Below are 144,179 nucleotides of genomic sequence, written 5' to 3' on the forward strand. Positions count from 1 at the left end.
TGACTTAAAAATCTGCCATCGATCTTAATTTCACGTTGTTAAGTTAAATTGGAAACAACGTGGAATTACCTCTACTTACATTATTCGAAATAAAATAATTTGAAAGAAACCGAAAAATGCAGTGAAATGTTATATGAACACCTTGGCTTTCTGGCTAATTGGTCTTTACCAAAGTCATTAAATTAAATAAAAAAACACCTTGGTTTTTTAAGGGATGTGGCCCTGAACGTCTGTTTTTTCAAGCTCTAATGACATATCAACTCCGCCTGTGGTGACAAATGGGTGAATTGAGTAGCTCAGGAGTCACCACTGCCGGTCCTAAGCCCGGGTAAAGGAGGAAGGTTGACAACCCACTCCCGGAAAAAACACACTGTTACGAAACCTGAACAGTTGCCTCGGAATACAGGACAGAACTTTCGGAAACGACTCAAGCTACGAAACATGGACTATACATTTGGAAACTGGAATGTGAGGACGCTAAATAAACCAGGAGCTCAAACCGCACTTCTGCAAGAACTAAAAAGATATAAGCTCATGATTACTGCTCTTCAGGAGACAAAATGACTGGGGAAAGGTGTCAGGGACACTAAAATGCACACAATTCTGTATAGTGGGAAGGAACAAGGAAGCAAAGAATGTGGAGTTGCATTTGTGGTGGATAATGATTTTAAGTTAAAAATCATAGACTTCCAGGCAGTCAGTGAAAGGATATGCAAGTTAAAAATTTGCACCCACTTCTTCAACCTAACAATGATAAACATTCACTGCCTAACAGAAGAACAAGAACAACATACAAAGGAAAGCTTCTACCAACAGCTGGAGATAGTATATGACAATGCGCCCAATGTTATATGAACACCTTGGCTTTCTGGCTAATTGGTCTTTACCAAAGTCATTAAATTAAATAAAAAAACACCTTGGTTTTTTAAGGGATGTGGCCCTGAACGTCTGTTTTTTCAAGCTCTAATGACATATCAACTCCGCCTGTGGTGACAAATGGGTGAATTGAGTAGCTCAGGAGTCACCACTGCCGGTCCTAAGCCCGGGTAAAGGAGGAAGGTTGACAACCCACTCCCGGAAAAAACACACTGTTACGAAACCTGAACATTTGCCTCGGAATACAGGACAGAACTTTCGGAAACGACTCAAGCTACGAAACATGGACTATACATTTGGAAACTGGAATGTGAGGACGCTAAATAAACCAGGAGCTCAAACCTCACTTCTGCAAGAACTAAAAAGATATAAGCTCATGATTACTGCTCTTCAGGAGACAAAATGACTGGGGAAAGGTGTCAGGGACACTAAAATGCACACAATTCTGTATAGTGGGAAGAAACAAGGAAGCAAAGAATGTGGAGTTGCATTTGTGGTGGATAATGATTTTAAGTCAAAAATCATAGACTTCCAGGCAGTCAGTGAAAGGATATGCAAGTTAAAAATTTGCACCCACTTCTTCAACCTAACAATGATAAACATTCACTGCCCAACAGAAGAACAAGAACAACATACAAAGGAAAGCTTCTACCAACAGCTGGAGATAGTATATGACAATGCGCCCAAAAATGACATCAAGATTATAATGGGTGATATGAATGCTAAAATAGGCAAGGAATGAACACAGTTAAGGGAGGCTTAGGTACATACGACGATGGATGGAATAGCTTTTGATGATGATGATGATGATGATTCAACATCTAGATAAACCAAGAAGTTAAATTATCAATTAAATTAGATATATTATGACAAAAATATAGTTTTTGGCGATACGCAATAGTTAGCATTATTATCCTAATTTATTGACTTTATGCAGTTTAACTTTGTCTAACCTTCAGTAATAAGATATATCTTGAAAATAAACATATATTACAATAAACAAATGAAATATTCATACATAAGGGCTGTGTATAAATATATAAGCCGAAAATGATTATTAGTTTGTGGTGTGCAGGTAAAATATGGTCTCAATGCTCACAACTTGTCTAGTCTTAGGACTTGCTAGTCCGGGACTATGTGGTATTTTTGATTATCCATCGCAGTGGTCACCGGATGAAGTTCTTAACGATATTACGAACGCTACCGCAATAATTTTGCAGCCCAATCCAATTTTTAACGTCATTATACCACAACTTAGCGCACTTTTTAATTTATCAACAGAAAACTTAGGTAAGTTTATTTTTATTTTTATTTTAGTCCATTCACTCACGGTAAATATTGCAAAACCTCAAAAGTTTAAACAACTGCTTAGATTGACATGAAATTTGTCATACACATAGGGGTGAGTTCATCCCTTCTCGAGAGTGAAAAAATATGTTCAAAATAAGTCCGGAATTGGATAAACTGACTAATTCGAAGTAACTTTTTTTTTAAGTCAATAGTTTTCGAGTTATTTACGAGTGAATATATATGTACATTTTTCACCAAAAACGTTTTTAAACGATTTTTCGCAATTAATTCAAAAATTAAATATTTTATCGCAAAAAATATTCTTAGCAAAGATATAGCTTATAAAAAAGTGAAAAACGGTGTATGTATGAAGTCTGTAGATCCAGTAGAAGCAGAGTTGTAGCTAATGAAAAGTAGGTTCTTATTCGCCAAATTCCATATCGAATATTTAAACGTGAAATAACCAAAAAATAAAGTACTTTTCCGGGAAAACTCATTACAACTTTTTAAAATTTTTTAAAACAAGCTTTATTTTTCGACACAAATTTTTTTAAAAACATCAAAAGTAAGTAAGTTCTGCTCAAAATAATGTTGGTACCTTTTATTTCTCGGTAAAAAAATCGTGAAAATTATCCCCTAATTAGCATCCCAAAGTCCCAAACGCAATTAATCGTAACCGCTTCACAAGTTACTTTACTAATACATTGTTTTCATGATTTGTAAGTTTCATCGATTGTCACTAGGGCTTGAGTGAGTCACTAATCACCAATTTACAAGCAAAACCTACATGTTTTTACTGTTTGAGATTTTTGGTATCACTAATAATTTTTATAACTAAAGTAACTTGTGAAGCGGTAATGATTAAAATCATTTGGAATACTAATGAGGGGGTGATTTTTACGATTTTTTTACTTTAATAAAAAGGAACCAACTTTATTTTCAACGTAACTTACTTACATTTACAAAAATACTTACAACTTTACAAAAATAAAACACTTTAAAAACGTTTTGATTAGTTTTCCCCAAAAAAAGTTTCATTTTTTGGTTATTTCACGTTGAAATATTCGATTTGAAACTTGACAAATAAGAAACTACTTTTCATTAGCTACAACTACTCTGCTTCTACTCGGTCTAGAGACTTTATACATGCACCATTTTTTTCACTTTTTAAGGTTTACTTTTGCTAAAAACATTTTTTTTTTCGATAAAATACTTACTTTTTGAGTTACTTGCGAAAAACCGTCTGAAAACGTGTATTTTTTTTGGAAAAATGAACATATTCAGTCGCAAATATCTCGAAAGGTATTGACTTAAAAAACTCTAATAAAGTGTCGCTGACTAATAAAATGTCGCTTGACTAATAAAATGTCGCTTGGAATTAGTAAGTTTATCCAATTCCGGACTTATTTTGAACGTATGTTTTTTCACCCCCGAGAAGGGGTGAAACTCACCCCCAGGGCAAAAGCACACATCAACACAATACCACTTTTTTCCTTGACATGTTAGAGACTTGCTCTTTAAATTGAGACTTTCTAAATTAAAAAATGCTTTTAAACAAAAAAGTTATTGCATTGAAAGAAAGCATGTTTTTAAATTGTTTATAATTATTAAAATAAAGAATAAAAATATTTAAAGCATATTTCATAATGTGAGTTTATATGTACAGTGCGCTGGAATAAGTGTTACTCCCCTTAATAGAGAGATTTTAGACCCTCTACTTTTTGACGTACGTTAAACGTAAAACGTTATACTTGTCATGCGCAATGAGTGATAAATAAGGGATAAAGTATTTGCTTAAAATAGATTTTGAAACCCTTCAGAAAATACACACACAGATTAATGATAATTGACATTTGGCAAATGTAACCTATAAAACGGCAGTTGTGTGCTATAACTTATTTTATTGAATTATTTGCCATAATGGAAGAAAATGTATTAAGACGTTCACCAAAGACAATTTACTACTTTAGGAACACAAAACATCCATCCTAAGTTTAACAACACAATTCAAACAAGTGTCAGATTTCTCAAGAAATGGTGTAATTTAGAATTATTCTACCAGGGTTGCCAAGCAGATTATATTCAATTATATTATAATATGTTTATTACCTGATAGTTTTTTTTTAAAACAAATTTTGATTACAATTTTATACATCGTTACTATATTTTTTATTCTAGTTGTCTCTGGTTCAGCTCATATGACTTTTTTTTCGTTTTTTATGATTTAGATATATGACAATTGGCAATCTTACAAATACGTAATCCCTTAATAACGTGAACCTTATTTCTACCTAAATAAGGGGACACCTTATCCGCTAATAAGGTAATACGTTATTTTTCAGTTAATGCGCATGAGCAGAATAGCGTATAACTTTTAACGTTGCTGAAATAAGGGGCTTCTTAAAAACTCTCTATTAACTTATGTATTTATTTTTAGCACATAAGCAAAACGCTCGGACATGTCGATTTTTAAAATAATCATAGTACAGTGGAACCTCGATAACTCGGATTAATCGGGACTGCGGCCGATCCGGGTTATCGAAAATCCGGGTTAGCCGGAGAGCATGGTAAAAATTAATAAAATACGGTATACTTATAAAGTCCGTTATAATTGAAATATATATGCACAGTCCACATCTAACTTACCTATAGTTGTATAGAGCAGCGGTTCTCAATCTGTGGTACATGTACCACTGGTGGTACATTCCATTATTTGAGGTGGTACACAAAACTCAAAAGAGCCAAAATATCAGCACCACTATTGGCACAATTATAGTTAATTAGATCACCTAGTTAGATAGGTATTTTAGTTAGGTGGTACCAAAAATAATAAAAAGTATTTGGTGGTACCTGACTCAAAAAGATTGAGAACCGCTGGTATAGAGTATAGTATAGACAGTATAGATAGAGTATTGTTCATTTCTAGGTAAAACAACTCAGTCAGTTTCGGTTGTGTCAATTTCGTCTGCCATCGGATCGATGTTATGTTATTTAAGAACCGTGGCTCTTTCATTGTTTAAAAGACCATTGTTTAAAAAACAATTTTTTTAAATAGTATTTTAGTCTTTTTTTAAGCAATGCTAAGACAGTTGGAAATAAATAAAGGAATAACAGGCGTCTGTTGTTTCGGATAGCCCGATATAATGAGCGTCGCTCTGCCGCCGCCGTGTGTCATGAGTCATTTTTACTATCGTATATTTCAAATTACACAAATACCCATTATCTCTCAAATATTATATTATGGTCGAAGCGAAGATTGGTGGGATATGCGCATTTTATCAATGAAATTCGGTATTTTTAAGACATTCAAGAAGCGGCTACAGATAAAATGTTTTAACATAATACATACATTTTTATTGTTGAAATGTTTGTCTGATGAAAATCGGTCCGGGTTAGCCGGACTTCCGGGTTATCGGGGGCCGACTTATCGGGGTTCCACTGTATTATAGCATCAATGTTTCGAACTTTACGCGATTCCTATTCAGATGACAGGCATAACTTTGATTTTTTTAAATGGGAAAGTACATCATGTGACACCTCATTTAGAAGCTTTTGATATACTGATTACAAAAATGTATAATACTTTAATCCTATTTGAGAGCGTCGGCGCAAAATTTCGGTCGAATTATTTTTAAATGCATTCACTTATTTGGAATCCTGAGAAAACTAATAAGTATTTTTGAAAAATTTAAACGCAGAATGAAATACTACCGTATTACCGAGGGTAGAGTCCCTAAGAACTTTTATAATGCTTTATAAGTCACAAGGATGAAAAAAAAGAGAAAATTTAGTCTGATTTTTAATTTCAAATATATCATTCAAAGGAAACTTTTTGTTTAGTCTAAGGGACTTTTAGCCCTCCGTGATAATGCAATATTTCATTCTGCGTTTAAATTTTTCAAAAATACTTATTAGTTTTTTCAGAATTCGAAAAAAATTAATGCGTTTAAAAATAATTCCTCCAAAATTTTGCGACTACGCTCTCAAATAGGAGTAAAGTATTATACATTTTTGTAATCAGCATTTTAAAGGCTTTTAAATGAGGTATCACATGATGTACTTTCCCATTTAAAAAAGTCAAAGTTATGCCTGTCACCTGAAGAGTGATCGCGTAAAGATCGAAACATTGATGCTATAATATACTATGATTATTTTAAAAATCGACCTGTCCGAGCGTTTTGCTTATGTGCTAAAAACAAATAAGTTAATAAGGTGGTGGGGTAACACTTATTCCAGCGCACTGTATGTAGCTACTACATGCGCAAAAGATGGGCCCGATCGGTCTAGTAGTTTTTAAACATTCTATTTGTTTGTCCCATTTGAGAGAAAAAATATCATATTCAAATGATTGCGTAGGTACTTGGTCAATATTTAGAAGAGTATTTTGGTCTGTCTCTTTGTAAGATCTCCAATTTTCACGTTTTTAAAAAAGTTTACTAATTTTTAATTGTTTGTTTAAAAATAATTGATGCAGAACGAAGTACCACTTTTCGCCTTATAAACAATTAAATCAATTGATCATCAGTAGGTATTTAACAAGTAATGGAAATAAAATATCTTGGAATTACATTGTTAATACATTTGCAAAAAGCAAATAGACTGACAGGATGTCTTAATAACACTATATGAAGAAACCGGCATATTAACACTGAGATGAAGGATGAAGTCAAGAATTTATAAAGCCAGTGTAAGACCAATAATGACATATGCATCAGAAATAATACCCGATACAGCCAGAACACAAAGACTACTGGAAACGGCAGAGATAAGAGTACCTAGAAGAATTACAGGAAATATGCTGAGAGATCGAAAGAGAAGTGAAGACATTAGAGGACAATGTAATGTACATTGTATCAACGAATGGACACTAATCGAAAAAAAAAAAAGAATGTGTGTGTACTTTGTACGCACGTAAGAAGTTATACTTCTATTATATAATTTCAAAGAAATAAATTAATTTAAAAAAAAAAAAAAGAATATGAATCGTCCGGGATTTGAACCCGGCACCTCTCGATCTCGGGTCACACGCTCTACCACAGCCATATTCCTTTTGCTTTGACAGGTTACAAGATTTCTCATACATACTGACAAATTTAATAGACCAAGTGAAGTATATAAAAATACTTTAAATATACTTACTATTATTATAAAATATTTTATTCCCGAGGAAGACAAATCCAAAGACACAAAAATTATAATAAATAATACATTTACTAAAAACACTAATATATCCTTTTAATGACTTATATGCGCTGACAGCGCTGATACATACATATCTTGAAAGATTAGCAACGAACTACATACTGTCTGTGTGCGCATGCGCCCGACATTATAAAATTTCACTCTCGATCGTAAAGAAGTATAACTTCAAAAATGGAATAACCATGTAAGCAGAATGGGGGAGATACCTGCGTGTGGTCAAAAGTCAAAATAGTAAGAAATAAATCACCAAACGGTAGAAGTATCGGCCGACCGCGCAAAAGATGAAGTGACAAGCTTTCATAAGACAGTTTTACATTATGCTATTTTCATGCTAGGCAAGAGCCATGCAAGACAGATCACGCTACTGCGCATGCCCACGTGCTATTTCCATGCAATTCCTGTGCTAGACGAAAAATTAAAACATGTTCTATTTTTCATGCTATTTTGATGCAAGTCCTGTCAAAATTCATGTTGCCAATATGACAAAATTTATAGTTTAGAAAAAAACTTAACCTTATTGTGTAGTTTAAATGGTATTTATTGGATGTAATAATTTGTGGTTTATATTTGAATATATTTAATTATGTACTGAAGTTTTTAAGTGAAATATCTAAAGTTAATACATTTGATATATTTCTTCTATTGGCAACAATGAAAGTGGTATATAAAATTGCACAGAAATAGCTCCGATGTAAAAAGGTCAGGGTAGGCAAGAGATATGCCATGCAAGACGGACTTGCATAGCATGAGACTTGCATAGCCTTGATGTAAAGCTGCTTTTAGAGGTATCAATCCGCCAGAAGCAGGAACAAGCAAAATTGCTTATAAAGAGAAAGAAGAAGAAGAACTAGACTTTTGTTTTAGTCGAGAGATTATGATTCCAATATGCTATATTGAAAAGTTTTTCGAAAATTTTCCATGGCAATCTGTTTATTCATAATCGTTTTTAAATAAATTATAAAAAAATGCTTTTCTCGCTTTAAAATCATTTTTGTGATAATTTTGGTTATTTTGAGAAGTTATTTTTGTAATTTTTTCGTAAAATGCTTACTTTAAGCGTAAAAGGTAAATAAATAATTAAAAATGTCCAGAAAACACCAATTTTGCGTTTTTGCAGACTATTTTTCAGCAGGTTGGAAATAGAATTATTAGTGCAGGAACCGAAGCTTTTCACCTAGCAATTTTTACAGAATGGATCGATTTGCTTGAAAATTTTAGAATAAAAATTCTGCATGGTCTAAAACGTAAGATGCAATCATCAGATGATATCAAATTTTATCAATAGTAAACGAGGGATGGCAAAATATATGATTTTCTCTCAAGAGTGAATTACCTTTATATTTCACAATATTGAAAATTGTTATTATGAAAAGTTGTTTGGAATTAAAAAGTATGTTCTAATATGCAATAACATCCTTCTAATTGAAAAAAAAAATGGAAATTTTACCCAAATTACGGATATAGGTACTCATATTTTATGATAACTGAGATATTATTAATTTTACGAAAAAAAGTTATTTATAAAAGTTTTGCATGGTCTAGAAACTACAATGCAACCCTAAATTATCAAATTTGATCGATTTTATATGAGGTTTGTCAAAAAATATGAATTTCGCTTTATAGCGTAATGTTAAAGGGTAACGTACATACATACCTTTATAGTTCACAATATTTCAATTAGAAGGATGTAAACTGCATATTCATACATATTGTTTAATTCCGAACTACTTTTTATAATAACAATTTTCAATATTGTGAAAAATAAAGGTACTTTACTCTTGAGCAAAATTCATTTTATCAAAAAAGTTTTATTACATAGCTAACAGCTTCCCCTTCAGCAGCTCTGCAGAAATGTAAACGCCTTCTTGAGTTGCCTGATTTATCTTAGAACCTAGCATACATAAGCTTTCTTTAATGAAATGAAACTAATCGAATGAACTATCTTTCAATAAAGTCGTCCCAGGAACGCAACTCATAAATATTGACAATATCATTTTAAAGTACTTTAAAAGAAATATTACTTTAAAATGTATAATATTATAATATGTCTGAATCGCCGATATGAATGAGTCAGATTAAATAAATTATTAGAAAAATTTTTTACTAAGCAACAACATTTTTGTTTAATTTATTAATTTTGTATTTTAACAACGACATCCGATTTGGAAGTCGAAACGTTAATAAAATCATTTTTTTAGTTAAATTTTGGCTTAGGTAATTCCCATTTAGAATAGTTGATTACAAAAAATGCCACAAGGAAATAGCTTCAAAACAACAATATGTAAGCTTTCTTGTTGAGGACATAAAAACCTGAATAAGAAAGTTTGACTCTTTGTGAATCTGTAAATTGGATTAATCATGTTAAGGAATCCTTTCGTATGCTGATGGAATCAGACTCTGATTCCTTCCAATGAACCTCAATATAAACAAGCTTAAAAATGCACCAATAACTTCTGTTGATAGAAAGCATAATATTTTAATTGCAAATTTTAAAAAACAAATTATTGTCAATTGTTTTGATAACAATAACACTAACTTGTGAACTTGTCTATCTACTATAAGTATGTATGGTTACTGTATTTCTTAAAATACTGTTATTTTGTAATACTAAAATAAATAAACGTCAAAATTTTATTTCAGTGTTACTGCAGTTTTAATCTATATAAAAAAATACGACTTTTAAATACTAGCAGAAAAGCATTTTAGATTATTATTATTATACAGGGTGTTTCATTGGAAAACGGAAGTACTTGAATGGTGAATAGAGGTCACTGAGGCGGTTCTACATATACTACATTTATTGCCTCGCCTATTTTATAGCCGAGTTACAGGGTGTTTTATCCATTTTGCCCATTTCTTTCTGGAACCATAACATTACAACCACCTTGTATATTTTTTTGATAATTGGTACACATATGTCTCATTTAGAACCGAAACCACCCAACTACTAATCACAAGAAAAATCCAAGTCAGGATTTAAAAAAAATTACAAATTCATTGTGACCTTGAAACAGCACCCTGTATATTTAAATTTTCAAAATCCGTTTACATATTTGAAAAGAGAACAAAAACTACGTTTAACGGTTCTCTTCTATATCTCTGTCCATCTAATATACATAACCAACATTTTATTACTAGGTATATCATACATGCTGTCATAGACAACTTTATGTTTCCAAACTTTATGGACGCACTGTATATACACATATAATAGCTCTGATTTCTGTTGCATATTTCCGGTCTCTACTTACTACTACAGTCGAACCCGCTTATTGGAATAGCCGTCGTGCCAAGAAAAAGTATTCCTATAACAGGGATATTCTAATAACCGATCATGTAAGCCTAGAAAAAACGTTTTGGGACCTCAAATTTCTATTCCTTAAACCAAGATATTCCTTTAACCCAGCGTTTTCCAAATAGTGGGTCGCGACCCGGTACCGGGCCACGAAAGCAAAATGCCGGGTCGCCTCGCCGTTTCACATCTTGCTGTAAGGCCGCGCTCTGACTGACGCCAGGCTTTTCCGAGGATCAAAGCCGTAGCACCAGAATGTGTTTGGGTTCAATGTGTATCCCAGAGAGGAATTAGCTGTCAAAAAAATGCCACTGTTTTTAACCTAATCTATGCAAGAGTGTAAAATTTATAAACTTCATAAAATCTCGCCCACTGAACTCAAGATTATTCTCTGCTTTGGCTATCAAAAGGGAATGTTTTAAAAATACTTATTCAATTGAAAGAACAAATTTCAATATTCTTAGAACATCAGCCACCAACGGCTAGGGATGCAATATTTCAATTTAAATACAGTTTTCATGATCTCAATTGGGTAATCAAGGTAGCCTATCTTTGTCATATTCTTGACTTCTTGAACAATTTAAATATGACATTACAAGGTAGCAATGTGACTGTATTTAAAGGACAAGAAAAGGTGGAAGCTGCAACAAAAAAACTTAATTTGTGAACACGCCGTGCGGAAGCATGGAATTACAAAGCTAAGAGAACCACAAAAAGAGTAAAACGTGAATTCATTGCCGGATGAGATTCCAGCGACTTTCAAGGAACACCTGCTTGGACTGGAGGCAAATCTGAAGAAAAATTCCCCCCTCCCCCATCCTCAGCAACAAAGCATGGATAAAGGAATCCATTTACAATGGACGTAGAATCCGAGACTTCCGGATTTAGATATTGACTGATTTTTGGCTTTGTTTATAAAATATATATTTTTAAAACCGATAAACTTTCTAATTCCTTTTGTTACGATCTATTAGTGTGAGGTGTGAGTCAGGGTTTTCAACACTGGTTTTCCTCAAAAATAAATATAGGAACCGTTTGGAGGTTGAACCGGACCTGAGGATAAAATTAACATCTTTTCCTCCAAACTCGAAGGTCTTATTTAACTAGAAACAACTGCATACTTCTCATTAATAAAGGATTTGAGTTTTATTTTGTTTTATTACATTTTTTTGAGCTAATGATTATTTATTAAAATATAATAGAAAACTATAATAAATGTTTAAATATGTTTTCTTGTACACACACACCAGGGTACGCAAAACAATTAGTGGGTCACGAAGGATAAGAACAAAAATAACCGGGCCACGGAAAAATAAGTTTGGGAAACGCTGCTTTAACCGGTATTCTAATAAGCGGGTTTGGGACCTCAAATTTCTATTCCTTAAACCAAGATATTCCTTTAACCGGTATTCTAATAAGCGGGTTTGACTGTATTCGCAAAATTAAATTCCGACAGAGGGCGCTCAAAATCTCAAAGATGGACGATAACTGAAGGAAAACGATCAATTTGTCATTTGATTTCGAAGTCGTTAAACGTTGAATATAAATCATTTACCTACACGGTTTTTTTGCCAAAGTAACCACTAAGTTTTACCTGCACTAAGACATCTTATGGGTTAAAGAAGACTCAAATTATGTTTCATCTGTATGCATTCATTAAAATTTTATGCTAACGACTAATTTGTTTTTACCTTTTTTCCATTAACTAGAATTTATCAATAATTCTATTATTGTATCTGCTATAATCATAATTTAATGTAAGGAACTCTTATAATGCTTTCTTATTAAGCTATCGATATATTTGTTCAATGTCTTTATAAAGAACAATTTTATTAAATTAAAGTAGCCATTACTTTTTATCCTGCTCGATTTACACAGTCCAGCAAAAAAATATGGTCCCCGATAATTAAACAGCGTTTTAAAAATTATTAACATATTATCTTACAATTTCTAATTTTGTTTTTAATTTAGTTAATGGGTACACTACAATTTATTTTACACTAACAGATAACAATTTTTAATTAAATAAAAAGTGCAAACTAAGTAGGTGAATTTATTTTATAATAATTGTGTTTTGGAAATTATGAGGTGCTTGGAATATTTTTTATAACAACGTAGGTACATGCTGTGCACAGAATATAATATATGTGTTTAGGCAATACGTAAAGTATCCTTAACAATAGTAACCTATACTTATTGTACGGTTATAGAGTATATTCCCATAGGTAAGCTGGTTAAGAGTAGATAACGATTTTTCATATGTAATTTAAAGTATTATCTGCATAAATGGCACAAAGAATATTTGCTACGAGAGGTATATGGTTCAAAATGCATACAGTATCACGACTAATAAGTTATGTTCACATACATGTAGAGTACTTACAGTTTTATTCCTTGATGACGTGTCACATCAGAGCTCTGATTGAATTCCATAATCCATTTGGTTCATTTGTAAGGCACTCACTAATACGCTAAATAAATCATCGTCGATAATACTGAGCAGATTGAATTATCTGAGCGGTATAAAACGATAGCAAAAAAAGCCGGTAAAACGCGGCCTTTTTACGAATAGCGGGAGCGTCGATAGATTAGAGATGATTCTCGTTAGGAAGCTTTTGACGATCTGCCCCGGCGAGGGGTTCAAATGCGAGTCTCAACAATAACCTGGAGTTTCCAGAAAGGTTACATAAATACTACTTGAATTTTAAGTAATCAGTAGTACAGGGGCGTAACTAATTATTTTAGTGAGCCGTGTATAATATATTTATTGTACATATTGCCGGGGGCGACAGGCGAGAGAGATGGCCTATATCACCTCGAAGAGAGGGGATTGGCAAAGATGTGCACAACGATAAGAAATGTTTGAAGAAATTAGAGTTTATATACACAAGGGGTAACAACGATAAAATGGAGGAAAACGATAAGTTTTCCCCCTAGGGATAGATTTTAATCTTCCAGGGGAATCACAGCGATTTTCGTAATACCACGAAGAAAATCACCGTGAGTAGTGTGAATCTTGACAGTACGAACTAGACCATCCTTACCAGGCAATACATCTATTACCCTGGCAGTTGGCCATAAGAGTGGAGGAGTACCATCCTCCTTCAACAGAACCAAATCCCCGATCTTGACAGGGTCAGTAGGGTCGGTCCATTTATTTCTTTGCTGCAGGAGGCAAAGATAGTCTTTTTTCCACAATTTCCAAAATTGCTGTTGAATTTTACTAATACGCTGAAAAAGATTCAACCTATTTTCAGGTATCTCTGAAACACTTGGTTCAGGGGGCGCGGTTAAACTTCTTTGAACTAAGAAGTGAGCTGGAGATAGGAAAGCGAAGTCATTGGCGTCAGACGACATCCTAGTGATGGGTCTCGAATTTAGAATAGCCTCGATTTGGCATAATACTGTGTTAAACACTTCAAAGGTGAAGTGGGAATTTCCTATAATTCGATAGAGGTGATACTTCACACTCTTTATTCCTACCTCATGGAGGCCGAATTGATGGGGGTTGCGGGGAACACCCATCTTGAAAGTTATGGAGTTTTGAGTACAGAATTCCTTAATCTGTTCCGAATTATTTTGATTTAAGAAAAAATCATAGAATTCGCGCATTTCATTTTTTGCCCCATGGAAATTTGTGGCATTGTCGCTCCAAATAATACTGGGCGTGGATCTTCTGGCAATAAACCTTTTCAGAGTAAGAATATAGGCTTCTGCGCTTAATCCTGTGACGAGTTCGATATGAACACATTTAGTGCTCATGCAAATGAAATAGGCTACGTATGCTTTGTAAAGCGGTGCCTTCCTCAAATGTGAGGACTTAATTAAGAAGAACCCCCCATAGTCCACTGAGACGACTTGGAAGGGTCTAGTGGGGAGTACACGATCGGGATGCATATCTGCCATCTGTTGAACAGAATTGGGTGTCATGAATCGGAAACAGTTTACACACTTACGAATTAAGCGTTTAATCTGTCTTAATCCGTCAATTGGCCAGTACTTCATTTTGACATACGAAAGTACTGTTTGCGCGCCTGAATGTAATAACTTATGATGAGCTTGAGTCAAGATTAGTTCTACAACTCGACATTTAGAAGGAAGTAGAATGGGGTGTTTTTGATTATACGATATGGGGGCGTGTCGGAGACGTCCTCCCACACGAATCAGCCCATCATTATGTTGTAGGAAGGGGTTGAGTTTACGAATGGCTTTATTGGTCACGAGTTTAGCATTTTTCAATTCAAGAATCTCTTTTTTAAAGTAGATACTTTGGATATACCTGATGATCGCGTGATCAGCGATCTCCATTTCGGGTGGCGTCAATATATCCGTATCTCGTGGAGAGTTATTTATTTTCTTTTTAATATTACTGATGAATCTAAAAAGATAAGCGACAATTCTTTGAATTTTACGAAAAGAAGAAGATTTAGCGAATAGATTTTCAAAGGTGTCGTTGAGTTCGTGATTTGTTGCTATGTTTGAGACAACTAACTTCCTTAATTCAGGAAGATCATCCTGAAAATGAGGAATTTGATGAAGAGAAAAATCGATGGGATTGTCTCTAATAAAGCTAGGTCCGCATAACCAGTCTTCGGTGGTCTGGGGATTATCAAAGACATTTATCCCTCTGGAAGCGGGGTCAGCGATGTTTTCGTGACTTCTGACGAAATGGAAATCACAAGGAAAAGTTTCCAACAAGGAATTGACCTTTTGAATTCTGTTTTGTACAAAAATGTTCCAAATGTGTTTTTTAGAAAGTATCCAAGACAAGGCAATTGTAGAGTCAGCAAAGAGATGAGATGAAGATATACTCAAATTTTTCTTGAAGATGTGAAAAAGTCTATGAGCCAGAGTGACTCCCAACACTATTCCACAAAGTTCCAATTTGGGGATGGTGAGTTTATTTTTTAGCGGAGAAATTTTGTTTTTAGAAGCGATAAGCCGCGACGATACAGAAAAGTCTGAGTATGTCGCTTTGAGATACACACAAGTGCTGTATATTTTTTCCGATGCGTCGGTGAAAATAATTAATTGAACATCAACAACTTTCTTTTGTAAAAGTAAGCATCGAGGTACCTTGACCTCTTCTATAGTTTTGAATGTCGATAAGAGGTTTTGCCAATTTTTCATAATGATGGGTGAGTCAATGGGTTGATCCCAGTCCAATTTCTGGGACCATATTTCCTGTATCAAGAGCTTAGCGTTCACAAGGACAGGGGATAACCATCCTAGCGGGTCATACAAAGTAGCAATGTAGGAGAGAATAGTACGTTTAGTAACAACATTAGCCAATTTGAAGATAGGAGTTTTAAACGAAAAGTGGTCGCGTTCTGAATCCCAGAATATGCCTAAGACTTTATCAGATCCCGTGAAGTTAAGACTGACTTCAGAGACGGGATTTAAATTGTGTTGAGACAGAAATTCTGAAGAACTGCAGTTCCACTTGTGGAGGAGGAAACCATGGGTTTCTAGCAAAGAAGTTAATTGTTCGAAAAGACAACTTAATTCATGAAGACTGTCAGCACCGCTGATCAGGTCATCCATATAGATAGATTCTTGCAGAACACTAGTAGCAAGTTCGTGGGTATGTTTGTTGTTGTCAGCGATGTGCTTGATAACTCTTTGAGCGATAAATGGGCTACTTGGGAGCCCGAAGGGTAATCTTTGAAATTGATAGCACCGTAAAGGCTGCTGAATATTGTCCCTAAAGAGAAAATTTAACAGAAATGTTTCAGTGGGACAAATGGCGATTTGTAGGAACATAGCCTTGATGTCGCCTACTAGTGCGAATTTAAACTGACGAAACTTAGCGAGAATGTCAAAAAGTTCATGTTGGACGACATAACCTTTGTCTATGACGTCACTGAGGGAGATTCCCGTAGACGATTTATTGTTTGGATCGAAAACTATACGAGTGGAAGTAGTAGAGTTGGATTTGAAAACGGGAAAGTGAGGGAGAAAGTAATTAGGTTTACCTGAGTCATTTAGCATTTTTAACGGCACTTGAATTATTTGTCCGTTATTGAGATATTCCGATATAATGTCCTGATATTTTTCCAATAAATCAGGGTTGAGTTGAAAACGTTTCTCGAGACTGAGAAAACGTCTTTTTGCCGAGAGAAACGAATTTCCCATGTCTATATCTTCGATAGGGAGTTTGAGATTGAGTGTGGACTCATATCGTCCATTGGGGAGAACATTAACATGTTTTACAAAATTAATTTCAGCGGGGTGATCATTAATGAGATCGGTGTTCTGAGGAGCGGCTTCTTCCAGCTCCCAGAATTTTTGTAAATGATCGGATAGTTCCTCGTTGGACACTACCGGCTCATTTACGGCGGAAGGAGTGTTATGAGAACAACAAGTAACGAGAGAGTTTGAATAAAATTCCAAAGCCTTTTTAGTATTTTTCGACTTAAGAGCAAAGTCTGGAACTGACCCTGATATCGTGTACCCGAGTAGAGTGCGTTGAAGAACGGGAAGACCTTTTCCCAAACGAATTATTTCAGGTTGAATGATATCGTTATACAGGTCTGCACCGAGCAGGATACCAATTGGGGATGTTACATGGAACATCGGATCACCTAATGGTATCTCTGAGGGTATGTTTAGTTTGCTCGCCGAAATAGAAATTTGAGGAAGCGGATTTGTTATCTTTGGGAGTACAGAGCACGAGATGTCAAAAGGAACGTCGTTAGCGACAGCGAAAATTGTTGTATCTACAATAGATTGAGACGAGGATGAGGTGGAGTTAATTCCATTGATCCGTAATTTTCCATCTCTAGTGGTGAGTGACAGTTCCTTTACGAGGTCAGCACTAATAAATGAAACCTGTGAGGCCGAGTCTAAAAGTGCCTTTGCGAAGACCCTCTTGCCGCTAGGAGCGACAAGATAGACCTGGAGTGTGCTTAATAACACCAAATGATTATCAAGCGAGGCTGCAGATAGAGCCATTGAATGTGGAGTCGAATTTTGAAGATTAACTTCCGTTTCAGGAGCTCTAACATGTGAGGGCCCCTGTTGTGAATTACCCTGTGTATGGGAGTTATTTGAGATAGCGGTTTTATTATGATTATTTGAGTTGTGTTGGCCAACAGCCGCGGAAGGGTTACTATGACCCGTTTTGTCGAAATGGAGCAACGTGTGATGACGAGATTTACAAACTATGCAAGAGAATTTGGATTTACACTGATCGAGCATGTGAGACCCAAGACAATTAATACAAAATTTATTTTGTTTGACAAAACTAAAACGTTCTTTAGAATTCAACTGCTTGAACTGAGGACAAGAGTAGATCGAGTGAGAGTCGTTGCAATAGGAACATTTCTTAGGACCTAAGCGAGGCGAAAGGTTACTGGTAGAAGTGTCTGAGGCTAGGTGTAAAGAGTGTCTGGAAGTAGTAGTCGATTTTGGTTTTGATTGAGATTGAATATTCTCAAGATGAACAACGCGTGTCTCGATTTCCCCTAGAAAATGGACAAAATCAGGGGTAGCTTGGCTACCACCGGATTGGAACTCAAGAGCCCTAATGGTAGGTGCGTCGAGTTTCTGAGTAGCGATATGTATGAGAAGTAAATGCAAGAGATCTGAAGGGGGCCTATTCAAGTTCAATAGGGCCTTGAAATTATTTGACATGACCGTATGAAAATTTCTTAATTGTGAGTGATTTGCGTTTCCAGAAATAGGAGGCGCATCAAGAATTTGAGAGATGAGAGTTTTGATAAGCGATTTAGAGTTGGCGTACCTTTGTGTCAGGTTATCCCGGGCTATTTTGTAATTGTCACCTGTGAGTGGGATATGCTCGAGAAGCGTCAAAGGCTCGGAAGTTAGAAAACTTTTGAGGTAAATGAGTTTTTCCAGATCACTTAATGTAGTATCAGATCCTATTATTGTATCAAAGGTCTCAATGAATGAATTGTATTCAGTAACTAAGCCACTAAATGGTTTTAACTGAATACGAGGGAGGTTTACTGTTCGTTGCCTAGCCATAGACTGTGAGGTTAGAGAAGAATTAGGGTCAAATTGGAGGGAGGGGGTAGCAGTCACATTAGAACTTTCAATGACCTCTAACCTTTCTTCCAATAGAGAAATTGTATCCAAATATTTATCAAAAACCACAGAGGAATCAGTAGAGGGGGTAGGTTCCTCGGGGATCGTCTCCAGCACATTTTGAGCATCGCGGAAAAGTCCGTAAGAATGTTTGAGTTGTGAAATTATTTCACGAATTTTATATTTGTTTAGAGAATTAAGAGTTGTGGGAACCGAATCAGCCAACTTGGTTATATCAAGTTTTGCGGTGAGCCTCTGTCGGTTATATTTTGATCGGTCAGCCATGTTGCGAGAATGTGAGATTAGATAGATTATTTGCAAATGTCTAAACCTATAAATCGATGCGAAAATGAGAGAATATGTACAATATATTATATATTACACGTTTAATAGTGTGAGATTGGCTTAATAGTATCACCCTGTATGAGCGCAGATTAGTATATGAAATGCAAAACTATAAAATTTCAAAATATATGCAATTTTCCAAAATGGGTATTTTTCAGCAAGTGTGAGACACCCTTAACAAGTATTTAAATTAATTAAATTGAAGGAAAAAACAATTATTTATTTTCTATAGTTTTCTAGAAGTGTAAAATGAGCTTAAGCGAAGCTAAATGTAGCAAAAACTTACAATTTATGCAAGAAAACAAAATTATTTTTAATAATTTTTGTAACCTGTGAACCAGGCTTAATCGGATTCAAAATTATAAATTTAATTTAAATCAAAAGGTTGAACAAACAATGTTAAAATTATAACACCCGTACTATCAGCCAAGAAATGAGTACACTTTTTGTATACTATAAACAGAAAAATATATTTACGAAAATAAAATAATGTAATATATGCAAATATTTTTTCATACAAACAAAACGACTCCTTTATTTGAACAAAGCAAGTAGTTTCTGAAATTGCACGTGTAGACCGGGCTTAACAACCTACCAGCTATTGTAGAGACGTGCTGGGTTAAATACTGAGAATTTGAGTGCAGAAAGAGAGGAATATTTTATTTTTGTGCCGGGGCGGCGTGGCTTGGAAATTTCCAAATGCAACAGAAAGACACTATAAATGAAAAACCGTTATTCTCAGAATAGAGATTATCAAAATATGCAAATACGAAGGACCTTGAGGATTTAATTAATAAATAATTAATATGATACGGCTCGATGGAACAGAAATGTTTAGGCAATACGTAAAGTATCCTTAACAATAGTAACCTATACTTATTGTACGGTTATAGAGTATATTCCCATAGGTAAGCTGGTTAAGAGTAGATAACGATTTTTCATATGTAATTTAAAGTATTATCTGCATAAATGGCACAAAGAATATTTGCTACGAGAGGTATATGGTTCAAAATGCATACAGTATCACGACTAATAAGTTATGTTCACATACATGTAGAGTACTTACAGTTTTATTCCTTGATGACGTGTCACATCAGAGCTCTGATTGAATTCCATAATCCATTTGGTTCATTTGTAAGGCACTCACTAATACGCTAAATAAATCATCGTCGATAATACTGAGCAGATTGAATTATCTGAGCGGTATAAAACGATAGCAAAAAAAGCCGGTAAAACGCGGCCTTTTTACGAATAGCGGGAGCGTCGATAGATTAGAGATGATTCTCGTTAGGAAGCTTTTGACGATCTGCCCCGGCGAGGGGTTCAAATGCGAGTCTCAACAATAACCTGGAGTTTCCAGAAAGGTTACATAAATACTACTTGAATTTTAAGTAATCAGTAGTACAGGGGCGTAACTAATTATTTTAGTGAGCCGTGTATAATATATTTATTGTACAATATGTACTACATTTTATTTATTTATTTAATTTTACAGTCGTTTAAACATTGAAAAATACTACGTTGAATACAAACGTTAAATTAACAAAATGTGTAATTTGGCATTGGTTAGTTTACTTCACTACGTATAGTATAATAGGAATGAATACTGAGGAACACATCAATAGTTTTTTAAAGTCGAAATCATTGTTAATGTTATGTACACAAATTAATGACAAAGTCAATGTTTTCCTCGAGTTGATGCTTTTGAAATTCGCCACCAGGCGTCGCCCACTTTGCGGTTCCTCGCCAATAATACTAATAGTTTGTTATAAATAACCAACATTAACGAAATATTTTCCTCCAGCTGATTGGACTGAGATCCTCGCCAATAGATTTGGAATACATGCTGGATATACACCACTAGACCAATCGCTGATAACTACCGTTCTAAATAACATCCTATCCACACCAACGACACAGCCACCTTCAGCAGAAGATCTGAACAACTTCTTCCAGAAAGCATCAACAGTATTGAAAGATTCATCGATCTGCGGTGCATGCCAATTTCTAGAACTTATTTTTCAACTTCATCAAGACTTCGTGATTCCGGTTCTAATAGGCATCTGTGACCTTTATATGGGACTATCTACCTACACTGTGAGCACCTTTTGCCCGCAGATAGTAGATCTCAATTTAGTAAGTATTTTGATATAATCTACACGGTTTCTTTTTTATTATTATACCAACAAGCTGAGGATACTTTTAAGATTAAGAAGATGAGCCTTCTCTCTAGGTATATCTGTGTTATCTTTGTGTTATCTTCTTGACTTGTTTATGTCTTCTGGCATATTTGGCAATTACTTTGTATTAATGTGTCCATATATGCTCTCCGAGCATATAACAAACAACGAAGTCTTGAGAAGAGTCAACAAAAGACTGGAAATATTGGAAACCATCAAGACACGAAAGCTGCAATACCTGGGGCATGTTATGTGTAATGAGAGATACAACATACTTCAATTGATTATACAGGGGAAAATCCAGGGCAAGAAAAGTGTAGGAAGGAGAGGAATCTCATGGTTGCGTAACTTGAGGGAATGGTACGGATGCACATCAGCCGAACTATTTAGAGCAGCAGCATCTAAGATTAGAATAGCCATGATGATTGCCAACCTCCGTCGCGGAGATGGCACCTGAAGAAGAAGAATGTCTCCATCTTCAGATCTCGGTAAATTCAGCTGTTTTTTACGAACCATGAAGCATCAACACTACTCCTTAGTACACTATTCTGAAACTTCTGTATTATTTCACTGTTATTATTGCTGGCTCATCTCCATAGCTGTGCGTTGTATGACCATGCTGGTCTTAGTATTTGTTTGTAAATCAGTATAATTTGGCAGAGTCTGTAATAGGGACCTAAATGGTATCTATTATAGTAGGCTAATATTGCTCTTTCTACGAAGAAATCAATCAAGTATTAAAATGACGAAACCACGAGACATCACCGTAATTCTAGGTGATTTTAACTCAAAAATTGGTAAAGGAAAAAGTGGCAAACATGTAGGAGAATACGGACTCGGTAAAAGAAATGAACGAGGTGACAGAGTGCTTCAATTCTGTCAGGAGAATAACATGATTGTATCTAATACATTCTTCAACTTACCAAAGAGAAGACTTTATACGTGGAAATCACCCCAGGACAATGGCCAAAGAATAATTCGAAACCAGATTGATTTTTTACTGATAAACGAACGATACAGAAACTCCTTAAAATCTGTAAAGGCTTACCCAGACGCAGATGTCTATTCAGACCATAACCCTCTAATAACGCAAATGAGTATTAAACTAAAAAGATTGGAGCAGAGAAGAAGAGCAAACCAGATAGACGTCAGTCATTTATGTAACCTGGAGGTAAAGGAGAAACTGCAAAGATGTATTAATAATAATTTGAAAATACTTCATGAAAAAGAAACATCTCAGCCAACGAACAACATAGATAAAAAATGGCAAAACGGAAAAATGGCGATAACAAGTCCTGCGAAGAAAATTCTGACTTAAGAAAAACCAAAAATAAAGCAAAGATGGATGACTGATAAAATCCTTCTTCTCATGGACAATCGGAGAATAATGAAAGGAAAAAACGAACAAAGGTATAAACAAATACAGAAAGAAATCAAAAAAGAAATCAGAATAGCAAAGGAAGATTTTTATAAAAGAAAATGTGAAGAAATAGAGCAATTGCAGGCAAAACATGATATTTTTAATGTACATAAAAAAGTGAAAGAACTTGCAGGTACACTAAAACGTAAGCAGCCAAATATCCTGTATAATGTCAACGGAAACATAATAACAGAACTAGAAGAACAGTTGAAGACATGGAAAAACTATGTTGAAGAACTCCTTGCAGATGATAGACAAGAATCTGAACTAAGTAACATACAAGGAGACGAAGGTCCAGAAATAACGGAAGAGGAAGTAATGTACGCACTAAAAAGAATGAAAAACGGTAAAGCCCCAGGTCCAGATGAAATACCAACGGAAATCCTTAAACTGATAGAAGAAGACTTGATCAACATTTTAGTTGAACTTTTCAATAGCATTTATACATCAGGAAAAATACCACAAGAATGGCTTTTATCCACCTTTGTTATTATACCAAAAAAGATGAATGCCAAACAATGTAGTGATTACCGTACAATCAGTTTGATGAGCCTTGTACTGAAAATATTCCTGAAAATTATATATAAAATACACACTAGAGTACACAGAAAACTGGAAACGGACATCAATGATACCCAGTTTGGATTCCGAAATGAACTCGGAACAAGAGAGGCGTTGTTTGCACTGAACGTTATGTCTCAAAGATATCTTGGCATAAATCAAGATGTATTCATGTGTTTCATAGATTATAACAAGGCCTTTGATAAAGTGAGGCATGATCATCTAATCAGACTTCTGGCAGAAAAGAATTTAGATAAACGAGACATCCGACTAATAGGAAATATGTACTACAATCAGAAAGCAGTAGTGAGAGTAGAGAATAATACCACTGAAGAAATTGAAATAAAGCGAGGTGTGAGACAAGGGTGTATACTGTCACCAACCCTGTTTAATCTCTATTCCGAAGACGTAATGAATAGAACACTCTCTGAGCAATCCATAGGTATTAAAATAAATGGTGTTAGATTAAACAATCTGAGATTTGCCGACGACACCGTTCTGATCGCAGAAACACTTGAAGAGCTACAGACATTGGTGAATAAGATAGCAGACTGCAGTGAAGAATATGGACTATCTTTGAACATAAAGAAAACTAAATTTATGGTAATATCGAAATCAACACGAAATGTCCAAAATTTATATTTACACAATGAAATTATCGATCGAGTTAGCAAATACAAATATTTAGGCACTTTTATGAATGAAGACAACGATAGCTCAGCAGAAATCAAAATAAGAATAGAAAAAGCCAGATCCATATTCACTAAAATGAAGAGAGTGTTCTGTGGAAGAGATTTGAGCCTTGAAATGAAACAGCCTGATGAGATGTTACGTAGGTACTTTCTGTGCTGTTCTACGGAATGGAGTCATGGACGCTGAAAAAGATTGATACCAAAAAATTAGAGGCATTTGAACTGTGGATGTATCGCAGAATCTTGAGAATATCATGGGCGGAGAGAGTCACAAACGTCGAGGTCTTGAGAAGAATGAATAAAGAAAAGGAAGTCATATTTACGATCATAAAACGAAAACTGCAATACTTGGGACACATTACAAGAGGCGAAAGATATGAACTGCTTCGAATAATTATGCAGGGGAAGATAGCAGGAAAAGGTCCATAGGAAGAAGACGAAACTCCTGGCTAAATAATCTACGGGAATGGTATAGCTGTAGCAATAACGAATTGTTTCGGTCAGCAGTTTCGAAAATACGTATAGCCCTGATGATCGCCAACCTTCGGAACGAAATTTGCACTTGAAGAAGAAGAATATTGCTCTCTTCTATAGGTGAAATTGACATACACTCATTTTGTACCATTAATTTTAATTCTCCATTTTTTTTGCCAATGACCTTTTGCAGATTCTTCATGGTTTTCTCCCTCCAACTGATAGGATAGCTTGATCGTCAGCGCAAGTACCTTCATAATATCTTCTTCCAGGTCTGGAATATCATTCGTGTATAGTAAGTAGAATAGCGGTCCCAGTATACTACCTTGCGGTAGCCCCGCTTTGGTTTCTTTTCTATTCTTCTGGACCAGAATAGCCCTGCTTCACCCTAAAAAATCTGATTAAAATGATTCCAATAATTGGGAGTATTGTTTTGGTAGTACTCTTTTTAGTTTGTGAATGCGGCCCTTATACCACACTCTATTGAAGCTTGAGCAGCATTTAGAAATAAGGCTAAACAAACTTGCTTTCCTTGCAGTGTTCTTTCTATTAAATTAGTTGTTATTCTATGTGCTTTATCCAAGACCGAATGGCTTTCTCTGAAACCAAACTGATGAGGTGGAATGACCTTCCTTTGTTATTGGTTTTAATATTTTTAGTAATAGTTTTTCAAACAGTCTTGATAGTTAAGGCAAGAGATATAAGTATGATGAAATTGTATTTAGCGGTTTACTAGGCTTTACTACCATTATGACTTCCGCAAGTTTCCAATAATTCTATACATGCTTATGCTTAAGTCTGAATGTGCATTTATTAAGTGAGTAATTTCCACTATAGTTTTTTGAGCTATTTTAACATTTCTCCTGTTGTCATATCGATTCCAGGCGCTTTTCTAGTACCTACTCCACACAATTTAAGAAATTTTTTATTTTTTCTTATTGGTCTTACATGCGTTTTGAGAAGGCTCCATATTTGCTCAATAATAGGATTAAGGTCTGGATTTTGAGCAGGCCACTCCACATTTGGAATATCAACATCTTCAAGATACTGTGTTACAATTCTTGCCATGTGTGATCTCGCATTATCTTGCATTACCGCTTAAATTCAAATTTTTATTATTTATGATACATCCTTTAGAGTTTAGAGTATAGGTTGCCTGGAAGACTTGTTAAACAGAGAAAATTGGCCTTCGGAATCAAAAGGAAATATTTTGACACCCAAAATTGTCTTTTTTAGCCTAGCTTAACATATATCAGAGCAAACAGTAAAATAATGGATAACCAACTGGTATGTTCCGTACTTCTCCAGACCAAGGAATGCTATTTTCCGATACCGCCTCTCACGTGGGTTGGATCAGTCAATTCTGGCCCAAAAATATATCCCCAGGTAAGAACCATAAATATATTTTTTCTACTCTCATATCTTAATGTATCAATTACAAGTTCAATTCTTATAATCATTCTGGGCTTCATTATAGTTATATAACGTATCCAGAGGGAGATCGCCTGCGCATTAGGTTTTCGGGGGAAATATTCGACCTTATTGAACGTCCAATTTTGTAATGCGCAGGCGTTCTCCCTCTGGGTACGTTCGGGGTATACATCGCGAATAGGCCTTACAAATTTTCATTATGATACAGTTTTTGAGATGACGTTCGGTATCGAAGGTGGCACATGCGCAATGACCGATGTCAAGTCAAATGCATACACTTTGACAGTTCATAGTATTTAAACAAGCAAACTGTAAAAATTAAATATGTTTAAGAAAATGTCTGAGGACGATAAATAGTCCTCATAAACATAATAAGAATAGACTAGGTAAGGTATGGGCCGCTCTATGAATAAAGGTGTAACGCCAATATCAAGCACGTCATTGGCCAATATTCACGTTGAGTGGTCTAGCCATCTTTGTCTGTCACATGCGCGAGATCGTTTTATAAAAAGAGATAAATAAACCATCGATCGGCTACCCGCGCGTTACACTATTTTGCTTAGTTTGCCTTGTCTATTCTTATCAAGTCTATGAAGATCATACTGCAAAGTCATTACGTTCATCAGTTAATAAAATTACATTTTTATATGAATTTAAGAATAGGAAAATATATTGATAACAGGTTGCTAGCCAAAAAGTGGCCGCAAATAGTTTTTAATAAATTAATAATTAATTATTGTAATTCATTTTTGAAAAAAGATTTCGTTCACAACGTATATGCATGTTTTTTGCATTAAATTAAAGCTAATGTTTTTTCTAATACAATGATAATATCATATAAGATTGCATGCGAAAAAATGTCCGCTCTTTTAAAAATTAGGGTTGTCAGCTGTTAAAAACGCCAGGTATCAGAGATCAAGTGAAAGACAGCTAGCGCGCAACGTCAGTAGTTTGACAAGGTTGACAATATTTGATGGCGAACGCCAGTTGTTAAAGCAGTCATCTTTTTGAAGGATTTTCGATCGAATTAACAGTAATAATAAAATCACTATTAAGGAACATTTTGAGCATGGAAAAATGATCGTAGGTTTATTTTTGGCCAAGATATCGATATTTTAATAGCGATCTCTGAGGCGCAAGATCTGCTAGTAGCGAAAAGGTATTCAAGGTCAGAAACCTAATAACTTCTCGTTGCTTATGAACGCCATGATGCCCTCACACGAATTGCCATGATGGCATAGGCAAAATGTTTGCTGCTACGTTGTTACGACGTTTCGTACCTTTTCATTTGAACAACCCAATAGATAAAGTATATAGTAGGGATGGCCAACTTAATCGGACTCGAGATCTACTGTCTGCCTTTCTAATTCTTTGCAATCTACCGACTAGGAATTTTTTAACTATTCTGGCGAGCAATAAAACTTTTAATCCAGAATTTCAACGTTAAAAGTGAGGTGAATATCTCAGAGTCGCTCACTATATCTGAGTAAAACCGATTCTGAAATATTCTATTCGGCTTTGAACGCTAAAATTCTGGATGGATTAGTTTTATTGCTCGCCAGTGTGTATTAGTAATATGGTAATACTTAAATAAAACAAAAGTAGTATCTCTTATTTATTTATTTTTACAACTATGTACATATATTAAATTAGAAAAAAAATTAATGGAGATTTCCGTTTGAACAGTTTTTGCTAGGTTCATATAAGTCTGGCCTGTAGTTGGAAATTGTCAACCTTAAAGAATCCAACGTATGAGCATCAGTCAAACTGGAACGCTGTTTACTCTTCGTTTGTTTTTTAAATATGAAAACGCTGATTCACATACTAAAATAGGTTGAACCAAAACATGAATACAGTTGTTCAACTCATTTTTTAAATTTGAATATTTGTCATTGGGCACCAATGGCCAGAAATCTAGATGTGAACCTGACCTCGATTTCAAAAATACATCACAGCGCATAGCAATTATTTCATTTTCAAGAAAAAGTTAGTCTATTTGGAATATCTCTGCGAATTGTTTGGATGTTTCAAAGGTGTCATGAATAGTATCATTGAATATGAATAATTGATAAATTCGACCGACTTTTTAATTTTATTGAAATCTCTAAAACGGATTTCAAAGTCTGATACCATTGACTGAATTCTTGCTTCTGTGGCTGAAAAACATACACAGGGTGTTTTTCCATGCCATCTTTAATGTTGGTAAATCTTAGAAACCTTTTCTTTTCAATATCAACTATAAAAGATACTGCTTGAATTTTGAATGATGTAGTAGAAAACTCATCATTTCTGATAATGTTTTGTTCTTGCCTTGCAGTTCCAGATTCAATGTACTTAGTTTACCAGTGAAATCTGCTATAAATGCCAAATCACATTGCCAGTCTAATTCACGTAGGTAATTGCTGATGATCATCACCCTTTTCTTCAAGAAACTTAATAATGTCATTTACCAAATCTCTAAAGCTTCGCAAAAACTTGCTGTGACGAAAAGGAAAATAAACCGCCTCAAAAATCTTTGAGCTTTGTAGGTATCCTTATCCTTTGTGATTCAATTCAAAAATAGCAGAATGGAAAGAGAAAGAAAGCGGCTAACTAGCGCGAGCTACTCATACAGAGTGGACACTTCATGAGTCGCTCGCGATGATCGATGGAAGATTGCTAGTACTCCAATAATTTTCGTAATATTTAGGACGGGAATAGGTAGATACCGATAATTTTTTCCTTGCACGCGATCGACTTACCTAAGAGCCGCGATCGACGGGTTGGCCTCCCCTGACCTATAGGAATGCAAGCATAAAAATTATAATACACATTTCTTTCAGCCAGTAAGCTCCAACCAACAACCAATATATATCATACATTTATCGGACGTTCACGTATCATTAAATTATGAGACTGGTGGAGTCAGTGATTGCGGATATCCAGTATGTTGCCTTGAGGGATTGGGCAACAGTCAGCTGAAGTCTGGAAAAGCGGGACAGTGGGGCGACTACAACTGTGACTCCGCTCCGAACGTATTAGATAGTGCCTTGGATTTCATTAAAACGATATATGTAAGTATTTCAATGTTAATTTACATTATTTATATTATGCATTTTTAAGACTTTTAAACACTTTATTTTAAATAAAAACACTTAAAGGACTCCGCAACACTCCTTATGCAAAAGTGGCCACGGTCAAATTTAACGACAGTTCGGCCAATGATAGTTCTCAGTGCGTAGATTAAAGAAGTCCATGGGACCTAGGTCTGAAAAATTATTATTCTGAAATTACAGCCTTTGAAGTTATTTGATTCAGGTGCTCGGTTTACGTTAAGTGCACTAATTCACGGTCAAGTAAACGAAAATATTTATTATTGAAACAAGAGAGATTCATTTTCTTCATGCACATTTGAGTGTTGCATATGAATTCGTAATAAAAAATAAATTCATCGTATATTAGTCTTCAGAAAACCTCCGAAAAGTCCTCTGAAACTGAACAAGTGCGATAGAAAATGTGCTGCTAGAGCGAAATAAGAATAATCATGTTTTCATGAATGCTTCACACTTTACAATACAAGCGTAGCTGCAGTTCCGCCTTATCTTTAGAAAACTACGGAACAGTGGCGGATCTATGGGAGGATAGGGGAATTCCCCCCTTAACACACTCCAGAATTAAAGAAAAATTATTTGATGCGAAATAAGTGAAAAAATTCTTTGGCGTTATTAAAAAATAGATTTTAAGTTTTTTTAAAGGAAAGAAAAAATGTTGGTTAGATAATATTGTAATGATTTACAATTTACAATACAAATAAATTATACATACCGACAAATAACCTCAAATCTCTTTTAAAACAGTGTATTAAAACCTCTTTTATCACTAATATTTAAAATAAATATACATATTTAGATATCTACTAATAAATTATCAGTAAATATCTATCACCGTCATATACAATATACAGAGTGAGTTTTATGTATGGAAACCCTGAATTATCTCGGAAATGGCTTGCACGATTTTTATAGATTTTGGTGTGTAAGGGTTTTCTAATACGGCCGATATTATAATGGTAATTGCATTGTTGTCAGGTCTTCCGTTTTTCTGCAAATCTAATGAACTTTCTTATTTCAAATAGAACACCCTGTATATTTTTTGCGTTTTGAAGTTCTTAAGAAATACTGATTTTTCGTGTTATATTTCCTATACCTAAATGCCATAATTACGGAGTTATTGTAACATTTATTTAAAAAGAAATTTTTAAACAAATTATAAAAATCAATTTTCTCTTTCAGTGTAAACATTATTTTAGGTTCTTTGGATCATTGGGAACAAAAAAGTTCGTAATTTTTCTCTAAAGTTAATCGTTTTCGAGTTATAAACGGAAAAAAACGAAAAATGCCGATTTTCAAGGTTCAAAAACACAAATAAAAATATTATTTTTGAAACTAAGAAGTGCCTAAATTCAAGTTCAAACTTTATTTTATTAGCTACTTATAAGTAATTTGGGCTTGTTTCATTTTAAAACATTGTTTTTTAGATGCTAATGCCCCGATCGTCCGTCCTCTCATATGCGCTTCATTGACAATAATAATTAAAAGACAATGATTTAGAATAAAACTTGCCAATAATTCTTGTTGGGAGCTGATAGAATAACGTTTGGACTTGAATTTCGGTACTTGTTTAATTGTGTTATATATAACTGTGTTATAATTTCCAAAATTCTATTTTTTACTTGTGTTTTTGAACCTAGAAAATCGTCATATTTCATTTTTTTTTTCAGTATTAAATTGTTTATAACTTTAAGAGGATCGGTACGTATTTTCGGCTGCAATGCTATTCAAATGGGCATTTATTTTTTTCGAATCCTGAGAAAACTAATAAGTATTTTTGAAAAATTTAAACGCAGAATGAAAGATTACGTTATTAGCGAGGGCCGAAAGTCTCTGAGAACTTCTATTGTCCTTTTCATGAGCATTTTTCAGTGCGTAACAAATGATAGGAAAAAGGGTAAGTCCGTGATAATACACATTTATGACATTTATTCTAACATGACATTTTAGTTAAATCTGACAGTTGTCACATTTTATTGTCAATTTGGAATAAAAACAAATCAAATGTGTTTCTTGCATTTATAAAATGGTATTTTCTTTGATTTGTATAGTCTTATAAATTATACAGATTATATTTGTAATATTATTATCTAATTAAATTTTTTTTATTATGGCGCCATCTATCGACAACTAGAATAACTAGAATAAATGTTGTAAATGTCTGTAATCACGGACGTGCCTTTTTTTCTGTCACATACAATTTAATGCGTTAGAAAGAAATCGAAAAACTGTGACGCACTGAAAGATGATCATGAGAAAAAGAATATAATGTTTATTTTAATAAGTTACAGGGGTGAAAAACTAAGAGAAAATTTAGTGTGATTTTTAATTTCAAATATATCATTCAAAATAAACTTTTTATTTATTCTAAGGGACTTTCGGCCCTCGGTAATAATTTAGTCTTTCATTCTGCGTTTAAATTTTTCAAAAATATGTATTGGTTTTTTCAGGATTCGAAAAAAATGAACACAATGCCGTGGTAATATTTTCCAAATCTATCTTTGTCAGTCATATATTGTCAGCATATTTTCAGCATATATTGTCAGTCAGCACCAGTCAGATACTGACAATCAGTGACAATTTTTAATATTTGACATTGCATCGGGAATATGTTGAGTTATTGATTAAATATTATTGATATATAGTGTATTTGATAAATAATTGATTTAAGACGTGAACTTAATAAAAAGTTATTTATTGTGTATTATTTGTGGAAGATCCAAGCCAAGCAGAGAATACATCAGGATAATGTATTCTGTGATCCAAGTATTTTGTTGTTAAAGATGTTCAAAATTGTAAGCGTTCCATAACAATATATTATTAAAAAATCACATTAACACTTTTCCTCTTTTCTCGATTGATTATTAGTCTTTGTTGTACAAATAAATTATTACAATCACTGAATACATAGTTAGTGAAAAAATTATCACATTTATTAACTGAATTAATAATTTGCAATTATAAAAATAACAGTTATCCAAGAACATTCAAAACCCATCTCTTTAAATTAATGATGACATTTTCAAGCAGAATGACATTCTAGTAATGTTTACATATCCATACCAGTGTGAATTTTACTACACGTAATTTGCCGTGTAAAGACAGAAAAAGTAGGGATACACGTAAAATATTTGCGAATTATGTACCCATAGCCTTAAAAAGATTAACAGAAAAATTACAGACATTTTATGTTCCCAATGATCCAAAGAACATAAAATAGATTCTTCCCGGGACGAAAAAATTGATTTTTATAATTTGTTTAAATTTTTTTTAAATAACTGTTGCAATAACTCCGAAATTATGGCATTTGGGTATAGTGAATATAACATGAAAAATAAGCAGTATTTCTTAAAGACTTCAAAACGCAAAAGAAATGTAGGGTGATCTATTTGAAATAAGAAAGTTCATTAGATTTCCAGAAAAACCGAAGATCTGACAGCAATGTAATTACCACTATAATAATATCGGCCACATTAGAAAATCCTTATTCAGCAAAATATATAAAAACCGTGCAAGCCGTTTCCGGATACTGGAGGGTTTTCATACATAAAACTGTATAATTAAATCAACAAAACCACCCATACAAATATACATTTTTATGGTAGGGGAGCCCAAGCGGGGATTTTTGCATTAACTCGAGCGCGTCAGATTATCATATGGCGAGAAACCTGGTACCCTGTAGATGTACCTCTACCATATATTGGCTCTAAACACAGGGGCGTTCGTTAAGGGGGGGGGGGCGAAAAAAAAATCAATCCTTAGAAAAACTCGAAATCGTCAAATTAAGATAAGGTAAGTTAAGTAAATGCAAAACAGTGTATATTTCAAAAATCTGACGATTTGGGCGGGGCGTAAGAAAATGGGCGAGTCACAAAGTTTCACAAAAAAACGAATATTTCGCGAAATGAACGATAGATCTAAAAACTAAAAAATACGTGCTCAATATTTGTCAAAAATCTATCGAATGATAACAAAGACGACTCCCCACGGACAGGGGTGGGGGTAAATTTAAAATTTTAAATACAAATCCCGCAATATTTGGCGAAATGAACATCAGATCGAATAAAAAAATATGAAAAAATATTTTTAAGAAACGCTTTTCTTTAGTTACGAGTGACTAAACTTAAACATATTTTAAAAAATCAACTAAAAGCAAAAAATAAAAAAAATTGAAAAAATCTAACACATTCGTCAAAGAAAAGCGTGGCGCGTCTTCATAAAAAATAAACGGTTTTCGCACCACGCTTTTCTTTAACGAATGTGTTGATTTTTTCATTTTTTTTATTTTTTGCTTTTTAGTTGATTTTTTTAAAATCTGTTTAATTTTAGTCACTCGTAACTAAAGAAAAGCGAATCTTAAAAATATTTTCTTTTATATTTTTTTATTTTTTACTTTTTAGTTTTACACTTTTCAAACATTAAAATAATATATATCGTCATGTTTACTAAAATATGTATAAAACATATGATGTACAAACATGAATAGTAGTCGGAATCGGCAAAAAATTGAAACTTTATCGTTTATTTATGAAGCATAACGTAAACAATTAACGTAAAAAGTGAAATTATGTATAGTTCGTATAATTAGCTACAATCTGTAAAAGTTTCAAGTTTCTTCATTATAAAAAACAAGAGAATTTAAGCATTTTCCGTTAAAATCGTTTTTTTATTTAAACAATTAATAAACAAAAAAATTTTATTGACTATTCGTGTATTGTTCCCGCGAATGCATATGTCTGCAAATTTTTAGTCATTTGCATTGAAGAAAAGGCAGTCAAATTAACGTCCAAAGATTTGACCCAAACGATTGAACTAAAGAAAAGCGTTTAATTAATTAATACGACAAAACGAATTCTAATGTTAATTGTAGCACAAAACGTCTTTACCGGTGGTTTTTCTAAGACTACGATAAAAACATGAATTTTTTTAATTCGAATTTTGGTTGAAGATTTGTTTCGTATCGTATTGAAATATGACACGAATAAACGCCGATTTATATATAAACAAATATATGAGCGTTCAAAATTTAAAACTTTATTGTTTATTTATGAAGCATAACGTAAACAATTAACGTAAAAAGTGAAATTATGTATAGTTCATATCATTAGCTACAATCCGTAAAAGTTTCAAGTTTCTACATTGTAAAAAACAAGAGAATTTAAGCATTTTCCATTAAAATCGTTTTTTTTTATTTAAAGAATTAATAACCATAAAATTTTTTTATTGACTATTCGTGTATTGTTCCCGCGAATGCATATGTCTGCAAATTTTTAGTCATTTACGTTGAAGAAAAGGCAGTCAAATTAACGTCCAAAGATTTGACCCAAACGATTGAACTAAAGAAAAGCGTTTAATTAATTAATACGACAAAACGAATTCTAATGTTAATTGTAGCACAAAACGTCTTTACCGGTGGTTTTTCTAAGACTACGATAAAAACATGAATTTTTTTAATTCGAATTTTGGTTGAAGATTTGTTTCGTATCGTATTGAAATATGACACGAATAAACGCCGATTTATATATAAACAAATATATGAGCGTTCAAAATTTAAAACTTTATTGTTAATTTATGAAGCATAACGTAAACAATTAACGTAAAAAGTGAAATTATGTATAGTTCATATCATTAGCTACAATCCGTAAAAGTTTCAAGTTTCTACATTGTAAAAAACAAGAGAATTTAAGCATTTTCCATTAAAATCGTTTTTTTTTATTTAAAGAATTAATAAACATAAAAATTTTTTATTGACTATTCGTGTATTGTTCCCGCGAATTCACTGTCTGCAAATTTTCATTCATTTGCATTGAATAAAAGTCAGTCAAATTAACGTCTAAAGATTTGATGCAAACTATTAAAGTAAAGAAAAGCGTTTAAAAACTGAAAAATACACTTATTCAATATATTTAAAAAATCTATCGAATGGCACCTAACACGACCCCTCACGGAGGTGAAGTGGGATTACTTTAACATTTTAAATAGGAGCCCCCATTTTTTATTGCAGATTCGGATTCCTTACGTAAAAATAAGTAACTTTTATTTGAAACATTTTTTCGAATTATGGATAAATGGTGCTATAATCGGAAAAAAACGATTGTTGGAAATGGAAAATTAAATTAAAAATGGAAAGTCCCCACTAAAATGGAAAACTTTACTTAACTTTTTTTGGTTTTAGAACCTACTCTTCACAACCCAATAGGTCCCCAAAGCGCTCGAGTGACTGCACATTTAGCATACTTGCCTCCCCTACTATTATTTATTCCCACTGTTTATTTGCACTGAAAATTTTTTGCTCAATTAGAAATCCAATGAAATCAATTAATTTGTGGTCATCTGATTGAATACAACCAATAAAACCAACATTATACTGAAAACAGATCCCATGGGCTGTTTTCACTCAATCATGTAGCTATGGATACCTACATTTCGATTTTGACATTTCAAATATTCAATATTTCAAAATGTCACGATTTGGTTGTAATACTGATGAGAATATTAATGAAATTATCGAATCAAATATACCAAAGAATACTGTTTACAGTAAAAAATTTGTATGGAAAGCATGTCTGGATCTTCATTAAATTTTTCTAATTGTTCCTTTGTTAATTGCACATTTAAATAAATTGCTTCTGCTCTGTATTTTTTTCATAACCAGCAAAAAATTCTCTATCCGAATAACCCTCGAACATTGATAAATGCTCAAAAAATGTTTAACAACTTTCTCAAGCTTGTTGCTTACAGGCAACAGACCTCCGCCTACGGCGTCGGTCTGTTTCTAAGCAACAAGCTTTCGAAATCCCTTATAAATTTTTTTCGAACAATTATCAATGTCCTTGGGTTATTACTACTGAAAAGTAACTTATAGTCTTAGAGCTAGTGAACCCTCCGACTAACGGTCGTCCTGTAAGGCTAGAAATTTTTCTAGTGATAATTCATAGCACACCAAGGCTAAAAACCATGACCTAGCAGGCCTCAGTGGTGCACGTGTATCTACCAGGTGAATCGAAAAGTGCAAATTTAGGGGGTAAAATAAACTTTCTCCTGTAAGGTTTAAATTTAAGTATGTGTTTGAGTAAGTCATTCAGAAGAAATGTGTACAATGACAGGCGATTCTGAAGAGCATAAGACCTTGCCAGGCGAGGGGAAAGATTAGGGGTTTTTCCTAACATTATTCTTTTTGCATCGAACAAATTTTTTTACGTTTTTTTGAATCATTCCAAACAGAAAACGTCTTTAGTGATTTTTCTCTAAAGTTCATAGTTTTTGTTATATAAGCGATTGAAAATTTTGAAAATTGCGAAATCGGTCATTTTTAACACTAAATCGGACATTTATCTAAAAATTTCAATGTTGCCAAGATACGTAGATATTCTTTAAACATTGATTGATGAAATCCCGAAGAGTTTTTTGCAATAAAATATCGAAACCCCCTTTGTTTTTTTAATTGCTAATCAAGCAGGTGTGACACTGTAGTATAAGTGAGGACGTTTGAGTTTGCTTAAATTCATTATCTCGAGAATGGGCAAATTTCAAGAGAAATCCTCAGACAGGTCGATTTTCATTTTTAAATTAGGACTTTTTGGCATATATATAATATTAGTGACGTCATCCATCTGAGCGTGATGACGTAATCGATGATTTTTTTAAATAAGAGTGGGGGTTGTGTGATAGCTCATTTGAAAGGTTATTGAATTTTCTATTCACTAATATAAACATTAACATAATTATTTATACAGGGTGTACAAAAATTTTTTTTTATTAAATTAACTTTGATTAAATTTGACAAATAGAAGAAAAATTTTTTTTGTACACCCTGTATAAATAATTATGTTAATGTTTATATTACTGAATAGAGAATTAAATAACCTTTCAAATGAGCTATCACACAACCCCTACTCTTATTTAAAAAAATCATCGATTACGTCATCACGCCCAGATGGATGACGTCACTAGTATTATATATATGCCAAAAAGTCCTAATTCAAAAATAAAAATCGACCTGTCTGAAGATTTCTCTTGAAATTTGCCCATTCTCGAGATAATGAATTTATGTAAACTCAAACGTCCTCACTTATACTACAGTGTCGCACACCCTTGATAAGCAATTAAAAAAACAAAGAGGTTTTCGATATTTTATTGCAAAAAACTCTTCGGGATTTCATCAATCAATGTTTAAAGAATATCTACGTACCTTGGCAACATTGAAATTTTTAGATAAATGTCCGATTTAGGGTTAAAAATGGCCGATTTCTCAATTTTCAAAATTTTCAATCGCTCATATAACAAAAACTATTAACTTAAGAGAAAAATCACAAAAGACGTTTTCTGTTTGAAATTATTCAAAAAAACCTAAAAAAAATTTGTTCGATGCAAAAAGAATAATTTTAGGAAAAACCCATAATCTTTCCCCTCGCCCGGCAAGGTCTTATGCTCTTCAGAATCGCCTGTCATTGTACACATTTCTTCTGAATGACTTACTCAAACACATACTTAAATTTAAATCTTACAGGAGAAAGTTTATTTTACCCCCTAAATTTGCACTTTTCGATTCACCTGGTAGATACACGTGCACCGCTGAGGCCTGCCAGGTCATGGTTTTTAGCCTTGGTGTGCTATGAATTATCACTAGAACAATTTTTAGCCTTACAGGACGACCGTTAGTCGGAGGGTTCACTAGCTCTTAGACTATTATGAGAGATTTAGCAACTAACTTTAGACTGTTGCTTTTTTGTCGGTGTGCGCGCGTATCGTAAAAATTCACTCTCAACATTTTTCCCAATCGTGCCTAAAGAAGCATAGCTTCAAAAAATGCATAACAGTAGGTAAACATTTCTAAATCAATTCATGATATACCTATTTAATGAGCTATAAAATTATTATTTATACTTATTTTTAGCCGTCTATCGATGCTCTCTATTATACAGGAGATGTGGTCGACCATGCTATATGGAATACAACTGTAGAACAAAACATAAACTCCTTGGATTTCGTATTCGGTAAAGTTAAAGCAGCATTTCCAGGTATAGTCGCTTTACCATCGTTGGGAAACCACGAAGCACAGCCTATGAATGTGTAAGTAACCTTACAATTCAGTATGATGCGAAAGTATGAAATAAATTCATTATTTCAGAAACAGACGACTTAAAAAATATTTTATCTACTCTATGTCATATTATGTAGGTATAAGTTTTTAGTTTGTGAAAACTGTCATTATAGATAGCAGTGCGTGAAGGGTTTAAAGTGTGCGTGAAGTAACAATGTATTTTAAATGGGATTTACTTTTTCGCACACTTTCAATGGGTTTTTTGGCACACTTTCATATAATCAAATATCCTTAACTTTCGCGTTGTCATGGTGATGACAATATGAGCAATGACTTACAACAAAATTTTTGACAGTTTTGTGGTTTGAAAGTAGTTAGGATTTTTAAATGTCAAAGTTCTAAAAATTGTAGAATAGAAATGAATTCCAGTGACGAAGAGTTATACCCTATTCCACGAACATACGCCTGTCTTGGATTATCGCCCCAACGAATATTTTACTGTGCAAATTATGAAGAACGAAAGTAAATTGCAAAATACATTGTTGCTTATTGGAACAATTATTAGAGCCATTTATTTTCGCACTTCTTATGTTGCACACTAAAATATTCGTTGTCGCGATAATCCAAGACAGGCGTATATTCGTGGAATAGCCCATACAGTTTTTTTATTTGTTTATCGTAGAGTAGATAAAATATTGTATGAAACTGTGCGTGAAGTACTTTTTGCGAACTTACGCGATGTATAGCACTCTCTCCGTTGTCGCTCGTGCTCTAAAAATCGCGTGCGTTCGCAAAAATCATACTTCACGAACTGTTTCATAAATAACTATTAAAACACGTGAATTTTAATGTCTGAATTGCCATCAATTATTGCTATAAGTATATTTTTTCGACAGTTCTTCATCAATGTTGGCATAATGATGGAATCGATGATCCATAAGTTTTAGTTTTAATGGAACACCCTATATATTATTATATCTTTAAAAGCTGCTTAATAACCTGATTTAACGAACTATATCATGTAGCGTATATTATGAAAATACAGGGTGAAATTTTGAAATTATAAAGTATGGAAACCAGTTATTATTATTATTATCCCGATTATTTATAGCGTTCTTCGCCTTCCGGTTCCCAGTTTCCAGCTGGGCAATACTGGAAACCAGTTAAAGAATAAAATTTTGTTTATGGCCTTGTTTTAGAAAATTATAAAAAATACTGGGACACGTCAACTTTTAAATTCAAATGGGCTCTTTACAAACATACATTTAAATATTAAGGGTGATTCACGTAAGTACAGCATAGTCCATTATCTCTATTTTTAATGGATCACGCTCTATATTTTTATGTTCATAGAAGCTATTTTACAACATCATCTCAAAAAAGTGTATAATGTATGGTTCATTATGAATAATACAAGGTGAAATTGTTAAATTATTTATAAATTTCGTCAAGACAATAAATACAAAACCCAATAGATTTATACTTGGCTTAGAAAACGTACTTATGTCTTTATTGAGCTAATTTAAAAATAATACCATTATTAATTTAAAGTATGATAAATTATTCATTTCAAAATTTTATTTAGGTATTTAATATCTTGACGAAAATTATACATAATTTTAAAATTTCACCTTGTATTATTCGTAATAGGCCCTACATAATACACTTTTTTGATGTGAGATTGTTTGGCAGATTCTAAAAACATAAAAATATACAGGGTGTTTCATTAAAAAAAAGATCATGGGCTATGCTAGACTTGTGTGAATCACTTAAACAGCGCATATTTGAATTTAAAAGTTGACATATCCTAGCGTTTTTTATAATTTTCTAAAATAAGGATACAAACAATTTTATTCCATATAATAAGTTGTTTCCACACACTAAAATTTCAAAATTTCATCTTCTATTATTCATAATATGATATGGTTCGTTGAAATCAGGTTGTTAAGCAGCTTTTAAAAAATAAAAAAAAAATAGGGCGTTCCATTAAAAATAAAGCTTATTGCCTAGCCTTGCCTGAATAGTCCTGTACATTTAAATTTAGATTTAAGAAGCGTATATTTATATTTAAAAATGGTCGGGTCTTAGGTTTTTTTTACTTTTTAAAACAAGGACAGATATAATTTTATTCCATAAATGCCTTCCACCCTATATACTTATTCGCTTCCTGGAAAAGGCCAAAACGATCACAGGGCTTTACTATGCCGTATTATTTGCCCGTTTCGACGCCGAATTTCAGAAAAAACAGCACCGATGGGGGAAGAAAAATCCACCATGACAACGGTCAGACTAACACCTTCGCCATGGACAAATTGGTCAAATTGGACTACAAACTGATGTTTCTTACAACGAATTCTCCAGATTTGGGCCTGTACGACTTCTTTTTGTTTCCAATCATTTTATGTTTTTTTGCGTTATTTTGCCGGTTTTTAGCACCCTCATCACTGTATCGTTTCTTCCAATTATCTGATCTAGGCTGACTCTCTACTCTCTACATTACAGTTACAACAAAAATATTCTTAATAATCACGTTGTTTCAGATTCCCACCTAGAGAGACAGCTATAGCAAACGCCGGACTTGACCAACAGTGGCTTTACAACCATGTTGCATACTTGTGGGGTTCATGGGTCGATGCACCTGCTGTAGATATGATCAAGCAACATGGATATTATTCATACGAGCTCTATCCCAAGCTCAAAGTTATTGTGCTCAACAACAATTTCTGTTACTCCTACAACTGGTGAGTCATAAGCGTTTTTAATGATTAATGTTTGTCTCTTAAATATCAAAATTAGGAGAAATGTAAGAACATTGTAGTTCGGCATTCTTCTTCTTCCTTTTTATAAGCAATATTTCTTATTCATGGGCATATTGTGGCCATATAGTATGGTATAGTTAGACCCAAACCCAGACATCCAAAGTGAAAGTTATCCTCCAACACCAAATTGTTCTATATGGTCCACATAATGTTCAGAAAAAAGTCACACCGTTTTGAGCGTCGGGTTTTGGGGGGAGAGGGGGGAGAAATCTGTAATTTCGTAGTTTTTTAAGTTTGTCGTCAATATTTCTAAAACTATGCGGTTTAGCATGAACAGCCCTCTATACAAAATTATTCTACATTAAATTTGAAATAAAAAAGGCCCTATGCATAACCCTTCTAAAATGAACGGTTCCAAAGTTACGGAGGTAATATAGTATAATTGGTCCAAAAAAGGCCTAACCCAGACATCCAAAGTAAAAGTTTTCCTTCAACACCAAATTGTTCTATATGGTCCACATATTATTCAGTAAAAAGTTACACCATTTTGAGCGTCCGGTTTGGGGGGAATATGGGGGAGAATTCGGTAAATTAGTAGTTTTTTTGAGTTTTTCGTCAATATTTCTAAAACTATGCTTTAGCGTAAAGAATGTTCTATAGAAAAATGTTCTACATAAAATTTAAAACAAAAAAGGTTTCATACATAATTGTCATAAAATCAACGGTTCCAGAGTTACGGAGGGTGAAAAGTGGAGGTTTTCGATACTTTTTATATATACCGATTTCTCCCCCCTCTCCCCCCCCCCCAAACCCGACGCTCAAAATGGTGACTTTTTCTGAACATTATGGAGACCATATAGAACAAGTTGGTGTTGGAGGATAACTTTCACTTTGGATGTCTGGGTTTTTGGTATAGTTATACCATACATTGCCCAAAAAATATAAAAAGTATCAAAAACCTCGAATTTTCACCCTCCGTAACTCTGGAACCATTGATTTTATAACAATTATGTATAGAACATTTTTTGTTTTAAATTTCATGTAGAACATTTTTGTACATAACATTGTTTACGCTAAAGCATAGTTTTAGAAATATTGACGAAAAACGTAAAAAAACTACTAATTTACCGAATTCTCCCCCGTCTCCCCTCCAAACCGGACGCTCAAAATGGTGTAACTTTTTACTGAACAATATGTGGACCATACAGAACAATTTGGTGTTGGAGGAAAACTTTTACTTTGGATGTTTGGGTTAGGCCTTTTTTTGGACCAGTTATAATATACTACCTCCGTAACTTTGGAACCATTCATTTTAAAAAGATTATGAATAGGACCTTTTTTATTTCAAATTTAATGTAGAACAATTTTGTATAGAGGGTTGTTCATGCTAAACCGCATAGTGTTAGAAATATTGACGAAAAACGTAAGAAACTACGAATTTACCAACTTCTCCCCCTCTCCCCCCAAACCCGACGCTCAAAATGGTGTGACTTTTTTCTGGACATTGTGTGGACTATATAGAACAATTTGGTGTTGAAGGATAACTTTCATTTTGGATGTCTGGGTTATGCCATCTTTTGGATCAACTATACTATACTAATAAAGCATCTTGCTAATCTAGTTGCTCTTTGTACTTGATCTTTTACTTCTCTGTCAACATCTCCATAGCTGGTTAGTGTAATCCCTAAGTAGGTACTTTTTATTTATATCTTATCGGTTCTTTACTGATTACTATTGTTCTATACTAAAATCACAATAAAGATGCACTAGAAATAAACAAACTTAGACACGTTGAATTGTTACGAGGAGCACTCCCGAATCATGATTTACAATGTATCATCATCATCCTCTTTGCCTTATCCCTATGCGGGATCGGCTTCCCTAATTGCATTTCTCCACACAATTCTATCTTGCGTCATATCAATATTAATCCCCTTTACCAACATGTCCTGCCTAATCGTCTCCCCCACGTCTTCTTTGGTCTTCCTCTCCTACTCCTTCCAGGGATCTGCACTTCAGCTATTCTTCGTATTGGGTGACTAACGTCTCGGCGTTGAACATGACCAAACCATCTTAACCTATGCTCTCTCATTTTGGCATCAATTGGTGCCACACCTAGACTTCCCCTAATATACTCATTTCTAATTTTATCCTTCTTTGTCACTCCACTCATCAATCTAAGCATTCTCATTTCCGCCACATGCATTCGTTGTTCCTCTTTCTTTTTCACTGTCCAACATTCAGTTCCGTACATCATAGCCGGTCTTATGGCTGTTTTATAGAATTTTTCCTTTAGCTTTATTGGAATTTTTCTGTCACACAACACACCACTCGCTTCTTTCCACTTCATCCATCCAGCCCTAATTCTACTGCATGCATCTCCATCTATTTCTCCATTACTTATCCTGATCTTTGCCTGATTTGTTGGTTTGTTATGTGGTCTCAAAGGCGTTCAGAATTGCACGTTCCATGACTCGTTGTGTAACTCTGAGTTTATTTGCGGTTTTTTGCGTCAGTGTTAAAGTCTGCTCCAGTATGATTAAGAAATATAGGAATTAGTAAATCCCTCTGTCTTATTACATTGCATGTATCTATAGGTTCAGTAAGTTGTCCATTTATTCTGACTTCCATCGTATTGTTTTGATAGACATTTTCAATTGTTTTGATAATATCCAGCTGTATCTCCTTATTATACAAGCCATTTAGGTGTTACATCTTTGAGTCTTACCTTGTCAAATGCTTTTTTCAATATCAAATATACGACTGGAAATCAATTGTATTCTAATGCTTTCTCGGTAATCTATTTATTATTTATGACGAATATTACATATTTACACGACTTTCCCGTGCGGAAACACTTGTTGAGTTTATGCTGATTTATTCGTTCTTGCAAAATTTTAGTTGTAAGTTCCATGGTAGTATATTTAGCAGGTTATTTCTTATCGCAATTTTTTGCTCGCTTTTAGGATTAGCTTGCTTTTGCTCCATTCTTCTGGTATTTTATTGTGTCTTACAACGTCATTAATGCTGTTAGTTGATCCGTCATTGTTGTCACTCCACCTTATTTCAACCATTTGGTATCCCATCTTTACCTGCAACTTTTCTGTTCTTTACTTATTCAAATATTTTTTGTACCTCATGCTTGCTTATGTGAACTTTTTCGTTTATGGATATTTCTAGTGTTTGTTGTTCCAACGTCATTTGTTGTTCGTAGCGTGCTTATACGGTTAAAATATTACTCTCGGTTTGTGTATACGAATATATTTTATACTAGTTACAGATCGAATTTATATTATACACTAACTCAGCGTTGCCAGGCCCAAATAATTTATTTCCCCATATTGTGTTTTAAAAGTTGCCAGATTTTCAACAGAATTCCCCAGACTTATAAGGTTTGTTCAAATTCGATACAAAACCGCTCTTGAATCGTTACGCGCATGCGCAATAACGAAAATTTATGCGCAGTTACACATTTCTCGTTACTGCGCATACTCGTCACCGTTCAAGAACGGTTTTATTTAGGGAACCCCAGGGAATATCATTGTTCGCGGTAGTCACAATTCACCAAACTGTATTGAGTCTGGCCTATATGTGGAATCAGTCACCACGATCTTGTCGTTGTAAAACATTTAATATTGACATAATTAGGAATGGACTTTCTAAAATAACTATTTTTTACTAAATTTAATAACATATTTTAGCCAGTTTGATTTCCCCAGATATTAGTCATTTTAAAAAAGTTTTTCCCCAGTCCCCAAAGTTTATCAATTTTCCCCAGTTATGGGGAAAATTCCCCAGACCTGGCATCCCTGCACTAACTAACTCGTAACATCGTTTTCCGGTTTTATAAGAAGTAACTGATTCTCGAAAAATCCAAACTCGCCATCTCTCGTTTTCGCTTGATCTTCCACGTACCGCTCGTCCCCCTCCCTCCACTTTCAGTACAACATGTCGCGCTGACTCTCGAACATTCCAACATTACTCTGGGCTAATTAGCAAAATACAAGGAGAAGATATTTACCAGCAACTTTATTGCTGGAATCGAATCTTATGATTGTATATATTAATAATATAGGTATGCAAACTCCGCAGATAGTGTGCTACTTTTTTTATAAACAAAATGGCGCCGGAAAATCGTGTTTTTTTCAATTTTTACTCTATAACTCCAAAAATTTTAACTCTACACCAAAAATACTTCAATAAAAATTCACTGTAATTAAATTCTGCATACAGACGTGTTTTCCCGATTTACTTCGATGAAAATTTTCCCCGGAAAATGAGGGGTTTTCCAACAAAATCTTTAATTTTCAACTAAAACTTTAGATAAGTAGTTGTTTATCAATAATTAAATAACTTGGTAATATAAAAGCTATTTTCTTATAGATTATAATTCCAGAAGCCGATGGAAATTGAATGAACAGTTTAGCCACAATTGAATTGTTAATTAAAAAATTACGGTCGCTACATAAGAAATAACGGCCCACAATAATTATTGTACATAAGAATAACTATGTTTTTTGTATAAAAAGATACTCTACCTATGCAATGTATTTTACAGAATTGAAATTGGACTATTTAAGCGGCCTCAGGAATATTTTAAAATTATAAACAATTTTTTGGCTTATAAACAAATAGAATATCTCGGGAAATATTAAATTAAATTAAATCATGAAAACGGTTTTGCAAAACAAGTATTAGGACACTTCTTTTAAAAGAAAAAACGTCTAATTGTTATGAGTGGTTCCTGAGATACAATTGGTCAAAGTTGACCGACATTTACGGTAAAGATATAAACAATAAAATCATAATTTTCAAACCACCACCTTTTTATTTTTGTCCTCTTTCTCCACACCGATTTTCATATCTTTAAAATACTTATAACATATATTATTCTAATAAAAACTATCGATATTATTCTATGGAGTAAACCATAAAAATCCTGATTCAGTTCTTTTGAGAAGTGTTCCCAGTGCCCGTTTTTAATTATTCCTATGAGTGCATATGTTTATTTTCTTATTCTCTTGCAATCTTCGTACGCTTGTTGCGTCATGTTTGACATGTACTTCAGGCTTCAGGTATATAAGGTTTTTCCTTTTCTTTGCGTTTTTCCTTCACTTCTGTTCAGAATCATGGAGTTTTTTCCATTTGAAGAGACTTGCTTTTACTTATCTTTCTAAAAAGATCATACTTATAGACGGAGAGGTAGCGCCGAAAAATCTCTCTGAATTCACTAAAGCTAGTTTTTTCACAGTTGATTACCGTAATTGTGTAGAGAAAAATACTGCGGTCGGTCAAGCAAAACGTAGAACAGATGGTACTGTTGCTTGTCAAAGTTGCTTACCTGCGGAGGTAATTAAATCCATTTACCAAGGCTGAAAATCAGTACACACATTCTAAATTGAATATAAATAAAAGTTATTATAGTCGGTCAACTGTATGACGGGACAGAGCCGGTCGATCGGCCCCAATGAATGTACAGGGTTATTCACTATATTTTGACCCCCTTGTAAACTGCTTTATTTACAGAATAAGAAAAAAATGTAAAAAAAAAGTTATTCGATTCGTTAATTACGATTTTTTGACATATATCGTACTAGTGACGTCATCCATCTGGGCGTGATGACGTAATCGACTATTTTTTAAATGAGAATAGGGGTCGTATGCTAGCTCATTTGCAAGGTTATTCAATTCTCTATGCAGTAGTATAAACATTAAGATCATTATTTATACAGGGTGTCCAAAATTTTTTTTGAATTATTAATTAAACAACTAATTTAACTAAAAAAAAATCTTGGACACCCTGTATAAACAATCATGTTAATGTTTATATTACTGAATAGAGAATTGAATACCCTTTCAAATGAGCTAGCACACGACTCCTATTCTCATTTAAAAATAAATAGTCGATTACGTCATCACGCCCAGATGGATGACGTCACTAGTACGATATATATGTCAAAAAATCATAATTAAAAAATCGAATAACTTTTGTATTTCACATTTTTTTCTAATTCTGTAAATAAAGCAGTTCACAAGGGGGTCAAAATATAGTGAATAACCCTGTACATTCATTGGGGCCGACCGACCGGCTCTGTCCCGTCATACAGCTGACCGACTATAATAACTTTTATTTATATTCTATTTAGAATGTGTGCACTGATTTTCAGCATTAGGAAATGGATTTAATTACCTCCGCAGGTAAGCAACTTTGACAAGCTGTCAGTACCACCTGTTCTACGTTTCGCTTGACCGACCGCAGTATGTTTCTCTACACAATCACAGTAATCAACTGTGAAATAACTAGCTTTAGTAAATTCAGAGAAATTTTTCAGCTCTGCCTCTTGGACTATTATACACATTCAAAAATTACTCTGTTTTAGGTGGTTATTCTACAATACTACGTATATGCAAACCGAATTGAATTGGCTGCAGACCGAACTATTGGCCTCAGAAGCAAAAGGCCAATACGTCCATATCGTCGGCCACAACACTTTGGGAAACTATGAATGCATTTCCCCGTGGGAAGATACTTATCTTAAGATTGTACGAAGGTAGGTAATATATTTACTGCTTTCTAACTATATCTTTTAGGGTAGCATGGACTATTTCACGTCTGTTCTGAATATTCAGAGGTCTCTGGAAGACTTTATTACCTTCTAACGATTTACGTACTTACTTAACGAATTACCTTCTAACTTTACGTAAAAGCTCTTGATAATGTATACAAATTTCGGTTAGTAGGATAAAAGTATGAGACAATTAAAACATCTAAAGGTCTAAGACAGGGATGTTGCCTATCTCCTACGCTGTTCAAAATTTACATCCAAAAAGCGGTACAACTTTACTATGGATGAAAAAATGCTCAAGAATGGGAATAGAAATTGGAGAAGACTGCCTGAATCATTGCTATTTGCAGATGACCAAGTACTAGTGGCAAATGATGCAGAAGACATAACATTCATAACTAGAAAGCTAATCGAAGAAGACACACTAAGTGAGGATTAAAAATAAACATAAATAAAACGAAACATCTTGTAGTTGGTGGAAAACCAGAAAATATTTCAGCTGAAGACGGTATTATAAACAGCTGTAAAGAATATAAATATTTAGGAACAGTTATTGCCGAAGATGGTAACACAAAAAAGAATATCCATAAAGGAATAATTCAAGGACGAACAGCTATCCAAAAATTAAATTCTATATTATGGTCAAAAAACATCAGGATGGCAACAAAAATAAACCTCTATCATAGTATAAATAGTAGAACCCCTCTATATTTATCAATCAACGGTAGAACAAATTACAACATACAGTGTGTCAATTTTAAAATTTACAATGGGTTATATCTCTGGAACAAATGCTGATATAGAAAAATGCTTAAAACCATTTCTAGTATAGTAAGGGGGAACTAAAATGACATGAAAGAGAACTCACCCCCATCAACCCCCTAGGCACCACCCACGACAACCAAAAAAGTTTAAATTGCAAACCCCTACTTGTGATACATCATTGAAAAGGCTATAAAAAATGCTATCCAATGGTATAAATAATAATTATACAGGGTGTTAACATCAGCCGGCTTACTATGACTTTTGTATTATTGTAATGCTATCTCCCGGACTATTATTTTGAATGATAAGTGTACGTCGGTACTTTTTTCTCTTAAATAAAAACTTAAGTTGAAAACATCTTTTTTTTGGGTTCTGTTAGATTCAATAATTTTTGGTTTATTTGAGACTTTTAAATTAATGTCATTAGTTTTCACCATTTGTACGATCGGTACTGTCATTCAGCTGTAGTTGTTGTCACGATGGTTTACAGTATACCTGAAAGCGTGGAAATCATTTTCATATTTGCCTCCCAGAATTAGTGTTATTTACGAGCAGCTCAAATATTTAATGAAAGGCATTTACGACCAAGGCAACCTAGCTCTAGACGAAGATTTGCTGCACTTCCAACAAGATGGAGCACCTCGCTTTGCAGCTCCAGTTAAGCACTGGTTAGATACTAATTATCTGAACAAATGGATTGGAAGGACAGGTCCTATTGAGTGGCCACCGAGGTCACCAGACTTACCGCCACCTGACTTTTTTCTGTGGCATTAAGTCAGTTGTTTATAAAACTCAACCTGCGTCACTTGGGGAATTACGAGAAAGAATTACTCAAGCATGTCGCGCTATTACTAGAACAATATTTGACAAAGTTCGTGCAGAATTTGAAAATTTTCACTAGTAATACCACTAGAGGTCAAATTATTTCCGGAAATTTTTTTGAGATCATGAATATTTTGAAAATTTCCCGAGTCGCAGACGAGGGAAATTTTCTAAAAATATTCATGATCAAAAAAAAATTTCCGGATATTAATTTGACTTCGCGTGGTATTCGGTAAGAAAATTCCACACCAAATTTGCATTTGAAAATCCAAAGCTGCATGAACAGATTAATAGCGCGCCATAGCTTTGTCAGCAATTATTTAGGCTTTCAAATTCGTAATTTCTACTCATTGTAGTTGCATGGGAATACCATTTCAAGATAGAAAATAGTATATTCTTCAATTTTACATAAGTTTTGAGTAACTACAAGTGATAGAAAATTATTTTTTGGCGTTTTATTTTAAATTATGTAAACAAATAAAAACCAGTCTGTCAAAAATGTTCTGTTATTGTAAACGTCAAAAAATTTCCACTATAATTCGCTGTTGGGTACCCTACGAACAAAAAATTTCCGATAAAATACCTCCGTTGCCATGGTGATCTGTCAAAATAACGTATTTTGATTGGTTCAAAATTACAGGTGTGGAATTTTCTGTATTATTGTTTACAAAACAATGTTTACAAACTTTGAATATTTATTTAATTAACATTTTTAAGAATTTTGTAGTTCAACAAAAACCTCATTAAATTTTCCATTTAAGCCAAAGTTTCACAGGTATTGCTTCACCTTGTATAATTATTATCTATATCATTGGATATAATTTTTACAGCCTTTTCAATGATGTATCACAAGTAGGGGTTTGCAATTTAAACTTTTTTGGTTGTGGTGGATGGGGCCTAGGGGGTTGATATGGGGTGAGTTCTCTTTCGTGTCATTTTAGTTCCCCCTTACTATCCTAGAAACCGTTTTAAGCATTTTTCGATATAAGCATTTGTTCGTGAGATATACCTAACACATTGTAAGTTTTAAAATTGACACACTGTATGGCGCAGAATGTTGGCAGATAACACAAAGAAACAGAGACAAACTGAAAGCACTATCTCTAGAATCTCTCGATTCTGCGAACAAATGTTAAGAGTAGCATTGACAACAGAATTGAATTGGGGCAACTGATTTGGTAAGGACACGTAAAACGCATGAAAAATGAACGATGACCAAGAGAGATTTTAGATTAGGACGGTATACTCCAACAACTAGACGAAGACACGGCAGACCCCGTAAATCTTGGAAGGTAAGGAATAATTGATGCCATGCGAAGCAGAAAAATAGAAAAGACGATTGGCAGGATAGACAAAACTGGAGAGTGAAGTGCGGGAAGCAACCAGAGCTGCTTCGTACCCGCGCTATATATGGCCGGTAGGCCGGATATATTAAAAATGTATACCGGTGGTTAATTATCAAACCAGCCATAGGAAATTCAATAGGAAATTCTAAACTGTGGAGTTCCTGCTTCACTAATTACTTTACATCAAAATATGCATTGAAAGTAAATGTTAAAATTGTTCTGCAAATTAAAAATATTATAGAATTTTGCAAAAATATAATACATACCTACATTAATTTGCCAGAATTGTATTGTTGTAAAAGTTAGGCCATACATAGTGCAGAATGTATATAACGGGATGGGTCACAATCGTCACAATTAAGTTGGATTTATAGTTTGACGTAGCGTAGACGTAACGTAGACGCACTGGAAAAGTTCAGCACCGAATTTTGTGTACTCTTGTTTATAAATGAACGTAAGCACATGACGGGACGTAAGAGAAACGTAACGGAACGGAAGAGATGGCTAAAGTTGGATTTATAGTTTGACGTAGCGTAGACGCAACGGAGACGTAAGACCATTTGTTTTCAATGCAGATTCCAGTCTTCCGTAAATCGTTTCTAAATATAAAAAAATTAAAGCACTCATGGGAGTGCTGACAGAAGTGAAAACTTCTTATAGTATATAAATTAAAAGCTCAATGCTTTTCCACATCCAAAAAGAAGTGCTATACCTATATTATATAAGCGTTGCGTACGTTCTATACTATTTATGTATACATACACATAATATACAGTGATGAGCGCGCTGATAACCGGCAAAATAGCTCAAAAGATGGAAAATGTATTAAGTTGTAAGATAAAAAGAAATGAAACTACTGGAGGTGGGATTTTATCGGTATTAACTTATAATTTACATTACCATTATGGATAGTTTCCACCTTTATAACTTTAAACGTCAGCTAGTTTACCTCGGTCATAATTCTAATTCTACGTATGACGTTTCTTCAAACTCAGATTTATCAGGTTATGTACCTCTTCTTCTTTTTGGTTTATTGGCCTCTACCTGCATGGGTATTTTGGCCAGCTCATTCTCTCAGAATAAAGAAAAAATCCCTTAATAATCTACATCTACATTTATAGTTAATATCGGACAAATACAACAAAGTTAAAAACTTTTCTCGCTCAGGAATAACTACCGACTATTACATAATCTGCTTCTACTTCTTCTTCACCTTCTTTGATTAATTGGCAATTTTAGGTTGTTATGGCACAAATAAAACAGAGGTAAAAACTTTCATCTGACACAAATAGACGTCAAACCGAAATTTAATTTCAAACTAAAACTGTCGATTATTCCAAACTAAAATAATAAAACACACAAGAGAAGCATCAGGTCCTAAAACTAAACATTTCCAAATTCACAAATACCTATAACGAAACCATTTGACTGAGTGCCAATTAACTAAGTATAAAATAAATAATATTAAATTCCATAAACTGCCACATGAAAATGCTGCACTGATTCTTAGAAGCATTTCCCGAACTTCTAATCTGATTCTCCTCCATACAACTACTGAAGTGGGCTCTAGTGAACGTTAAATTAAACTATAACACTTCGAGTTCGAGAAGTGGTTTTCTACGGTAAACAGAAACTTTTTGCTGAAAAAACAATTCGTGGAAATCATGGTTTTAACGGTAGAAGAAAAAGTGCAAATTGTTGTCTGGCATGCTAATGGATTACCAGAGAACATGATCAGACAACAATTTAGAGATATGTACCCAAATAGGCCAACACCAACACGATCGACAATTCAGTCTATTGTACGTAATTTTTTAAATTATGGATCCGTGTTTACTCCAAGAGGAATTCGTAGACGACGAGAGGTAAACCCAGATTTAGAACTAAGGGACACTTTGATTTGTGCAAGTATTGAACAAAATCCTACTCAATCAACATCTTTTCTCGGAGAACAGTTTGGACTTTCAAGATTTACAGTAGGTAAAATTTTGAAAAAGCATGGATACCGTCCCTACAAGTTACATAAATCCAACGAACAATTCCCTGGAGATCAATATCGACGTTTAGAATTCTGTCAAAATGCAATGGAAATGTCACATCAAGATGAACATTTTTTACAGAATGTTTTGTTTACCGATGAATGTACGTTTTCACTGCATGGACGTCACAATTCAATGAACACTCGGTATTGGTCTCGAAGAAATCCTCGTCAGATTTATGTCGCTCGTACTCAGCGTCCTCGAAAAGTAAATGTTTGGGGAGGCATAATAGGGAATCATGTCATAGGTCCATTTTTTATAGACGGTATGTTGACTGGGCGGAAATACTTGGAACTTCTGCAAAATCAAATTGTCCCGGCCCTTCGTAATTTACCAATACCTTTCGATTCCATATGGTTTCAACAAGATGGTTGCCCTGCACATAATTCTCGCATCGTCAGGGAATATCTCAGTGCTACTTTTCCTAATAGATTGATTAGTGGCCACGGAGATATTTTCTGGCCTGCAAGATCACCTGATCTTTCACCTTGTGATTTTTTTATGTGGGGGTATATCAAGTCCAAACTATATGGAATTGAGGACGATAGGCCTAATACTCTCCAAGAATTACGGGAAAAGATCTCTGATACAATGAGAGGTATTAGTCCAGAAACATTATCTAATGTTAGACGGAATTTTTACAATAGGCTGGGTTATTGTTCCGCTGCTTATGGTGGCTTATTTGAACATTTTTTGTAAACAGATTCATTTAGGACTTTTTTTTTATTTTTGTAGAATTTTTTATTTTCGAAAGTATGACATTGTTTTTTCAGTAAGCGTTTCATGTTTTACTTTAAACTACTTCAGTGCTGCAGATATACAACGGAGATGTAAGGTGGACAACATTAATAACTGGGTGAAAAACAGAAGAATATAATGGAACGACCACATAAGCCGAATGACAACAAATAGAGTAGTCAGGACAGCGAGAGACGGTTCCCCAATAGGAAGACGATCAGTGGGAAGACCACGAAAAAGATGGAACGACAACTTCGGTAGGCACATTGAAAAACAGACAGAGTCATGTCTACATAAAATGAAGAAGAAGACTTTAAACATTTCTAATAAAGACTAACACAAATGTTAAGTAATTCAAAGCAAACAATATCTGCATAATTTCAAATTTTAATATTTAATTATTGCAATAAAGTCATAAATGTGGGATTTGAAACAACCTTCGACAATTCTGAAGTGACAGGAGTGAATCCGAGACGTCTAAAATCATGGTAAATAGAAATTAAGTTAATTTTAGAATAAAAAAATTACTATGAATTAAACTGTTTTTATTTACATTTGCTTTATAGGGCTTTTCATCGATTGTCATTTGTTTCGAGCTTTTGTATAATCTGTGTATAATATTAATATACAGAGATTATACGACATATGACAGCTAGAAACAAATGACTGTGAATGAAAAGCCCTATTGTCTTCAATTGATTTTTGCTTTATGCGAAAAAAAAATGTCGTATTAACGTCAAACGTAGTTATGAGGAAAGCAAAATATTGGAAATGAAATTGATAAAATAATAAATAATTTGAACAATATGTCAAAAATTACGTACGACTAGATAATTCAGTGTTGCTGTATGGGTGGAGGCCTGGACCTTAAAGAAAGACATAAGCGATCGACTTAAAGCATTCGAGATGTGGACCTGGCGAAGAATATTAAAAATAAGTTGGGTAGATAGAATAACAAATGTTGAGGTCATCAGAAAGATGAAAAAGGATAAGGAAACCGAGGCCACATTACGGAATCTTGTAATGATCGGCAGTTGCCCCTGAGCTAGAAAGATTTTTGCCTTTGTTGTATTTGTCCCATTATAATTCAAAATTGCCAATTAACTAAAGAACGAGAAGAAGAAGTAGAGGCAGATTGTGTAATGGTCGACAGTTATCCCTGAACGAGAAAAGTTTTTACCTTTGTTGTATTTGTCCGATACCAACTCTAAATTGTAGGTGAATAAGGGATTTTTTCTTTATGCCAAAACGATGGACTAGCCAAATACTCATGCAGGTAGAGGCCAATAAACCAAAGAAGAAGAAGACGTACATAACCTATTGAAACTAGGTTTGAAAGAACGTCATACTATGTAGAATTATGACCGAAGTTAACTAGCTGACGTTTAAAGGTATAAAGGTGGAAACTATCCATAATGGTAATGTAAATTATAAGTTAATACCGGTAAAATCCCACCTCCAGTAGTTTCATTCCTTTTTATCTTACAACTTAATACATTTTCCATCTTTTGAGCTATTTTGCCGGTTATTAGCGCGCTCATCACTGTATATTATGTACGTACGAAATTTATTTCGGCAAAGTGATGACGGTCGCAAACTCAATACTTTTTTCCTATCTAAAAAGTGCACAACGTCCCTACAAAAGTTTTCACTTTAAAAATTTATTTCGTCAAACAATGACGGTCGCTAATTTAATACTTTTTCCCATCTAAAAAGTGCATAACGTCCCTAAGAAGTTTTCATTTGAAAAATGTATTTCGTCGAAGCAATGACGGTCGCGATGGCGGCCGATAATTCAATATTTTTCTCCATCTAAAAAGGGCACAACGTCCATAAAGAAGATTTCACTAATTTAATACTTTTTCCCCATCTTAAAAGTGCACAACGTCCATAAAGAAGATTTCACTTCAAAAATTTATTTCGTCGAACAAATACCGGTCGCTAATTTAATACTTTTTCCCCATCTAAAAACTGCACAATGTCCCTAAAGAACTTTTCACTTCAAAAATTTATTTCGCTGAAGTGATGACGGTTGCTAATTCAATACTTTTTCCCCATCTAAAAAGTGCACAACGTCGTTAAAGAAGTGTTCACTTCAAAAATGTATTTCGTCGAGGCAATGACGGTCGCTAATTCAATACTTTTCCCCATCTAAAAAGACCAAAACGTCCCTAAAGAAGCTTTCACTTCACAACATTATTTCGTCGAAGCAATGACGGTCGCTAATTCAATATTTTTGCCTATCTAAAAAGTGCACAACGTCGCTAAAGAAGTTTTCACTTCAAAAATTTATTTCGCAGAAGCAATGGCGGTCGCTAATTCAATACTTTTTCACCATCTAAAAATTGCACAACGTCCCTAAAGAAGTTTTCACTTCAATAATATTAGTATTATTATACGTGCATCATAATAATACAAGTACAAAATTTATTTCGTCGAAGCGATGACGGTCGTGAAATCAATCTTTTTTCAGCATCCCAAAATAGATTTTACATTTATTTTAAATTTAAATACCTTTATACAATTTATGTGTTCATACTCATAATATAGATACGTACAAAATTTATTTCGCCGACGCGATGACGGTCGCGATGATGGTCGCGAAATCAATCCTTTTTCCCCATCCTAAATAAATGCCTCTACACAATTTATATATACATACATACACATAATATATAGCGTAAGCGATGACGGTCGCCAATTCAATGCTTTTTCCCGTATCCAAAAATCGCACAACGTCCCTAAAGAAGTTTTCACTTCAATAACTAGGGAAGCAACTAGGGAATTAGCTAATTCAATAGTTTAGAATTTCCAATGAGTTTCATATAGCCCGTTAGAGATTTATCCACCTGGTATAATGTATTTTACAGATTTTCACATATAATCAAAGGCCAGTTCGTTGGCCACACTCACACAGACGAATTAAAAATCTTCTACGACGAAGATGGAACTACTCCCATAAACGTGGCGTTCAATGGGGCTAGTTTAACAACGTATACCACATACAATCCCAACATCAAAGTTGTAGCGGTGTCTCCAGATACGATGGTAAGTACAAATAATTAGTTTACGTATATTTACTAAGTTTATTTATTTATTACTAAGTTTACCTGATTCGAACCAAATTTTTTAGGAAATCCTTGATATCTTTACCTATTACTTTAATCTAACTCAAGCAAATCTATATCCGGATCAGAGTCCGCCATGGACAAAGCTTTATTCGATGAAAGAACAGTACAACCTAACGGATCTTTCACCAGAAAGTTTCGATAAACTGTCTGACACGATGGCTGACGTACCTGCTCTACTAAACACCTACTGGCTGTAAGTATTAAGAGCAGATATACAATAAATTCTAAACTATAAAGAGAATGAATGTTACGTTTGGGATGCCTGTGAGTTTTTTACGCAGAGTTTCCTAATTGAGTTACGCAAAGTTGCCAAACTGCAAATTCTGAATAATCTTTGAACCTAGTCGGCTACTGCAGGAAAACTCCCCACTAATCGTCTGGCCTTCTACAGTGGCTTATCTCAAATAAGATATCTAATCGCGTAAATCAATTATAGGTCAGGCCATCACATTACTTTGAACTACGACGAAAAGGGAAGCCAATCTTTCAAGTCTCCATTAAATCTCTTGAACTCGATTGGAGGTAATTTAAACTTGCGCTTACCTTTTACATTAGATAACTGAACTTACTGAACTGGGTCTGTCATCATATTCGTACTTAAGTTCATAGTACTTTGTGCTGTATTTATCCTTTGCCTCCATCTCACTGAATAATTCTTCTTCAGCTCATTCGAACATAATTTCAAGTACCGCACTTTCCCTTTTCACGTCACAAAACTAATTGTACTTTACTTGTAAAAGTTCCCACTGTACACTAATTTGTTGCCAGGGTCGAGTGTCCACCAGTTCAGTTTTAACTGATTCCATATTTTCTCGCTTAAAAAGGTTATAACTTTGGCCAAGCCTCCCGACAAACAAGCTTATGCGTCGGATAAAAGTTTACACTAAAATAAGCGAAAGCAAATAACTTTTAAGCACACCCATGTATAAGTCCTGTCACGATCGCCAAATATTACGTTTGGGATGTGTGATGTGATATTACGTTTGGGATGTGTGAGTTTCTTTACGCAAAGATCCCTAGGTTCGCAAATAAATAATTCAAAATAACTTTCAATTGCACTAAAAATTACTCCTATTAAAAATACGCAAGTGTCGCTTATAAAAAGTTTTTATTTCTTTCTGGTCCGGTGATACTAACTCGACTAATACTTTTTTAAAAATATATCCACACAAATCCTAACATAATTTTCCGAGACGAATAACTAGAAAACGGAAACTAATACGACATGCTTAATTATGAACCCTCCGGCCTCCAGTTATTTTTAAACATAGGTGCATATCGACCGTAGACATATATATTAACATAGACTGAGCCTACCCTCCGCACTTCCTGGCGACAAGATCTCTTGGACTGCTTTGCGGTATCTCTTTCTAGCACATTGTATCGAGAAACTAACATGAAACTAAGTGGGGGTATAGGCACGAAGGGGAGGACTACTGCCGCAGATTTACTATGCGTAAGAAAGAGCAAAAAAAGATAGTGTCGCCACTTCGCTCAACATGACAGTGTGTCTATGTTAATACCTATATATGTCTATGGATATAAACATCGTTTCACAATAATGGGACTTTTCAACATAGACATATTAACCATAGACTAGGCTAGGTATATGCCGCTCAATGCATGGGGGTGTAACGCCAATATCAAGTACAGTGGTCTAGCTATCTTTGTCTGTCGTACGAGTGTGAGCGTATCTATTACCAAGAGGTGGGAGTAATGGAACGTTGGAGGTGATTTTATCATCACAGAGTACAGCGGCAGCGGTCATCATATACTAGAGACAGAAAGTTAAGCGCCGGTGGAGAGAGATAGATAGACCACCGATGAACTGCTCCGCGTTACGCTATTTTTGTACCTTGCCTAATCTATGTATTATTATATCTATGCTTTTGAATGCTTCTCATTTGTTTCGAGATTCTGTCATATGTCGTATAATCCCTGTGTAATATTAATAGGGCTTATCAACGCTTCTCATTTGTTTCGAGCTTCTGTCACATGTATAATCCGTGTTTAATATTATTAATATACGACATATGACAGAAGCTCGAAACAAATGAGAAGCGTTAAAAAGTCCTATACACCACAACCATTAGGTACTTCAATTCGATCAGCGATTATTTTCTCATTCATTTTTCATTAGTATATAGCTAAAATAGTTTAAAAAAATCTGTTTCAGAAACTATTGTCGCAAGGGAGACGCTGCCATGAAAGCTGGATGTGACAGCGCGTGTCAGCAAGACATTTTATGTAAAATAACCAGAACTCAGTCCAGAAAACCTACCAAATCGTATTGTACTTCTTAAATTATTGATCAGATCTTCATTCTAAATAATTTGTTATTTACTGTTTTATGAAATATATTTTAATAAATTGTTTGTTTATTTTTTTTTATTGTTGGTCAAATAAAAATATTGCTTTTTCAAAAATGAATAACCATTTTCAATTTCGTTGCAACACGAAACTACAGCCGCATCAGTATTCCAGTTCAATCAGAGAGTGCAGCAAGCACCTCTACCGGTTTCGAAACTTATTAGTCTCTCATCAGGAGGCACATATGCTGCTCTCTCTGACCCAACTAGGACAAACCCCGGCGTCCAGTCACGGATTGCAACAAACGAAATGCAGGGATGCCCTAGCGGCAACTGCTATCAAAAAACTAAGTTTTCAATCTAATAGCACATAAAACAACATCCAAAAATGTTATTCTACATCCTACCAGACCTACATTGCTTTTGTTACTTATAGGTAATTGTTTCTCGTTCAAAGAGAGAAATTCATAATTTCTCCGAAAAGTATTGCAGTAATATGTACATTTCTAGGAATATAATTTCTTGCAATCTGTGATATTTTGACACGGTGCAGTATTAAAAACAAACAGTAGCGACGCCATAGACATATTAACCATAGACCAGGCTAGGTATATGCCGCTCAATGCATCGGGGTGTAACGCCAATATCAAGTACACAGTGGTCTAGCTATCTTTGTCTGTCGTACGAGTGTGACCGTATCTACCAAGAGATGGGAGTACTGGAACGACACAGACACAGAGTACAGCGGCAGCGGTCATCATATACTAGAGAGAGAAAGCTAAGCGCCGGTGGAGAGAGATAGATAGACCACCGATGAACTGCTCCGCGTTACGCTATTTTCGTACCTTGCCTAATCTATGCATTATTCAGCCCTGTGATGAATTACCGAAGTTATTTTTAACGTTTGCGTTAAAGTCAAGATAACTATGACATATAACTATCTCCATAACTTTAAAACGTAAATTCCGTGTGATGCATCATCCACCGTTATGAGATGAGTTATTTCTTAGACGTTATACAAGGAAGAAAATATTAAGTTGTCTAAAAAGAGAACCTTATGTAGAATTAGTACAAGTTTGAGCGAGAAAGAGAATCGCGAGAAGCTGGTATACCTACACACCGGCTACCGATGACCAAACGGCTGTACGCTGGTGAATCGTAATAGTTATTTAACCAGTGTAATAATAATATTTAATGTGTAATATTTAATACGTGTATTAATAAGGGCGATTAACAATTGAGATATTTTAACGTGAACGGGGCGAGCGCGTTAATGTTCGAGATTGTTAATCGCCATTTTAATTCACGAGTTCGTTACAAAACTTTTCCGTCGACCGTACTTTTCAGAAATACAGATATATCCATCTTTTGATTTTTCAAATACACAGAATTTTAAACAATAAAGTAAATAATGACATACAATGACAGATAGTAATAACAGCGGCTACTTGATTTTAAATTTTTTAGTAGGAATATAAATAGGTATATGTTTGGTTGCCTACACCACAGGTCACTGCCAATCACAGAGCGTTTAATTAATTTATGCAAGCAATGTATGTTGTGTTGCCTATAATGAAATCGTTCATTAATAGAAAATTAATAGGGGTCATTAATCAATTATTTTGAGGGTGTTAAAATTGATCATAAATGGACGGTCGATGGAAAAAATATATAGAAAGAACAGTACATACTTAAAACGCTTGGATGTTCATAAATAAAAATTTCAACTTGAATCTCTCGTTTTGATTTTTGTATAATTTTTAGAATTGCATTACCCTTCTATTTTTAAATTATTAGCTTTCTTTTTCATTTTTATTATTGTTTTAATTTTATTACCTACGTGTTTTTAATTGTTATCTTAGGTCTATGTTTTTGATAATTTTGTGCTGATTTATATTAAATTTGATTTATTAAATTAATAAAATGCCGCACAAGATCCTGGGACAATCTGAAGTAGCGATCTACGTTAAATACGCACTTGATTTCTATCTAAATACAAATTAAAACATAAACCTAACCTTACAATCCTTAACATAACTACATAGTTATCTCAAAACTTGAGGTTAAACGTCGCGTTATAAAGTGACAGTTTATATATCAGATAACTCAAGAACTGCCAAGAAATAACGTAAGTAGTTAAGTTAAATATCATAATACATTACACCAATTCGAGGATTATAACTTAACTGCGGGATAACTTTACGATATATTTAACGTGAGTGATTCATCACAGGGCTGATTATATCTATGAGTGACACTCTCGTCGGCGCCTTTGAAGTTTTTGACGTCTCGTTTTGTAGTGGCAGCCATCTTGTTATCTGTCATCTAAGACTAAAAGTTACGACCGGACTGGGCTCAATAAAAAATCTTTCTGGTAATAAGAATTAGTAAAAATTACTAAAAAACTATGTTTGTCAGAAAGAAAATAAAGAATTTGAATTTTTAAAAGCCCTATTGTAGAGCTTAGAATTAGAAATATTAGAGGAAGTAAATATATAAAATCTGAATGATCTCAGTAGCTCCAACAGCTTCAAGGGGCAACATATTAAGACGAATGTACAATGATGTAGAGAGAATTTTAACTTGAAGCTGTCAGTGCGGAAAAAATGCTCGACTTCATTAAGATGCAGAGCTTGGGTTTATCTCACATTGTTCTCTTTGTTCATGTACTCTTCTTCTTCTTTAGGAACCTCTCCAGGTTTCATCTTTTTTTTGTCTTTTCTCTACATTTTAATTCTCTTCCTATTACTAGAAAATACATCATTTGTGACCAAAAGTTGGTAAAATGAGCCACACCTATTCACAAAATAGTTGTGTCTGTCAAGTTGTGACAATTCAGTTTGGGAAGTTATAAGAAAATCAAAATTTAGTGTTTAATTTTATTCAATAATAAATACAATACAACAACTATGTACAATATAATTATTCTATATCAAATTAAATTAGTATAATGACGTTAACTTTCTTTGACTGGTAACCAATGAATTGGTGTCTCCTTAAATAAGTTTTCAGAAGACATATTATCCAAAACACAAACCTGTAAACAAAGAAATAAGTAATTGATGGATTCGACCGTTACTTGATGGAAGTTCATTTTATCTAACAATAAAACACTGAAAACGTTTGTTTTCTATACTTCCACAAAATTTATTATAACTATCTGACTACAGCTGTTTCGGCAGAGTGCCTTTCTCAAGTGATATATTTACTTTTCTTCTCATTGTTTGATTTGCGTGTATAGAATAAATTGCTATGTAGAAATGCTATCAATGAGTGTCCCCGTTTAGGATTTAGTCCTCTTCAGGGTTTGTAGTGAATGTAAAAAGTGGCCGCAAAAGCAAACAGTCCGAAAAACACACTGGGGCATGTGTCGTGTCCTGGTGTTCCTGGGTTATGCCGGACGGTGGTGTCCAGAAGGCTAAAAAGGCAACAGAGAAGAAAGTTTGATGGAGTTGTTGTTGGTTCCATAGACATTTACGTGTACTGTCCGTGCTTTGCTCTCGACCAGTCTCCCTAGAAACCCTTGTACGCCAACTGGTAGAACCAGCAGCCCTCGTCGGCGGTCAGGAGGTGGCTTTTGAGCGCAGCGTGGACAGTGAGCGTTCGAGTGATGAAAATAGTTGCGGCTATTTTCTTGGGACGAACAGGTATAATTGTGCAATGAAGTTGGGAAACCGCAAAAGACCAACTTCTCCCTGTTCGGGGTAGGGAAGAGGATGTGTTATAGGTGGGTACGGAAGGCTAGCGGGGTAGCCTCGAGGATGTTTTCATATTCTACTGGGAGTTCGTCAATGCATGTTTGCATTAGAGCAGACGGTAGATGAATCTTTTTGCGTTTGGGCTTTCGGTAGAATACGTGGCCGGAAGGAACATTTGAGAGATTCTTGTGTGTCGGAGGGGGGACCGTTGATTACTTTAATTGTGAAGTTCCTTTTCAGAGAGTTTATTCTCTCACTGATTTTGGGGATGTTTGAGATGTTATGGATTTCGTTTGAGGGATATCTCCAGTGCTCGTAGTTGCATCTACGCAAGATTCTACGTTCCACTCGCAACAACCTCTCTTTTTTTGCTCTAGCGCAAAGAGAGTAGACGCATGATTTGTACGATATAGTTTACAATGTGTTTGCCTTTTTAAGTCTTTAACTGAAGAGGTTGAGGAGTGGGGAGCTGTTTGTCTCGAGTTGGTCATTCAGAATTATATCTGTATTTTTCAGTTGATTAATGTCCATAGATTCTAAAAAATACAGCTTAAGGCCTTTATTTTGAATATGCAGAATTTGAAACTCTTCATTGAAAGAATGATTATGATCTAGAAGGTGAAGTGTGTATGTAGAAGTTTCTGTTTTCAGAAACCTCTTTTATACTCCTCTTGTATACACCTCTTTTTTTATATAATAATATTGTATAAATATAATATTATATATTATATTTATTATATATAATAATATTATTAATTAAAAAAAATAATCAAGGATGAAAACCATTTTGCTAATGATTTTGGGCACCGTAAGAATCCATAACTTAAATAGTAAAACCTAAAAGAAAACAATGCGCGAGAATTCCGTGAAGATTTTTAAAATTCACTGCATCTAGGAACAGCTGCACTGGAGCTAGGTGGTGGCTAGGTTAAGTAAGTCCGGAGCAGTCCATTTTACGAACAAGGGGAGGTAGTCAGTAGTCATACAGGAAATCGTAGGAGTTTTGATATTATAATAATTACTTCCTGTATGACGACCTACCCTAGTTTTTTATTAAATAAATTAAATGGGTATTCAAATAAAATAAAAAACCAAAAAAGGTATATTTTTTATAAAAAAGACCCATTAAATATGTAATAAAGATACTAATTTATAAAAGCGTAAACATCGTGAATTAGAGGGGTGATGCATAACTTTTGAAACTATGTGTATAATTAGAGTTATGGTTTCAAGTTTATTTTTCGGATATAATTACTGTAGCATCGCAGATTTAAAATTCGTTTATTTCGAAAACGATTGAGTTTAGCGAGATGAATGTAGTACTATTTTAAGTAAAAATATCAAGAGAATAAAAGTTTTGACTCAAAAAGTATGTAGAGTGTGGGATACAAAAATTGGAGGTATTAATTGAGCGCTGAAAGACGTATGTGGCGCCCTCTGGGTAATACATCATTTTTGGTGGCGAATTTAGATTTCTCGTTTCAAAAAACCCCCGCTTACGAAATTTCGTGTTGTTGTCCCATGCCCGCCAGGAAATATTCAAGAATAAATAAAAAAACTTTAACTTTGACTATTTCAGTTATTACCAACTTTCCTACTAAGGTAAGAGCTTAAATCGACATATAAAAAAACTGAATTACCGTGTTCAATAAGGATTAGGTGTACCTTCTTTATGTGGATTATTGAAATTGTACCGATTGATAATTTTTGTTCTGGGGAACCTCAAGCCACGAATCTGAGAATTCTGTGCATTGGTGTGAACCTGCTTCAGTTAATAGTAAAAATAGCACATTTAAATATTCAGTAACTGTGATCAATTATAGTATTTATTAAATATATTTTGAGAAAAACAGTAAACGTTTGTCAAATTTTTGTGTGCATAGGAATGCCTGGAACTTTGACCAAACAGGGTTATCGAGAAAATTCAAAATTTGAACCCAACTGTATATAAATGTTCCATTAAAAATGAACGGCATTATATATTTTCATCATCATTTGATGTTGTTAATGTTATATAAAGTGTGTGCCGTACAGGAATGTATGATTTCATAATGTGATGAAAATTACTTTGCAAGTCCTACTTATTTTGGGAAACCCTATAGTTAAAAATGTACGGCATGAACATTTTTGTCATTATTAGTCATAGAATATTCTAAAACTATGTGGAAATATGATATTAAATATTATTATAGTAGCTGGGAAATGGATTTTCCAAATAGTAAAATTGAAAAAAAATAATTATTTGTATTCACCATCAATTTTTTTTATGTCTATATATTTGTACGGCATTTTCACATACAGTTTATAAAGTATAATAACTAGCTTATAAAATTTATACCGTTCAGGAAAACCTAATTTTTCACTACAAAAAATGACGTTTAGTATAGAACACTCAAAATTATGGAATAAATATTTTTTTGCCAAATAATTTGTACGGCACTCATGTTTTTCATCATTCTAGAGCATAAGTAATACTCTGAAATCAGTGCCGTACTTTTCTAAATAATTTTGTCAATAGGGGTTGAAATGAGAAAATTTACATAAGGGTTGAAACTGTTTGAGCCAGTAGATTCGTACGGCATAGTAAAATATAACTTTAAAATATATATATTTACTTAATATTATGCATGCCGTACAGTTTTATATAATTTTTTTATCAATGAAAATATGCGGAAAATGAAAATTTTTTTTATGTTGCAGAACCATTATTTTTGTACGGCATATAGTTTTTATGTCTTATATTTTTAATATCTTCCTTGCATCTTAATGCCGTCAATTTAAAAATAATTTATTTATCCGGTCCAAAAGTGAAAAGTTTGATGCGCCACTGCCGACGCATGTGCCACTGAAAAGTGATGGCACAGTGTTCAAACGTTTTCTTTTAGGTTCTACTATTTAAGTTATAGAATCTTATGGTGCCTAAAATGATTAGCAAATTTTTCCTATACGGCTCTTAGTCGTAGAGTAAGTAACAGTAGAGGAGATATATAGAAATGTAGTCGTTAGCGTTAAAAAAGCTGCAGAAGAAGCACTCGGCTTTAACACTCAAAGACAAAGTGAAAAACTATGGTGGAACAAAGAAATAGAAGCACTCGTAGAAGAGAAAAAACAAGCGTATATCAGATGGCTGAGCAGTAAACAACAAAAAGATAGAGATGAATACCTGGAACTCAAAAGAATAACAAGAAGAACAACAGTAAAAGCAAAAAGAGAAATGTGGGATAAGAAGTGCCAGGAAATTAATACCTACCTGGGAGGCAGAAAATGTACAGAAACATGGAAGTTCCTCAATAAAATAAGAACTAACGAAATGAAGAGCACAAACATTCAATTAATATCCACACAAAAATGGGAAAAGTACTATGGGGAACTACTGACAGAAAATAGGGACGAATACTTAACTCAATCACCAACAGAGGTTAACATTGAAGGAGAAGATATAACAATACAAGTGACAGAAATTAGAAAAGCTATAAAAGAACTGAAAAACGGTAGGTCTCCAGGACCAGGGGATATCCCAGCCGAACTAATAAAATGTGGATCACAAAAATTGTTTGAAACCGTCACTTGGTGCATAAATCAATTTATAAATGGTTCTCCCGTACCCGACGAGTGGAAAATTGCTTATATTTCGTCGATCCATAAGAAAGGAGATAAGCTTAAATGTGAAAACTATAGAGGGATATCAGTGACTAGTACATTCAGCCGTTTGTATGGACGAATAATTAGAGACCGCATTGAGAAGGAGTACAAAGACCAAGAGGAAGAAGAACAATCCGGTTTTCGAACAGGAAGAAGCTGTACTGATAATATCTTCTGCCTCAAACAACTAATAGAAAAAAAATTAAGCACAAATCAAGAAACCCACCTCATGTTTATTGACTTGCAGAAGGCGTACGATACAGTTCCTGTAAACAAACTCTAAAACGTGTTACGACAGACGAATATTAGTGTCACCTTAATAAAAGCCTTAAGAAATTTGTATGAAGGGTCAACATCACAAATAAAAACTGGAAACAGATTATCGCAAAGCTTCCTGGCTAAAAAAGGTCTACGTCAGGGGTGTTGTGTATCACCGACCTTATTTAAAATATATGTTGCAAAAGCATTGAACGAGTGGAAACGAAAATGCAGAGGCATGGGCGTAGACCTTGGAGAGATTTGCTTATATACATTGCAGTTTGCTGATGACCAGGTTGTTATAGCAAACGATAAAGATGATTTAGAGTACATGGCAAGCAAATTACAAGAAGAATATAGAAAGTGGGGACTAGAAATTAATACAGAAAAAACAAAATACCTGCCAATAGGTACCGAACTATCGAACATCACATTAGAAAATAATGAAATCATCATGCCCTGCGACCATTACACATATCTAGGAATCGTTTTTTACACAACGGGGAAAGATGATGAAGAAATAAAGAGAAGAATAACACAATCCAGAAAAACAATAGGTTGTCTAAACAGCGTACTGTGGAATCATGAAATAGGAAAAAGAAGAAAACACAATATCTACGAATCTCTTATTAAAAGCAGTCTATTGTACGGAGCAGAAACTTGGCGGATAACCGAAAACAACAGAAGAAAACTGGAGGCAGTAGAAATGGACGCTTTTAGAAGATCAGTAGGAGTGTCACGCAGAGAGAGAATACGTAATGATGAGATAAGACAGCGAATGGGGGTTGACGGCTCTCTAACAACAGACATAGAAAGAAAACAGCTGATATGGTACGGACACGTCCAGAGGATGGATAACTCAAGACTCCCTAAAATAATTATGCAATGGGTACCACCAAACCGCAGAAAGAGAGGAAGACCCAAGAAATCTTGGAGAGAGGGAGTAACGAAGGCGATGAGCGCAAGAGATCTTAGAGAGGGCCAATGGGATGATAGAGTGTCATGGAAATTAGGCATCGGACAACGGCGCAAGACGTTTTAAAACCGATTGATATATATATATATATATATATATATATATATATATATATATATATATATATATAAGTACCCCGAATGAAGTACGTGCCTCCTAGTGGCGGGATACGGGCAACAATACATTGGCTTATAGGGCAGTCCTTACAGTAGGGATCCTGGCCTATACAGAAAAATGCAGGCGGGTGTGGGGTAATACTGCACTTTGGTTGCATTGGTGGTGTATTGGCTAAACGTGCAGGACAGGGCAGGGTATGGTGCTGATAGAAAAGGCATTCAGGCATCAAATATCCAAAAATCTTTTCAGGCCATAATAATGAAAAGACCTTCTCCAAACGAAATAAAAACTTATACTGAAATGATGGCATCTCCTGAGGTAAAATGTTCCGGAAGTAAAATGAGCCTCCATTCGGATCTCCGGGTGAGGACTATCTCAGGGGGAACACCATTACAGGTTAGAAAAATCAGGATAGGGTCTTGGAATCTTGGTAGTCTTACAGGTAAGAGTCTGGAGTTAGTGGATGCGCTCAAACGAAGAAGAGTTCAAATTGCTTGTATTCAAGAAACTAGGTGGAAAGGACAAAGGGCGAAAGAACTAGGTGATGGATATAAATTGTGGTATGTAGGGAGTAGTAACACTAGAAATGGAGTTGGTATAATTGCTGATAGTGAAATGAAAGATAACGTAGTAGAAGTTGTAATAACGAGTGATAGAATGATGTCAGTGAAATTTGTAATTGATAAAGAGGTATTGAATGTTGTGTGTGTGTATGCTCCTCAAACAGGTCTGGGTGAGAATGAAAGAAGAGCTTTCTATGATCAATTGGGAGACATACTGAGTGATATTCCAGCGGAGGAGAAAGTTATAATAGGAGGTGATTTCAATGCACATGTGGGCCAAGCCAAGACAGGATATGAAACAATACATGGGGGATTAGGCTTTGGAACTAGAAATGAAGCTGGAGATGACATGCTAGAATTAGCAACAGCATTGGATATGGCGATTGTTAACACATTCTTTAAAAAGAGAGAAACTCAACTTATTACCTACAAAAGTGGACAACATCAATCCCAAATAGACTACTTCATGATAAGGAAAGAAGACATACGTGAATGCAAGGACTGCAAGGTAATAGTTAGTGAGACAGTAAGCCAACAACATAAGCTGCTTGTTCTGGACATCGAAGTAAAAAGCGAAACTAAACAAAAATATCGGAGAGGACCACAAAAAATCAAGTGGTGGATGCTAAAAGATGAGAAGGAAGGTCTATTCAGGGAAAGAATAGTAGAAAAAATATGTTGGAACATGAAAGGAAGCCCTAACACAATTTGGAGAAAAATGGCCAATATTATTAGAGAGACGGCTATTGAAATACTTGGGAAAACGTCAGGAAAGAAGTTTGAAGATAAAGAGACTTGGTGGTGGTCAAATGAAGTACAAGGAAAAATAAAAGAGAAGAGAAAATTATATAAAAAGTGGCAAGAAACCAGATCGGACATAGATCTTCAAAACTATATGGTCGCCAAAAAGGAAGCGAAAGTAGCAGTAGCAAAAGCTAAAGCAGAAGCGTATTCAAACCTATACGATCAACTTGATACCAGGGAAGGCGAAACGAAGATATATAAAATAGCCAAACAGAGAGCAAAGAAAGCAAAAGATTTTAATCAGATTAGATGTATCCGAAATGAAAATAATAAAATACTAGTTCACGAAAGGGATGTCAAAAAGAGATGGAGAAAGTACTTTGACAGCTTATTAAATGAAGAATTTGACAGACAGCCTGTAGAGTCAACGGAGACAGTAGCAGCAATGGTCACCAAAATAACCAATGAGGAAGTGGCTCAAGCGCTTCAAAAAATAAAGAAAGGAAAAGCGGTAGGACCAGATGATATTCCTGGGGAAGTATGGAGAGCATTGGGAGAGACAGGAACAAGGTGGCTAGCAGGTCTATTTAATAGAATTATGGAAGTTGGACAAATGCCAGACGAATGGAGAAGCAGTATACTGGTACCTGTTTACAAAAACAAGGGAGATATACAACAATGTACAAACTACAGGGCTATAAAACTGCTTAGCCACACCATGAAAATATGGGAAAGAGTAATTGATAGACGGATACGTGAAGAGACCGAAATATCCGAGAATCAATTTGGCTTTATGCAGGGTAGATCAACAACAGATGCAATTTTCACTATAAGGCAGTTGATGGAAAAATACAGGAGTAAAGAAACAAACGCTCATATGGTATTCATTGATCTTGAGAAAGCATATGATAGAGTTCCTCGAGAGATTCTGTGGTGGGCACTCAATAAGAAAGGAGTCCCTGGTGAATATGTAAAGATTGTGAGGGATATGTATGAGGGAGTAACGACTAGTGTTAGGACAGGTGTGGGAGAGACTGATAAATTTCATGTGAAAGTAGGATTGCATCAAGGTTCTGTGCTTAGTCCGTATTTATTCTCATTAGTTTTGGACCAGATAACAGCGAAAATACAGGGTAACATTCCATGGTGCTTAATGTATGCTGATGATGTCGTGTTAGTAGGAAATAGTGAAAGAGACTTAGAACAAAAACTGGAACAGTGGAGACAAGCTCTGGAGGAAAAAGGTTTAAAACTTAGTAGGACAAAAACAGAGTATTTGGAATGTTCATTTAAAGATGGAGCTACTACAAATAAAATGGTATCTTTGGATGGTGAAATGATTGTAAAAAGCAATAGTTTTAAGTACCTAGGATCGGTATTACAGAGTAATGGAGAAATAGATGGAGATGCATGCAGTAGAATTAGGGCTGGATGGATGAAGTGGAAAGAAGCGAGTGGTGTGTTGTGTGACAGAAAAATTCCAATGAAGCTGAAGGGAAAATTCTATAAAACAGCCATAAGACCAGCTATGATGTACGGAACTGAATGTTGGGCAGTGAAAAAGAAAGAGGAACAGCGAATGCATGTGGCGGAAATGAGAATGCTTAGATGGATGAGTGGAGTGACAAAGAAGGATAAAATTAGAAATGAGTATATTAGGGGAAGTCTAGGTGTGGCACCAATTGATGCCAAAATGAGAGAGCATAGGTTAAGATGGTTTGGTCATGTTCAACGTCGAGACGTTAACCACCCAATACGAAGAATAGCTGAAGTGCAGATTCCTGGAAGGAGTAGGAGAGGAAGACCAAAGAAGACCTGGGGGGAGACGATAAGGCAGGACATGTTGGTAAAGGGGATTAACATTGATATGGCCCAAGATAGAATTGTGTGGAGAAATGCAATTAGGGAAGCCGACCCCGCATAGGGATAAGGCAAAGAGAATGATGATGATGATATATATATATATATATATATATATATATATATATATATATATATTAATAAAAATTTTTTTGGGGAATGCAGTCAATAAATTTTTGGGCTATTCAGTGAAACACTTTGAACTTATTAGTCGAGCTTTCGAAAATTTTATTTTCTTTATGAAGACTATCTACAAATAAAAATGTTTAAATTTAGATAAAACTCAAAACAAAACTTAACTTACTGCTCGTGGTTACAAATTAATAATTATACAACTTATATAAAAACATGAAAATTTCTTAAAAGTAATATGTAAACGTAAAAATTTTGATAGTATGTCAATTCGACATCACTCAAAAAAATGTCGTTGGACTACTATAATAATTCGATAGGTTGGGAAAGAAATTAATGACATAATTTGTTGTAATTTATGATAGAAGAAATAAAAAAAATATTTTAGGTAGAATTATTAGTAATATTTTAACAAATTTTAATAAGACAAAATGTTATTATAAATGATACTTAATTTATCAATGTCAGATCTCTTATTAATGCAATTTGATTTTTTTATCCAAACCATTTCTTTAAATTCTCTTTTGCGTAAATTAATTTCCCTTTCTAAAATTGTGGTTTCTTGAAACATGAAAACATGATCATCATTAATCACATGTTCTGCCAAGGCACAAGATGGGACATTTCTCTTAATATCACTTTTGTGTGAAGTTAATCTAAGGGATAAATTCCTTGAGGTTTGACTTGTAGATAGTCTTGACAAAGAAAATAAAATTTTCGAAAGCTCGACTAATAAGTTCAAAGTGTTTCACTGAATAGCCCAAAAATTTATTGACTGCATTCCCCAAAAAAATTTTTATTACATTCCAACAGTCATTACATATTAACAATCATATATATATATATATATATATATATATATATATATATATATATATATATATATATATATATATATATATATTTATTTTTAGCATCTCATGACGTCCCCCCATGTTAAACTGTAGTCTCTCGTGGCGTCCAGGTCTTCGTGGACTCCGATATACGGTTGCCACGAGGATTTTCTCTAAAATTTATCGCAGGTGAAAGGTACCACTTCCTACAATGCTTGAACAAAATATTGGCCGGATGTCCTCAGACACGTTATCTGTATAATAATATACACATTACTTGAGGCAGTTGCCGTCAGGCGCGCCACGTTCGCTTGCTGTATATCTAAAATCACTTTAACGGTTTTGATGACGTCCAAATATATATTTATTCATTTTAAGGTTGTCGCGGAATCCGTATATTTCAGTTAATGTCCTCATGGCTTCTACTACGCTGTTGCCACCTCAAATGTTGGTATTTAGACTTCGGATATTTTTATAAATGATTATTGTAGTATGTTAAAGCAATTATTGTTGTGACAGATTAATGATATTCTCTTTGTATAATTAACAGTGTATTTTTTTACTGCAAGAATAAAAACAATTAAGAAGTATGTTCATTAAAATTGATGAATTTATCATAACCAGTTGTCGAAACTGGTAGTCTAATTGCTCAATTGTAACATATTATAGAAGTGTTAGAATTTAATTCTTAATTCTTTATTAGGAGATCCAGATTTAGAAATTAGAACAACAAATACATTTAAAGAATATAAATATCTCGAATCTATATTACCTAAAGAAGGCAAAAGAGACATCGAAAACAGAACACAGCAGGGCAAAATAGCGGTAAACATTCTAAGCTCTCTACTATGGTCTAAAGAGATAAGACAAAATACGACAATCTATCGTACCTTGGTAGAGCCTATTATGACTTATGGAGCAGAAGTTTGGCAGATCACAAAAAAAGATAGAAAGAGAATAGAAGTAGGTAGTAGAAATAGATTATCTAAGGAGAGCGTGTGGTATATAAAAGATCGCATCAGGAAGGAGGACAAAAACTGTATATTCCAGTGTAGATAGAATTGAAACGAGACAACTAGTGTGGTATGGTCACGTCAAACGAATGAATGAAGATAGATGGCCAAAGAAAGCTTTAAATTACATACCACAACAAAGAAGAAGAAGGGGAAGGCCTTCAGTTACCTGGGAAGAAGATGTACAGTACATCATGAGAGATAAAGCCATCAAAGAAGACGAATGGATGGACAGAAAAAGATAGCGGTCGAAATGCGAGAAGTAGCAGAGGCTATAGGAACCTCGCTTATAGATGCATAGATATAATTATTTATTACAATATTTTTAATAATATAATTTTTCTATTCTCATACTATAATATATCAATTATAATGTCACCACCTGTATAATAGATATAATCAGATAGATCATTAGATAGAACTAAAAACGCAGGACGAACTTCTCCAAGAAGTAATTACATAAAATAATGCCCTCTATTCGTAACGGAACATCACAAGAAATATGGGAGACTTTTAAACATTGTGTAACAACACCTAATCCTGTGAAACGGAAACACTGGATAACAGATGGAACCTTTCAAATCATTGAGAATAGAAGAAATCTTTGTCAAAGTGGTATGCATAGTGAAAGGAAAAAAACTAGTTTAAGAAACCTCAATAAAAAAGTAAAGCGAAGATGCAAGGCAGATAAAAAACTGTACTATCAAAGTATATGCAAAGAAATTGAGAGACATGATCAGAATAATCAGCCGAGAGATCTATTTAGAAAAATACGCTACTTAACAAGATACTTCAAAGCCAGAACTTGGGCCATTGAAGACAACACTGGAACTCTGAGAACAATCAGAGAAGATATAGCAGAGACATGGAGATCGTATTGCAGGTACCTATATAAAGATGATTAACCCCAAGAACCTGTTAACCAAATCTTTGATGAAGTAGAAGGAGAACCTGATATACTTGAAAATAAAGTAAGACTAGTGATCATTAAGCTTAAATATAATAAAGCACCAGGTCCAGATATGATAACAGCAGAAATACTCAAAGCCACAGAAGAAACTGGCGTAAAATTACTTCATCTACTCTGTAACCAAATATGGCATTCTAAACAATGGCCTGAAGACTGGACAAAATCTACAATAACAACAATTCATAAAAAAGGCAGCTTCCATAAATGCGACAATTATAGAACTATTTCTCTTATATCACATGCCAGTAAAATAATACTAAATATAATCAATGAGAGACTAAAAACATTCCTTCAAAGAGAAATTCCACAAGAGCAACCTGGATTTACCAAAGGTAGAGGTACTCGAGAACACCTGTTGAATATAAGACAGATAATCGAAAAATATAGGGAATTTAATATTCCACTGTACATATGCTTTATAGATTATCGTAAGGCGTTCGACAGGGTCAAGTGGAGACACTTATGGCAAATACTAAAAGAAGTAGGCGTACCCCAACACCTTATTTCGCTTATAACTGAACTATACGAACACACTATACTATTGGATCAGTTAAAGTGCTTGACACACTTTCAAAGGAATTTCATCCAGAACAGGGTGTCAGACAGGGATGTATACTATCTCCACGATTATTCAACATATATGAAGAGCATATTATGAGAAGAGCACTTGAAGGATGGGAAAAAGTCATCTCAATAAATAATCATAAAATAGACAACCTACGTTTCGCAGATGACACAGCCCTTCTTGCAAATAGTCAATCAGAGCTGATTGATCTTACACGACTGGTTGAAAACGAAAATAAAATATTTGGTCTGCAATTAAACATATCAAAGACATGCGTCTTTGAAGTAAGGGTCAAAATAAAGATGAAATTAGCCAAAGACAAAAACCGGAAAGTAAACACAAGAATCGAATTCACAAAAAGATTGAAATTAAACCGAACAGCAGTGTCCCAACATGAGGAAACAGTGGAAGAAATATGGAAGAACTTCAAGGATATTATGCAAAAACTGCAAACGAAATTATAGGGATGAAAAAAAAGAGAAAAGAAATGGATAACCGGAGACACATTGTACTCCAGGGAAATAAGGCAAAAATATACGTTCGGAACACTTGACCGGCCAGGTTGCAAATGGATTTTTTGGATACTATATACCTATTACATTATAAATATAAAAATGTTCGTTACAGTTCGGACGATAATTTTAGTTATTAGCAAATAAGGGTCAAAAATGTCAGTTTTTGAATTTTGGTACGATTATTTGTTGCTTCGAAAGTTGCAAAATAAAACTTAAATTTCAAAAATAAAAAATTTGCTATGTGAAAACCGCATGAAAAAAGAATACTTATGTTTTCAAAGTTTTTAAAAAAATAATAAAAAGTCATTTTTATCATTCCGAAAATATTTTAGTAAAGTAGAGTCATTTTTGGCTTATAAACAATTTGAATAACTTTGTTAGTATTGACTGCAAACTAAATTAATCGATTTAGGGATGAGAAAAACCTACCGGTTATAACCTAAAACCGGTTTTTTAATTCGAAATAATCGGTTTTACCGGTTTTTTTGTCCCGGTTATAACCGGTTTTTTCTTTTTAAAGTAATAACCGGTGAAAAACCGAATAAGTTACCTGTGGAAAAAAATTTATTTAGAGAAAAATGAAGAAATTTCTATCTATCTTCGATCTCAATCATATGTATTATAAATAATATGCGAAGTAATAAGTAATTAACCCAAACAACCATAATTCAACTTTTATTTACTAATAGAGAACTGGATGAAATTGTCACATCAGCTTTTATGAAACAATTTTGGGAATAGTTATTTAGTTTTAGATGATAATATAGTTACGTAAAAAAGTAAGTGATCTGCTTGAAATCGATATTCCAACCATCATCTAAAAATTGTTTATACTTGAGTACTTGAGACTTGAGAATCTTGTATGAAATGTGAATACCGAAATACGATTAGGAATCTCCAATATGTAATTTTTAAATATTAGGAAATAAAAGGTAGGTATTACAAACGTATTAAAAAATATAACCTACTGAAATTTTTTGATGGCAATAGAGAAGTAAATAATGAATTGGTTTATCGAATTTATTTTTAAGTAAAATATAAGTCATTTGGATATTTTTCTAAACTTGCTAGATCTAAGGGACATTCGGTAGATCGGGTAGGATCATCATTTTTGAGAATATCCCAATTATTGACAACGCACTATACGCCGAAGCCGTCTACAACGAGCGACGAATCAGAGATTGGGGTACTTTCGCCCATTTTTAGGGTAATTTGAGAGCGCCTAGGAAAATTTTTATAGGTTGAATTGGTTGGGAAATTTTTCGGGAGGAAAATTGAGCAAACTAAAGTGCAATATAAATGTAACATTATAACCTATTTGCTTTTGATTAAAAAAACGAAAACCGGTTTTTGGAACAACCGGTTATTTGACCGGTTATAACCGCCAGGTTAAACCGTAAGTAAAAAAAACGGTATAACCGAAACCCGGCTTTTTGTTCAACAACCGCCATGCACCATCCCTAGACTTTAGGATTTAAAAAGCTGGTACTTTTACATTATTATTGTATTATCGGTTTATAACCTTCTCCGTTTTCCGATACCCGTTCGCCGTTCGCCATTCCTCTCTGTCCGCACATTGATCTACTTACAGACCTCTTTCATCCATGGCTTTGTTTATTCCTGCCTGCCAACTTTTTCTCGGTCTACCTCTTCTTCTTCTACCTTGCGGTTTCTAGTTTTGCACTTGTTTTGTGATTCTATCTTCATGCATTCTTTGTACGTGACCCAACCATCGTAGTTTATTTCGTTGATTTCGTCATTTATTGTATGTGTGACCTTCATTATTTCTCGTATCCGTTCATTGGTGACATGTTCTCTTCTTGATCTTCCTGCAGCTCTTCACCAAAAATCCATTTCAGTGACATCTAACATTTGTTTTGATTTTTCCTTGATATGCCATACTTCGCAGCTGTATGCTATAATGCTTTTCACTACGGCGTTATAGATTTTTTCTTGTTTTGGTTGTTTATCTGCTTGTCCCAGAGTACTGAGTTTAGGAGCCTAATTGCTTTCCTGCCCTGAGTATTTCGTTCTTTAATGGCTCCGTCCAGTGTTCCATCATTCGTGATTTTCATACCCAGGTATTTATATTCGTTACATTTACTGATTGTTTCTCCTTCTTCTATAGTCGAGAAAATGAAGCATTTTGGCTCGCAATTTTTTCGTCCAGCATGGATTTACTTGAAATTTTCACAGAGGGTAGGGAATAGTCCAAGGATCATTTTCTATATCATGCCGCTGTACGCTAAAAGCTTGGGGTGGTTGCCACCCCATCTCGGGGACGGGAATTTTTTATTATATTTTAACCACGTAAATCGATGTAAAAATGAATTCTAAGAAAAAAATGTTTTTTACATTTTCTTCGTAAAACTAGTATTTTTCGAGATATTCGCGCTTGAAAGTAACAGTTTTTCGACGAAAAAATCGACTTTTTTAGATGGTTTTTTGAGAATACCTCGAAAAATATGGATTTAATCAAAAAAACTGTAGATATCAAAAATGCATCTTTTAGTAACACAAATTAAATTAAACTTAAATAATCTTTTTAAGTATAATGATAGACCTTTCAAAAAATAATAATATCAAGCTCCTAGCATGAAAATTAAGCGACTTATGATCAAAAAATGTCGGTACCTGCTATTCTCTATGAAAAAATCAGTGAAAACAACCCCCTAACTACCCTACTGATTAAAAATTGGTCTTCACCTTTCTGTAATTCCCTTTATATTCGTATTATCAATACACCCAAGAAGTTTGACCTATTTAAAAGGCCCAATTTTAGAAAAATTGGACTTTAAAGAAAAATTGATTTTTTGCAATTTCCTAGGTATGTCACCTTTTACTTCAAAATATCTCCGAAAATACTGGAGATACGAAAAAATTATGGACTATTAAATTGTAGCTTATTATTTAATAAGTAAAATTCTCTTGTGCATGGATTTTCATTACAGTGAACAGATAGCGAGATACTATGGCTATTTGAAACCTCTATTTACGAGCAGACACCCCCTTATTCGAGTCTTTTAAACTCACCCCAATTAAAAACTAAGGGATCTTACAGAATTTAGTTTTCACGGTCTTAGAACTCTTCAAAAATCCTACAGAATTATTTTTGAAAAAACTTTTTATCGTCAAAAATGAAGGAGCCATGTTTAGAAAACGATTTTTTTTAAATATCGAATAGGCTGCTTATGGATAATTTTCAATGTATGTATAATACCACAGAACCGGTTGATATACTGGAAGATGACTAAAAAACTATTTGTATTTGTACATATTTGTAAATTCGTATTTTTTTGTAAATAAATGTTTTTGTAATTCTTTAATTCTACTTTTTTTCTGTATAGATCTATTAAACTATCTACTTATAAAAATTGTGATGTTATTAAGGGTGGTTTTTAAGGGTTGAAATATGATATTTTATCCTAAAGTATAAAACAATCATTATTTAACCAATCAAAACCAAATTTTACCCATATTAAAATTTACAATGTTTTTATATATTTTTGTCAATAAGGGGTAGGTTACACCCCTAAAATAATCAACGCCCTTAAGCATGATCTAGAATATGAAGTACAGGGTGATATGATCCTAATCCCAAATTTTTATGTAAATCGATGCAAGCCGAAATGATTCTTTTAGGATAAGTAATTTTTTTATATATAGCTTCAACAAGGGTGGTTTTAAGGGTTGAAATATTATGATAGTATATCTTAAAGCATAAAACAATCATTATGTACCTAATAAAAACCAAATGTTGACAATATTAAAGTTAAAAATGTTGTTTTATAATTTTTTACAGTTAGGGGTAATTTTCACTTTTCACATTTCTATGTTTATATTTGTATTCTCCATTGCCTCCCATAACTTTACCGAAGGTACACTGTCGTATGCCTTTTTCAGATCAATATAATATACGAAATGAATCTCTTGGTTAATCCCTGTTTTCTTTTCCATGACTTGTGCGATTGCAAAAAGGTGATCAATTGTAGATCTTCCGGCTCTAAATCCTGCTTGTTCTTCTGCTTCCATTTTCTTGTATTCGTCTCTATTCGGTTTTTTAAGATCCTTCCGTATATTTTGCTGATTGTTGGTGTACAGGAAATACCCATGTAGTTATCACATTGTTTTCGATGTGTACTTTTACATAAATGTTAAAAAAAACATTCACCTTGGTTAATTACGGTCAAAGTTAGCCACTTTTTTTTATTAAGAAAGCTAACTAGCGCTAGTTTGAAGTTCAAGGTATGTATATAGTTTATATGTAAAAGTTTGAGTAAACTTGAACAGAGTGGTTAATATATCTTTAAAAATAACGCCCTAACGAAATCGACTCGTGGTCAGTGGAGGGGAATTATTAAAATCCGTGCACTCAAAAAATGAAATTTATTTTTCAAAGATATGTTGCTCTTTATATCTCCAGAGATAGTTGATGGATTTTGATCATTATTTTTTTTAAATTTATATATATTTCTTGTAGTCTTGTAGAGTATGTTATGTACACATATACCTACCTAACAATACAAAATGTTATGGGGCCGATAATTATGATTCTAAGACCTTCGAGTATACATATATAATTTCATAAAAATCGTTCAAGCGGTATCGGAGGATTATGGCAGCTAACATTACGACAGGAGAATTTTATAGATGTAAATAAATAGATGGCTATTAAAAAATAGGGTCTTAGTGATAGAAGGGTGAAAATTAAGGGTTGTATATATATTGTTAATGGTACATACTATAAAATTAAGGTAGACAATTTTTTCTAAAACAATAAAAAAAGTGGCAGAGGGTAACCCCCTTATAACTTATGGGTATAAATAATAGATTACAATCTATTTTCAATCCTACAGAATATATGTGTAAAATTTCATAAAAATCTGCCAAGCCGTTTCGGAGGAATATGATAACTAACACTGTTACAGGAGACTTTTATGTATATAGAAGTAACTGTAAATTAAATAAGTAATAAAAGTGGCTTAATTTGCTCGTAATTAACCTAGGCGAAAAGTTTATTTTTTTAAATTCGTGTCAAAATATCAGCTTTTCAAATCCCAACGCAGATTTAGTCAATATGTTAATATGGTTATTCAAATTGTTTATAAGCCAAAAATGATTCTACTTTCGTAAAATGTTTTCAGAATGGTAAAAATGACTTCTTATTGATTTTTTAAATAAGTTGAAAATGTAAGTATTCTTCTTTTCTGTGGTTTCCACAGAATTGCTGTATCATTATTATTTTCTGAACAACAACATTGCAAAAAAGTTCTGTGTGATAAACAAATCGAATGCAATTTAAACTAATTGACAAATCGTCTTGCATTTTTTTATGCATTATGTGGACTGTTTGACTCAACATTTCGTGCAATATCAAAGTCTTAAGTTCATTTTTGCAAAAGTTATAGCAATTTCTTTATTTTCGAAATTTAGTTTTATTTTGCAATTTCCGAAGTAACAAATAATCAGAACAAAACTCAAAAACTTCCATTTTAAACCTTTGCTTATCTACTAAAAGATGAATAATCTAAATAAGATATTTAATTACGTTATTTTTACCTGTAGCCATTTAAACGAAAAAATTGTCATATTTGACCCTTATTTGTTAATAATTAAAACTCTCGTCCGAACTGTGACGGGCATTGTTGTATTTATAATGTAATAGGTATAACTCTAAAAGAACCATTTGCTACCTGGCTGGTCAAGTGTCCTGACAAAAACCTTATTTTAAGGAAAAGTAGTAGAAAGGAAATACAAAGAAAAATATAGCGGTTAAAAAGCAAGCCAGAAAAGACAAAAGATACTACGTAAATCATATGGTAAAAATGTCAGAAAAAGTTGCGCAAGAAAACGACCATCAAATACAGTACAATATCATCCGAAATTTGACAGGGAAAACACTAAACAGTAATAAACAAATCAAAGATGAACAAGGAAATAATATAATTAAATCAGAACATAAAATAATACAAAGATGAAAAGAACCCTGCGAGGAAATATATTCCAAACACCACATATAGACGGAGATAATGTAATACAGGAAATAAACATTAGAACAGTTGAAATTACCAAAGAAGAAATACAAAACACACTGAATCAACTAAAAAAATGGCAAAGCCGCTGAAAGCGACAAACTACCGATAGATTTAATAAAGGCGGACCCAAACGAATCAGTACAAATGTTACACAAATTCTTTAACAAGATATGGGCCGACCAGGAGCTCCCACAGAAATGGAACGTGGGTTTAACCATTAAGATACCAAAAAAGGGCGATTTAAATAAATGCGAGAATTGGCGAGAAATAACACTGCTAAGTGCCACATTCAAAATAATGTCAAATATCATATTGAATAGACTGAAGCCAGAAATAGACAAGAAACTAAGACTAAGAAACAACCAAGAAGGTTTTCGCGCAAAACGCTCCACTATCGACCACATTTGTATTATATCTGTACCTACCTCTGTATCTTGTCCCTGTACCTCTGTATCTCTTGTACTCTATAATTATCTTGGAACAAGCTGGTGAATGGCAAAAAAATATAAACATGTTTACTTTCACTTTGACTTTGAAAAGGCCTTCGATGGTATAAACAGAGAACAAATGTGGAAGATTCTAAAACTATATGGACTACCGATAAAATAAATCAACTTAATCAGACTATTTTACAGGAAATATAGAGCCAGACTAGAACATGCGGGAAAAATGGTAGTAGATATAGCTATACAAAGCGGAGTTAAACAAAAATGTGTGCTATCCCCGACAATATTTATAATAAAAGCGGACTGAATCATGCAGAAAATAAGCGATAATAAAACAGGTATTAGATGGAAATTGCATAACTAGTTGGACGATTTGTAGTTCGCAGATGACATTTGTCCCCTAATCGAACATAGCAGCCATAAGCAAAAGAAGATCGACAAGCTTGCAAAATACTCCCAAGATAATGGGCCTGAAGATAAAGACAAAAAAACCAAACTTAAAAAAAAACAGCAACCAAGAAACTAAAATTAAAATACAAGGAAGACAAATACAGGAGGTATGTAGACAACTTTACATATCTGGGATCGATCATGGAAAAAGGCGCTAGTAGAGCAGTTGTAGAAAAAAGGATAGTAAAGGCACAATATGCACTCATTATATAATCATATAATACATTAAGGTGATACAGTAGCGATCAACAAGTAGCCAAAACGCGTTCCAAGATTGCGGCTCCAATTTTGAATATTTTTTCGAGATATTTGGCACACGTATTCGTAATATAATAAAGAATGGCGGTACAGAGCCCAATTTGAAAAATATATTAATATGTGGAAATTACCCTAATTATTAACTAAAAAAAAAACATTTGTCAAGGGTATATAGTGGTATTAGGTATATTACATTATAACTTATTCCATCGAAATCTTCCGAAATCCATAATCTTCCATCGAACTAAAATAGAAAATTTTAAAGTCTAGAAAATACATTATTCATAACTACACCCAAGAAATAAGTTTTTCTAACCTGATTTAAGAGTATAAAACGAAAACAAAGAATTTACAGCAAATCTTTATTGTATATCCGAGCAAACCACCTAGTTGGCAAAAGTTATAAATAGAATTTGTCTGGGTTCTTCAACTAAATTCTCACGTAAACACGACCAAGGTTAAATATTTTACTTGATATTATAAGTACATTGTTGCCAGTATAACGGATGCCAAAGCGAGCGCTAACTGTATGGAATCATTCTTGTTAATATACACGCTGTATATTGATCGGAAGTCACGAAGAGTCAAAACTATACAGAAGCCACGAGGGACGCAAATGCAATATATATATATATATATATATATATATATATATATATATATATATATATATATATACATATATATATAAATTCAAAACATCACATTCGGAAAATAAATCCTATTTCTATGACACTGTGGACAGCACAAAAAATTTTATTTCACAAGTTAATTTCAAAATATGCAATAACTTTGTCCACGTGTGTATAATGTAAAATGTGGGTATTCATTTTTACGAAAGGTACTGAAAATCTCCAGTATGTAGATTATTTATTTTTAAAAAACTAATGTTTTATATCGTAGCCTTGTCCTGACAAACCACTCATCAAACAGTGTGTTAAATAAATTGGTAGTGTTGTGGGAAGCATTCCATTTACCTGTTTTCTTATGTGTTTCACAAGTTTATCTAGGTTAGAGGGGTCTGCATGTTCCATCTTATAAAATCTTCTCCATATAGCTCCGGCTAAGACTATATCATCAGATTGAATACCTTCATCATAGGATATGAATGCAGCTTGCATTTGCTCAGATAATTCTACTATTTGGTTTCTTAACATAGATGGACTACCTGACTACAAAAGAGAAATATCAATACAATAACCTATACTATGAGAGAACAAATAAATGTTCGCAGAAACAAAAAGGACCCCGCAGAAATCTTATGGGAACTGGCTCTCTGTCAAATGCTCTGAAACTTTGGGTTCTGGTAGTCCTTGGTGTGTAGAACAAAAGACTCAATGGGCGCGTAGCTCCAAAAATCATGGTTTTAAGATACAAGCCTCTGAAGTTATAGGTACAGTGAGGACTTTTGAGTTGGAATAAATTCATTTTCTCGAGAATGGGCGACTCTGGAGATAAATTACGAATCAGGTCGATTTTTATTTTTAAATTATAATTTTTTGGCATATATATCATACTAGGAACGTCATCCATCTGGGCGAGATGACGCAATCGATGATTTTTTTAAATAAGAACAGGGGTCGTGTGATAGCTCCCTTCCACCCTGAGTTGTAGGGATCTGTTTCTGATTCTTTCATTATTTTTTGTTCTTCGCAAATTTCTTCCATATCTTTCTATTCTCTATTAATTTGTTGGCATCGTTCCATGTTGTTCCCCTCTTTTCCAAAATATCTATTATTAGGTACTGCATTCCACCGCCTTCTTGGTCTACCACGTTTTTTCCTTTCTATATTCCTACTTTCCCAGATTCTTTTAACAGGTATATTATCACTCATTCTTTGTAGGTGTCCCCACTAACCCAGCTGTCTTTCTTCTATATAAGATTCTAATGGTTCTATTTCTAATTCTTCTCTTATTTTTATATTCTTAACTCTATCCCTTCTTGTCACTCCCATTATTCTTCTTAGATATTTCATTTCTATATTATTAATAATAGACTTCAATGTATTGTTGATCAAGTTCTTTAATTTAATAAGCAAGATTGTGAAGATGAACGTTTTCAATAAATTTTCGTTTGTCTGAACATTTAGTTGTTAGGACTCGTAGTTGTTTTTGTGATGTATAACTTACTGAAATTCAAGTGAAAATAAAAAAAGCATTTTATCATAATAACTTACCCCTAATCTTTTAACCCTTTGTGCAACATCAGTCCACAAAGCTTCTACGATAGCATTCCTTAGATCTTTCCCATTTTCACCTTCTGCCATAGCCCTTAGACTCAACATCCAAATATGTAACTCAGTTACTGTGAACCATGAGTAAAAAGTATCTAACAATTCAAATTCTTTAAAAAATTCAAGATAATCAATTTTATCTGCTATTTCTTCATACAAGATGTACCCCCTACCTTTAATTTTCTAAAATAAAAATAAGGGATGATACGTTTAAAAAGTATGAACTATAGAGATACTATATTATAAAATACTGACTTCGGTATTACTACAAAGATTACTACCATATGCCGAAGGAATAGTTGGTGACTATCAGTGTGGTTTCAGACCCAGACGATTGACAATTGATCAGATATTTAGTTACTATTAGATAAATGCTTGAAAAGTATTGTTAGTATAATCAAGACATATATCAGATCTTTATAGATTTCAAATGTCGTCAGCATACGCCACAAGTTGCGACATCAATGTTATAATTGTACCTTTTATTTCTGTAGCTCTTATTGTTCCTTCTATTGCGACATTAAATAATGACGTTGATAGAGAATCACCTTGTCGTACTCCACTTGCTATTTCTATATTTTTGGTGATACCGTTATCTGTAATTATTGCTGCAGTCGATCCTTCCATTGTCATTTTCGTAAGTTTTATAAGTTTCATTGGTATATCTAGGTTTTTCCTGTCTTCTATTAGGTAGAGGTCTTGTTAAGCTGTCAAAGGCTTGCTTGAAATCTATGAAAAGGATGTGTAAGTCGATATCATGTTCGTAACATTTCTCAATTGATTATGTGAAATGCGTCTATTGTTGACCTTCCCTCTCTAAATCAGTGCTGGTAGTCTCCTATTTTAGTTTCAATGTGTTTTGAGAGTTTTTGTCTGATTAGTGCTGTCAATATTTTGTAGCAGCTGTTTAACAGTGTTACTCCTCTATAGTTGTTGCATTTTGTAGTGTCCCCTTTCTTTACAATCGGAAATATCCATCCAGTTTTCCATTCTTCGGACATTCTTTCTTCTTCCCAAATCCTTATTATTAGCTCGTATATTTTCCGTTGTAGTTCTTCTCTGCCTCGTTTTATTAGCTCGTTTGGGATTTCATCTGGGCCTGCTGCTTTCTTTTGTTTTAGATTTCTTATCACACGTAAAAAGTCCTCATATGACGGTTTTCGATTTCGCTTTCATCATCAAGGTCTGTATCCTCTGTATATTCGAGAGAACTTTCTCTCGCCTTAAATAACTCTTCGTAGTATTTCTCCCATTAGCAGAAACCTGAACCGTTTTAAAGGAAGAATTTACGAAGTTATGCAAGGAAGCATCCAAAAGGGGTTTAGAAATAAATCAAAACAAAACAAAATACCTAATATGCTCAAGAAAAAAATCCAGTTAATGTGAAAAGTTTAAATATTGGTGAATATGAGTTTGAAAAGGTAGAACACTTTAAATATCTTGGAGTCTGAGTTAATGTAACTAATGATAGAAGCATTGTAATCAGTGAAAGAATCCAGGCAGGAAACAGAGCCTACTGCCTCAAAGATAAGAAGCTTACTCAGAATACTAAACTGAAAATTTACAAAGCAGCAATTAGACCAGTAATCACATATGGTGCTGAAGTAATGTGTCTGACCCAGAAAGAGGAAGAAAGATTGAGGATCCTAGAGAGGAAAATAATTCAGAGGATAGCAGGCCCACTAAACTTATAGACCAGGGCGCATCTGTAAAAATATTAGTACATTTAGACATTGAGAGGTGACTTAAATTTTTTTGCAGAAATTGCTTGAAAATAAATCAAAATAAAATTTGAGTTATCCTCCCTCTCAAAAAGGTCCGGAACATTGTTTAAATAATCAAAATGTCAAAAAATGAAGGAAAAATTCGATTTTTTTCTTAGTTTTTTTATTATAACTTTAAAAGTATTCATTTCCGGAAAAGTTGTACTGACATAAAAGTTGCGTAATTAAATTTCCTACAATATAGAGTTGGTTACAAATTTAAAAAATAGTCACCCTTGTTGCAAAATAGCAATACTTGCGAAAAAATCATACAAAAACAAGTATTCGCATTTTACGTTTTTCAACCATTTATGCTTCACTTAGGACCTTCATATTTCACCCAGAAAAACTTTATGATACAGTAAAACAATATTGTAAATTTCGTTAAGATCGGTTTGATAGATTTTGCAATCCAGCTTTCGCAAAAAAAAATTCATTTTTTCAAAATGTTACAGGACTGAAAATAAAGCTGATAGCAAGTTGAATTTTTTTTGCGTATAGAAGTGTACTGTCCATTTCATTTGCAATTTTGCAAAATTTAAATCGATTAAGACCACGGCGTCAGGAATTTTCTTAATTAAACATTAAATATTGGTGCTCGCGCAGGACAGCGGATAGTTTGCTCTGATTGGACATTCCAATGACCTTTGATAATGATTGATACATTGTAATTTTTATTACATTTCGATATAAATAAATAAATTTGTTTATTGCAAAATAAAAACACATACTCTATCCTTTAAAATAACACTTTAAATAGCAAAAACTTTCTTTGTTCATATATTTTAACTAAGAGAATAAAAGTTTATTATTTTTAAACATAATATGCAATTGTTTAAACAATATCTCACAAACAATAATAAAATTAGTTGATTTTTGTGGAATTAAAATATTAAAATCCAACAAAATATAGAGTAAGAAAATAATATATTAGATAAAGATTGGAAAAAATTTTGGTGGAAATCAACTTGTGTGAATCGAACACCGCTGTCCTGCGCGTAGCACCAAAAACTAATGTTTATTTAAAAAATTTTCTGACGCCGTGGTAATTAGTCGGTTTTAATTTTGTAAATTGCAAATGAAAGGTACAGTACACTTCTATAAGCAAAAAAATTTCAACTTGCTATCTGCTTTATTTTCAGTCCTGTAACATTTTGAAAAAATGAATGTTTTTTGCGAAAGCTGTATTGCAAAATTTATTTTGCAAAATCTATTGAACCGATCCTAATTAAATTTATAGTATTGTTTTACTGTATCATAAGGTTTTTCTGGGTAAAATGTGAAGGTCCTAAGTGGTTGAAAAACGTAAAATGCGAATACTTGTTTTTGTATGGTTTTTTCGCAATTATTGCTATTTTGCAACTAGGGTGACTATTTTTTAAATTTGTAACCAATTCTATATTGTAGGAAATTTAATTACACAACTTTGATGTTAGTACAACTTTTCTCGAAAATGAATACTTTTAAAGTTATAATCAAAAAACGAAGACAAAAATCGAATTTTTCCTTCATTTTTTGACATTTTGATTATTTAAACAATGTTCCGGACCTTTTTGAGAGGGAGGATAACTCAAATATTATTATCTGATTTATTTTCAAGCAATTTCTGCAAAAAAAATTGAGTCACCTCTCAATGTCCATCTCAAAACAGATGCGCCCTGGACTATTAGGTAATAATGAATTTAGAAAACTCATGAACCATGAAGAAGAGGACTTCTGAAAGGAGAAGACATCGTCAGATTTATCAAGGCACAGAGACTCAGATGGATGGGACATATAGAAAGGAGAAATCCAGAATCCGTCATCAAGAAAATTTCTAAATGGAGACCTGTACCAGGCAGACCACGAGGAAGACCCAAAACTAGATAGGAGAACCAGATAGTCGAGGACCTTAAGAAGATGGGAGGCAGAGATTAGGTAACCATAAGCAAAAACAGGAACGAATGGAGAAAAATTGTAGAAGATGCCAAGTCACACAACGAATTGTAAAACCAAAATGTTAATGCGGATTAATTCACCGCGACAATCGAATCGGAAGAGCTCCAGGAGGGCGGCAATCACTCCGCTAGGAGTGTAGATGCCATGATGAAGATGATTTCAAAAAGGCTTATGATTCAATTAATTGTGTAACAATATGGAATGCAATGGTTGGCTGGGCATACCTAAGAAACTAGCTGTGGTACCACATACCACAAATATGTGTAAGTAACTCATTTAGTTTAACCTGGCCTTAAAATATGTAATGTGAAAAATTTATCCAAAAATCAAAGACATAAGACAACTCAGGGAGCAAATATTGTACTTGCCTTTGCCAATGACATAGATACAGTAGCACAATCAATATTAGAAGTTAAAGATATTTTCTCCAGCTTTGTAGAAGCTGCAATAAATATGGGTCTAAGATAGTGTTGCCAGGTCCGATTTGTTTTTAATCGTTACATAAGCAAAAACAAATCGGGATTTAGGGTTGTAGATCGGGACAAATAAACAATAGCCCAGTAAATGACTGTTTTGGAGTGTAATTTTCAGAGTCAACTCCGAATTGCATGAAAATGTGGTTTTATATTCTACTTAATGTCTACTTCAAAGTTTGAACTTGTACCATTGGTTGCTTTTACTTTGGGGGTGACACTTACAGTTTTTACAGTGCAAAAATCCGACTATGTAGGACCATAATGTGGCCAGCAGTCATATAATATACAGGGTGTCCTGAAAAGATTGGTCATAAATTATACCATAGATTCTGGGGATAAAAATAGGTTGATTGAACCTCACTTACCTATATACAATAGTGCACACAAAAAAAGTTACAGCCCTTTAAAGTTACAAAATGAAAATCGATTTTTTTTCATATATCGAAAACTCTTAAAGATTTTTTATTGAAAATGGACATGTGGCATTCTTATGGCAGCTACATCTTAAAAAAAAATTAAAATGAAATTTGTGCACCCCATAAAAATTTTATGGGGGTTTTGTTCCATTAAACCCCCCCAAAATTTTGTGTACGTTCCAATTAAATTATTATTGTGGCACCATTAGTTAAACACAATGTTTTTAAAACTTTTTTGACTCTTAGTACTTTTTCGATAAGCTAGTGTTTATCGAGATATTGTGAATATTTTTCGAATCTACCACATATTTGCATATGGTTAAGTACAATTATAGACACCTGTTAATAATCTGAAAATGTATTTATAATTTACACTTTTAGGTGTATTTTAAAAAAGAAGCTACATCTCGATAAAAGGTGACTTATCAAAAAAAAAGACTAAGAGGCAAAAATTTTATAAAAACACTGTGTTTAACTAATGGTACCACAATAATAGTTTAATTGGAACGTACACATACATTTATCTTGCAAACCATTATTTATTAAATATAAAATAATGCCCTTGCCAACACTATGGCTATACAATGTTCTCGTGGAAACACACAAAACTGCAGATACTTTAGTTAAACAGTCTGACTTGCATAATTACAGCACAAGAGGTGCAAATAATATCAGAACAGTCAAATATCGTTTGAGTAAATCACAAAAAAACTCAATTGATTTTAACATATATAATGTCCTACCTATAGATTTTAAAAACCTTACAATCAATAAATTTAAAGTCATTCTGAAAAAATATCTACTGAGATTTGCTTTTTACTCTGTTAGTGAATATTTCGATCATTTTAAAGCAGTATCATGGACATGAATATTACTCACTATGTTTTCCGATGTCATATTTTGTAAATGTGCGTGAATGTAATTATATTTCTATATGTTATATTGTATATATGTACACATTATCTGATGTATTTTATATATATCAAATTGACTTGCTACAATTCAAAAATTTTTTTTGTAAACGTAGTCAATAAATTTTTGAATCTTTGAATCTTTTTGATTTGGGGGGTTTAAAGGAACAAAACCCCCATAAAATTTGTATGTAAATATATTAAAAAAGAAGCTGCATCTCGATAAAAACTGGCTTATCGAAAAAATACTGAGAGGCAAAAAAGTTTTAAAAACGTTGTGTTTAACTAATGGTACCCCAATAATGAATTAATTGGAACGTACACAAAAGTTTGGGGAGGTTTAAAGGAACCAAACCCCCATAAAATTTTTATGGGGTGGACAAATTTCACTATAATTTTGTTTTAATATGTTCCTGCCATAGGAATGATACATGTGCATTTTCAATAAAAAATCTCTAATAGTTTTCGATATATTGAAAAAAATCGATTTTCATTTTGTAACTTCAAAGGGATGTAACTTTTTTTATGATCACATTTGTACAAAGGTAAGTTAGGTTCATTCGAACTATTTTTGACCCCAGAATGTGTGGTATAATTTATGACCAATCTTTTCGGGACACCCTGTATAATTATGAAAGCAAAACATGGATGCTATCAGAAAGAGAAATAAATTGCTTCATAATTGGGAATGTAAAATCCTTAGAGTAATACAGTAGAGCGTCGATTATCCAAACGTCGATCAACCGAACAACCGCTTATTCGAACTATCGACTCCCACGTCCCGCACTCAAATACCGAGCAAGCGTTAGTAATTGACGCTTAAAATATCTTCAATTTTCTTCAATATTGTATCCAAAAATAATTATGTTGTTGCAAAGACTGCACTTTTTTGTTTAGGTGCTAGTTGTCATTATCAAGATATAAATAAATATGTAGGTATATAAATATGGCTTTTACTCACTTGTGGATAAATATGTATGACTATAAATATGTATCAATATATTGTAGTTCGATTATCCGAACAAATCGGTTTTCCGAACACCTGTGTCCCCCAATTAGTTCAGATAATCGATGCTCTACTGTATATCGTCAGCCTCATATGAAAAGTCCAAATTAACAAATTTTACAGGAGACGAAAAAAACTGAATTAAAGAATGATTTTGACTTAAAACTTTATCTTATTTGACACAGTTACTTAGAATATAGTGTCCGTCAGCTTTCTGATAAAGATAGATCTATTTTTAAAATATTACTTTAAAAGGGGAGTTAGGCAACTTTCATTTCTGAAATAAGGAAAAATTTTGGAGTTAGGCACATTTAATAACGAAAATCATGAAGAAATATCTGTTTCGCCAAAAATAAACTGTGAAAAATGCTTAAGTCCCACAAGAAAAACAAATGTGGGGTTTTAAGGATAATAATGCTACTTAAATGTAGTTAACACAAAAACTATAATAATATGATCAAATTGAACTTACCTTCAATAAGTTTACACTATTTCCAAGAAAATATGTTAGCTGTTAGCTTATAATACTTTTCTTGAAGATATAACACAGCAGCGCAGCAAAAGTACATCTAACCTCAATGACAATGATGGACTTTGGCAAGTTTCATGTGATTCACCCAACGCTGTGGAGTTGGGTAGAATTCTTTTTTTGTGTTCGAGCTTCATCTAGTGACTTTTTTGTCTTGCTATGCATGCATACCATAAATATTAATCAGATGGCGCAAAAATTTCATTTTTTCTTATTTTGGGACTTAGGCACTTTTCATATGAGGCCGACGATATGGCCCTTGCAGAGATAGCGTGTCAACAAATGAAGGCACAGACACAATGAGTTAGAGTCTTTTTGGAATAGAAAATCTAGTGACATATATAAAAAGGCCAATACTTAGATTAAGATGGACAGGACATATGATACGCAGTAATAACAATCGCCTTATAAACAATATATTTTGGGAAAGACCAAGGGGACCAAATATGATGGCCTAGAAAAAGGTGGAAAAATTCAGTCAGAGGATCTGGAGAAAAGAGGAATTGTGGCACAGGACTCACAAACATGAAAGGCAATAGGAAGGCCGTTGATAATGATGATACACTCAAAAAACAGTTACAATTGAATAAAAAAACTTACCACTCGATCAACATTAATAAAAGGAATCTTCTTCAAAGCTTTCTTGAGAAAACTCTCACCTTTTTGCTCATTTTTTACCTCATATGTAGAAACAAACTTGACATGACTCTGTCTTAAGTAAGAGGTCTCTTTGTTACTTAGTAATTTTGAATTTGAACATATTTTTAACCCATTGTTTTGTAGTTTTGCGACCTGAAAGTTAATAGACAAAAATGTAGTGACTCAGAACATTTGGAAGCAACAAAATACCATTGACCAATTATTTAATCAAATCTGAAGCATAGTTATTAATAATAATATAGTATGAAATTAATCTTTAAATTTTTTCACTTAAATAAGCTTTTCCAACAATACTAAATATCAAAAGAAATGTTCTATAGTAGCAAACTTCAACAAAATTTAAAGAATTCTTATGATTGGCAGGTATAAAATTTATTTTGGAGGTATTTAATATTATCATACTCACCGTTGCAGGTTTTAAAATTACATTATAGCCTATAAATCTAGTAATATTCATCACTTAATTTAATTTCTACGCCTTTCTTTCTTCACAAAATGTGAAGATAAAAATAAATGTGTGCAATTAATTTCAAACTGCAAAACCAAAAAGTCGTCAACATAACCAAATATTTTGACTGCTCGCTCAGTCTGTCAGTGTTTTAGTGTTGCCGTGTTGCCAATGTCACAATATGAAATTATGGCCGCCGCTAAAAATTATTAGATTTTGCCAAAAATCATGTTCAAATTTTTGCAAAATTTTGTTAAAACTTAAGGTAATAAAAGTACATTAAGAAAAAAGTTATTTTATTCAACTTGTTAATTCAAAAAAAATGTAACAAAATATAGGTGTGTAGGTACCTATGATGTAATAAAAACTAATTTACATCTGGGTCTGGAACGCTTTCAAATACAATTTCCTCATTCTCATCTTGTGAAGATGAAGAATTTATCTGATTAAAATAATCATTTTCTTGTCTGTTTGAAAGGAGTAACATTCTTTTACTCCTTCACTTGCTATAACACTAGGTAATCCAATTACTGTTTGGGTACATAATTTATTACGTATTTTAGCTTTTATTTCATTGACCTTAGAAAATATTCTCTCGTGCACAGGTCGTATTTCAACGTGGACAAACAAGGATATCTAAAATAAAATGTGAACGATTTTTGAATTTCTGCACTGCTGCACTATCAGCTTTAATAACTAACAGTGCACTTAATAGTGCATTAACTGTTAATGAACCAACTTTATACAAGTACTTGTCTACATCAGATTCTTTTTGAATATTTTCTGCAAAAGATTGACAATAAAATCGCCATTCATCGTCAATATTTTGTATTATGTCCCAATTATCGACCGAAATTATCAATTATTTAAAAAAAGAATGTGTACTTTGTACGCACGTAAGAAGTTATGCTATATGTGATTTCAACAAATGTAAATATAAGTTAAACATTTTAATTGTATTTTTATTTAAATATTAAACTAAATTTAATATTTAAAATAATACCAAAAATTAAAAATAAGGTAAATACGTCATTTTTTATGATCTGTAGGCTCGTCGCAATTACTTACTTCTCCCTTGATGAATCGTAGAAAATCTAAAAAACGTCAGATTTTCTACACACATTTTTAATTTTCTTTTCATCATATTTTAATTCTAAATATCTAACTCTCAACGATAACAAATCCAAGTACACAAAAATTATAGTAAGTATATTTACTAAAAACACCAATACATTTTTTTCTCACTTTATTTGCATAGGGCTTTTCATCGATTGTCATTTGTTTCGAGCTTCTGTCATGTGTCACATAATATTAATATATCTACGCCATACGTCTTTGGCTTGTACTATTCGTATTACCAATAACGTATGACGTAGATATATTAATATTATGTGACACATGACAGAAGCTCGAAACAAATGACTGTGAATGAAAAGCCCTATTGATACATACAATCGGAAAAATGAAAAAATACCCATGAACGATCACATAAATCACTTATTTTGTATTTGCTGTCTTTTTCTAAATAAAAACGTTTGTTATAGAAAAAGATAGCAAATACAAAATAAGTGATTGATGTGATCGCTCATTTCATTCACAGTCATTTGTTTCGAGCTTCTGTCGATATGTCGTATCCGCTGTGAGCTCGTACGTAGAGGGGATATTTACAAATTCTCGAGCGCCAGTAGTGGCAAGTCTGTAAACGTTTACCGGAAATTTGACATAAATGTCAAAGTGATTAATGTAAAATTAAAATTAAAAACATTAATTATAAAAAATATTAGTTGGTCAAAGCTGTGGTATATATTTTTACCTTAAATATACTTACGTTTTAAATACTGAATTTAAGTTTTTTTAATGTTCCGTAATATGTAATTATAATTTAATCTAAAAATCTTAGCGCCATCTACACGATAATTGTGAAAGTATCCGAAGTAAGAAATTCATATTTTATCAATAGAACGTCAAAATGATTAGCAAAATCTTAAAAAAATCGATTACAATTTAATTAATTTTTTGCGTTGTAAATGTTAAGCGATAACAATTAAATAATAAATTTAAAAATTACCGGTGAAAGATAATTCCAGTAATCCGCTAGGAGCGCCACCAGCGAAGCTCAGAGCGTATAATCTGTATATATTATTAATATTATACACAGATTATAAAACATATGACAGAAGCTCGAAACAAATGACAATCGATGAAAAGCTCTTTAGGGCTTTTCATTCACAGTCATTTGTTTCGAGCTTCTGTCATATATCGTATAATCCGATGAAAAGCCCTATTCTTTCATTTTTCCGACCGTACGTAACTTGAAAGATTTAGCAAGTAACTTCATACTGTCGGTATGCCCGTACCTTATATTGTCGATTTTATAAAAAATCACTCTCAACATTCAACATTCTTCCCAATCGCGCCTAAAGAAGTATAACTTCAAAAATCAGATAAAAAATCAGATCTTCACAGACCTCAGAATGCCATAAAAATTGTATTAAAATCTGATAATTAAGTAAAAATCGGCAACACTGTGAATGCTAGACGCACACAGCCATCTGTTGACAATGTTTGTAACGATTCGACAGAAACGAAGTTTTGACAGATTGACATTAGGAGCCAGAGCCATCTATTATCGGTGAACGTTGTCAATTGGGAGAATTTTGCTTGTGAATATAAATGGTGGATGACGATCTATACAGGTATTTATAAAAATTATATTTATTTAGTTTTGTAACGTAAATTCGCAATTTAAAATACCATCTCCGGTTTACTCGGATCGTAAAAATTACGTTAATAGTATTTGCTTAGTGATTAGATCTTAAACCTATTTGTAATTCGAGGGAGAGACGGTCTTCTGGATGTGACCTTCTTCAACGTTATAGAAGTATTTTTCCGTGGATATAAGCGTGCATTTAAACTTATCTGTGCAGAAAATGTCTCAAGGAACATCCTACATTAGATTTATTCACGTAGTTCCATGAAAAAATGTGTGTAAGCTTGTGTGTTATACATTTTAAAGTCATAATAGCTTGCAGTACACAACTGTACATCCGAAACATTTCATTGCTTTGCCGTATCATTGTCCAAGTCAGCACTAATGTTTATCTTGTGATTGTCATTAGGACTAGAAACAGCATTAAGGAAAAAGTTTAATATCATAAAACCACTTTTTTATTTCAAGGCATGTATATTGTTGCTGTTGTACAGCAGAACCAGTGCTATGGCTATAATATCTAAGTGCCATGCCATGTGCCATATGAGTTGTCTATTTGTTTATTTACTTTTACTCTAGATTTGCTGAAAGTACATAAATAAGGGGAATACCATAGATCTGATTTACATAAACATTTCCTGTTCTTTCATTTTTATTATGTAGATGTAGGTACCTTCCTAGTTCCCAATAGTAAAATTAAACTTTTTTTTAGAGTATACTATGACAAATAGACAAACAAAGAAGGTTAAAAAGCCCTTGCAGACCACTTTGGGCAAAGCTCCAGGTCAAAATGAAAAAGAAGAAATGGATGTGTCTCACCTCAAACGACCTATAGAGACCAGTATTTACACCATACAAGAGATTATGAATTTATTGAAGAATGCTACAGAAGAGGTAAAGTTTTGTGAAATGTCTCTTCTCCAGCTTTTCACAGCTGTTTTTGTCCTCCACAGCACTCTATTCTCCCAGTTGCCATCTCTGAGATCTCTATCTATAATAGTATTTCCTATGTAAGTTTTTCCCAGTTCAGTATTCTTTTCGGCCACCTGTGCTCTGACCTTCTTTGTACATGCCTGTACCATTTCAGGGCTCTGTTTTCCAACTTTTTTTGTAATTGAGCATTCTACTTCCTTTCTGTTCCATATTTCCTCTATTCTTATTCTCTTCTCTCTGGTGATTTGTAGACATCCACTCATAAACTCCCAATTCAACAATTTTTTTTCATATTGTTGTCATTGGCCATATTTCTGCTCCATAAAGGGTAATATTCAGCACTATGCCCTGAAAGACCCTTTTTTGTTTTCTTTGGTTAAAGTGTTGTTCCACATAACTCCATGGAGTGCTTTCGTGGCTTGTTTTCCCCATGCTATTTTCATTTCTATATCTTTCATATAAGTACCATATAGGCTTATCATTGACCCTAAATTCTGCAATTCCTTGGATAGATTTAAAAACCATTTGTTGAGCATACAATAAATATAACTAGATGTTAATGATATAATTTCTATCAGCAATTTTTAAGCTTAAACTTTGTTTGTTTTTTAAATCGTAATGTTCTTTTTTTTCTTTTATCTTAATAGCTTTTTTATCCAATACATATTGTAATATTTGTTCTTTGTGTTGACACTGTTTATGTTTTTGCTTTTGTCCTTGTAATATTTTTTTTTGTAATAATCTTTTCTGAATTGGGCTTGCCCGTAAATAAATAAATACTTAAAAGTCTTAAGGCCATCGGTACATAATTCGCAAATATTTTACGGCTATCTCTACTTTTTCTGTCTTTTACACGGCAAATTACGTGTAGTAAAATTCTCACTGGTATGGATATGTAAACTTTACTTGACAATGTCATCATTAACTTTAAAGATGGCTTTTGAATGTTCTTGGATAACTGTTACTTGTATAATTAATTGCCTTACTTATTAATTCAGTTAATTAATATGATTATTTCATTCATAAGAGATTCTGACCAATAGAAAGCTACAGAAATAAAAATTAAAGTGATAATTTTTGATAATATCCCGTCGTCAAGTATATTACCTCAGATGCCCTTAGTTGCTACGAAAAAATACATTCAGTGACATTAATGACAATTATTGTTTTAAAAGTTATAAAAGTGATGACTTTCAACCGTCAAATATTTATAACAACTGTGTGTTTAATTGTACTAATTTGTACTTACATAAATAAATTACAATAAAATTTTGGTTTTGAACAGTTTTATTCATGAAATAATCGCAGCAAATTGCACTAGATCTCTAAAATTATTATCGAATTTTTGCCCTCGTGACACTTTGACATAATTTCACTCCCCTTCGGGTCTTGAAATTAAAACTGTCAAATTGTCACTCGGGAAAAATTCGATAATTTTAGAGCTCTTGTGCAATTACTACTGATAATTTTTTCACTAATTATGTATTCAGTGATTGTAATAATTTATCTACTGTACAACAAAAACTAATAATCAATCGAGAAAAGAGGAAAACTGATAAAGTTATTTTTTAATAATATATTGTTACTATGAAACGCTTACAATTTTGAACATCTTTAACAACAAAATACTTGGATCACTGAATATATCCTGGTGTATTCTCTGTTTTGGATCTTCCATAAATAATAAACAATAAATAACTTTTTATTAAGTTCACATCTTAAATCAATTATTTATCAAATACACTATCAATATTATTTAATCAACAACTCAAAATATTCCTGATGCCATGTCAAATATTTAAAATTGTCACTGACTGACAATATGCTGACAATATTCTATTCGACTGAGTGAGTTGTATGACAAAGATAGATATGGAAAATATTACCACGGACATTGTGTTCATTTTTTCCGAATCCTGAAAAAACCAATAAATATTTGTGAAAAATTTCAACGCAGAATGAAAGACTAAATTATTACCGAGGGCCGAAAGTTCCTTAGAATAAATAAACAGTTTATTTTGAATGAGATATTTGAAATTAAAAATCACACTAAATTTTCTCTTAGTTTTTCACCCCTGTAACTTATTAAAATAAACATTATAGAAGTTCTCAGGGACTTTCGGCCCTCGCTAATAACGTAATCTTTTATTCTGCGTTTAAATTTTTCAAAAATACTTATTACTTTTCTCAGTATTAAAAAAAAATGAATCCCATTTGAATAGCATTGCAGCAGAAACTACGTACCCATCCCCTTAAGTACAACTCTTAATCATCATCATCAGGGTTTTTCATTCCGGATGGAATGTTTTGCCACTCTTACTTAGAGCTCTCTGATTTGCTTATTACGGTGAATCACTCTGCATTCCACTTGTATGTTGTCAAAGTTTGTTGTATGACTTGGCTTTTCGACATGTACAACTCTTAATAGTCTCCTCTAAATTTAAGTTCAAATCTGCAACCTTGGATCCAATACAGAAGTATTCGGTCTTACTGTTCGTTGCAAGATATTTAGGATTTAATCAGATTTATCATTTAGTAAAGTACCTGTAAACTTTGAATATAATTTAAAATTGAACCTAATGTAACGAAAGACTAAGTGTGACTATTCGTTACAGCATTAATTTAAATGTTACGTGTACTCAGTGCTTCTATACGGAGTAGAAACGTGGACATTGAAGGCGGAAACTCTATCGAAACTTCATGCTTTTGAGCTATGGTTGTACAGAAGAATCCTGAAGATACCATGGACAGACAAAGTCACCAATTAAAAAGTACTATGGAGGATGAACACAACCTCAGATTTAGTCAACATCGTGAAGGGCCGTAAGCTGCAGTACTTGGGGCATATAATGAGAAATCAAGGCAGATACGAGCTACTCCAGTGCATTTTACAAGGTAAAATTGAAGGAAAAGGGCCCCAGGACGAAGAAGAATATCCTGGCTTGCTATCCTGAGAGTATGGTATAGAAAGACCTCAACACAACTATTCCGTATAGCAACTAACAAAGTCATCATAGCCAGAATGATCGCCAACGTTCGGAACAGACAGGCAGCCTAAGAAGAAGAAGAATTAGGGGAGTACAGTCATTTTGTGCTTGATATCGGCCCAGTCTCTTCCTTTAATTTTCTTATCATATATTCCAGGTCCTCCCTGTCTTGTGCAAAAATTACTTGGTCATCAGTGAAAAGTAATGAATGTTATATATTCTCTTGTACTGGTATGTCCATTGTTCTACATTTTCTATACCATCTTTCAGTGGCGGCTCGTGACCTCAGTATGCGGGTAGGCTACACATATACTTCGGGTAGGCGACAAAAAATATCCTACAGTTTGTAATACATTTTGAGCCGTCTTGCAATACTAAATGTAATCTATGAGCGCAACAATGTGTAAAAATTGCTTTTGGAGCATCTACTTTAATTTTTGATTGTAATCCGTTTAAAGAGCCAGCCATTACACGTGCACCATCGTAAAATTGAGCAATTAATTTATTTTTGTAATCATATGGCTCAAGCACGTTTGAAATTAAACTATATTCGCGGTGTGCAAGTACTTGGAAAGGGAAACGAGAAACGACCGTGCGCGAGTCGCGGAGAAATATTGCAACTATTTTAAATAATTCATATTGTCAATTGAAATTGTCAAATTGACGTATATTTCATACCTTCTGTCATTGACGCAGAAAAATTATATATTGCTCCACAATATTGATATGATATGCAATTATTATATAAAGGTAAATTTAATTAATTGTATTTTGCTTGCAGTACTGCATTTTAATAACTGATTTTATTTACTACATACAATTGTTTACGTATGCTAAACATAACCTGCATCTTATTTTTTCTTCTTATTATTTTTTTGGACTATGGTCTTGACAATTATCCAGCAACCAGGACTAATATAATTGGCCAATATAATTAAAAGTGCGAATAAAAGTACAGAGCGTAGAAATAGAGGTCGCTTTGCCGAACTTGCACGGTCCCAATAGAGCGTCTGCAGATCTATTATCGCTAACATCAAAAAACCCTAAAAATCTTTCTGTTACCTGACCAACTTTGTTAACAAAACGGATTGTTAAAGTACACTGTGATTTTTCGGTTATATCAGTAGTATCGTCAGCTAGTATAGAAAAAAATTTACTTTCATTAATTTCTGTTGAAATTTCATTTTTTACGTAATCGGCAAGACAATCTATTAAATCATTTTGTATTGTTTTTGACAAACCCGTGAACACCCCTTCTATTTTTTAACATGATCCTGGATTTCCTGATCGCGTTTAACTACTAAATTAAAAATTTCTTTAAAATTACCCATGTTTGAAGAATTATGGCTCTCATCACGACCGCGAAATGTAAGTTCTTGTTTTGCTAAAAGAATTGTAACATCAATTACTTCATCTTCTTCAATCTTTTTCAACTTCTTCATTATATATCTTATTAGATAGAGAAATATGTCCAGCGAAAGCACTGTCAGTAGTTTGTTTATTTTTTTCTAACTGTTTTAAATCTAAGCAATTGTTTAAATGTTCTTTCGAAGATTCATGTTTTTTTACACTAGCTGATAAATTTTTCAAATCTGAATATCCCTGACTCACCCAAACATTTGGCTTCAAATTTGAGAGCAACAGACAAGGCCAACAGAAAAGTGAATTTTTAAAATAACTTCCGCTTAGCCATTTATGATTTTCATGCCATATTGTTTTAAACGATCTCGAAAATGGTTGATTGTCTTTTGCTTATCTGTGGATAAAATTGTTAAATTTTGTAAAGGCCGGCCCATTGAAATAATTACTAATCTTTCTTGATTTTGGCGCCTTGAAATAGGCATCTCGATCAAACTGCATATTACATCGTTTAAAATATTCATATTCGATGACTAAAGTTTTTCCACCAATAAAACTAACACACCTACGTTTCAACAACGTCAAATATTACTTATTTTATTTATGTATCAAATAATAATTTACTATTCGAATAAATTGATAAGTTAACAATTAACCTCGCTTTAAATTTTTAATTATCTATATAATCTAATAACACATTATTCAGTTTTCATAAACAAATTTAAATTGTCCTACCTAGTTTTATTCAATACTTAACCTACTAATAACAGCCAAAATCAAAAAACAATTATTTTAAAACATTTCACAAGACACAAGAGAAGCAACTGATAAAATTTTGTAGGTCCGGCTATACGACTCTGTGCCTATCCGCCCGTTCAAAATCGTAGAATACGGTCGCTACGAGCAGACCTGCAGCAGGCCTGCTCGCGTAAACAGAGAGAGATCGCACGTCAATTCGGTGTTGGCGTCGTTCTATTTCAGGCTACGTTCCCGAGTGCCTGACCAAGGAGAATATAGAATCTATACAGTACTACTGATACTACAAGGAGCGTAAAATAATTATAACTACGGAGAAAATTTTTTGGATATTTTTAAAAATAATTTGGATAATTTTTGCTATTTTATTGTAGATATTATGTCAAAATTTATAAATTACAATTTTGAAATAAGTAATTTATATTAATAATTTATATTATTGTACTACATTTGAAGAGGGTAGGCGGCGCCTACCTTGCCTACCCCGACGGGCCGCCCCTGCCATCTTTTCAAAGCCTGATCAATGTATATTTATGTATGTTAAAAAGTGTAGGTGATAGACCACATCCCTGTTTGAGGCCTTTTGTTGTAATGATTGTTTTTGTTATTTGATTGTTTATCTTTATTTGCACCTGTGCTTCTTTATACAGTCTTTGTGTTATATTCACTCAAATTCCTCTACAATACAAATATACATTTATTCTTTTAGGTAAAAGAGTATATTACATATGAATGTGATATAATGTTTGAGTGCAGAATCTGCAGGAATATTTTTCGGAGTCTAGCCAATTTCATCTTGCACAAGAGGAATTATTGTCGTCTGAAATATAAGAGATTGGACACAAGTTGTAATGGTGACATTCTGCAGGTAAGAAATATCTTACAAATAGTTAGTAGAAAAGAATTTGTTATAAATGTAGTAATTTCATTTATTGCTTATTTACTTTAACACTCTCACCGCCAATAATGTTTTAAATTATTTCGTTGTGCACCAAAACTATACCACCTTTCTAAGTGAAACTCTGCAACTGTACATTCATGTTACACACTTGTCAATACAGGGTGTACATTAATGGTACACTTGGCGGTGATAGTAGTCCAGGGTAATAAGGATTTTCTCGGGACACTCAAAGATCCAGGTAGCTGACTACTTTTTTAGTTATTGTACACCTATAGGAAGAAAACCTACCTGTTTCCTGCCTAGAGTTCGCGCCCGGTTTTTAATTATTAACAATTTAGTGCAAAAATCGCGATTTTTTCGATTTTTTGCACTCCATTCAAAAACTGAATAGTTGACATAAAATTACAAAATTCAGTTTTTTAGAACATTGAAAAAGCTTCAAAATGCCGATTTTTGAAAGTTAAAAAGTTGATTTGTTGCTACGCAAACTGCAAAATAAGTGAAAATCGTTATTTCTTAATAACTTTTACTAAAACTACCTTATAACTTTAGTGTTTCACCCAAAGTTGGATATTGGGGTACTTAACAAACACTCGAAATTTGAAACTGATCCATTAATTAGTTTAAGAGTTATTCTATTTGTTTATCCCAGCGACCTTTATTTTGCAATAAGATAAGACAGAAAATAATGAAGATAGAGCAATTCTGAGTATGCCAAATGAAAGTAGAAGAGTGATAGTATCAAAATTATTAAAAAAAGATAAAAAAATGATTAACATAGTCAAAAATCGTAATGCCAAATTTTTAAAATTTTGTAGTTTATGAACATTTAGAATAACTTTAAAAATGTTGTCCGTAGAAACAATCCTATTATATATTCGAAAAGATAGTATTTTAACACGAATTTTCAAATAAAAAAATTTAGCCTGGGCTCATTTGGGACAAAGTTAGCCATATGTTTTTTTTAATTCACAGCTAATTTGTTTATAATAATTAAGGAATCTCATTAATGCCATTTTAAAGAAGGGGATTTGTATTTTTTCTTAAAAAATTTGCACAAACATTATACCTTCACAGCACCCTCTACGATTTTTCAAAAATGTAGTGCAAACGATTACTAGGGGGAACCTACAAATCCAGCGAGTTAAAATAACGAAAAAGCAATTTCAAACGAATATAATTTGCTGTATCTCCGGATCAACTCAATGGATTTTGATCTTTCTTTTTTTAATTGGTATGTAATTTTTACGTACATTACAAATATGCAATTTGTTTATAAATTTATTAATTAATAAACAGTCTAATGTGTTTAAACAATTCTTGAAAAAATATTTTTTTACAAAAATCTATTTTTTTCATCATAGTATTATTAATGATCACAGAAAAAGTTAAAGTACACTTTAATAAATAAATGATTTTTATTAGATAATTATTTATTTTGAAGATAATTTATTTATTAAAGTATATCTTAACTTTTTCTATGATTAATAGGGATAGTATGATTAAAATCATGGATTTTTGGGAAAAAATAATTTTTTTTTAATTGTTTAAACAAATTAGACTGTTTATTAATTAATAAATGTTTAGAAAAATTACATATTTGTAATGTACAGAAAAATTACATACGAATTAAAAAAAGAACGATCAAAATATATTCAGTAGATCCCGAGATATAGAAAATGATAGTAGTTTAAAGTTGCTGTTTTTAGTTTTTGCACTCGTGCATTTGTCGGCTCCCAGCTCCCCCTTCACTTACCACGACTGGTCACCAGTTAAACTACATTTTTAAAAATTTGAATAAAATACCAGCTTTTGTAATATGTAAAATGACTTTTTTACAGACAATATTTTTAAAGTTATTCTAAATGTTTTTAAACTACAAAATTTCACAAATTTGGCATTAGGATTTTTAACTATATTAGATAATCTTTTTATCGTTTTTTAGTACATTTTGATAGTACCAGCTTTCTACTTTCATTTGGCATACTCAGAATTGCCATATCTTCATTATTTTCTGTCTTATGTTATTGCAAAATAAAGGTCTCTGGGATAAACAATTAGAATAACTCTTAAACTAATTAATGGATCGGTCTCAAATTTTGAGGGTTTGTTAAGTACCCCAATACCCAACTTAGGGTGAAACATTAAAGTTCTAAGGTAGTTTTAGTAAAAGTTATTAACAAAAAACGATTTTCACTTTTTTTGCAGTTAATCAAAAGGAAAAAGAAAAGGCTAAGGAGAAATTGAACTAGAAAATGGAAATTTGATATTATACAGTGGAGTTATTGAAACAGAAAGAGCAGCAGGAAATGTAGGTTGTATAATACACACTAATAAAAGAACATTCTTGTGGAAATGGGAAGCTATACCAGAAAGAATAATGGTAGTTGAAGTTAAATATAATTGGAAAAACAAGAGCTTAATCTTCACTTATGGACTGAACGAGAATGACGAATTAGAACTGTACAATTCATAGATTCCTTAAGAAAAAACACTGAAAAATAAGCCAACGGTGGCAAATTTTCGAAAGATACCTCAAAATATAATGAATTTTGCGGTGGACATCAGAACTCATCATTGAATCATGGTAAACAAAAAATTCAAAAAGATTTTATTAGCTTATGAGTTTTTCGAGGTAACGCTGTTGAGTTTTTTAGTTTTATCTAATTTTGACTTTTTGATATCAATCAGAAACCTAAACAAAGAATTTTCTTTTGAAAAAAAAGGCGCAAATCAAAATATGTATTATTGTTAAACAAAAAATAAGCATAAAACAAAAATATCTCGACAGCGTTACCTCAAGGAATGTCTAAAGAAAATATATACATACAATATTGCAGGTGAGTTAGTCAAGTAGTTTTTGAGTTACAATGTCTACAGCCTGAAAATGTCGGTTTTGAGAAAAATCTTTTAAAGTATTGTCAACTTTTATTTTCAATTTATTTTTTTGTCTGTCAAATAGTAAAGTGATGCACACCGAAATATGTTTTTAAATCGCGGAGTAATTTACAAAAGAAAGTAAGAACAGCTGTTGACCGTTTCTCACTACGCTCAAGCGCGTTGGCACGAACTTGCTATAAAACGAGTCGAAGGTAGGGAGATAGTGTTAAATAGCCCTACCTTCGACTCGATTTGCAGCAGGTTCGCGCCAGCACGCTTGAACGTATTGAGCAACGGTCAACAGTGGTTTTTATTATCTTCTGTAAATTACTCCGCGATTCAAAAATATATTCCGGTGTGCATCATTTTACGATTTGAAAGACAAAAAAGAAATTAAAAATAAAACTTAAAACTATACTTTAAACGCGTTTTCCTCAAAACTCCTTTTTTCAAAGACTGTAGACATTGTAACTCAAAAACTACTTGACCGATCCACCAGGAATTTTGTATATATTTTCTTTAGACATTCCTTGAGGTAAAGCTGTCGAGATATTTTATGTCGTATGCTTATTTTTTGTTTAACAATAATAGATATCTTAATTTTTACCATTTTTTACAAAAAAATTCGTTGTTTTGACTTCTGAGTGGTATCAAAAAGTCAAAATTAGATAAAACTAAAAAAACTCGACAGTTTACCTCGAGAAACTCATAAACTAATAAAATCTTTTTGAATTTTTTGTTTACCATGATTCAATGATGAGTTCTGATGTCCACCGCAAAATTCATTATATTTTGAGGTGTCATTTAAAAATTTGCCACCGTTGGCTTATTTTTCAGTATTTTTCCTTGATTTTTTTTTAGATTAGTCGAGAAAATGAAGCATTTTGGCTCGCAATTTTTTCGTCATGCATGGATTTACTTGAAATTTTCACAGAAGGTAGGGAATAGTCCAAGGATCATTTTCTATATCATGCCGCTGTACGCTAAAACCTTGGGGGTGGTTTCCACCCCCATCTCAGGGGCGGGAATTTTTTATTACATTTTAACTATGTAAATCGATGTAAAAAGTAATTATAAGAAAAAAATGTTTTTTACATTTTATTCGTAAAACTAATATTTTTCGAGTTAATCGCGCTTGAAAGTAACAGTTTTTCGATGAAAAAATCGACTTTTAGAGGGTTTTTTGAGAATACCTCGAAAAATATGCATTTAATCAAAAAAGCTGTAGATATCAAAATTGTATCTTTTAGTAACATAAACCAAATTATTTTTCAGTAATATCGCTAAGACCAATACAAACCGAGATACAGCATGTTAACAGTTAGCTTTTTTCGTCAAATGCATAATTTGAAATATTCAAAGTAAAATAACGGAAAAACTTTTCATTTTTCGAGGAAAACTTAAATAATCTTTTTTCAAGTATACAGTTAGGCCTTTCGAAAAAAATATAATAAAAAGTTTCTAGTCTGAAAATTAAGCTACTTATGATCAAAAAAGGTCGATACCTGCTTTTCTCTATGAAAAAATCAGTGAAAACAACCCCCTAACTACCCTCTTGATTAAAAATTGGTCTTCACCTTTCTGTAATTCCTTTTATATTTGTATTATCAATACACCCAAGAAATTTGACTTATTTAAAAGGCTTAATTTAAAAAAAATGGAGTTTAAAGAAAAATTATTTTTTTGGAATTTCCCATTTTTCACCTTTTACTTCAAAATATCTCCGAAAATACTGGAGATACGAAATAAAATATAAAGTACTAAATTGTAGCTTCTTTAATAACTAAAATTCCCCTGTGCATAGATTTTCCTTAAAGTGAACCGTTAGCGAGATATAGCTGTTTAAAACCTCTATTTACGAGCAAACACCTCCTTATTCGAGCCCTTTAAACCCACCCTAATTAAAAACTGAGGGATCTTACGGAATTTAGTTTACAGTCTTATAACTCTTTAAAAATCCTACAAAGTCATTTTTGAAAAAACTTTTCACCGCCAAAAATGAAGGAGCTATGTTTATAAAACGAATTTTTTTTTTCGAAAAATTCGGATAGTCCTCTTATGGATAATTTTCAATGTATGTATAATACCACAGAACCGGTTCGTATACGAAAAGATGACTAAAAAAACTATTTGTATTTGTACATTTGTAAATTCGTATTTTTGTGTAAATAAATGTTTTTGTAATTCTTTAATTCTACTTTTTTTTCTGTATAGACCTACTAAAATATCTACTTATAAAAACTGTAATGTTATTAAGGGTGGTTTTGAAGGGTTGAAATATTATGATATTATATCCTAAAGTATAAAACAATCATTATTTAACCAATCAAAACCAAATTTTACCCATATTAAAGTTTACAATTTTTTTATATAATTTTTGACAATAAGGGGTAGTTTACACCCCCAAAAAATAATCAACGCCCTTAAGCATGATATAGAATATGAAGTACAGGGTGAGATGATCCTAATTCCAGATTTTTATGTAAATCGATGCAAGCCGAAATTATTCTTTTGGATAAGTAATTTTTTTATATACAGCTCCAACAAGGGTGGTTTTAAGGCTCGAAATATTACGATAGTATATCTTAAAGCATAAAACATTCATTATGTAACTAATAAGAACCAAATGTTGACAATATTAAAGTTTAAAATGTTATTTTATAATTTTTTACAATTAGGGGTAGTTTTCACCCTTACAAAACCAAAAGCGTACAACGGCTCAATATAGAAAATGAACTAGAGGGTGTAATGAGCCTAATTCCAAATTTTTGTACAAATCGATGCTGGACGATAAAATTGCGAGGTTTTGCCATTTTTTCAGCTTCATTTCCTCGACTACTTGAGTAATCTATGAATTGTACTGAATATGCCTATTTAATTTGTTTGGAATATTGATTTCAACCCCTTCGCCCCCCCTAAAAATATTTGTCTATGTATGAAATTTAATAAAAAAATTGTTTCATCCGGCAAGCTGGGTACATTTTGACCTCCTATTCGGATCTTAGAGTATTAGTAGAGATGATAATATGAATGAGTTTGATGAAAATGATCATGATCAAACAATTCAATTTGGTTATCTTCAGAGCTGTTCTTTGCCTTATCTTTTATTCTTTTTGTTTCATTATTATTCTGCTTATCAGTATAATACTGATTATTTCTGCAGGATCGAGTGCCACCTCCTGAGCCCCCTGAAGATAGAACTGCAGTTAGAGGCTTGGTACCCGTTATAGAAAAATTGAAGGAGCAGCAGGAAGTAAAACAACTCACTGAGGAGCTCTTAGTTGCTGATTTGTCAGCTGAAAAGAAGAGCGAAGATGATGTTCCCCACACAATTTTGGGTAGCAGTGTCTTATTGCAGAATATAGTCACTAACAATGCAGCAGTTTTTCAAACTGTATTGAGCAGTGATAAACCAGAATCCATGAGGAATGAGGTAAGCATAAATGAATATTATTTGATGTATTTATTCATTGTAGTGTTAGGCTATGTATTTTAGATTAGAAAAGAACTACAACTTTAACGGGGTTTTAATGTTTCATATAGTCAATAAACCTCTAAATATGAAAAAACCGCGAAGTGCTACCATTTAGAGGGGTGCGTTTTTGAGAAAGGGGTGAATTAGTCCCTAGGCACAGGGCGAGTTCTATGAACTGTTTGGTACAAACACGTCTGCAGGAAAATTGTTCCAGGTTAAATTTACTTTCGAAATATCACATTTTAAAGTCAAAAATATTTTTTTTACAAAAATATATTCGAAAGAAAAGCACGAAAAAAACACAAAGATAGCAATTTTGTTTTCTGCCCCACAACTTTTTTCCACGGGGATATAGGTATAGGCATTATTTTACAGAAAAAAAAACTTCCATCCTTCCTCTTTAAAATAATGTTTAGTAGAAGTCTTTATGATTTATAGTTTCCAAAATATGATTTTTCAAAGTTCGCCACTCACAGCGATTTTGGCCCATTTTTCTTGTTACTTCTCAAACATTGGTCTGTAACTTTTTTCTACGTAGCTTTAGGTGTATGTACATTTAATAGGAAGAAAAGTCAATTACCTTTAAGATGGTCTATTGTAGAAGGCTGTATGACCATTTTTAAGAAAGATATGGTTATTCAAAATTTTATACTTTTAATGATTTTTGATATATTTTTAAATTTTTCATTATAATTTTTTTATTGTATATTTAGGTATATACATTGTACAATAAAAAAAGAAAGCTTATTTTCTTTACTTTAAAATGGTTTATTGTAAAACATTCTAGGACTATTTTTAAACAAAATATGCTTTTTCAAAATGTGACATATACACATGCAATAGGTCCCAATAAGTTGGGACCATATGGAAAACTTTTTTAATATTAACTTTATTAAAAAATTATTCTTTATAAAATGCTCTGCATAGCCTGAAACCTAAGATGCAATCATCAGATATAAAATTGTATCAATAGTCTACGAGGTATGTTAAAAAATATGAATCTCGCTCAAGAGTAAAGTACCTTTATATTTCACAATATCGAACAATATTATTAGGAAAAGATATTTGGAGTTAAAAATTATGTTATAATATGTAATTATATTCTTCTAATTCAAAGAAATATAGAAAATTTTAAATTTTTCTCAAATTACGGATACCCTTGTATATCCTACTCTGTTTAAAAATAGTCCTAGAATTTTTTGCAATACACCATTTTAGAGTAAAGAAAATAAGCTTTTTTTATTCCACAATATAAATACCTAAATGTACAAGAAAAAAAGTCATAATGAGAAATTTAAAAAATAATCATTAAAAATATCAAAAATCACTAAAAGTATAAAAAAGCATACTTTGAAAAAGCATAACTTGCTTAAAAAGAGCCGTATAACCTTATACAATAGACCATTTTAAAGGTAATTGACTTCTATTTCTACTAAATATACCATTGCATATATCCCTAGAAATGCGTAGAAAAAAGTTACAGAACAATGTTTGCGAAATAATGGAGAAAATGGCACAAAAATGCTGTGAGCGGTCAAATTTAAAAAATCCTATTTCGGAAACTATAAATCCTAGAGACTTCTACCAAAATTAATTTTAAAGAGGAAGGATAGAAGTTATTTTTCGCTGAAGCAATGCCTATACCTATATCCCTGTGGAAAAAAGTTATGGTACAAAAAACACAATGGCTTTCTTTCGTGTTTTTTTCTTGCTTTTCTTTCGAATATATTTTTGTACAAAAAAAATATTTTTGACTTTAAAATGTGATATTTCGATAGTAAATTTAGCCTGGAACAATTTTCCTGTAGATGTGTTTGTACCAAAAGTGCATAGAACTCACCCGTAATTTACCCTGTGCCTAGGGACTAATTCACCCCTTTCTGAAAAACGGACCCATCTAAATGGTAGCACTCCGCGGTTTTTTCAAATTTAGAGGTCCTTTGACCATATGAGACAATAAAACCCCGTTAACGTTGTAGTTCCTTTTAGCTCTCTTATTTTGAACATAATCAATAGCCTATGTTTTGTGTGGAAAGTAGTGTAGTTTATTTTATTACATAAGAGTGACAGATGCAGAATGGAAGGAGAGAAAAGGAATGGAAGGAGTAGTAGTCTATTGTATGGGAATTAGAATAGTTGATTTTGTGATAACATGATGGGAGGAAAGGGATTTGCTTGTAGTCATATTTTTGGATGTCTTTTATGTTGTAATAAGTAATGCGACCTGCCAAATTCTTTATCTTTAGGTGATGGAACTGCACGGGATTCTGGAGAGTGATAAGGTTGTTTTAGGGCCAGATGGTAAAGTCTGCAATTTCAAAACCAACCAGATCAATGCCAAGCCAGTAATCCCTCCCTCGAGGTTTAGCTGTAGTAAGTGTAATGGAAAATTCTCTACCAGAAAAACTCTTAGTTTCCACTTGAAGAACAAACACAATGATAGCAGAACAGTCTATGTTTGTCCAGATTGTAAGGAAACTTTTGCCAACACTTGGTCCGTGTTCAGACATCTCTACAAGGTATACGCAAAAAAATTGCTACACATTTACAACAGACAACTGTTACCATTTGTATTTTATCATTTTGTCTCATATATGAATCACAATTTATAGGAATAATTTGAAATGATCCAAAAAGGAAATACGTACCAAAATACTTTATACTTTTGAATTTTAGTACGCTCACATAGTCCATGTGGTGAGACCGCTCCCGTCTGAAAAACATTTCTAATTCGGTTTCTCTGCGGATTCATATTCAAAAATGTCCCCTTTAAACAAATCTGAAGGGTGCCGGACGGAAGTTTTGGGCAGAAATTGTTTAAACAATTTTTTTAAACAAATACCTGAGATCACTTTTTATTGCTCCAAAAAATATATTTTTAGGTTTTTTGGGTCATTCTAAACAAGAAAGGTATCTTATCATTTTTCTCAAAAATTGACAGTTTTCGAGTTAGAGGCGAATTAAAAGCTAAAAAATGCGAAAATACGCATTTTCAAGGCTTAAAAACTCATATTTAAATTGGTATTTTTAATGGTGCCAATAACTTGGATTAAAGTTTAAACATTCCTTTTCAAGATTCCGAAGAGTGACAAGTCTAACTTCAATTTAGACCGTAGTTTTTTAATTGTTAATTATGCGTGTCCATCCAGTATTTTTGCAGGTGCGGCGCGCTCTCTTTCAAAAATCTCCTATTTTCCTCCGAAAAATATTTTTTCTAGATTCTTTGGGACGTTCTAAATAAAATGTTTCTTGACATTCTTCTCAAAAGTTAATAGTTATAAGCGATTTAAAATCCGAAAAATGACAAAAAAACACATTTTCGCATTTTAAATCGCTTATAACTTTAAAACTAGTAACTTTTGCGAAAAATGTCAAGAAATATTTTATTTAGAACGTCCCAAAGAATCTAGAAAAAATATTTTTCGGGGGAAAATGGAGATTTTTGAAAGAGAGCGCGCCGCACCGGCCTAAAAATCGGATGGACATGCATAATTAACAATTAAAAAACTACGGTCTAAATTGAAGTTAGACCCGATCACTCTTCGGAATCTTGAAAATGAATGCTTAAACTTTAATCCAAGTTATTGGCACCCTTAAAAATACTAATTTAAATATGAGTTTTTAAGCCTCGAAAATGCGTATTTTCGCATTTTTTAGATTTTAAATCGCCTATAACTCGAAAACTGTCAATTTTTGAGAAAAATCACAAGATACCTTTCTTGTTTAGAATGACCCAAAAAACCTAAATATATTTTTTGGAGCAATAAAAGGTGATATGTACTATGTATTTGTTTTAAAAAATTGTTTAAACAATTTTTTCCCAAAAATTCCGTCCGGTACCCTTCAGATTTGTTTAAAGGGGACGTTTTTGAATATGAATCCGCAGAGAAACCGAATTAGAAATGTTTTTCAGACGGGAGCGGTCTCACCACATGGACTAACAGCACTGATAATGATTTTTAGTTGTCTGTCAATCATTTCCACACTATTTTGCTATTCAGATCTTTCATTTGGAAGCAAAAGTAATCCTTCTATATTGACCCATTTTTTTGCTTTATCTGTGTACTTGTTCGCTGGTCTAGTACGTCACCTATTAGTTTAAATTAATTTACATAACATTACCTAAATCCAAGACTCTCATTTTGATCTTGACAATAAAATATAGGCTTCATTATTGAAACATCTTACAGAAACACGAATATTCACCTGTAAGCTAGTTTGGTTTGTCTCCAGTCAAAATTAAATATTGTTTTAGGTTCATAGGAAGTCTTCTTCTCAAGTTAAAAAATTGAGAGATCAAATTTCGAACAATGTCATTAGAAAAGACCAAGAGACGCAGAAGAAGGTACAAAAGAAAGTTACCAACACTGAAAAACCAGACGAAGAGAATCAGGTAAGATATAGATCTTTTTTCTTGCAAAGTAATATAATTTCATACAATGCGATGCATTATTGCCAACTTTGATCCTCGATCATCTTTCATAAGAAAAACAGTGTTTAATTGTTTCATTAAACTTTTTTCTGGTCCCTTGCCTTTTCTCTGCAATCTGTCACGCCTATTTCAGACAAGTTTTGCTTTACTACTTCCAACCATTCCTTCTTTGAATGTCCTCTTCTTTTTACCCCATTTCTCTCTCCTGTACTGTTTTGACATTTTGTTTCTCTGTCATTCATATAATGGACCAAGCTATCTACTTCTTTGGCCTTGTATTTTTGCCATAATTTTTGGCTTTCCTAACATCTTCATTATTAGGTACTTTTTTTATTTATCTTCTGCAAATATTCTCTAGTGTCTATATTTCTCCAAAAGTATTTCTGGGTCCCTTTCTTTCTCAGATCTCTACTTTCTTTTCTTTCTGCTGGTTAATGATCCACGTTTCGCTAGCATCACTGTGGGTCTGATTATGTCTCGTAGTTTCGTCTCAAGTTTAGGTTGACACATTTTTTGCTTTCAGTATTTTTCCTGAGTTCGTTATGGTTACTTCTAAGTACAGTGGAACCCCGATAAGTCGGCCCCCGATAACTTGGAAGTCCGGCTAACCCGGACCGATTTTTATCAGACAAACATTTCAACAATAAAAATGTATGTAATATAATATTTGAGAGATAATGGGTAGTTGTGTAATTTGAACTACATATACGATAGTAAAAATGACTCATGGCACACGACGTTCAGCCCCGGCGCAAATTGATCCTAAGCGAACACAACCTGGCACCGGCGAGTTGCGTAGAGAGTTCTGCGCATCCTAATATCAGTGAATACAGTGCCAGGTCTAGCTTGCAAACGTTTGTCATCGGAACACAATTTTCTGGTGTCGTGGGACGCGTGACTCAATTCTCACTTGTGGTTTTGTTTTCGAGATGGACTTAGAAAAGCTAATAGAACTCGTTCGGAATTACTATTATTATAAACAACACTGATTGTGATTGGATTGTCGTTGCAAAAACTGCTTACCTATTACATATATTTATATCTCGTCTACATATTTTATTTTTAAGCATGAACAAGCCCGGTATGATGACACATTTTATTTGAGGGTAATGCGATATTCACAGATATGCTTAACGGTTTTTAATAATGAATCATTTTTAATGATAATGTTGTGTAGATTTAAGAAATGAATGATGTTTACAAAATTTTTATACCTATAGAAAAGGGATTACGACATCATTTGTGACATTGTATTTCTAGGCCTGGATCCCGCGTACCAACAAAAAGTTGATTAATAGCAAGCTGAAAATTTGTCAATAGCTTAACGGTGTCTCGTCAGACAAACTTTGATGTACGGGAACACTGAAACAGGGGAAGTTTTAATTGTGGAACAGGTTAAAAATTTGGAACGTCATACTACGAAAACGTCCCATGTATTTTGTCGGACAGAACTTCCAATTGATTTGTTACCCTTTCATTAAACTCTCATGCAAAAATCAGACTGGTATTTATCACCAACTGGGCATTTTAATAAATCCGACAAGAGAACATGTCAAATGACAGGAATTATGACAAGTGATAAATAGCAGTCTAATTTTAGCATGAGAGTTTAATGAAAGGGTAAGAAATCAACTGGAAGTTCTGTCCGATAAAATACGTGGGAAGTTTTTGTAGTCTGACATTCAAAATCTTTAACCTGTTCCACAATTAAAACTACCCCTGTTCCAGTGTTCCCATACATTAAAGTTTGTCCGACTAGACACCGTTACGCTATTAACAAATTTTCAGCTTGCTATTAATCAACCTTTTTTGTTACGCGGGATCCGGACCTATTCGTTTTAAGTAACCTTTTTCTTTTCTAATAATGTGTTCTTGTAAAGGCATATCTGTTATCGCCGTTTATTTTGTCTACGAGTAGGTACCTAATAAAGTTATCAGAATTTTAATGACAAAGCGGTGTTGGGTTTTGATTATATTGTACTAATATTTATTTATCACAGTAAATTGTACTTACCATTCGTATTAAGTTCATTTCCAATTTTCGCCCATACTTCGTCTTTAAGTTTCGTCCTCATGTAATCCTTGTGGCTGGTATCATATACAATGGATATATTTCGTGTTGATTTCGATATTACCATAAATTTAGTTTTCTTTATGTTCAGAGATAGTCCATATTCTTCGCTGCAGTCTGCTATCTTATTCACCAATGTCTGTAGCTCTTCAAGTGTTTCTGCGATCAGAACGGTATCGTCGGCAAATCTCAGATTGTTTAATCTAACACCATTTATTTTAATACCTATGGATTGCTCAGAGAGTGTTCTATTCTCAAACAGGGTTGGTGACAGTATACACCCTTGTCTCACACCTCGCTTTATTTCAATTTATTCAGTGGTATTATTTTCTACTCTCACTACTGCTTTCTGATTATAGTACATATTTGCTATTAGTCGGATATCTCGTTTATCTAAATTCTTTTCTGCCAGGAGTCTGATTAGATGATCATGCCGCACTTTATCAAAGGCCTTGTTATAATCTATGAAACACATCAGATACAGATACATCAGTATTTTGTAATCAGTATTTGTACTCAGTATCTACCACTGAGACCCGGTATCAAAAGTAACCGTTACACGTCCGCACTGATTTTGCCCGTCCCTATATTCGTTGCAGAGAATGCCAACGGTTGGGTCTTGTTGTGATCAATATGCGGTGCGCTAGAAAAATAACTGCACGGGTCACCCGTCCCGCCGGCGCAGGTTGTGACTCGCTTAGGTTCAATTTGCGCCGGGGTTCATTGTCGTCTTATCGGAAACAACAGGCACCTGTAGTATCCTTTATTTATTTCAAACTGTCTTAGCATTGTTTAAAAAAAACTAAAAGACTATTAAAAATTTCTTTTTTAAACTGGTCTTAGTCTTCTCTGTTATTAAATAACATAACATGGTTGCGATTGAGACCGTATTGTGTGTAGTAAAGTCGTATTGTTCACTTCGGTTCTGTAATCATTCGAAAATCTATTCTGATTTTGTGTTTGCGTGTTTTTTTGTCTACGTAATGGCAACAAAACGTAAAAATGTTGTAGTGACAATGGAAAAGGAACTAGAAGCATTAGGTAGAATTGATAAAGGCGTAATTGATACGTAATTTAGATGTGTACTGTGCATATATATTTCATGTTATTTCAATTATAACGGAGTGTATCTGTAAGTATACCGTATTTTATTAATTTTTACCATTTTCTCCGGCTAACCCGGATCGGCCGCGGTCCCGATTAATCCGAGTAACGAGGTTCCACTCTATGTACAAGCCTTAGCGATTTCTTACTTTGCACAAAATGAGACAAAAATGGCCAGAATGGACCTTAGCGATTTCTATGTGATTTTACATGGGAAAATAGCTATAAAACGTGCTACCCTTTTACTTTCTTCTTTCTGCAAATTCTTTTAACTTCTCTTCTTCTAGCCACATAGTTTTCGATCGTTTTTGGGTATTTCCTCTTTTCGTTTGTACCTTTGCCCTGTTTCTTCTTGCCAAAGAGCATTCTTACATTCTTCATCGAACTAGTTATGACGTCTCTTTATATGCACTCTTCCTATACGCTTTTCCGTGGCTTCTGACATAGCTGTGAATGATCTGCCATTCTTCTTCTATTTACTGCTTCACTGGATTCTCTAGCCATTTATTTATTCCTCTAGTCTGTTTACTACCTGTTTCTCCTGAACGCGCTCTAATTGGTAATTTAATCTGTCTCTAATAGATTTTGGAATTATTTGTAGTTCTTGTTTTAATTTTGCTGTTAAGGTACTATGGTTTGTTTTTAAACCAGTAGGAGTAAACTAAAAAGGCAGATTCACACCCAAGAAAGTCACTAGAAATATCACCAAATACATCTTCTTTTTGGTTGATCATTCATTTTGGTTGATCGACAGTAATCCATACATATATTATACTAATATGTCGCTAAAGAATTCTAAAAAGCACTGTTTTTTATATAAAAGACTAAAAATTAAAGGAATAACGCAGAAAACATAAAAAATCGCAGATAAAATTTAATTAACCTATAAAATGTCAGTAGTGTCAAAATTTAATAAATGTCATTAGTGTCAAAATTTCATAACAGTGGAGTAAACTTGTCTGAGGTTGGACCAATTACAAACAAGCATTACTGCGCGGTAAATTTGAATTACTCCTCCTGGTTTACAAACAGACCATAGTACACTAAAAATAACCATTTTTCCAAGGATTTTTTCTTTCTTTCGTTGCCGCCTTGCTTGCTTCATTGGTCATGAAAATTCCCTCTTCATCCTTCCTCTGCAGGTACATAATTATAAGCAGTGAAGCCAATGGTATAACCCATAACTTCCATAAATTTTAGAAGTGTTATACGACCTTCATTGAAGATAGCCAATGATATTTAGACTGCCAATTCAACAATATTTTTACCAACGAAATTATGTTTGGGGACAATGACCCAAATAATTTTATTATAACATATAACTAAATGATTTGTAAAAAAATTATATACAAAGGGGTTTCACGGGTATTAAATAAATAAATAAATTACCTTTTCTTGCCTTATATTTTCCTAAACGGTATTTTGTATATTTGAATTTAAAAATAATTTGCAAATTTTAAAATTTCAAATGCAAACTTTTTTGAACTATACCACATTATATTTAAATATCCATAACGAAAAATTTCCTGCAACTGGCTGTATACCATTAATTTTCTTCAATTTTTATATTTAAATATATTAAGCTATATTTAAATTTTCCCACCAAAATTAAATTTTGAAATCCCCACGTAATTTCCCACTTGGATAGTTCCAAAGCAAATCTCTTGGAGCGCTGAATTTCATATCCAAATAAAACGTTGTCGTGAAGCATCTAGAATCTAGAGGTATAGTATTTTTACTACAAAAACGTTATTACGTAGGTCAAAATTTTTGACGTAAGAGAACTGTCAAAACATTAGAATGTGACTTTTCATTATTGCAATGTTTATTATAATCATGGCAATAATGAAAAGTCACATTCTAATGTTTTGACAGTTCTCTTACGTCAAAAATTTTGACCTACGTAATAACGTTTTTGTAGTAAAAATACTATAGGTGATTTGTGACTGAGAACACGTGAGAAACTCGAAAATATTCTACTGCAATGTATATAAAAGAAGCCGTTAATTTACCAGAGAAAAATACGCCTTTTCTCCGAAAACGCGCATGCGTTTAAGAGTATACAGTAGCGCGTTATCAATATAACTTCGAGAGATAGTATCATACCTTTTTACGAAAAGTCTGCGAAACTTTGGCAACAGTGCTTCGGAATTGTTGGACATAACTTGAATGTGACATTAACTCATAGGCGCGCTAAATGGAAGTAATAGAAAACAATTTTGTTATTAGTAAATAAATATTTATAAAAATAAACCAAAACGGGTTAAAATTTTATGTTAACATAGGTATTTGCACGAAATAATAATAATAAATAATCATTTCGCATTAGCATTTCGAAATATTTTTACGTCAAATATATAATACATATAACTAAAAGTCACAATTAACAATAATCTATTTTTTCAAATAGGCCAATAGACCAGGAAGGATCTGTTTTTAGGTGGATGTGAGAGGTGGCATTCGGATTTTTGGGGATAAAATTAGGTGATAACTTCGTTAATAATAATTGACTTGAAATATGCCCGAAACATTAATAAAAAAAATAAAATATTTAAAAATTTCAAAAAATTTCGTTTTTTTTCTACTTTCTTTGCTTATAACTTTTAAACGATTCATTTTGGAACAAAGTCGTATAGGAATAAAACAAAGATAATTAAATTTTCTATCAGATACGATTGGTTAAAAATGTCTTAATTTAACACCCTTGCTGCAAAATAGCAATAAATATAAAATAAGGGGGCAAAACAAGCCTGTCCTTATTCAATGTTTTTCCATCACTTAGGTTACACTTGAAACCTTCCTAATTCGCTTAGAAAATTTTTGTAATGTGCTAAAACCGTCCACCAAATTTCATTAAAATTGACTTACTAGATTTTGCAAATAATTTTGCAATCTAAACTTTTTTAAAAAATTAAAATTTTTTAAAATCTGGCACAACAAAAACTAGAACATACAAAGATTTGTCAATTTTTTACATATAAAGAAGCACTCCACCTATCTAATGCACTTTACAGAATTGAAATCGGATTATTTAAGCAGCCTCAGCAATGTTTTAAAGTTATAAACAATTTTTTGGCTGATAAACAAATTGGTGCTGTGTCCAGGAGGGGGTGCTACGGGCCCCTTTATTTAGATGGACTTACCCAAGTTTTTTATGTATTTTGACCCGTAGAACACGAATTTTTTGGTTAACAGTTGATCCGGATGTCGATAAGATTGTTATAAACAAAGAACTTGAGGAATTACATAATATTGATTTTTCGCAAAATAAAACATTTTTTTGTATTTCTTGGGTAATGCATAGTTTTCGAGATAAACGCGGTGGAACATTCAAAAAATCGAAAAATTGCAATTTTTGAACGAGAATAACTTTTGATTAAAAAATAAAATAGCAATTCTGCTGACAGCATTTGAAAGTTTAAGTCAAATTATACCGGTTTTAATTATTTGCATTGCTAAAAATTAATTTTTTTATTATTAAACAAAGCTATTTTTTTATAAGCCAAAAAATTGTTTATAATTTTAAAACATTGCTGAGGCCCCTTAAATTATCCGATTTTAATTCTGTAAAGTGTATTAGATAGGTAGAGCACCTCTTTATGTGTAAAAAAATTAGCCACCTTTTAAATGGTCTACTTTTTGTTCAGAAAGATTTTAAAAAATTTGAACTTTTTTAAAAACATTTAAATTGCAGATTTATTATGCAAAATTTATTAGGTCGATTTTAATGAAATTTGGTAGACCATTTAAGTAAGTTATTATAATTTTCTAAGAGAATTACTAAGGTTATAAGTGCCACCAAAGTGGTTAAGAATCATTGAATAACAACAGGCGTATTTTGCCCCCTTATTTTGTATTTATTGCTATATTGCAGAAAAGGTAATACCTTAAGACATTTTTGACCAGTCGTATATCATACAAAATTTAATTATCTTTATTTTATTTCCGCACGACTTTGTTCCAAAACGAACCGTTTTAAAGTTATAAGCAAAGAAAGCAGAAAAAAATCGATGTTATTCGAAATTTGTAAATGTTCTAATTTTTTTACTAATGTTCCGGGCATATTTGAGAAGGAGCATAAGTCAATTATTATTACTGAAGGTGTCACCTAACTTTATCTGCAAAAATTCGAATGCCACCTCTACATCCAAAAATACACGTTTTTTTACAGATTAGTCCTTGTCTACAACAACTTAGTTCTATTACACAAAAATATATATTAACTATAATTGTATAAATATAATAACTATGAAACAACAATTACGAATTCTTAAAATGAATGAAAACTACTGCACTGAACAGATATCGATAAAGATAACAGAACAGATAAGAGAAAATCTTCGATTTTAATGAAATTTGGTAGACCATTTAAGTAAGTTATTAGAATTTTCTAACAGAATTACTAAGGTTCTAAGTGCCACCAAAGTGGTTAAGAATCATTGAATAACAACAGGCGTATTTTGCCCCCTTATTTTGTATTTATTGTTATATTGCAGAAAAGGTAATACCTTAAGACATTTTTGACCAGTCGTATATCATACAAAATTTAATTATCTTTATTTTATTTTTCTACGACTTTGTTCCAAAACGAACCGTTTTAAAGTTATAAGCAAAGAAAGCAGAAAAAAATCGATGTTTTTCGAAATTTTTAAATGTTTTAATTTTTTTACTAATGTTCCGGGCATATTTGAGAAGGAGCATAAGTCAATTATTATTACTGAAGGTGTCACCTAACTTTATCTGCAAAAATCCGAATGCCTTTACATCCAAAAATACACGTTTTTTTTACAGATTAGTCCTGGTCTACAACAACTTAGTTCTATTACACAAAAATATAATTTATTAACTATAATTGTATAAATATAATAACTATGAAACAACAATTACGAATTCTTAAAATGAATGAAAACTACTGCACTGAACAGATATCGATAAAGATAACAGAACAGATAAGAGAAAATCTGACGCAGGTTTGTCAAAATGACAAACAGTGACAATTTCTCTATGTTGCCTAATTAGTTATTAGTTATAATATGTTCGATTTCTTGTTAAAAATAAAAAATTTTAGTAGGTCCAAAATGACACAAAGTCTAGGCATGGGATAAAATAGTTTATTTGAAGAAAGTGTATTTTTTTGTTCGTGTTACTGGCGGTACAGGCTCGTTTTTTAATATTGTATTTAATTACAGAGTAATTTCCACGTACTAATATGTTTCTCAAATTGGGCTCTGTACCGCCATTCTTTATTATATTACGAAGATGTGTGCCAAATATCTCGACAAAATATTCAAAATTACAGCCGCAATCTTGGACCGCGTTTGTTGCTACCTGTTGATCGCTACTGTAGCCTCTTAAGACCAAAATATAGACAATTTTAAATTTCTAATTTTACCTAAATATTTTACCTAAATATTTTAGGAACCTATTTTTGAGAGTATAAGAAATTGAAAAATGCAAAAAAATTGATTTTTTGAAATATTTAAAGTGTACTAGTTTTAAACACATTATATAGTGATGTTTTTTTTTGTAGTGGTTGAACAACATTGAGGGCGATAACGATTTACAAATGTGTGGAGGATGTGGCAAAAGATTCGAGCGGAAAGCAGCTCTTCAGTCGCACGCGACGATGTGCGTGAAGAGGATAGCGGTGTGCAACACTATCAAAGAGAACAACGCCAAAAAGAAAGAAGAGGAGTCCAAAGATAAAGCGAAACGGAACAAAGAAGAGAAATCTCCTAGTCCGGAGCATGTGGAGACCCAGTTGAAAGGGGCTTCGAAGCGGAAACCATACTTATTGAGGACCTATAAGCAACCTTCTGGTAGTAAGGTTGTCTCCAGGAGAAGCAGCTCTGTGGTTTCCAATGAATCTACCTGTGATAAAATCGTCAATTGCAGTATTAGTGATGAGGACAAGTCGAAACAAAGCAAAAATAGTGATAGTGCAAGAGTAGTGGTCAAAGAAATGGAAGTAGTTTTGAGGAAAGAAGATATGCTTTGTTCCTCAGCTAACATTATGGATTCGCAATTGATAACTAGTAAGTACAGTGCCCATATACAGGGTGTTTGGTAAGGAATGGGCCATAGCTTAACCTTAGATTCCTGAGGTTAAAATAGGTCGATTTAAACTAACTTAGTCGATTTAAGCTAACCTTAGTACAAAAGTTGATAATAACCGAAATAAAGTTAAAGTTTTATTTTATTTATTTTTGAATATTTCCTGACAGGCATGGGACAACAACACGAAATTTGGTAAGTGGTGCTGGTACTGTACACCCTACTAAATTATGTTAAACAAACGTTTCTGGCTACTACCAGAGGCGTACGACGGGGGAACGTAAATGGTTGACCCTTCCCAAATTCTACGCCACTGGTGGAATTTCTATTTTAGTGCAATTTTTTGATTCTCCAATACTTTCTATGTAAATAACATACCCTTTATTCGTAACGATAAAACCATTAGTTTTCGAGATATTTGAAGCTAAAAACGAAGGAGCGTAATACATTAATCAAAATAAGTGTGCCTTTTCATTTTTAACATCAAATATCTCGAAAACTAATGACTTTATCCTTACGAATGAAGAGTATATTATTTGTATAGAAAGTATTGGAGAATCTAAAAATTATGCTAAAATAGCAGTTACATCAGTGGCGTAGCATTTGGGAAGGGTTAACCATTCACCTTCCCGTGTCGTACGCCTCTGGTATTAACCACAAACCATTATTTAACATAATTTCATAATTTAGTAGGGTGTACAGTACCTACACTTTCTGCCAAGCACCATAAAGATATGTCAAATAGTTTTATAATACCGGGCACACATAGTTCTTAAAGTTTTAAATAAAGAATAAATTATTAAAAAAAAAGAATACTTTAAAATAATTTGACATATCCGTGTGATACTTGGCAGAAAGTGTAGGCACTGCACACCCTACTAAATTATGTTAAATAATCGTTTCTGGCTACTACCAGAGGTGTACGACAGGGAAAAGTGAATGGTTGACCCTTCCCATATTCTACGCCACTGATAAAACTGCTATTTTAGCTTAATTTTTAGATTCTCCAATACTTTCTATGCAAATAATATCCTCCTCATTTGTAACGATAAAGTCATTAGTTTCCGAGAAATTTGAAGTTAAAAATGAAAAGGCACACTTATTTTGATTAATGTATTATGCTGCTTCTTTTTTAGCTTCAAATATCTCGAAAACTAATGGCTTAATCGTTACGAATGAAGAGTATGTTTTTTACATAGAAAGTATTGTAGAATCAAAAGATTGCACTAAAATAGCAATTCCACCAGTGGCGTAGAATTTGGGAAGGGTCAACCATTCACGTTCCCCCGTCGTACGCCTCTGGTAGTAGCCAGAAACGTTTTTTTAACATAATTTAGTAGATTGTACAATACCAGCACCATCTACCAAATTTCGTGTTGTTGTCCCATGCCTGTCAGGAAATATTTAAAAATATGGGCCATTCCACGAACATACGCCTGTTTTGGATTACTTCGACAACGAATATTTTACTTTGCAACATAAGAAGTCGAAAGTAAATGTCGCTAATAATTATTCCAATAAACAACAATGTATTTCGCAATTTACTTTCGTTCTTCTTATTTTGCACAGTAAAATATTCGTTGTCGAAGTAATCCAAAACAGGCGTATGTTCGTGGAATAGGGATATATAAAATAAAAGTTTAACTTTGACACCCTGTATTTCGGTTATTATCAACTTTTGTACTAAGGTAAGTTAACTTAAATCAACCTATTTTAACCTCAGGAATCTAAGGTTAAGCTATGGCCCATTCTTTACCAAACACCCTGTATGTATAGTCCAATGTAAAATATTGCAAGACCTCCATAAAAACGTTTTAAAGAACCGCTTGGATTGACATTAAATTTGGGAAGTAACTAACATGATATTGTGCCGATGTGCGCTTTTGACCAGGGGGTGAGTTTCACCCCTCCTCGGGGTGAAACAATCATACATTCAAAATAAGTCCGGAAATAGATAAACTGACAGATTCTAAGCAACTTTTGTTCTATAGAATTTTTTTTCACTAAGTCAATACTTTTCGAGTTATTTACGAGTGAATATGTTCATTGTTAACAAAAAAAAACACATTGTTAACAAAAAAATAAGGATTTTATAGAAAAAAATAATCTTCGTAAAAAAGTATCTAGCATGAAAACTAAGCAAGTTACGCTCACAATAAAGTGTGTCCCTTTTTTCAAAAAAAAAAAAAAAAAATTTTGGCAAAAACAATCGTGAAAATCACCCCCTAATCAGCATCCCAAATGAAATTAATCGTTACCGTTCAAAGTGCTTATTTTTGAAAATAATTTTAAAAAATTTAAATTTTGAAAAAATGTCTTTTTTAATAACTGAAAAATTATTAGTGATACCAAAAATCTCAAAGAGTACAAAAATGTAGGTTTTGCTTTTCTGAATATGTTGGATTTTTTGTTTTTCTGTTAGATAAAAATAATTGGTTAAGATATGGCTGTTCAAAGTTTGCATACACTACAGTACGAGATCCGAATAGGAGGTCAAAATGTACCCATCTGCTTGCCGGATAAAACATTTTTTTTATTAAATTTCACACATAGACAAATATTTCTAGCATGGGTTGCCTATCAAAATCGGGTCATAGCTATCCTTAAGGGGGGCCGGAGGGGTTGAAATCAATATTCCAAACACATTTTTGTTTGAAAGTATGGTAGAATTAATTTATTTTTAAATTAAACAGGCATATTCAGTGCAATCCATAGATTATTTAAGAAAAAATTCAAGGAAAAATACTGAAAAATAAGCCAACGGTGGCAAATTTTTAAAAGACACCTATAAATATAATGAATTTTGCGGTGTACATCAGAACTTATCATTGAATCGGGTTAAATAAAAAATTCAAATAGATTTTATTAGCTTATGAGTTTCTCGAGGTAACGCTGTCAAGTTTTTTTAGTTTTATCTAATTTTGACTTTTTGATATCACTCAGAAACCTAAACAAAGAGTTTTTTTTTGCAAAAATGGTGAAAATCAACATATTTGTTAGGTATTGTTAAGGTACTAGTACACTTTAGAAGACCGAAAATAATCATTTTTTTCAAGAATTTTTTTCTCAGAACCTTTATTAAAAATGAACATAAAACTTTTTACATATTAATATCTAACCCTTAGAGAATACAAAAAATATATCTTGTTTCATTTACGCACGTACACTAATATTGTAGAGGCCGCAAAAGTCGAGGCCTCGAAAATTGATGGCGGACAGTTAATCTCAGGATTGGAATATCTCAAACAAAAAAATCGTACTGGATTTAAAAAACGAAGGTTTCTTACGTGACAATTTACCACAATTTGACCAAAAAATAAAAAACAAATATTTTTTAACTATGAAAAACTGAAAGAAAACGGGCGATTTTTTCACAAAAATTTTTCGAGTTTCCGTAAAACCTTTGTTTTACGGAATTTTCCACTAACGGTGGTAAATTGTCACGTAAGAAACCTTCCTTTCTCAAATACCGTACGATTCTTTTGTTTCAGAGATCCCAATCCTGAGATTAACTGTCCGCCATCGGAACTACTTTTTTTCGAGGCCTCGACTTTGGCGCCCTCTACAATATTAGTGTATGTGCATAAATGAAAAAAGATATACTTTTTGTATTCTCTAAGAGTTAGATATTAATATGTAAAAAGTTTTATGTTCATTTCTAATAAATGTTCTGAGAAAAAAAATCTTGAAAAAATGCTCATTTTTGGTCTTCTAAAGTGTACTAGTACCTTAAACAAAAAATAAGCATAAAACAAAAATATCTTGACAGCATTACCTCAAGGAATTTACCTAAAGAAAATATATTCAAAATTCCAGGTGAGTTGGTCCATTAGTTTTTGAGTTACAATGTCTACAGCCTGAAAAAAGCAGTTTTGAGAAAAACGCGTTTAAAGTATTGTCAACTTTTATTTTCAATTTCTTTTTTTCTGTCAAATGGTAAAGTGATGCACCCCGAAATATGTTTTAAATCGTAGAGTAATTTACAAAAGAAAATAAGAACAGCTGTAGACCGTTTCTCACTACGCTCAAGCGCGTTGGCATGAACTTGCTATAAAACGAGTCGAAGGTAGGGCGATAGTGTTAAATAGTCCTAGCTTTGACTCGATTTGCAGCAGGTTCACGCCAGCACTCTTGAACGTAGTGAACAACGGTCAACAGCTGTTTTTATTTTCTTTTGTAAATTACTCCGCGATTTAAAAAGATATTCCGGTGTGCATCATTTTACGATTTGAAAGACAAAAAAGAAATTGAAGATAAAAGTTGACAATACTTTAAACGCGTTTTCCTCAAAACTCCTTTTTTCAAAGGATGTAGACATTGTAACTCAAAAACTACTTGACCGACCCACCTGGTATTTTGTATATATTTTCTTTAGACATTCCTTGAGGTAAAGCTGTCGAGATATTTTTTGTTTTATTTTATGCTTATTTTTTGTTTAACAATAATAAATATGTTAATTTTCACCCTTTTTTACAAAAAAATTCGTTGTTTTGACTTCTTGGTATCAAAAAGTAAAAATTAGATAAAACTAAAAAAACTTGAAAGCGTTACCTCGAGAAACTCATAAGCTAATAAAATCTTTTTGAATTTTTTGTTTACCACGATTCAATGATAAGTTCTGATGTCCACCGCAAAATTCATTATATTTTGAGGTGTCTTTTAAAAATTTGCCACCGTTGGCTTATTTTTTAGTATTTTTCCTTGAATTTTTTCTTGAATAATCTATGAATTGCACTGAATATGCTTATTTAATTTAAAAATAAAATAATTCTACCATACTTTCAAAAAAAAATGTGTTTGGAATATTGATTTCAACCCCTTCGGCCCCCCTTTAAGGATGGATATGACACGATTTTGATAGGCAACCCATGCTAGAAATATTTGTCTATGTATGAAATTTAATAAAAAAATGTTTCATCCGCCAAACAGATGGGTACATTTTGACCTCCTATTCGGATCTTAGACTACTAGTGATTAGTGACTCGTTCAAGCCATTTCAACTACAGCCCTTTTAAAAATAAGCACTTTGAACCGATGGAACTTACAGATAATATAAACAATAGATAAGTAAAGTAAATCGATTATGTGAGGCGGTAGCGATTAATTTCATTTGGTATGCTACTGAGGGTGTGATTTTCACGATTTTTTTTTACCAAAAAAAGAGGGACCAACTTAATTTTGAGCGTAACTTGGTTACTTTTGATGATAGAAACTATTAAAAACAAAAATGAAACTTTTTTAAACACTTTAAAAAGTTGTGATGAGTTTTCCCCGAAAAGTGCTTCATTTTTTGGTTATTTCACATTGAAATATTCGATTTGGAATTTAATGAATAATAACCTACTTTTCATTACCTAGCTGCAATTCTGCTTCCTCTGGGTTTACAGATTTCATACATACAAGAATATTTTTTTCTATAAAATACTTACTTTTTCAGTTATTTGCCAAAAACCGTCTAAAAACGTGTTTTTTGTTGTTGAAAAATGAACATATTCATTCCCAAATAACTCAAAAGGTATTGATTCAAAAAGTATTGACTGAAAAAACTCTATAGAATAAAAGTTTCTTAGAATTAGTCCGTTTACCCACTTCCGAACTTATTTTGAACGTATCTTTTTCACTTTCGAGAAGGAGTGGCTTTCACCCCCAGGACAAAAGCACTCATCGGCACAATGCCACTTTTTCTTTGACAAGTGTATGCCAAATTTTATGTCAATCCAAGTGGTTCTTTGAAATCCGGAGCAAAAACCGTGAATGTGAGTAACTCGACTAACATCACATTTAAAGCTTGATCATGTAAAGCCGGGCTCAAGTGACTCGTGTACTTGGCGTATAATCGTTAATTGCCTATACTTGTCATATCGTATGAGTGGGTTACTGTACAGCGTTTCACGTTAAGAATAGAACATTGCGGAGATAGCCCCATGTATTTCTAATGGACGATAGAAGCGCGCCGATGCCATGCCGTACTCATTAGAATGAATCGTATATCGGCAGTCGAGTAGCCACCCATGTCCATGTTTCGTTCTTAACGTGGAACAAAGTATCATCATCATCAATGGTGCTACAGCACTATGAAAGAGCCTCGACCTTCCCAAGTCTATTACGCCAGTCAGTCCTATCCATTGCCAACCGTTGCCAGTTTGCTGCGCCTATTTTTCTCCCATTCTCATCTACAGTTCACCAAGAATAGCTGAAAGTCTAAAAATAACCACGCCCATGATGCGCATTCGTCATCCGACGGATCTCGCACTGAGCGTTCACTTAATATCTACCGTTTGTAACGTTAACAAGTCGGTACAGTCTGCGAAACATTTTTTGTAAGTACGAACCGCAAAGGAGAATCAATTTAAAATTTGCAAATTTTGTTTAAATCGAATCTGAAGGGAAAAGTTTTAAATAATCAGACACGGGAAGTGATAGCAAACGTGATTCATTTTATGATAAATGAAGCGAAAAACAATGAACCGTGTAGAGATTTGAAAAAAGTGCAGGAACGTATGGTATTGGCAACAGGTGTTAGTTTAAGCAGCGTTCAAAAAATTGCTCGGGAAATGCAATTAATTGAAGATGGCGAATATTCCTCATTTGTAACTCCAAACAAAAAGAGAAAAAAAAGCGCTTCAAAAACGTGCTTGGACGATTTTGATATAGGGCGTCTTCGACGTTATATAATGGATTTTTGTATAACACAAAAACAAGTCCCAACTGTGAAACGCATACACAGAACATTTGCAGAGGAGTACCACTACTCAGGTTCCATAGAAAGCCTACGAACAGTAATTAGAAAGATGGGATTTCGTTGGCGAAAAACCAGAACTAATAGAAAATTATTAATGGAAAAGCCCAGTATTCAACATCTTAGACTGAATTTCTTACGTAGTATGAAACGTTACAGGAACTCAAATCGCCCAATTATATACATGGATGAAACATACGTCCATTCATCTCATACCTACCAAAAGAGCTGGTCTGATAGTTCAAACAAGGGCATACAAAAACCAGTATCTAAAGGACAGATGCTTGTGATAGTGCATGCTGGAGGTGAAAGTGGTTTTGTTAAAAACGCTTATCTGCGCTACAAATCTACTATAAAAACAGGAGATTATCATGATGCAATGAACTACGACATTTACAAAAAGTGGCTTCAGGAAAAACTGATACCAAATTTGCCCCCGAACAGCGTTTTAGTGATTGATAATGCACCGTATCACAGCGTACAAACTGAGAAATGTCCAACTATGTCTTCCAGGAAAGCAGAAATGCAGCAGTGGCTGACAACGCGAAATATTTCCTTTACAGATGACATGTTGAAATTTGAATTATACGACATTATAAAATTACACAAACCTCTGTTTAAAGCCTATGAAATTGACAAAATACTCGAGGATAAAGGACATTCAGTGTTACGGTTACCCAAGATATTATCCGGATTTGAATCCTATAGAGTTAGTATGGGCTTCTATGAAGCAATATGTCGCTGAAAAAAATGTCAGTTTTGATTTTAAATTAGTGAAAAGTTTGTGTGGACTGAATAAAACGATGACGACAAATGCTATGGAAATGGATACGAGAAAGGTTGTAAATATCTCTTTTAACAAAAGGTGCTGGTACAAAGACACCATATTTATGCTTCACCGGGACCGAACATCTTAATTTCTATTTAGTATTGCAATAGACGATTTTATTACTACTTTATTACCCTACTGCTTACGCCCTTTTTCTCCGAAACCTGTTGGTCAATATAATGGTAATATAAAGTATAAATAGTCAATATAAAAATATAATTTTTGGTTTATAATGCCATAATTTATAGCAACACAAGCGGTTTTTGTTGGATCTATTTTATTACGTATCACTTTGTAAAAAAATACTACAAATATACTGAAGAAAAGTAATGACAGTAATAATAATTGTGTACGGGACCTATTAGAAACTATTCAAACTTTACGTTTCTATATTTGTGTCTCCGATTGTACCTATATTTTAAAGTTCACCCGCGCGTACAGGCTATCTTTTTCCTTCCGAGTGCGTTCTCACTTCATTGTTCGCGCAGGCAGTTAGAATTTCAGACTTTCAGCTATTCTTGGTGAACTGTACACCATCTTTCCATCTAAGTTTTGGCCTACCCCTATTTCTACTTCCCACAGGTTGTGACATAAGGATTCTTCTAGGAGGGTTGTTATGCTGTGATGGAACAAAGTATAGTACAATTATTTATAACTCGTTGGTTTCCCATTTGTTGTCGGTAAAAATTACCCGAGTCAAAGGGATCACGATTATTCGTACACTTGCCAAGTATATACTTAACTATATTTGCTGGGGCGCTCAAGCTAAATCCACAAATAATTGGCATTTACTGCGACTATTCATTTAGACCAGGGCATTAGCACTAAAAACACCGGAATAAATAGATTTTTAAATACAGCACCTAGGCCTCGATTTTTTACCCTTCGCTTCGTTATCGAACGTATTCGCTTCGTATACTAAACAGATACGAAACGAATACGTTCGATAATGAAGCGAAGGGTCAAAAATCGAGGTTCTAGAGACTTACAACTTTTTGCATTGTGTTCAGGATGATGTCAGGAAAAAGTCTACTATAGAAAAATAGGTGGAAAAAATGCATAAACATGGCATATTAAGGGCCAACTTTTGCTACTCGGGGGTTTTTTGGGGCCGCTGAACACAACTAATCCAGCAGAACCGACCCACGGGGCACCTGGTGCCCAGGGTAAGGCCCGGCGCAAATTGAACCTAAGCCAGACACAACCTGCGCCTGCGGGACGGGTGACCCGTGCATTTATTTTTCTAGCGTGCCGCATATTGAACACAACCCAACCCAACCGTTGGCTATCGACATGGCGAATAGAGACGGGCAAAATCAGTGCGGACATGTAACGGTTACTTTTGATACCGGTTCTCAGTGGTACTGAGTACAAATACTGATTACAAAATACTGATTTATCTGATCCTTGTACTGAATTGAGTAGGCAACTTAAAATCGGTATTTCCGTACTTGTAACTAGTAACGTTTTAAAAATATCTTACACGTCCCTAGTAGTCGTAGCGGTATGACTTTCGAAAACATCGATTATGATCATAAGCGGGTGCATAAAAAGATATCTTACACTGAGTATTTTATTTCTGCACATAATACCTACATATTTAAAAATATTCTCTCCCCTACTGCTCGGTCATAACTCATATTCCTCAATTTACTACTCGGATTACAATCATTTACAATAATTACTGCAGGTCATAATTCATAATCCCTCCGCTACTGATCGGTCATAAAAAATAACACTATCTGCATATTTCGTTTTTCATTCGTAATAAACAAAAATGTAATATGCCGCCAAGTTGACTTTGAGGGTAATACGATATTTTTATCGATCACCGTTTTAAGTAACATAAATAATTTTTCACCTGATTTTTTTAATAATGTGTTTTAGTCTACCAAAAGTTATCAGAATTTAATGACACAGACAACGCAGTTTTCAGTCGGGGTGTTGACTATGCTAATATTTTTATTTATCATAATAAATTGTACTTAGGTATTGTACCCTCGGAGATCGGTGGAAAAAATTTACACCAAAAATAGCAAAATTCAGTTTGGCAACACTGTGTGAATGTTGATAGTAACATATCCTTTTTAAGATAAACAACTGTAATTTAGTCCAGACAAATTAATATATTTTTGTGCTAACAAAAATGAGTTTTTTCAACTAAATAATGTTTCAAATATGATGTGCAAAATAATTTTGAATTTATTACTGCTAATGAGCTTGCTTTTTTGTCATTAAAGTAGAAAAAACTTTAAAATTTATTCTTCATAATCATCGTCCAGTTCTCGTCTTATTATGTTCACTGTACTAATATCCGTCGACTAATTTACAATGATTAATGCGATGTTAAAAAATTTTATCGTTAGCGGCTTCTGGAGTGTCTGAGACATATCTAATTTCACTGATAAAAAGCGCAGTCCCACTGATTTCCACTTGAACCATACCATCCGTATTCATTTCAGATAAGTCCATCTCGCAAACAAAAACAAGTAAAAATAAACATCTGGCGGTGAGTCACGCGTCCCACGGCCAAGAAAACTGTACGCCGATGACAAACGTTCCCAAGCCAGACCTGCGAACGAATGCACTGATAGTAGGATGCGCAAAACTGTCTACGCAGTTAGCCGGTGCAGGTTGTGTCTCGCTTAGGTTCAATTTGCCCGGGCCTTAGGCCCGGCCTCACTTGGGGGTTCGACGGTTATCGGCAATAAATTGATGGAAACAGATTACTTGGAGGTTTTTGGAGTTGCTGAACGCGAATACGCCATCAGAACCGACCCCCCGGAGCACCTGGTGCCCAGTGTCACTGCTAAGGCACTTATCTGGAGTTTAGAGGGATTTCGGCCTTAAATTGATGCAAACAGATTACTCGGGGGTTTTTTGGGTTGCTGAAAATGAATACGCCATCAGAACCAACACCCAGAGCACCTGGTGTCTAGGGTCCTTTCATCTTCTGGAGTTTTAAGTGTTTTCGGCACTAAATTAATGCAAACAGATTACACGGGGGGTCTTTTGGTGTTGCTGAATACGAATACGCCATCAGAACCAACCAGTGCCCAGTGTCACTGCTAAGCTAAGGCACGTCATCTTCTAAAGTTTCGAAGGTTTTCGGCACTGAATGGATGCAAATAGATTAGGTACTAATGTCTGTCCCACCTTGACTTTACAGTACACGAACATAGGGCAATGCAATCTTTATGGGAGTTTTTAGCGCGGCGATGCCGATTTTCTTCAAAAGAATTTTCCGTCGAACATTACCGGGGTTCTAAAAATGTAGGGCCCTAATAATGTTAAATTAAAACTAACCCTTTACAGTCAATAGCATTGTAGTAAAACAATATTTTTCATTGTTTTTTGTGAGTGATAGTCATTTTCGAAAAGTAATCAGCAATTTTATAATCGATATGCGTAATAACTTTTTTTGGTTAAGAATGTTAGAATATCCAACATTAAAAGTGGATGTTGTTCTATGGTTGTTAATTTATGTATTGACAGTATAGACAGTTCTGAAGTAATGTCAAGAAAAATATAAAATAGGTTGTCAGTCAAGTTTAAGTAAAGTTTTATTTTGTCCTACAGTTGGGAATAAAAAATTATAATTGTTGATGGTCAGTTCACCTAAATTAAATTATAACATAGAATATCAAATAAACTTATAATTATTACTGATAACATTGTATTGAGTAACTGATTGCTTATTTGGAAAATTTGGATCCTATTGCAGTTTATTGTTATTCTTAATGACTGATTTCCAACCTGAAATTAATGTCATTTTAATGTGTTTACACCCTCATTAGGTGCAAAATTAATTTTAGTTAGTTGCTTTGATTCGTTGAAGTTCATTAATTGTTAGTTCAGTTATGTTTAAAAAAAATGTTTTAGGATCCCTGACAGCTACAAAATGTCAATAATATTAATTCCTAAGTTATCCTATAGAAAAAAGTATACAGTGATGAGCGCACTAATAACCGGCAAAATAACGCAAAAGATGGAAAACATATTAAGCTGTGAGATAAAAAGGGATGAACCTAGTAGAGGTGTTAAATTTAGCGATAGTAACTTAAAAATTGACATTATATTGATTGTTTCCCACCTTTAGACGTATGGGACGAGTTTGAGAAATACCACTGTCACAGTGACAGTTTTAGTTGACATACTCCTCTAATACGTCTAAATGTGGGAAACAATCAATATAATGTCAATGTATATGTTATCGCTAATTTTAATACCTCTACTAGTTTTATTTCTTTTTATCTCACAATTTAATATGTTTTCCATCTTTTGTGCTTTTTTGCCGGTTATTAGCGCGCTCATCACTGTATTTGCTTAAAACCTGTTTCTGACAAAATTTGGCATCACTGTTGGGCATAAGAACCTGTACTGTAAAGTCAAGGTTGGACACACTATAGGCGGTTTTTGGGGTCGCTGAATACGAATGCGTCATCAGAGCCGACCCCTGCCCATTTGGTAACCAAGGTCACTGCTAAGGCATATTATCTTCTGGAGCTTTGGAGGGTTTGGCCACCAGGTGCACCGGGAGTCGGTTCTTTTGCGTATTCTTATTTAGCAACCCCAAAAACCCCCGAGTAATCTGTTTGCATCAATTTAGTGCCGAAAACTCTCGAAACTCCAGATGACGTGCCTTAGCAGTGAATCGTGGAGTAACGGCATATTCGCTGGCCTCATACCCCAGTGCACGTGGGTTCGAGCCCTGCCAAAGAAAAACCGTGCCGTCTTACCGTGCCTCGGAGAGCACGTAAAGCCGTCGGTCCCCCTGGGCTAGTGTACATCGGCACTAGTTACTTGAAACAGTGTTAAATATGTAAATGGCGCCGGAACTGTCCGAAAGGATCTCCCCGGCAAAAATGCCATACGATATTATTATTATTAGCAGTGAACCTGTGCACCAGGGGATACGGTGGTCGATTCTGATGGCATATTCGTCCTCAACAACCCCATAACCCTCGAGTAACAAAATCTGGCCCTTAATACACTTTGACATATTTATGTCCTTTTGGATGCATTTTATGCACTTTAAAATCCAACTATACATTTCCACCCATTTTTCTATTGTAGCCTTTTTTCCTGGCATCATCCTGAACACAATTCAAAAAGTTGCAAGTTTCTAGGTGCTGTATTTACAAAGCGATTTATTTTGCCTAAATGTCCTGGTCTAATTTAGTGATCACACCACTGATTCATCTGTCAAGGTTATTAAGCCAAATGTTTACGCTCGCGTACTTGTAAATTGTACTAGTCGTGTGAGCGCCCTGTTTGCCATCGCAATCGCAAAGCTCATATACTTGCCAAGTTGGCAAGTACTTGTGTATTTGCCAACTACACGAGTCGTTTGAGCCCTCCTTAAGATTAACAAACATTTATAATAATTCTTTAAAAATTCCCTAGGTATAGGAAAAGATAACCGATTTGAGTTAATACAAGAAGAAGAAACATCACATCGACGAGAATCACAGAAAGATCTAGTTGATACTTACCTTCAAGGCGATAAAAACGAAATACCTAAAGAAACTGACAAACCTGCAACATCTCGTGCACCGAGAAATCGCAGGTTTATGGACAAGTCTAAAGCCACAGGTAATAAATATTTATGTACCACGTCAGTAAAGTGGATTTTACCAAATGAGTCTTTACTGAAGTGGTGCATACAAAATTTTATCGCCAACATAATTTATATTGGTTTTAACACTTTACTTGCAATTTACAATTTAAGAACTTTTTAAATTTTGGACTTAATAATAATTTCATGGCAGTGATGACTGATAACTTTTGCAAGATGGCCGCTTTCGATTTTTAATCGATAGTTATCAATATTGAATAATTACTAAATCGGTAAAGTTTTAACTTATTTTATATGAATATAATTACAAAATACTACAGAATTTCACTGTTTGACATAAATTTAATTAATAATATTGCAAATTTTGTACAATATTTTTAATAGTTAAAGTAAATAAATGTTTAAGTTCATTTAAATAAATAATCGTTTACGGCCATCGACCACTTTACATTCAATCTCGGTTAATTTGATTAATAATCGCGGCAGGTAAAGTAAAATTCTTCTTTCAGTACAATAAAGTGCTACTTTACTGCCGCAAATTAAGGCAAATGAGTACAATAATGAATGACTTGAGTGACGGTTGGCGATAATAGATATTTATGTACCAAGTCAGTAAAGTTACTCTTTATCAAACGAGTCTGGTATTATGAGCAGTATATCATAGCGAGCGAGGCGAATAACAGACGAGTTCGATAGAGTCTTTACTGACGTGGTGCATACAAAACTTTATTTGATAAAACAATTTGATATTGGTTTTAACACTAAAGTTGACTTTACACTACATGATTTATCACGTGATTTGTCATATGATTTAGCCCATGACGAGCCGCATGGCAATGCTTATGATAAAACACAATGCTTATGAGAAAATCATATGACAAATCACACAGTATAAACATGTAAATTTCACTCCATGGCCAAATCATATGACAAATCACATGGTAAATCATCTAATGTAAAGTCTACTTTACTTATAATTTACAATTTAAGAATTTTATAAATTTTAGACGTAATAAAAATTTTATGACAGTGATGACAGATGACTTTGGCGTGATGGCCTCTTTCGATTTTTAATCGATAGTTAGCAATATTGAATAATTACTAAATCGGTAAAGTTTTGATTTATTTTATATGAATATTATTACAAAATACTGAATTTCACAAAATTTCACATTTTACCAAATACAGAATTTCACTTTTTGACATAAATTTAATTAACAATTTCGTAAATTTTGTACAATATTTTTAATAATTTAAGTAAATAAATTGTAAGTTAACTCAAATAAATAATCGATTACTGCCATCGACCACTTACATTAAATCTCGATTAATCGCGGCAGGTAAAGTAAAATTCTTCTTTCAGTACAATAAAGTGTTACTTTACTGGGGCAAATGAGTACAATAATGAATGGCTTTAGTGACGGTGACCGTAGTGACGGTGATAAAATAAATTATCGAAGCCATAGTTAATTCAATTTTCTGTGTTTTCTACATAAGTGTAAAGTATACATTTATGTGGTATTCACATACGTCTAATTCCACAGAAAATATCCGGCACATTCCATGTCAAATCACTCCTCACAAAAACTTGAGGATCTCCGATTTATCTGAAACTTGGTGTATAGCTTTTGCGTAACATAAAAATAAGGCATTTAAGCCCGAACAGTCTTTTTTGAGTGTTTTAAATATCATTTTTAGCGATTTTACAGTGATTCGGTATTTATATAAATAAATTTGTGTATTTTATCATAAAGTATCAATGGAACAATAATGTTTCAACAGGAGGGACTCAAAAATGTCATTATACGACATTATAACAAGTTATTTTGATGTTTTCGATCAAATTTTAGTGTAGAAAACGTTAAACCGCCATTTTTTACATTATTCAGATACCCTTCGATTTGGCTGAAAATTTGTCCCCATATAGCCAAAATACAGGACTTTGATAACGAATTTTTATATTTTTACAATAAAAAAAAGTGACATCCAATAACATCATAGTCAAAAATATAGGCTCTACTGTAAGTACAATTAACTCGGAAAATATCGACCGCACGAAATAATTTTTAAAAAGAAACTGTAATAATTATTGTAAATGCGATTTATTTAAAGCAAATTCAGTTCTTACCATTTTTGTCGAAATGTTGAAAATGGCGGAGATATTGAACAAAAACAACTGCTATAAAACCAATGAGGTCTTACGCTCGCGCCTTTACCGTATACGTTCTACCTCAAATATTGATTTTAGCAAAAAAATTAAATAATATCAAAATTGTATAAAACTTAATTACATTTGTATAGGTACATTTTTGTCGTAAAACTAATAATAAACGAGATAATTCAGTAATTATGTTCTAACTCACTATTTTCCCCCTTAACTCGGAAAATATCGACCGCACAAAAAAATTTGTAATAAAAGAAATTATAGGAAATCGCATTTTCAACAATTTCAGTCCTGACACTTTTTGTCGAAAAGTTAAAAAGTTCTTCTTTAAAATCAAGATGGCGGCTAACGCAACGACGGGATACATTCGCCATTTTAAATTTACACTACTATTGACTCCCCTAAAGATAAGAAAAATAAAATTTTGGGCTCAGCTCAGCATGCAAGGTCAAATGCTATCCCGATTGGACTATATATTTTTGACTCTAATATTATTGCATGTAACTTTTTTTATTGTAAAAATATAAAAATCCTTTTTGTTTGCATGTCTATAAATTATAATAATATCGCATAAATGTAGCTTATTGAAGTGGGAAGCCGGCAGTAGTACCATTTTAAGTCCCTATATCTAATCGAAAAGTAAACGAAGTGTATCTCCGTCATTCAATTTTTGAAATTTCGCAAAAAAGACATGATTAAACTAATTCCGAGTGGCGGCACTATTTTTTCCTTCTAGTCCATACACTCGCGGTAAAATATTGCAAAACCTCCGAATTTTAAAGAACCGCTTGGATTGACATGAAGTTTGCCATACACATGTAGGAAAACCAATTCCATTAACTCCGTTAATAAAAAAAATTTCCAGCCAATGCTTTTTAAGTGTATTCATTTTTTCGAATCCAGAGAAAACTAATACGTATTTTTGAAAAATTTAAACGCAGAATGAAAGATTGCATTATTACTGAGGCCCGAAAGTCCCTGAAAACTTCTGTAATATTTATTTTAATAAGTTACAGGGGTGAAAAAAAAAGAGAAAATTTAATGTGGTTTTAATTTCAAATATCTCATTCAAAAGAAATTTTTTGTTAATTATAAGGGAATTTCGGCCCTCGGTAATAATGTAATCTTTCATTCTGCATTTAAATTTTTCAAAAATATTTATTGGTTTTCTCAGGATTCTAAAAAATGAATGCATTTAAAAAGCAATGATCCAAAATTTTGCGCCTACGCCCTTAATAAAAAAATCATTTGTACTACTAGTACTACATATTTTAAACCTGATTTTATGATATTTTCACAATTGCAGTATGAAAATAATATATATTGTATGTCCATACAGGGGGTTACTTTTAGCTTGTTAATGTGATTACCATTTAACCCTAGCAGAAATAGAACTAAGTAAGATATACAAGAAAGGTGTAACACGAACATAACTGTAATTTAGTTACTTTTAAAGTATGTGTACAATAAATATATTATACACGGCTCACTAAAATAATTAGTTACGCCCCTGTACTACTGATTACTTAAAATTCAAGTAGTATTTATGTAACCTTTCTGGAAACTCCAGGTTATTGTTGAGACTCGCATTTGAACCCCTCGCCGGGGCAGATCGTCAAAAGCTTCCTAACGAGAATCATCTCTAATCTATCGACGCTCCCGCTATTCGTAAAAAGGCCGCATTTTACCGGCTTTTTTTGCTATCGTTTTATACCGCTCAGATAATTCAATCTGCTCAGTATTATCGACGATGATTTATTTAGCGTATTAGTGAGTGCCTTACAAATGAACCAAATGGATTATGGAATTCAATCAGAGCTCTGATGTGACACGTCATCAAGGAATAAAACTGTAAGTACTCTACATGTATGTGAACATAACTTATTAGTCGTGATACTGTATGCATTTTGAACCATATACCTCTCGTAGCAAATATTCTTTGTGCCATTTATGCAGATAATACTTTAAATTACATATGAAAAATCGTTATCTACTCTTAACCAGCTTACCTATGGGAATATACTCTATAACCGTACAATAAGTATAGGTTACTATTGTTAAGGATACTTTACGTATTGCCTAAACATTTCTGTTCCATCGAGCCGTATCATATTAATTATTTATTAATTAAATCCTCAAGGTCCTTCGTATTTGCATATTTTGATAATCTCTATTCTGAGAATAACGGTTTTTCATTTATAGTGTCTTTCTGTTGCATTTGGAAATTTCCAAGCCACGCCGCCCCGGCACAAAAATAAAATATTCCTCTCTTTCTGCACTCAAATTCTCAGTATTTAACCCAGCACGTCTCTACAATAGCTGGTAGGTTGTTAAGCCCGGTCTACACGTGCAATTTCAGAAACTACTTGCTTTGTTCAAATAAAGGAGTCGTTTTGTTTGTATGAAAAAATATTTGCATATATTACATTATTTTATTTTCGTAAATATATTTTTCTGTTTATAGTATACAAAAAGTGTACTCATTTCTTGGCTGATAGTACGGGTGTTATAATTTTAACATTGTTTGTTCAACCTTTTGATTTAAATTAAATTTATAATTTTGAATCCGATTAAGCCTGGTTCACAGGTTACAAAAATTATTAAAAATAATTTTGTTTTCTTGCATAAATTGTAAGTTTTTGCTACATTTAGCTTCGCTTAAGCTCATTTTACACTTCTAGAAAACTATAGAAAATAAATAATTGTTTTTTCCTTCAATTTAATTAATTTAAATACTTGTTAAGGGTGTCTCACACTTGCTGAAAAATACCCATTTTGGAAAATTGCATATATTTTGAAATTTTATAGTTTTGCATTTCATATACTAATCTGCGCTCATACAGGGTGATACTATTAAGCCAATCTCACACTATTAAACGTGTAATATATAATATATTGTACATATTCTCTCATTTTCGCATCGATTTATAGGTTTAGACATTTGCAAATAATCTATCTAATCTCACATTCTCGCAACATGGCTGACCGATCAAAATATAACCGACAGAGGCTCACCGCAAAACTTGATATAACCAAGTTGGCTGATTCGGTTCCCACAACTCTTAATTCTCTAAACAAATATAAAATTCGTGAAATAATTTCACAACTCAAACATTCTTACGGACTTTTCCGCGATGCTCAAAATGTGCTGGAGACGATCCCCGAGGAACCTACCCCCTCTACTGATTCCTCTGTGGTTTTTGATAAATATTTGGATACAATTTCTCTATTGGAAGAAAGGTTAGAGGTCATTGAAAGTTCTAATGTGACTGCTACCCCCTCCCTCCAATTTGACCCTAATTCTTCTCTAACCTCACAGTCTATGGCTAGGCAACGAACAGTAAACCTCCCTCGTATTCAGTTAAAACCATTTAGTGGCTTAGTTACTGAATACAATTCATTCATTGAGACCTTTGATACAATAATAGGATCTGATACTACATTAAGTGATCTGGAAAAACTCATTTACCTCAAAAGTTTTCTAACTTCCGAGCCTTTGACGCTTCTCGAGCATATCCCACTCACAGGTGACAATTACAAAATAGCCCGGGATAACCTGACACAAAGGTACGCCAACTCTAAATCGCTTATCAAAACTCTCATCTCTCAAATTCTTGATGCGCCTCCTATTTCTGGAAACGCAAATCACTCACAATTAAGAAATTTTCATACGGTCATGTCAAATAATTTCAAGGCCCTATTGAACTTGAATAGGCCCCCTTCAGATCTCTTGCATTTACTTCTCATACATATCGCTACTCAGAAACTCGACGCACCTACCATTAGGGCTCTTGAGTTCCAATCCGGTGGTAGCCAAGCTACCCCTGATTTTGTCCATTTTCTAGGGGAAATCGAGACACGCGTTGTTCATCTTGAGAATATTCAATCTCAATCAAAACCAAAATCGACTACTACTTCCAGACACTCTTTACACCTAGCCTCAGACACTTCTACCAGTAACCTTTCGCCTCGCTTAGGTCCTAAGAAATGTTCCTATTGCAACGACTCTCACTCGATCTACTCTTGTCCTCAGTTCAAGCAGTTGAATTCTAAAGAACGTTTTAGTTTTGTCAAACAAAATAAATTTTGTATTAATTGTCTTGGGTCTCACATGCTCGATCAGTGTAAATCCAAATTCTCTTGCATAGTTTGTAAATCTCGTCATCACACGTTGCTCCATTTCGACAAAACGGGTCATAGTAACCCTTCCGCGGCTGTTGGCCAACACAACTCAAATAATCATAATAAAACCGCTATCTCAAATAACTCCCATACACAGGGTAATTCACAACAGGGGCCCTCACATGTTAGAGCTCCTGAAACGGAAGTTAATCTTCAAAATTCGACTCCACATTCAATGGCTCTATCTGCAGCCTCGCTTGATAATCATTTGGTGTTATTAAGCACACTCCAGGTCTATCTTGTCGCTCCTAGCGGCAAGAGGGTCTTCGCAAAGGCACTTTTAGACTCGGCCTCACAGGTTTCATTTATTAGTGCTGACCTCGTAAAGGAACTGTCACTCACCACTAGAGATGGAAAATTACGGATCAATGGAATTAACTCCACCTCATCCTCGTCTCAATCTATTGTAGATACAACAATTTTCGCTGTCGCTAACGACGTTCCTTTTGACATCTCGTGCTCTGTACTCCCAAAGATAACAAATCCGCTTCCTCAAATTTCTATTTCGGCGAGCAAACTAAACATACCCTCAGAGATACCATTAGGTGATCCGATGTTCCATGTAACATCCCCAATTGGTATCCTGCTCGGTGCAGACCTGTATAACGATATCATTCAACCTGAAATAATTCGTTTGGGAAAAGGTCTTCCCGTTCTTCAACGCACTCTACTCGGGTACACGATATCAGGGTCAGTTCCAGACTTTGCTCTTAAGTCGAAAAATACTAAAAAGGCTTTGGAATTTTATTCAAACTCTCTCGTTACTTGTTGTTCTCATAACACTCCTTCCGCCGTAAATGAGCCGGTAGTGTCCAACGAGGAACTATCCGATCATTTACAAAAATTCTGGGAGCTGGAAGAAGCCGCTCCTCAGAACACCGATCTCATTAATGATCACCCCGCTGAAATTAATTTTGTAAAACATGTTAATGTTCTCCCCAATGGACGATATGAGTCCACACTCAATCTCAAACTCCCTATCGAAGATATAGACATGGGAAATTCGTTTCTCTCGGCAAAAAGACGTTTTCTCAGTCTCGAGAAACGTTTTCAACTCAACCCTGATTTATTGGAAAAATATCAGGACATTATATCGGAATATCTCAATAACGGACAAATAATTCAAGTGCCGTTAAAAATGCTAAATGACTCAGGTAAACCTAATTACTTTCTCCCTCACTTTCCCGTTTTCAAATCCAACTCTACTACTTCCACTCGTATAGTTTTCGATCCAAACAATAAATCGTCTACGGGAATCTCCCTCAGTGACGTCATAGACAAAGGTTATGTCGTCCAACATGAACTTTTTGACATTCTCGCTAAGTTTCGTCAGTTTAAATTCGCACTAGTAGGCGACATCAAGGCTATGTTCCTACAAATCGCCATTTGTCCCACTGAAACATTTCTGTTAAATTTTCTCTTTAGGGACAATATTCAGCAGCCTTTACGGTGCTATCAATTTCAAAGATTACCCTTCGGGCTCCCAAGTAGCCCATTTATCGCTCAAAGAGTTATCAAGCACATCGCTGACAACAACAAACATACCCACGAACTTGCTACTAGTGTTCTGCAAGAATCTATCTATATGGATGACCTGATCAGCGGTGCTGACAGTCTTCATGAATTAAGTTGTCTTTTCGAACAATTAACTTCTTTGCTAGAAACCCATGGTTTCCTCCTCCACAAGTGGAACTGCAGTTCTTCAGAATTTCTGTCTCAACACAATTTAAATCCCGTCTCTGAAGTCAGTCTTAACTTCACGGGATCTGATAAAGTCTTAGGCATATTCTGGGATTCAGAACGCGACCACTTTTCGTTTAAAACTCCTATCTTCAAATTGGCTAATGTTGTTACTAAACGTACTATTCTCTCCTACATTGCTACTTTGTATGACCCGCTAGGATGGTTATCCCCTGTCCTTGTGAACGCTAAGCTCTTGATACAGGAAATATGGTCCCAGAAATTGGACTGGGATCAACCCATTGACTCACCCATCATTATGAAAAATTGGCAAAACCTCTTATCGACATTCAAAACTATAGAAGAGGTCAAGGTACCTCGATGCTTACTTTTACAAAAGAAAGTTGTTGATGTTCAATTAATTATTTTCACCGACGCATCGGAAAAAATATACAGCACTTGTGTGTATCTCAAAGCGACATACTCAGACTTTTCTGTATCGTCGCGGCTTATCGCTTCTAAAAACAAAATTTCTCCGCTAAAAAATAAACTCACCATCCCCAAATTGGAACTTTGTGGAATAGTGTTGGGAGTCACTCTGGCTCATAGACTTTTTCACATCTTCAAGAAAAATTTGAGTATATCTTCATCTCATCTCTTTGCTGACTCTACAATTGCCTTGTCTTGGATACTTTCTAAAAAACACATTTGGAACATTTTTGTACAAAACAGAATTCAAAAGGTCAATTCCTTGTTGGAAACTTTTCCTTGTGATTTCCATTTCGTCAGAAGTCACGAAAACATCGCTGACCCCGCTTCCAGAGGGATAAATGTCTTTGATAATCCCCAGACCACCGAAGACTGGTTATGCGGACCTAGCTTTATTAGAGACAATCCCATCGATTTTTCTCTTCATCAAATTCCTCATTTTCAGGATGATCTTCCTGAATTAAGGAAGTTAGTTGTCTCAAACATAGCAACAAATCACGAACTCAACGACACCTTTGAAAATCTATTCGCTAAATCTTCTTCTTTTCGTAAAATTCAAAGAATTGTCGCTTATCTTTTTAGATTCATCAGTAATATTAAAAAGAAAATAAATAACTCTCCACGAGATACGGATATATTGACGCCACCCGAAATGGAGATCGCTGATCACGCGATCATCAGGTATATCCAAAGTATCTACTTTAAAAAAGAGATTCTTGAATTGAAAAATGCTAAACTCGTGACCAATAAAGCCATTCGTAAACTCAACCCCTTCCTACAACATAATGATGGGCTGATTCGTGTGGGAGGACGTCTCCGACACGCCCCCATATCGTATAATCAAAAACACCCCATTCTACTTCCTTCTAAATGTCGAGTTGTAGAACTAATCTTGACTCAAGCTCATCATAAGTTATTACATTCAGGCGCGCAAACAGTACTTTCGTATGTCAAAATGAAGTACTGGCCAATTGACGGATT

General features: G+C 33.4%; 3 protein-coding genes across 4 annotated transcripts in view; 2 read left to right on the forward strand and 1 right to left on the reverse strand.

The window, feature by feature from the left end:
• Positions 1-1,943: 1,943 nt before the first annotated feature.
• LOC114334529 (sphingomyelin phosphodiesterase-like) lies at positions 1,944-58,485 on the forward strand. Its single transcript, XM_028284592.2, has 10 exons — positions 1,944-2,166; positions 20,859-21,190; positions 25,618-25,767; positions 28,635-28,865; positions 37,798-37,973; positions 40,485-40,685; positions 47,084-47,254; positions 55,850-56,027; positions 56,113-56,303; positions 58,287-58,485. The coding sequence occupies exons 1-10, from the start codon at positions 1,959-1,961 to the stop codon at positions 58,411-58,413; spliced, it is 1,965 nt and encodes a 654-aa protein (XP_028140393.1). The 5' UTR covers positions 1,944-1,958; the 3' UTR covers positions 58,414-58,485.
• Positions 58,486-61,284: 2,799 nt separating this feature from the next.
• Positions 61,285-92,046, reverse strand: LOC114334530 (ubiquinol-cytochrome-c reductase complex assembly factor 1). The gene is made up of 5 exons (XM_028284593.1): positions 91,834-92,046; positions 91,368-91,559; positions 83,672-83,911; positions 82,472-82,666; positions 61,285-61,456 (listed from the first exon to the last, which is right to left on the reverse strand). Exons 1-5 carry the CDS (start codon positions 91,882-91,884, stop codon positions 61,376-61,378), a joined length of 759 nt encoding a protein of 252 aa, XP_028140394.1. The 5' UTR covers positions 91,885-92,046; the 3' UTR covers positions 61,285-61,375.
• A 2,424-nt stretch (positions 92,047-94,470) lies between these two features.
• Positions 94,471-144,179, forward strand: part of LOC114334531 (uncharacterized) — a 94,246-nt gene continuing 44,537 nt past the window's right edge. The window contains exons 1-8 of one of the 2 annotated variants that reach the window (XM_050657351.1): positions 94,471-94,571; positions 95,298-95,479; positions 101,330-101,488; positions 107,565-107,834; positions 110,123-110,395; positions 112,132-112,269; positions 121,014-121,518; positions 134,512-134,700. In XM_050657351.1, coding sequence (XP_050513308.1) covers positions 94,556-94,571; positions 95,298-95,479; positions 101,330-101,488; positions 107,565-107,834; positions 110,123-110,395; positions 112,132-112,269; positions 121,014-121,518; positions 134,512-134,700 — 1,732 coding nt within the window. In that variant the 5' untranslated portion in view covers positions 94,471-94,555. Of the gene's footprint in view, positions 94,572-94,700; positions 94,860-95,297; positions 95,480-101,329; positions 101,489-107,564; positions 107,835-110,122; positions 110,396-112,131; positions 112,270-121,013; positions 121,519-134,511; positions 134,701-144,179 lie in introns of those variants that run through there. The other variant, XM_050657352.1, reaches the window with a different exon arrangement.

This window comes from Diabrotica virgifera, chromosome 8, assembly GCF_917563875.1.
Source record: "Diabrotica virgifera virgifera chromosome 8, PGI_DIABVI_V3a".
NCBI classification, from domain to species: domain Eukaryota; kingdom Metazoa; phylum Arthropoda; class Insecta; order Coleoptera; family Chrysomelidae; genus Diabrotica; species Diabrotica virgifera.

What these genes read in the sequence shown, in the direction of transcription:
- LOC114334530 (XM_028284593.1), bottom strand. Translation starts at nt 91,884, where the DNA reads ATGAATATTACTAGATTTATAGGCTATAATGTAATTTTAAAACCTGCA. An exon ending in TAATTTTAAAACCTGCAACG is followed by an intron (nt 91,560 to 91,833) that starts GTGAGTATGATA and finishes ATTAACTTTCAG; the next exon opens with GTCGCAAAACTACAAAACAA. An exon ending in TGAAACACATAAGAAAACAG is followed by an intron (nt 61,457 to 82,471) that starts GTAAATGGAATG and finishes CTTTGTTTACAG; the next exon opens with GTTTGTGTTTTGGATAATAT.
- LOC114334529 (XM_028284592.2), top strand. Translation starts at nt 1,959, where the DNA reads ATGGTCTCAATGCTCACAACTTGTCTAGTCTTAGGACTTGCTAGTCCG. An exon ending in ATTTCATTAAAACGATATAT is followed by an intron (nt 28,866 to 37,797) that starts GTAAGTATTTCA and finishes ACTTATTTTTAG; the next exon opens with CCGTCTATCGATGCTCTCTA. An exon ending in CTACTAAACACCTACTGGCT is followed by an intron (nt 56,304 to 58,286) that starts GTAAGTATTAAG and finishes AATCTGTTTCAG; the next exon opens with AAACTATTGTCGCAAGGGAG.